This window comes from Pristiophorus japonicus, chromosome 4 (genome assembly GCF_044704955.1).
Source record: "Pristiophorus japonicus isolate sPriJap1 chromosome 4, sPriJap1.hap1, whole genome shotgun sequence".
In the NCBI taxonomy this organism is placed as follows: domain Eukaryota; kingdom Metazoa; phylum Chordata; class Chondrichthyes; family Pristiophoridae; genus Pristiophorus; species Pristiophorus japonicus.
The window spans coordinates 294431318-294575496 of record NC_091980.1 but is presented as its reverse complement, the minus strand read 5'-3'; positions in this window follow the sequence as shown (position 1 = coordinate 294575496).

The window sequence follows — 144179 nt, the reverse complement described above, 5'->3', positions numbered from 1 at the left end:
GAATCCTCCTCTTGGTGCTGATGGATGGCCATGTCTGGTTTTTGTCTCCCCCGCCCTCCCCCCCCGCACCCTGCTCTCTCCCCACCACCCACGACGTTGCCAGCCAGCTGCCAGTTTCAGCCCAGAAAGTGCGCACAGTTGACTGGTGGCATTTTAACATTGATGCCGACTCCGACAAAGAATCATGCTCAGTTTTATGATCCAATTGGGACTGGGGGCAGCTAATGATGGAGAGGCGATAAATAAATTAAAGAGAAACCTAAGTGCCTGAAGCATCAGCTTTGGCGCAAAGAACGCTGGCCACCATTTTACTATCATACTCACATCACATGCTCATAAATTGATAGAAATACATAGAAGGAATTGGATCAGTACTTGAAAGGAAAACAGTTACTCTCGGAAAAGGGTTATAGGGAAGGAGCAGAGGAGTGGAACTAATTCGATAGCTCTACCAAAGAGCCAGCACAGGCATGATGGGCAAAATGGCCTCTGTTGGACTGCTTTTTCGTTCTCTTTCATCTCGTTACTTTATAAGCCAGATTACACACATGCTCAGTTATGGCAATGTAGGGTCAATCTTTATTGAAACCCCATACTTCATAAAACCAGTATGAGAGCTTCATCACACTGTCCACAACCCAAGCTCTGTGAGACATCACACTTCACGATTCCAGTATGAGCTGTTGAACAGTGGTTAACTCACACATCTTATACCATTCTTTACGTTTGATCACTACATTCCATGCATATCACATAATAGTACATCAAAGATACATACAAATGACAACTGAATAACAGCATGAAGTAAACAAACATGCACTTCTATAAACACTAGTGACTTGATTGCCCTAATAAACTCTTTCCATCATTTTATTACCATAAACACGTGACCTAGTTCCCGACCTGATAGGCACACAGGTCAGCTTTCAGCTCTGTCGTCTTCTTAGGCGGTCCCTCGTATCGAGGATGACTTGCTTCCACACCACAAAAGAGATGAGTTCACAGATGTTTCAATGAGGGACCTGATATTCCAGGTCCCGAACTACATCGTGAAGGGTGGAAGATGCCTGTGCGTGGATTTGTTTTAACGTGGGGTGACCGTTGCACACCAGCCATCACACGGGCTTGACAGAGCTAAGTCTTGCTCCAGTGGCAAGGATTAACCAAGGCGACTGGAGATACATTTGCTTACAATCTCATGCTCAGCAAAAAGCTATTTAACTCATTGTGTGCTGATCCCACAGACTGCCCAGAAAATACATTTGAGATGCTCAGGTAATGTGAACCCTCGGTATAATTCTAAGATTCTATAAGTTACAACATGGAAAGAGACTATTGGGTCCAACCAATCCATGTTGGCATTTACTCTCCACATGAGCAAATGGTTCCAATCACATTTATTCCTCCTGTTCCCATATCTTTTCAACCCCTTTTGCTTCATTCACCTATCTACTTTTGGCCTCTGTCCAGTTTGGAAAGTCTCGGAAAGGTAGATTTTATTTTTCCTGGTGCTAATCTATAAATTCCACTTTTGTTTTCCAGTTTTCTTCTCCATAAAATACAACTGTTGAAACTCTGCTTTTAACCACAGTGAGTTCTTGTCCCACTGTACTCCCATTGTAACTATTTTCATGTGTAATACACAGAAAAACAAACTGAATTCAGGAATATGATCTTAAGTAATAAAAATCTTGAACAAATGTAATAAAAATGAATTTAACTTATTCAGTCTCTTTGACATAGTGCTCCTGGTTATAGACCTTTATTTAAAACAGTTGTTAGCTTTTCTGGGGCTGCCTCAGATTTTTTTAAATTTTTTTTCATTGGTCGGAGTATTATAAGTTGGCTTGTATCAAAGAAGCACAGTAGCTTATGGGGATGGTGGCATAGTGGTTATGTTACTGGACTAGTAATCCAGAGGCCTGGACTAATGATCCAGAGACGTGAGTTCAAATTCCAAATTTAAATTCAGTTAATTAAATAAAGCTAGTACCAGTAATGGTGACCATTAAATTACCAGATTGTCGTAAAAAACGATCAGTTCACTAATGTCTTTTAAGGAAGGAAATCTTTTGTCCTTACCGGGTCTGGCCTATATGTGACTCCAGACCCACAGCAATATGGTTGACTCTTAAGCGGCTTTTGAAATGGCCGAGTGAGACACTCAGTTGTCAAGAAGGCTCACCACCACTGTCAAGGATTAGGGATGGTCAATAAATGCTGGTCTTGTCAGCGATGCCAACATCCCGTGAGTGAATTAAAGAAAAATGGAGACACCAGAAATAGTGCGGTGCTGGTGAAGATAATGAAATGGAAAAGGCATGGCTAACAAAGGCAAGGAGATGGAAAAAGACACAGAGAGAAAGCAAAAGATGAGGACAGATTTGGTGAATAGAATTAGATAGAATTTACAGCACAATTAGCCTATGTCAGTGTTTATGTTCCACTCGAGGTTGGAGAGAGTCAGCAGCTTATACATTTAGCCATGCTGCACCTGTTTTTCAGGCACTAGCTGGGCTACTAAGCTACCAATATGTTGAGGAGGAAGCGCGTGCACATTTCTGTCCACAAGTACGGCAACTGCCATATTGGGAATAGGAGGAGGCGGAGAATAATACAATGAAGACAAGGAGACAAAGAAAGGCAGAGCCAGTAAAACGGGTAAGGACAGAACAAGTAAAGATCAGGACCTAGAGAAAGGCATCGAGAAAAATGATATTAGAAAAATTATTCATTATTTTAATATAGACAAGAAAACTAGACTAAGAAGAAAAAGGATCCCAAGAGATGAACTTCATTATAATTGATTTCTGTTGAAGTTTTTTTATTACAGCAGTAATTGATCAGTACTTCAGTAAACCAGATCAAAAGATATAACAGAGAAATATTATTATTTCTATTGCCCCAGAGATTTTATTAGGACTGTGCATGACAATATTAAGCGATCTAATAAAGGACGTGTTTAAATTAATCTAGGAGTTATGCTTTGTACAACATAATTAGTTTATTTTAGAAAATGATTTTCAAACTGCTCCTGATGGTGCCAACAGTCCCAATAAAGTGCTATGGTGAAAAGCGTAAGCACCCAATTAATTGTTTAATTGGATCATTTTATATAGTCATATGGAATCTTAGGCTCAGAGTTCCTGAATCACTGTGCAAACACGTATGGCCAGCAGAAATCATAGCCTCAATGAGCTGATGTCCCTGGGGTCTGGGCCTCATCACGTTGGGTACAAAGGCCTTCTGCAAATAAATACGAGTCACTCGTTTGTAAATGTAAAAATTCTTGTCCAGAAAGGTTAAGTGGTACAGAGAGTACTGTATATTGGAACTACTGTGCCACAGGGAGAAAGGTTGAGGTTTCACTGGTCACAATTCCCCATACAACAAACTTCCAATCTCAAATATGTCACTATGGGAGTGTGCGTCAAGTGGAACCCAGGTGCTCCCTCACACAGAGACTGGAGAGAGTCATCAGTCTATACATTGGGCCATGTAACGCCGATTTTGCAGACACAAATTGGTCTACTAAGCTACCAATATGGTGGGCAGGGAGTGTGCCACCTGCCATATTGGGAAAGGAAATAAATAAATAACACCTGAAACAGGTGTTATGCCCTTTGCATGAGCAAATAAGGTTCACCCGAACCCCACAGTCGCCGCTTTTCCTGATCCCGCCTTGACCTCATTCCTCTCGCCCCGCACCCCAGTCTCCAATCTTCGTCCGACTGCCGGCTTCACTTCTAGGCCCTCAACAATTTTACTCACCCAACATTGATGGTAACATAGCTGCCGGCCTCTTCTTCATCCTCTCAGATAGAAGACCTGTGAAGTAAGGAGAGTGAAAGAAGGAAAAATAGGGAGAGAACTAAATAAATAATCTAAAATCTAGCTATTTGGGTAGACCATACTGTTTCAATTAGAGAAAAAATCTGTTAGATATTTAACCTCAAACCATTCGATCTCCACTCAACTTCCCTGTTTTCTTCTGAAACAGACTCAGGTCCATCTCTGCATTAACGTGTGATCTTAATGAATTTCAAATGCTACTGCGTACAGGAGGAGCACCTAAATTAATCTCTCTGTCGTTGACTTGCACAGAATTTTAATCAGAGGAAGTAAATCTATAGGTAAATAAAGCCCAGGTGTGGTAGGGACAAATCCGGGCCAAGGCAGAAAAATCAGGAAATAGACAGAAACATCAGGAGCAGCAGAACATCATGGAAGGAAACTACAAAGGATTGGAGATTGGGAGGAATAGGTTAAATATTCTCTCTCAAACTGTCAGGTTGCTTTATTTTTTTCAGTTCTTTGTTGAATATTGAAGGAAACTTGTGCCTTGGTTCAGCAGGTCAATAAACAGCAACTTTCAGACGGGCTCGGATTGTCTCCAACCCACACTCTGCCAGAACTACCTAACTTACATAGAAGAGTATCCAGCAATTACACATCCTCTCCCCAGAACACAGCACAGAAAATGCAAAAGACTCGAATCTGGTTGAGGTGCCAGTTATTTTGAACTATTTCAAAATGCAGCATGTGTTAAGGGATTTGTTAAGGGAAGGTCGTGACTGACTAACTTGATTAAGTTATTTAAGGAGGTAACAAGTATAACGAGATAATGTATAGCACAGAAACATAGAAAATCGGTGCAGGAGTAGGCCATTCTGTCCTTCGAGCCTGCACCACCATTCAATAAGATCATGGCTGATCATTCCCCTCAATACCCCTTTCCTGCTTTCTCTCCATACCCCTTGATCCCTTTAGCTGTAAGGGCCATATCTAACTCCCTCTTGAATATATCCAATGAACTGGCCTCAACAACTCTCTGCGGCAGGGAATTCCACAGGTTAACAACTCTCTGGGTGAAGAAATTTCTCCTCATCTCAGTCCTAAATGGCTTACCCCTTATCCTTAGACTATGTCCCTGGTTCTGGACTTCCCCAACGTCGGGAACATTCTTCCTGCATCGAACCTGTCCAGTCCAGTCAGAATTTTATATGTTTCTATGAGATCCCGTCTCATCCTTTTAAACTCCAGTGAATACAGGCCCAGTCGATCCAGTCTCTCCTCATATGTCAGTCCTGCCATCCTGGGAATCAGTCTGGTGAACCTTCGCTGTACTCCCTCAATAGCAAGAAAGTCCTTCCTCAAATTAGGAGACCAAAACTGAACACAATATTCCAGGTGAGGCTTCACTAAGGCCCTGTACAACTGCAGTAAGACCTCCCTGCTCCTATACTCAAATCCCCCAGCTATGAAGGCCAACATACCATTTGCCTTCTTCACCGCCTGCTGAACCTGCATGCCAACTTTCAATGACTGATGTATCATGACATCCAGGTCTCGCTGCACCTCCCATTTTCCTAATCTGCCGCTATTCAGATAATATTCTGCCTTCGTGTTTTTGCCCCCAAAGTGGATAACCTCACATTTATCCACATTATACTGCATCTGCCACATGTTTGCCCACTCACCTAAGTCACCCTGCAGCCTTTTAGCGTCCTCCTCACATCTCACACCGCCACCCAGTTTAGTGTCATCTGCAAACTTGGAGATATTACACTCAATTCCCTCATCCAAATCATTAATGTATATTGTAAATAGCTGGGGTCCCAGCACTGAGCCCTGCGGCACTCCACTAGTCACTGCCTGCCATTCTGAAAAGGACCCGTTTATCCCGATTCTCTGCTTCCTGTCTACCAACCAGTTCTCTGTCCACGTCAGTACATTACCCCCAATGCCATGTGCTTTAATTTCGCACACCAATCTCTTGTGTGGGACCTTGTCAAAAGCTTTTTGAAAGTCCAAATACACCACATCCACTGGTTCTCCCTTGTCCACTCTACCAGTTACATCCTCAAAAATTCTAGAAGATTTGTCAAGCAGGATTTCCCTTTCATAAATCCATGTGACTTGGACCGATCCTGTCACTGCTTTCCAAATGTGCTGCTATTTCATCTTTAATAATTGATTTCAACATTTTCTCCACTACTGATGTCAGGCTAACTGGCCTATAATTACCTATTTTCTCTCTCCCTCCTTTCTTAAAAAGTGGTGTTACATTAGCTGCCCTCCAGTCCGTAGGAAACATAGAAAGATAGAAACATAGAAAATAGGTGCAGGAGTAGGCCATTCGGCCCTTCTAGCCTGCACCGCCATTCAATGAGTTCATGGCTGAACATGCAACTTCAGTACCCCATTCCTGCTTTCTCGCCATACCCCTTGATCCCCCTAGTAGTAAGGACCTCATCTAACTCCTTTTTGAATATATTTAGTGAATTGGCCTCAACAACTTTCTGTGGTAGAGAATTCCACAGGTTCACCACTCTCTGGGTGAAGAAGTTCCTCCGCATCTCGGTCCTAAATGGCTTACCCCTTATCATAGAAACATAGAAACATAGAAAATAGGTGCAGGAGTAGGCCATTCGGCCCTTCTAGCCTGCACCACCATTCAATGAGTTCATGGCTGAACATTCAACTTCAGTACCCCATTCCTGCTTTCTCGCCATACCTCTTGATCCCCCTAGTAGTAAGGACCTCATCTAACTCCTTTTTGAATATATTTAGTGAATTGGCCTCAACAACTTTCTGTGGTAGAGAATTCCACAGGTTCACCACTCTCTGGGTGAAGAAGTTCCTCCGCATCTCGGTCCTAAATGGCTTACCCCTTATCCTTAGACTGTGACCCCTGGTTCTGGACTTCCCCAACATTGGGAACATTCTTCCTGCATCTAACCTATCTAACCCCGTCAGAATTTTATATGTTTCTATGAGGTCCCCTCTCATTCTTCTGAACTCCAGTGAATACAAGCCCAGTTGATCCAGTCTTTCTTGATAGGTCAGTCCCGCCATCCCGGGAATCAGTCTGGTGAACCTTCGCTGCACTCCCTCAATAGCAAGAATGTCCTTCCTCAGGTTAGGAGACCAAAACTGTACACAATACTCCAGGTGTGGCCTCACCAATGCCCTGTACAACTGTAACAACACCTCCCTGCCCCTGTACTCAAATCCCCTTGCTATGAAGGCCAACATGCCATTTGCTTTCTTAACCGCCTGCTGCACCTGCATGCCAACCTTCAATGACTGATGTACCATGACACCCAGGTCTCTTTGCACCTCCCCTTTTCCTAATCTGTCACCATTCAGATAATAGTCTGTCTCTCTGTTTTTACCACCAAAGTGGATAACCTCACATTTATCCACATTATACTTCATCTGCCATGCATTTGCCCACTCACCTAACCTATCCAAGTCGCTCTGCAGCCTCACAGCATCCTCCTCGCAGCTCACACTGCCACCCAACTTAGTGTCATCCGCAAATTTGGAGATACTACATTTAATCCCCTCATCTAAATCATTAATGTACAGTGTAAACAGCTGGGGCCCCAGCACAGAACCTTGCGGTACCCCACTAGTCATTGCCTGCCATTCTGAAAAGTACCCATTTACTCCTACTCTTTGCTTCCTGTCTGACAACCAGTTCTCAATCCATGTCAGTACACTACCCCCAATCCCATGTGCTCTAACTTTGCACATCAATCTCTTGTGTGGGACCTTGTCGAACGCCTTCTGAAAGTCCAAATATACCACATCAACTGATTCTCCCTTATCCACTCAACTGGAAACATCCTCAAAAAATTCCAGAAGATTTGTCAAGCATGATTTCCCTTTCACAAATCCATGCTGACTTGGACCTATCATGTCACCTCTTTCCAAATGCACTGCTATGACATCCTTAATAATTGATTCCATCATTTTACCCACTACCGATGTCAGGCTGACCGGTCTATAATTCCCTGTTTTCTCTCTCCCTCCTTTTTTAAAAAGTGGGGTTACATTGGCTACCCTCCACTCCATAGGAACTGATCCAGATTCAATGGAATGTTGGAAAATGACTGTCAATGCATCCACTATTTCCAAGGCCACCTCCTTAAGTACTCTGGGATGCAGTCCATCAGGCCCTGGGGATTTATCGGCCTTCAATCCCATCAATTTCCCCAACACAATTTCCCGGCTAATAAGGATTTCCCTCAGTTCCTCCTCCTTACTAGACCCCCCGACCCCTTTTATAACCGGAAGGTTGTTCGTGTCCTCCTTCGTGAATACCGAACCAAAGTACTTGTTCAATTGGTCCGCCATTTCTTTGTTCCCCGTTATGACTTCCCCTGATTCTGACTGCAGCGGACCTACGTTTGTCTTTGCTAACCTTTTTCTCTTTACATATCTATAGAAACTTTTGCAATCCGACTTAATGTTCCCTGCAAGCTTCTTCTTATACTCCATTTTCCCTGCCCTAATCAAACCCTTTGTCCTCCTCTGCTGAGTTCTAAATTTCTCCCAGTCCCCAGGTTCGCTGCTATTCCTGGCCAATTTGTATGCCACTTCCTTGGCTTTAATTCTATCCCTGATTTCCCTTGATAGCCACGGTTGAGCCACCTTCCCTTTTTTATTTTTATGCCAGACAGGGATGTACAATTGTTGTAGTTCATCCATGCGGTCTCTAAATGTCTGCCATTGCCCATCCACAGTCAACCCCTTAAGTATCATTCGCCAATCCATCCCAGCCAATTCACGCCTCATACCTTCAAAGTTACCCTTCTTTAAGTTCTGGACCATGGTTTCTGAATTGACTGTTTCATTCTCCATCCCAATGCAGAATTCCACCATATTATGGTCACTCTTCCCCAAGGGGCCTCGCACAACGAGATTGCTAATTAATCCTCTCTCATTACATAACACCCAGTCTAAGATGGCCTCCCCCCTAGTTGGTTCCTCGACATATTGGTCTAAAAAACCATCCCTTATGCACTCCAGAAAATCCTCCTCCACCGTATTGCTTCCAGTTTGGTTAGCCCAATCTATGTGCATATTAAAGTCACCCATTATAACTGCTGCACCTTTATTGCACGCACCCCTAATTTCATGTTTGATGCCCTCCCCAACATCACTACTACTGTTTGGAGGTCTGTACACAACTCCCACTAACGTTTTTTGCCCTTTGGTGTTCTGCAGCTCTACCCATATAGATTCCACACATCATCCAAGCTAATGTCCTTCCTAACTATTGCATTAATCTCCTCCTTAACCAGCAATGCTACCCCACCTCCTTTTCCTTTTATTCTATCCTTCCTGAATGTTGAATACCCCTGGATGTTGAGTTCCCAGCCCTGATCATCCTGGAGCCACGTCTCCGTAATCCCAATCACATCATATTTGTTAACATCTATTTGCACAGTTAATTCATCCACCTTATTGCGGATACTCCTTGCATTAAGACACAAAGCCTTTAGGCTTGTTTTTTTAACACCCTTTGTCCTTTTAGAATTTTGCTGTACAATGGCCCTTTTTGTTCTTTGCCTTGGGTTTCTCTGCCCTCCTGATCCAAAGTCGATAGACTGTTGGAAAATGATCACCAATGCATCCACTATTTCTAGGGCTACTTCCTTAAGTACTCTGGGTTGCAGACTATCAGGCCCCGGGAATTTATTGGCCTTCAATCTCATCAATTTCCCTAACACAATTTCCCGCCTAATAAGTATTTCCTTCAGTTCCTCCTTCTCACTAGACTGTCGGTCCCCTAGTATGTCCGGAAGGTTATTTGTGTCTTCCTTCGTAAAGACAGAACCAAAGTATTTGTTTAACTGGTCTGCCATTTCTTTTTTCCCCATTATAAATTCACCTGAATCTGACTGCAAGGGACCTACATTTGTTTTCACTATCGTTACCTCCTAGCACCCTCTAGCGCCCTAATGTATAGCGCCCTCTAGCTAGGAGGTATAGGGAGCTGTATTGAGAGAGAGGGTCTGTGAAGGAATGCCATCTTAAGCTGCACATGGCTGTCTAAGATCTCCTAAATAAATAGTTAAGTTGAACTAAGAGTGTTCAAGAGACTATAAAATACATGGTGTCAGAAGCAAAGCCTTCCGATCTTTCGCTGAACGCATCTACGGCTGAAGTAAGATTTTTTCGAGCCGATCGAAATCGACGTTAAGCAGTACAGTGCAGAGTGTGCTTCCTACACATCATGTGTGGATCCGTGAAGTGCAATAAATAGTCATAAGCTTGTAAAATAATCTGGAGGCATTAGTAAAGTAAATTTAAAGTGGCATAAGTTATTGTAGAGCCTCGATTGAAAAAGTATTTCTCCAATTACATGGCCACGATATTTTACTAATAGATTTGTTTTAGTCCTCTGGGTACTTGAACTGTATACATGTATGTGACAAACTCAAAGTCCTAAACTGTAGTGAGGTACCATGACCACTACGGTGCCAACTCCCGCGCACATTCCTCTCCCACCTCCATTGCAGGTGACGGGCGATTTGAAAGCCAACTGGAAAAAATTCAACCAGCTGTGGGACAGCTATGAAATTATCATGAATATTGTGGAAAAGCCAGATAGAATTAGGGTTGCAACGTATATCACTGCCATTGGCAGCGATGCCCTAGATATCCACAATCATCTTCCCTACAAATCAGAGGAAGACAAGCAGGAAATTGAGATTATTTTGAAGCTCTGGGAAGAGCATTGTAAAGGTAAAACTAACATCATCTGCGAATGATACCAGTTTAACAACTGTACAAGGAGACGAGCGGTTTGACATATCTCGTGAAAGTGAGAGAGCTAGCATCGTCATGTGATTTCGGCACTTTGAGGGATGAATTCATCAGAGACCGCATAGTCTGCGGACTATCTGATAACACTCTGCGTAAGAGGCTACTGCAAGCATCAAGCCTCACACTCGATAAATGTGTGATGCTCTGTAAAGCTCCAGAGGCCACAGTTGCACAAATGAAATCCATGAAGCTCACTAAAACAGACAATGAAGATGTCAAAGCTGTCAGACAGAAACCCCGACCCACAAAGAAAGAATTCACAGACAAAGAGTTCACAAACAATTGCAGATATTGTGGCAAAAGACACGAGCTGTCAAAAACAAAATGCCTGCACAGATTGCAGCAAAGTGGATCGAGGCAGAAGTCTACACATAATCCAAATAAAAGGGCAAGCCAAAAGTTCATCATCATCATAGGCAGTCCCTCGAATGAGGATGACTTGCTTCCACACCAAAAGGGATGAGTTCACAGATGTTTCAATGGAGCACCCGATATTCCAATGCCTGTGCGTGGATTTTTTTTAACGTTGCACATCAGCAATCACACGGGCTTGACAGAGCTAGGCCTTTATCCAATGGCAAGGGCAAACCAGGATGACTGGAGACCTGCTCTGCTGCATGCACCTAGTGCGCACACATATCGCAGTGTGGGCTGGCCTGTGCTGCCCCTGGGCCCTCGGCTCTTTCGGGCCCCACACCCTCGTTTGCTGCACCTGCGCCTCGATCTCTCGCCGCTCCTCCGCCACAAATATTCACTGCACCTCCATCACAATCTCTCACTGCTCCTCCGCCACGATCTCTCGCCGCTGATCTCTCACCGTTCCTCCGCCACAATCTCTCGCCCCTCATCTCTTGTCACATCTCAGCCACGATCTCTTACCGCTCCTCCGCCTCAATCATTCACCGCACCTCCGCCATGATCTCTCGCTGCCCATCCGCCCCGACCTTCCCTCGCCTCTGCTGTGCTTGGGCCCTGCCGATGTCCCTACCCACGCTCTAAACAGCAACCTAGGCCTTGATGACATCACCCAGTCGCCCACCTCGAAGTCGTCGCACATTTGGAATGACTCGCGCTGGCCCTACAACATCGTGGGCCATCCCGACCTGTGAAAGGGCACCATCGCAGGCCGGGAGAAAAAAGAGCTGGAGCACGGGCCAGCTACCACATCGTGGGCATACCAAAAATTCATGCACTATTTGAAGAGAGTTATGATTCTGATTTTGAAGTCATAACTGTAAAGATGCTTGGTAAAGTTGATCGCACAATCAAGGACAAAGCTAACAGAAAGTATCCGAACAAGATAATGGCTACCTTCTCCATTATAGGTCGAATGGTAAAAATGCAAATAGATTGTGGGACCACATGCAATGTGCTCCTTTCCCTCTTAGATACTTACCTAAAAGCTTAAAGGTAAAAGAATCTAACACAATACTGTCACTATATGACAACCATGCAACCATTCCAGTGGTAGGGACTTGTAATGTGCCACTGGAAAATACAAAGAACAAGCAAAAGTAAGTTGTGCCCTTTGTGATCATTGATGGCCAAAGTGCACCACTGATTGGCTCATGCACTGCTCAACAGCTACAACTGATAAAAGTGCAGCATCACAATATCGCGGTGGTAAATGAACCACGCGAATCGCAAACTAGGAACAAGGCAAACATCTCGCTAGCGTCAAAAACTGATGTCAACAATGCGTTTAAGGGACTTGGACACATGCCAGGGACAGTTCACCTTGAACTTAATGAATCAACGACACCAGCTGTAATGCCACCCAGGCGGGTGCCAATAGTGATCAAACAAATGATAAAAGAGGAACTCGATTGTTTGGAAAAATGACAAATCATCACGAAAGTGGTTGAGCCGACGGACTGGCTATCCAGTCTCGTGACTGTACAAAAACCAAATGAAAGATACGAATATATATTGACCCTCAATATCTAAACAATGCCCTGAAGCGTGGACACTATCCACTTCCTGTGATCGATGACATTTTGCCACAGATGTCAAATGTAAAGGTCTTCACTAAAGCAGACTGTAAGGCAGGTTTCTTGCAATGTGAACTAGACACAGAGTCCTCCTATCGCACAACCTTCCAGACTCCATGGAGACAATATCAATATAATATAATGCCATTTGGCATCAGTCCTGCCCCAGAAATCTTCCAGCAGAAACTGGACCAGAACCTCAAGGGTCTAGATGGAGTCGACAAGATTGCTTGATTACTGGACATGGTGAGACACTTAAAGAGGCCAATCATGATCATGACGCAAACTTACGCAAATTCATGCAGAGATGCAGAGAGCGAAATATCAAACTAAACTTCGATAAGTTCAAATACAAGAGCTCCCAAGTGAAATACATAGGATACATACTGTCTAGTGATGGATTCAAAGCCGACCCAAGCAAAGTGGTTGCAATCAACAAAATGCAGAAACCACAGGATGTCGTAGGTGTACAACGGTTTGTCGGCATGACAAAGTACCTTGCAAAATTCTTGCCAGATCTTTCAGACCTCAGCGAGCCTCTGCGACAGCTTACTCATAAAGACATGGTCTGGAAATGGACTGAAGCACAAGACAAAGTGTTTGAACTTATCAAAAACGCATGACAGATTCTCCGGTGCTCAGGTACTTTGACCACAAACCTGCAACCGAAGGTCAAGGAGATGGGTCTTGGGTTTGTCCTTCTAGAACAGGGACAACCAATTGCATACGCGAGCCTTGCGCTCACTCCAACAGAAAAGCGATGCTCTCAAATGAGTGGCTTGTTCAAGTCTGCAGACCATAAGCCTGCTACACGACGCAAGCCGTTATCTGCAGCACCCAAGCGACTACGTCTGTTGATTCGGCTCAACCAATATGATGTCGAAATAAAGTATCAACCAGGAAAAGAAATATAACTAACTGACACCCTCTCGTGCGCATACCACGAAAATGTGGCGAGATCACCGACAGAAATTGCAGCAGAATGCTTCCACATGGTGGGCTTTCTCCCACACTCCAAACAAGGACTGACTACCATACAACGCGCAACTGCAAGTGACTCCTCACTACAACTGGTCATACAACAAATCACAACGAGATGGCCAGAAACGACACATGTATGCCCGTTTGAAACGCATGCATACTTCAAAGTTGGTGATGAATTCACAACACTGGATGGCATAGTCTTCAAAGGCTATCACTGTGTCATACCAAAATTCCTGAGATCCGACATTCGTCAGCGACTTCAGGCCGCTCACACTGGCGTCGAGAGCACGCTTCGATGTGCCAGAGAATCCGCGTACTGGCCAGGACTGAACAGTGACATCAAAGACTATGGGCTAGAACCTCCACTTTTGTAGTTTGGGCAATATTTCCAGTGTAGGCGTTAAAAAAGGGTTTTTAGATCACCGGCTTCTCGCCCATTCTCAAAGCACCAAGTTTACATTTTTGAAAATGGGCGTTACCGCGAGCGATATAAAATGGGTGGCAGTGTTAAATATTTTTGGCCTTCTGCCGTAAAGTGTGGCCGTCCTTAGCCACGGCATGGCAACACTCGATTCCTGCGATTCTGGAGGTCAAGGGTCATCATGACATGCGCAGAAGAGGAGACAGAGTGAGAGGGAGCTCAGAGGGACTGAAGGCGTGGCTGGGTGTGGTGTGGCAGCTTTGGGAGGAAGGAGGGAGACTTTAGAGCTTCACAGCAAATAGGCAAACAAAAAGTAGCTGTTACCAGCTTTGGCCTATAATGGAGGGAGAGGAGGAGGCATCACAGCACGCTGTGGAGACTGATGCTGGAGAGAGCAGTGAGGTGGGAGAGGAGCACATTGGGGGGCGCAAAAGAGCCAGCAGCTTCTCGGACAAGGCAAATGCCTCCCTCCTGCAGGAGGTCGAGTTACGCTGGGGTGATTTGACACAGGGAGGGCGTGGGAAGCCCACATTAAAGGCATACCAGAAGATATGGACCGAGATAGCAGAGGTGGTCTCATCGGCGACCAACGAGGTGTGTGAGGGAAACCAATGCCGCAATAATGGAACGACCTTGTGGTATCCGCAAAAGTAAGTATTACATTGATTTACATGTACTTATGTATTTATATAATCTGATTTGTAACAGTCATGAGTGACTATCATCAGATGTGAGGTCTTTCGCTTTTACTGGGAATGTTTTACTCAAAGCCTGTGGTCACAGTGTACAACTTTAGGTAAAAATGATAATTATCATGATAAACATGATTACATCTGTCGGTTATGTGTTGTATCAGTCTCTGTGACAGTATCTAGTACCATGCAATGATCTCATGCCATGTCGTCCTGTCACCTTTTACAGAAGAAGCTATCGACGATGAGGTCTGTGCAGAGGGAACGGGTGGGGGGCCACCAGTCCCCAGCGACATCACAGAGATGGAGGAGCGGGTGCTCACACTCGTGGGGAAGCACCCCGGACAGCTACAGACGCATCTGCAGACCCTGAAGTGATGCCATGTGAGTAAAGCTTACACCATTGCGTGATGTAAAGTCAATAGATGCCACACCAACTCATATCCGAACAATCATATATGATAGATGATTTCTCAAATTGTCATAGAAATAATGCTGGCCTAATGAAAATCATTGCAATGCAAATGTGTTGATGGTCATGAAATGTGATGTTTGTGATGATTTTGAGAGCGGTGGTGCTTTTGTCGTGCATATGCTGTGTGTAGCGCTGGACTCACCTTGTGACCCTAGCACCCCCTTCTCCTTAAATAAACTCATTTGTGTTTTGCAGCTCAGCCAGCAGCACGGCCCCAGGCAGGACCACAGAGGGCAGAAGGTGGGGCGCGGGGCAGGAGTCAGCGGACAATCCTACTACATCTGGTGCTGAGTAGCTCCGATTCTCGCCCGTCGATCCACTGGGTCTGTTCTCCATGGATGAGAGCGATGACTTCGAGGAACCTGCATTGTCACACTCCAGAAGCCATTCCACCCCAAGGCCATCTAGTGGTCCTCCGGTCATTCCCGCCTCCACTCTGGACGTTCCGGCCCCAAGCAACTCGTCACAGGGCACCCCATTTGACTCCAGAACAGCACTGACCCCGCGGAGGTCCCGTGAACGCAGCAGGGTCTGTTCCACGAGCGCCACATGACAGCGGAGAGATGGCACAGTTGTCCAGGAGGACTGTAGACATTGGTGACTAGCTCACCGAAGCATTGAGGGTCATATCCCAACAGCTGGCCACTATCTCTGGCATCATGACCAAGTACATTCTGCGGATGGCGGAGACTCTGGATGCGATAGCCAGGAACACTGCTGGCACAGACCTCCCAGTGGTCCCCGAGCCCGGCACTTCACCCCTAGGTTCCGCACCATCACTGCGAACGACAGATGAGAGCAAGGACCAAGATCCTGCTTCTGCATCAGAGAATGTTGCCCCCTCGGCGCCCCCCGCTCCCGTACCCATTCAACGACCGCATCTGCCTTCATCCCCCCCAATGAGGCACCGCCTGAGGAGCTCCTCGGCCAGGCGCCGTGGAGCAAGGAGGGGAAGGGGTAGAGGTGGGGAGAAGAAAGGGAGGAGGGGAAGGAAAGTGAGGTGCCTGTGCGCAGGTGGTGGCTGTGTTACATCTCCATCTGGGTGTATGCAATTTGTTGCAATGTATGGGAGCTGGGGACCACGATCCTGCTTTGCCTTTGTATTCTGTGTTGCTGGACATGTTGAACATGTGATTTATGTCAATGCTGGAAAAAGTGGGGTGTGGGTGAGGGTTGGGTGTTATTGTCTGTGATACTTATGATTTCAGACCAATGTTGGTATAATTTTTTTTTATTGAACATAACCTTGTTGAGCATTGTCTCAGATAGCTGCACCGTTACACACTGGTGATTCCTTTACATAAAAGGGTGAAATACAACTTAACATCAATCAATGTAAACTTTAGCTGGCAGCAAGGTGATAGGCAGCATTGATGTCTGAGCTGCACACACACAGCAGTGTGTCAGTGTTGTCATTCACATCAACGCTCTTTCAGGCAAATCGTTCAGATATCAGCTCCTCACTTAAGAGTGGGATTTAAAAAATGCCAGCCACACCGCTGGCGTTCGTTCAGAACAGTTCCACTTTTTGTGGGTGGTTTTTTGGGCGAGCGATACTGTGAGCGATACGTGTGCGAGGTGGGGAAATTTACGCTGGGTGATCTGCTGGGCGTTAGTTTGGGTAAATATGCTCTTCACGACAAAAAAAAGTGGGTGTGCGTTAATATTGAATCTCGCCATTAAATCAGTGCGGAAATTAACGCTGGGCGATATTATGAGCGTTGATTTCACCCATTCTGCTGATTCCGCCTCAAAAAAGTGGGCGGGTGATAATATATTTTCCTGGCGTTATGCACATGTGGAAAGTAACGCTAGGCAATAAGGTTCCTAAAAATGGGCGTCAGTTTCCATTTTGTGGCTAAATGGGCGATAGCTGGGCGTTATACGTCATTTCAGTGGTAAAATGGGCGTTAAATGGGCGTTAAGCATGTAAAAAAAGTGCAGGTTCTAGCCCTATGTTTCAAAGTGTGAAACATGTAACACCTATCAATCGAGCCAACCAAAAGGAGCATTGATAAGTCACAACCTCCCTCAGAGATCATGGGAAAAGATTGGTTGTGACATATTCACACTCGATGGCAAAGACTACTTATGCACAGTTTACTACTCGGACTATTTCGAGACAGTCAATCTGCATGGAAAGAAAGATGTCACTGTCATTATCAAACACTTCCCGAACCACGACATTCCAGACAATCAGACAATGGACCTCCTTTCAACTCACAACAGTTCACAAACTTTGCCACAGAATATCGATTCGATCACGCAAGAAGCTCATCAGAATATCCACAAAGCAACGGAAAGGTTGAGAACGCGGTTAAGCTCGCAAAGGGGTTAATCAAGAAGACAAAGAAAGACTGTGGTGACTTCTACATGAACCTTCTCATCTGGCTAAACACACCAACTGAAGGCCTTGATAGTTTGCCAGCACAACGCTTACTCGGTCGCCGCACAAAGATAAACATTCCAATCGAAATGAACTACTCAATCCAAGAATCATACACGACGTCATCGAAAGGAACCATGTGTAAGGGGGGTGTGTGTGGTCTCTATGAGGGGGTCAGGTTTCCTTCTGACCAACTTGAGCGGTTCGAATCACTCCCACTCCCTTGGGTTCTGTACTCTGGATTTATTTGGGGGGGGGTGACAAAAGTGCAAAGGACACTGGTTTGATGCAAAGAACTTTGTTTTTGTTACAGTCAAGGTAATACAAGCTTATTACTCTAGTAAGAAAATACAAGGCCAAACTTACAATCACTCTAATAAAAAACAATACAAGGAAAGGTACAAGGTCAAACTTAAAATCACAAATCACTCTAATAAAGAACTATGCACTACACATTCAAAGGGGGTTACAGTAAAATTATACCTCCCACCTCCCAATACCTAATTCTAGCTAGGTTAGACTCCAGGGCAGGCAGGAACTTATGCTTACCAATCCTTTTGATAGTTAATGGCCGATGGTGATGTTCTTCCTTCCTTCAGGACTTCAAGACTTCGACGCTGGAGAAATTAGTTTGCAACTGTCGTGTTGGTTTCTCTCCTTGTCTTGATGAGGTACTAGCAGCCTTGTAATTATCTAACAACCGCCCACTAACCTCTGTTGAAAACGGTGGCCAGTTCTACGATTTCAGTGGTTCTAATCTTAGCGCCAAATCTCTTCAAAATCCTTTGTATAATTTTGGCGGGCTTAGTTCTTCTTTGTAATATTTTGTCAGGCTCGTTAAAGCCATGAACTCATTGAATGGCGGTGCAGGCGCGAAGGGCCGAATGGCCTACTTCTGTCCCTATTTTCTATGTTTCCAAAAGTTGAGATGTCCTGGGTGGGTTGATGTTCGAAAACTGTTTCCTGATGGACATATTAGTTTGGTAATTGCAATGTCCTTTTGTGCTTAGTCTTTCACATACAGGCTGGATTGGGCCTCTTTGTGTTGTATATGCTGAAATGGTTGTCCAGACCCATGTTGATGAGCGGCTATTTTGTAATGTTAATGTTCCTTGTGGAGAAAGATTCTTGACTGCTCAATTCTCCAGACAAAGTCACTTCAGTTCCAACACCTAGGCAGACCCATTAATCAGGGTGTCTCCTGTGGATTCTTTCGGTCCGCCCACAGCCTTGAATTTGTCTTGTAAAAGTTCATAATTCTATAAAAGTTCGTAGTTTCTTCCCTTAGCACTTTAGAGTTCCAAACTTTTCAGTAGATAGTCCCAAATTAAATTTCCTTTCGAATGAGCCCAAACACAGGGAGGGGTTCTTGTGAATTTTGCATTCCTTCATTCCCCCCTGTTGACACTCCACACTCTTGAGTGTCAATCAAGGTGAGCAAAATTCCTGCTCCCGAGAGTCAACCTTCCCTGCATTTATACTAGCCAAACATTACCCTGCATCCCCCGTTGAAATGCAATGCAATATACAGGTGAATACAGTCATTACAATTCGGTTATAGCACAGAGGGGGTATGATGGCCCTCTTTTACTCGGTTTTCACAGTAAAATGACGGTATACAGTCATACACAACTTTAAGTAAAGTAAAATAAAAACACATAGTAACACATTCTCAAATAGCATAAAGGTCCATAGTCAAACACGTTTTAAGTTCAGTAAAATAAAGGTACATAGTCAAAACATTTAAGTAACACTCTTACAACACTTGCGATGTTGCGGTTTACAGCAGGTAAAATCAAACACCAATTAAACATGGTAGTATGGTGTCACCCCTCCCTGCGCGATTCCCAAGTTCAGCCAAGGAGCGTATAGCACCCTTTGGTGCCTGACCTGACGGCCTCTGCGTTTCACTCAGCAAAGTGAGACACCATAAGTAAAGTATAATCGCGAGTTGACAAACAACTAAAGTGTGGGAAGCGATTCGGATCCAGACTGGAACTTCTATATTTCTGAAAAGTTCCCAGCAAGGCGGAATGGTGATCTCGAGAATCTTTTTCCCTATCTCAATTGTTTTCTGTTCTAGAGTGTCGAAGTGTTTTTGTGAGATAATTACAGCTTTTAGCAGAGCGGTAAGATGTTCGGGTAGAGGGGGAATTGCATAGCCAAAATGTACAACATAATCCTGCAGGTTTGTGATGTTTTCCTTCACAGTGAGGTGGACAGTGGAGGGTTCAGGAATGGGGACAATCCGTTCCTGGGTCACTTGAATTGATGCCTCAGGTTTGAAGCTGTCACTTACCGGACACCAGAAGTGTCCATGTTGGTAGTGGGGCGCACTGGTGGTGACACAATATGTCCCACCCGCTATGTATGTTACCTGTGGAGGGACATGGTCTTGTGCCATTACCTCCATGGTACAGTTAATGGGCTGTGCGCCAGCAGCTTTAAACCCACACTGTGACTTTAAATGGGCACTTAAGTACTGGGGACACAGTATTACGTGTGCACCCCGGTTCCGGCACCCGGTGAGGTCAGTACCCGTTACAGCGTGCTCCCACTTTATGACATAGGGTGGGACCGCTGCGAAACGAATGTGTGCGCCTCCCTGAATAACTCCAATGTTCTCCACCTGGTATACCAGTGCGAGTCGGGCTGTCCCACCCATGAGAGGCAGTGGGAGTTCGCGACTCGGCGAGAGGCAGCGTGGGGAGGCCTATAAAAAGGCCCAGCGTTGGTGAGTCGGCGAGAGGCAGCGGGAGTTGGTGAGTCGGAGAGGCAGCGGGAGTTGGTGAGTCGGAGAGGCAGCGGGAGTTGGTGAGTCGGAGAGGCAGCGGGAGTTGGTGAGTCGGAGAGGCAGCGGGAGTTGGTGAGTCGGAGAGGCAGCGGGAGTTGGTGAGTCGGAGAGGCAGCGGGAGTTGGTGAGTCGGAGAGGCAGCGGAAGTTGGTGAGTCGGAGAGGCAGCGGGAGTTGGTGAGTCGGAGAGAGGCAGCGGGAGTTGGTGAGTCGGAGAGGCAGCGGGAGTTGGTGAGTCGGAGAGGCAGCGGGAGTTGGTGAGTCGGAGAGGCAGCGGGAGTTGGTGAGTCGGAGAGGCAGCGGGAGTTGGTGAGTCGGAGAGGCAGCGGGAGTTGGTGAGTCGGAGAGGCAGCGGGAGTTGGTGTGTCGGAGAGACAGCGGGAGTTGGTGAGTCGGAGAGGCAGCGGGAGTTGGTGAGTCGGAGAGGCAGCGGGAGTTGGTGAGTCGGAGAGGCAGCGGGAGTTGGTGTGTCGGAGAGGCAGCGGGAGTTGGTGTGTCGGAGAGACAGCGGGAGTTGGTGAGTCGGAGAGGCAGCGGGAGTTGGTGAGTCGGAGAGGCAGCGGGAGTTGGTGAGTCGGAGAGGCAGCGGGAGTTGGTGTGTCGGAGAGGCAGCGGGAGTTGGTGAGTCGGAGAGGCAGCGGGAGTTGGTGTGTCGGAGAGGCAGCGGGAGTTGGTGAGTCGGAGAGAGGCAGCGGAAGTTGGTGAGTCGGAGAGGCAGCGGGAGTTGGTGTGTCGGAGAGGCAGCGGGAGTTGGTGAGTCGGAGAGGTACTGTTGAGGGGGATGCCTCATCGGAGCAGCAGCAGCAGCCAAGTTCATGGCACCATGGGTGGCTCTGCTGCACAGGAGGGCAGGAAAAAGAGTGCGAGAGCCATAGTGATAGGGAATTCGATTGTAAGGGGAATAGATAGGCGTTTCTGCAGTCGCAACCGAGACTCCAGGATGGTATGTTGCCTCCCTCGTGCAAGTGTCAAGGATGTCTCGGAACGGGTGCAGGACATTCTGAAAAGGGAGGGTGAACAGCCAGTAGTCGTGATGCATATAGGTACCAATGATATCGGTAAAAAACGGGATGAGGTCCTACGAGACGAATTTAGGGAACTAGGAGCTAAATTAAAAAGTAGGACTTCAAAGGTAGTAATCTCAGGATTGCTACCAGTGCCACGTGCTAGTCAGAGTAGGAATCGCAGAATAGCTCAGATGAATACGTGGCTTGAGGAGTGGTGCAGAAGGGAGGGATTCAAATTCCTGAGACATTGGAACCGGTTCTGGGGGAGGTGGGACCAGTACAAACCGGATGGTCTGCACCTGGGCAGGACCGAAACCAATGTCCGAGGGCGAGTGTTTGCTCGTGCTGTTGGGGAGGAGTTAAACTAACATGGCAGGGGGATGGGAACCTATGCAGGGAGACAGAAGGAAATAAAATGGAGGCAGAAGCAAAAGATAGAAAGGAGAATTGTAAAAGTAGAGGGCAGAGAAACGCAAGGCAAAAAACAAAACGGGCCACATTGCAGCAAAATTCTAAAGGGGCAAAGTGTGTTAAAAAGACAAGCCTGAAGGCTCTGTACCTCAATGCGAGGAGTATTCAGAATAAGGTGGGCGAATTAACTGCGCAGAGACAGCAGTTGACGGATATGATGTAATTGGCATCACAGAGACATGGCTCCAGGGTGACCAAGGCTGGGAACTCAACATCCAGGGGTATTCAACATTTAGGAAGGATAGGCAGAGAGGAAAAGGAGACGGGGTGGCGTTGCTGGTTAAAGAGGAAATTAATGCAATAGTAAGGAGGGACATTAGCTTGGATGATGTAGAATCGGTATGGGTGGAGCTGCGGAATTCCAAAGGGCAGAAAACATTAGTGGGAGTTGTGTACAGACCACCAAACAGTAGTAGTGAGGTTGGGGACAGCATCAAACAAGAAATAAGGGATGTGTGCAATAAAGGTACAGCAGTTATCATGGACGACTTTAATCTACATATTGATTGGGCTAACCAAACTGGTAGCAATGCGGTGGAGGAGGGTTTCCTGGAGTGTATTAGGGATGGTTTTCTGGACCAATATGTCGAGGAACCAATTAGAGAGCTGGCCATCCTCGACTGGGTGATGTGCAATGAGAAGGGACTAATTCGCAATCTTGTTGTGCGAGGCTCCTTGGGGAAGAGTGACCATAATATGGTAGAATTCTTTATTAAGATGGAGAGTGACACAGTTAATTCGGAAACTAGGGTCCTGAACATAAGGAAAGGTAACTTCGACGGTATGAGGCGTGAATTGGCTAGAATAGACTGGCAAAGGATACTTAAAGGATTGACGGTGAATAAGCAATGGCAAACATTGAAAGATAGTGTTAAAGCCAAGGAAGAGGCATATAAATTGGCTAGAAAAAGCAACAACCCTGAGGCCTGGGAGAAATTTAAAATTCAACAGAGGAGGATTAAGGGCTAAATTAAAGGGGGAAAATAGAGTACGAGATAAAGCTAGCAGGGAACATAAAAACTGACTGCAAAAGCTTCTATAGCTATGTGAAGAGAAAAAGATTAGTGAAGACCAACGTAGGTCCTTTGCAGTCAGAATCAGGTGAATTTATAATGGGGAACAAAGAAATGGCAGACCAATTGAACAAATACTTCGGTTCTGTCTTCATGAAGGAAGACACAAATAACCTTCCGAATGTACAAGGGGACAGTGGGTCTAGTGAGAAGGAGGAACTGAAGGATATCCTTATTAGGCGGGAAATTGTGTTCGAGAAATTGATGAGATTGAAGGCCGATAAATCCCCGGGGCCTGATAGTCTGCATCCCAGAGTACTTAAGGAAGTGGCCCTAGAGATAGTGGATGCATTGGTGATCATTTTCCAACAGTCTATCGACTCTGGATCAGTTCTTATGGACTGGAAGGTAGCTAATGTAACACCACTTTTTAAAAAAGGAGGGAGAGAAAATGGGTAATTATAGACCGGTTAGCCTGACATCAGTAGTGGGGAAAATGTTGGAATCAATCATTAAGGATGAAATAGCAGCGCATTTGGAAAGCAGTGACAGGATCGGTCCAAGTCAGCATGGATTTATGAAAGGAAAATCATGCTTGATGAACCTTCTGAAATTTTTTGAGGATGTAAGTAGCAGAGTGGACAAGGGAGAACCAGTGGATGTGGTATATTTGGACTTTCAAAAGGCTTTTGACAAGGTCCCGCACAAGAGATTGGTATGCAAAATCAAAGCACATGGTATTGGGGGTAATGTACTGACGTGGATAGAGAACTGGTTGGCAGGCAAGAAGCAGAGAGTTGGGATAAACGGGTCCTTTTCAGAATGGCAGTTAGTGACTCGTGAAGTGCCGCAGGGCTCAGTGCTGGGACCCCAGCTCTTTACAATATACATTAACGATTTAGATGAAGGAATTGAGTGTAATATCTCCAAGTTTGTGGATGACACTAAACTGGGTGGCGGTGTGAGCTGTGAGGAGGGCGCTAAGAGGTGCAGGGTGACTTGGACAGGTTGATTGAGTGGGCAAATGCATGGCAGATGCAGTATAATGTGGATAAATGTGAGGTTATCCATTTTGGGGGCAAAAACACAAAGGCAGATTTTTATCTGAATGGCGGCATATTAGGAAAAGGGGAGCTGCAACAAGACCTGGGTGTCATGGTTCATCAGTCACTGAAAGTAGGCATGCAGGTACAGCAGGCGGTGAAGAAGGCAAATGGTATGTTGGCCTTCATAGCTAGGCGATTTGAATATAGGAGCAGGGAGGTCTTACTGCAGTTGTACAGGGCCTTAGTGAGGCCTCACCTGGAATATTGTGTTCAGTTTTGGTCTCCTAATCTGAGGAAGGACGTTCTTGCTATTGAGGGAGTGCAGCGAAGGTTCACCAGACTGATTGCAGGGATGGCTGGACTGTCATATGAGGAGAGACTGGATCAACTGGGCCTTTATTCACTGCAGTTTAGAAGGATGAGAGTGGATCTCATAGAAACGTATAAGATTCTGACAGGACTGGACAGATGAGATACGGGAAGAATGTTCCCAATGTTGGGGAAGTCCAGGACCAGGGGACACAGTCTTAGGATAAGGAGTAGGCCATTTATGACTGAGATGAGGAGAAACTTCTTCACTCAGAGAGTTGTTAACCTGTGGAATTCCCTGCCGCAGAGAGTTGTTGATGCCATTTCATTGGATATATTCAAGAGGGAGTTAGATATGGCCCTTACGGCTAAGGGAATCAAGGGATATGGAGAGAAAGCAGGAAAGGGGTACTGAGGGAATGATCGGCCATGATCTTAATGAATGGTGGTGCAGGCTCGAGGGGCCAAATGGCCTACTCCTGCACCTATTTTTTATGTTTCTATGTTTCTATCCTTAATACTATCCCCATAATAGTGTGGTTAGATTTCCCACAATCTACTGGGACAGGGTAGGCTTCAGAGGATAGGCGGAGCTGGCACGGGATTAGTGAATTGCTGTATGGGTGGAGGGCTGCGAGGTGCTTGTTCCTGATCCAAGAGACGACTACACCTTGTTTTAAATCCTCCAGGTTGTTGCGGCCCTCGCCCAACAACCATACCCCATACAGCACGCACACCTCATTCTGTGCAGCCTGGTCAGAAGCGTTTCTATCCTCCCGTGTGAGTGCATTCACTGTCTGTGCATGTTTTTCCAGCTCAGCCACTATTTCTTTTAAATGGACAGTCATAGCCTGGTCCTCGTGTAGTTCCGATCCTACTACGGTGTTCTCTTGTTTCAGGATTTTTCTCAATTGGGTCTTTAAACTGTTTATCTGTGTTTGCAGTTCTATGTCATCTAGGCTATTTATTACAGAGGATGCTGTATTGTAGGTAGTGAAAACGTTGTTTATGATTCCTCTTCTAGGTCTCCTTGAGCCCATCATGTCCCTAGCGTTTAGGGTGTATAGGTCTACTTTGTCCACCTTTCCAAAGTCTAACTCACAAAATTTCTTGAACATGTCTCTAAGTAGGGCCTGGTGTAGCAGCTCTGTTTCCTTCGGACACCATGCAGGCAGGTCTACCTCAGTAAGGTTTAATATTACTGAAGCTACTGCATAATGTACCCCCTGATATAACACCTTTTCGGTCGGTACCAATACTAATCCGTTCCCAGGTCCCTTGGTGGTGGTAAGACACCTTTCTATTACTGTGCGTATTGGCGGGGTTGTGGGCAGGGGTTTCTTAATGTGTGCTCTTATTTTGGTGGCATTAATTGGGAGTGGGGAGTGTGGGACCGCACACCCGTGTAGACTAGAATCCCACCCCATCCCTTCCCCTTCATCTTGCCATTGTCTGACGAAGGCGATCGATATGCCTGCGGGACAAATACGCTCTGATCCCCACATGCAAACATAAATTCCTTGTTCGGATTCCCACTATTTGTCCCAACACATTTTTACTCCTCCCCGTGTCCCGGTGATGGTGCGGTACGTATCATTACCAAGTCTTTCCCAGTCCGATTCCTGGTCCCCTGCGTCCTTGCTGAGTTTTCTGAGCCACCCCATCTTTCTCAGGGAATGTTTCCTTTGCAAGTCAAACATACACGTTTTCCCTCTGTAACACTGACTCGGGCAGCGATGATCCGTATCCGGGGGCATGGAACTGAGGCCTCCCCGTAGGTAAAACCTTCCTGGCTGGAGTAGTGGGTAGAATTAAATCCCAGCCACCCTGGCCATTTTCCCTCGTGGGCATAAAACGGCGAGTTCTTCCACATCTCGGGGGCCACCCCCCCGGCGGTTACGATCGGTGCTCTCCCTCCTGAACACCCGTAGATGAGGGATTCTTCCACGTCTGCTCGGTCACTGCTGCTCATCTTTATGAGGGCGAGCAGGAACAGGATCCTTCTCATGTTGACCTCTTTCCTGTAGGGGCACATAAAACAGATTGTCTAGCCCTGAGAAAGTTCTCTGGCTTGACAAAGGTGACCGAGTTCCAATTTGTGCTCATAGTCTTTAATTGACTGGCTGTCTTCTTCAGTTCCTTGTGGACTGATGTCTGTTTTTAACTTTATCTCACAGTCGTTTTGCTCTTATCTTACCGGTGCTTCCTTAATAGCTATACTGATAGACTCTTCTTACTCCCGGGTATTACCCGGCCTGTGCTTCTTTTAATAGCTGCACAGGTAGATTATTTTTCCTTACGCCAGTTAAGTAATATATATACATATTTATCATTACACATAATCTTATACTACTCTAACTTATTCACTAAACATACTTAAATTCATATCACTATATATGTCCATCTGCCACCTGTCTCCAGGTGGCCAGGTTAATTCCTGCCTTCTCTCTTTCTTCTTCTCCCGCTGGGTGTCCAGCGAGGTAGGTGATAGATCGGTCTGCACCGTCTAACCCTAGGTACCCTGACCGGACGTGGGTTTGAGTCCCACACTATCGGGGGAACATCCCCTCCAGTGCTGCAGCACACCGCTCCTTTGGGGGTGGCTGCCTGATTCGTTTCTTCCCCTGGGGCTTCTGCCTGGCTGAGGGCTACAGGCTGGGGACTCTCACTTGGTGGCTGTTCCACCGCTATCTCTTCTGGGGGTCCCTTGTTGTCTGAGGCTACCGGCTGGGTGTCCCTGCTCGCGGGCTGGTCTCTGACCTTCGGTGCCCTTTTGCGGCTGGTCCCCCTCCTGGGGCTGAACCATTCAAATTGGAGCGCTGGTGACCACGGTGTCTTTGGCGGTGGTGTGCAGGGAGTCCTTCTTAAAGCTTCGGCTGCTGAAGGTGTGTCCGAGTCCCAAATGATTGGCGGGGGGGCAGCTCCTCCAGTAACACAGTCCACCGCCCCTCGAGGTGCAGTCTGTGGAGTCTGCCACGTCCCCTGTGGGATTTCCATAGTTGGGGGCTGTTGGCTGGGGGTCCCTGTCTTTAGTATAGTTTACAGTTTTAGGCTGTCCCTTACGTTTAGCTGCTGCCCCTGGGTTGAAAAGTTTGCACTGATTTACTGATTTATGTGGAACCACTTTGTTCGGCGGGGCAATTTTATGGCATAGACCATGGGGCTTGACTTGTCGACAATGTGGTACGGTCCCATGTACAGTGCCTCAAAGACCCCTACTCTAGCGTAGTTTCTCACCATAACCTGGTCCCCTATCTCCCACTCATGGTATTTGCGGGGCTCTAGCAGTAGTCGGTTGCTCCGATGCTATTTTCCCATGTTGTTAGCAGCCTGCCAGTGAATCTGTTTAAGGTGTTCAAACAGATTCCTGACAAAGCTGTCCCAGTTCGCTTCCCTCAGATAACACATGGGTGGGGGTTCGCATGGCTCTGCCGGTCATGAGCTCGTACGGAGAGTACCCCGTGCTCTTTGACTGGCTGGCCCAGATCCCCATGAGGACCAGTGGTAGGACCTCTGCCCACCCTTTGGGTGAGTCCCCTGTCTCTTTGCACAGCCTTTCTTTGATGGTATGGTTTAAACACTCCACAGGCCCGGATAACTGCGGGTTGTGGGCAACATGCCATTTTCCTCTGATGCCGAGTACCTTAAGGGTCTCCTGCATCACCTGCCTGGTGAAATGACTCCCTTGGTCAGACTCCACGTATTGTGGTAGTCCCCATCGGGAGAACACTTCTCTGACCAGGATCCTAGCTGTTTCTGTTCGGCATGGGAAGGCTTCCACCCATTTGGTGAATACATCCACTAATACTAGGCAGTACTTGTAACCTCTCTGGGCAGTGGGTAGGGGCCCGATGTAATCGATTTGGATTGACTGCCAGGGTCCCTCTACCCTCCTGATATGTCCCATAGACACCTTTCTTTTCTGGGGGTCGGGGTTGTTGGCCGCGCACACCAGACAGCTAGCACAGAACTCGCGGACGTCTTCCCTGAGTCCTGGCCACCACCCTGCCTGTTCCACTCGTTACCAAGTGGTCTCAGGTCCGGGGTGTCCTGCTCCTGGACCCTCGTGGACCAGCTGGAGGAATTCTGTCCGGTGTTGTTGCGGTATTACCCATTGCTCCCCTCTGAACAGCATGCCTTCTTTAATGGCAATTGCTGCGGTGTCGTACGAGCCGTCTACCCTTTCCCCTTTAGCTAGCGTGTTCAGGACAGTTTTGAGGATGGGATCTTGGGTCTGAACTGGTTTTAGGTCCGGGGGCAAAGCTATCCCTGCCTTCCCTGCTGTCCCCATCCTGCCCCTGACTGCTGCTATGGGTCCTGAGTTGTACGGATCCCAGAGCTTGCCCATGCGGGCCCCTTGCTTGGCCAACATGTCAGCCTGTTGGTTTCCCTCGCTACGGAGTTCTGTGCCTTCACCTTATGTATGTAGATATTCCCTTCCTCCCCTATGGCTTTCATGATCTTTTCCAGTCGGGGCTTAATTGCCAGGGGTCTCCCGTCTGCGGATGTGTATCCACGCCGGGATCAAATAGCCAGGTACTCCATACATGAATTGTATGTGAACATACTGTCCGAGCAAATCGTGTATGGGGTAGGGAATTCTTCAGAGTGTGTGACTACGTACACCACCGCAGACAGTTCAGCGTGCTGGGCCTCATAGTGCTGGGGAGTTTAATCGCCAAGGCAATGCCTACCTTGGGGTCATAAACTCCGCAGCCTGTGAGTCGTTCTGCAGATACTGTGCTTGAACCATCCACATAGATCTCTCGGCCTGTGGGGTGTAATCAGCCCGAAAGCCTATGTTAATTTCCCATATCCCTTCTATGGATCACCGGTGGGCTGTCCCTGGATAAATCAGATTGGCTGCGAGTCTCGGCTAGCAGAGACCCTTTACCTGTAGGTCCATTTGAGAGAGGAGTAGGGTCCAGCGAGCAATGCGGGCACTGCTCACTGTCCCGTCCTTGATTCTCCCATCCAGGAGCATTTGGGTGGGCGTATGGTGGGTAAGGAGTGTGATAGGGGACCCCCCTGTGAAGATCAGTGATCTTTTCACAGCCCAGTGAGTGGCTAGGAGGTGCCGCTCACAGTTGGAGTATCCCTTCTCCACATCCGTGAGTATCCTGGAGGAGTAGACCACTGGTCTCAGGCAGCTGTGCTGCTCTTGGAGCAGTACTGCGCTCAGGCTGTCCCCACTGGCTGCTACCTCCAGGAAAAACTCTTTACCCCACCTCTATGGCCCCTAGAGCTGGGGCCAGCTCAAATAAAGAACCATGCACTACACATTCAAAGGGGGTTACAGTAAAATTATACCTTCCACCTCCCAATACCTAATTCTAGCTAGGTTAGACTCCAGGGCAGGCAGGAACTTATGCTTACCAATCCTTTGGATAATTAATGGTAGATGGTGATGTTCTTCCTTTCTTCAGGACTTCAAGACTTCGAGGCTGGAGAAGTTAGTTTACAACTGTCGCGTTGGTTTCTCTCCTTGTCTTGATGAGGTAGTAGTAGCCTTGTAATTATCTAGCAACCGCCCACTAACCTCTGTTGAAAACGGTGGCCAGTTCTACGATTTCAGTGGTTCTAATCTTAGCGCCAAATCTCTTCAAAATCCTTTGTATAATTTTGGCGGGCTTGGTTCATCTTTGTAATATTTTGTCGGGCTTGTTAAAATTTGATATGTCCTGGATGGGTTGATGTTTGAAAACTGTTTCCTGATGGAAATATTAGTTTGGTAATTGCAATGTCCTTTTGTGCTTAGTCTTTCGCATACATAAGAACATAAGAACATACAGGCTGGATTGGGCCTCTTTGTGATGTATATGCTGAAATGGTTGTCCAGACCCATGTTGATGAGCAGCTATTTTGTAATGTTAATGTTCCTTGTGGAGAAAGATTCTTGACTACTCAATTCTCCAGACAAAGTTACTTCAGTTCCAACACCTAGGCAGACCCATTAATCAGGGTGTCTCCTGTGGGTTCTTTAGGTCCGCCCACAGCCTTGAATTTGTCTTGTAAAAGTTCATAATTCTATAAAAGTTCGTAGTTTCTTCCCTTAGCACTTTAGAGTTCCAAACTTTTCAGTAGATAGTCCCAAATTAAATTTCCTTTCGAATGAACCCAAACACAGGGGGGGTTTCTTGTGAATTTTGCATTCCTTCACATGCCAAACAAGCACACTAATACAACAGAGGTGCTACAGCACTTCCTACACTGCAGGAAGGAGAAACAGTGAGACTCAAACAAATGTGAGAAAGCAAAGAGTGGCAAAAGGTTCAGATTCAGAAAAAAGTCGCCATTCGATCATATTAGGTCATTACAGAAGATGGGCGTGAGTATCGCAGAAATAGGAAACAACTGTTAGAAATATGCCAGGCTAAGGCTATCTCTATTCACTTTAATAATCAGGATTGACTGTAAAACCAATCTGGTGGATATATTGTGTTTAATCAGAGTTTAAGACGGAATATAATACATTAGCTATATGGCAAAAACATACAACCGTAACAGGTAGTTGATACCGATTCAGATCGGACAAATGGCTGGCGCTGTAAGCAGTTCTCTTTAGTTTGCAATCTCTTTCTCTGTCTAGAACTTCCTTTGGTATAGCATGGGATCACTCTCGAAGAGTGTTCAACCAGCTTAACTTCTGATTCGCTCTCCCGTCCACCCTCTGTAACGATAAGTGTCATGTATGTACATGCTGTTTGTAGCCACCAGATTATTGGAGGCCAGTGAACAGCACGCACATGGTGCTGCTCAGGCATAAAAGGCCAGCCATTTGGTGAGTCATGCACTTTGGGACTAAATAAAGCACAGGCAAGGTCATACCTTGCTCAGTTAAACAGTACTCAGTGAAATAAACCTTTGTTCCATACATAACATTTGGCGACAAGAATACAAGAACGTTAGTTTGCAAAATGAGCATGATTGGATTTTTAGAGTGATTTGTGGAGGGAGAAGATTGGGCAGACTTTGTGAGCCAGTTGAACCAGTACTTCGTGGCCAAGAAAATGAAGAGGGTCGACATTGCAGGTCGGTGCCGGGCGTGTTCCTCACTGTGTGCTGTTCAAAGATCTACGGTCTGACTCATGTCTAGTGATCCAACAGTGAAAACGTACAAGGAGTTGTGTTCATTGGTACGGAAGCTCCTCAAGCCAGACGATGGCATCATCATCTTGAAATACAAGTTTGATACACACATTCGACCGGAGGGCCAGAGCGCGGTGGAATTCGTTGCCGACCTGAGACATCTAGCGGGACCATACAAGTTCGGGACAGTGTTGGCAGACATGCTGCGGGACTTCTTTGTTATCGGTACCTAGAAACATAGAAACATAGAAAATAGGTGCAGGAGTAGGCCATTCGGCCCTTCTAGCCTGCACCGCCATTCAATGAGTTCATGGCTGAACATGCAACTTCAGTACCCCATTCCTGCTTTCTCGCCATACCCCTTGATCCCCCTAGTAGTAAGGACTATATCTAGCTCCTTTTTGAATATATTTAGTTGATTGGTCTCAACAACTTTCTGTGGTAGAGAATTCCACAGGTTCACCACTCTCTGGGTGAAGAAGTTTCTCCTCATCTCGCTTACCCCTTATCCTTAGACTGTGACCCCTGGTTCTGGGCTTCCCCAATATTGGGAACATTCTTCCTACATCAAACCTGTCTAAACCCGTCAGAATTTTAAACGTTTCTATGAGATCCCCTCTCATTCTTCTGAACTCCAGTGAATACAAGCCCAGTTGATCCAATCTTTCTTGATATGTCAGTCCCGTCATCCCGGGAATCAGTCTGGTGAACCTTCGCTGCACTCCCTCAATAGCAAGAATGTCCTTCCTCAAGTTAGGAGACCAAAACTGTACACAATACTCCAGGTGTGGCCTCACCAATGCCCTGTACAACTGTAGCAACACCTCCCTGCCCCTGTACTCAAATCCCCTCGCTATGAAGGCCAACATGCCATTTGCTTTCTTAACCGCCTGCTGTACCTGCATGCCAACCTTCAGTGACTGATGTACCATGACACCCAGGTCTCGTTGCACCTCCCCTTTTCCTAATCTGTCACCATTCAGATAATAGTCTGTCTCTCTGTTTTTACCACCATGAGGTGATCCTGCGCAAACTTCTGTGGGTGGAGGAGTTGGATTTAAAACAGGAGTTTAAAACAAATGTCGGTGAAGAACCGAACCTCGGCACGTACTGTAAATGCGATTGATTCGGCGTTCGGCAGAGTGGCACATGGCAGGGCCTATCCGGCTGCGTTCGCAAAACCTGTGGCTGCCCAAAGTCTGCCAGTCCCAATTTAAGCAATATAGTTGCAAAGGCTGTCTGAGAGTGGGGCATCTCTAGCGCAAGTGTCCACAGATGAGCAAGCGAGCTGCGACACACCATGTGGAGGAAGAGAGTCAGACTAGCATGGATCTGGACACGCAATCCGAGATGCCAGAGGAGAAGGTGTATGGACTGTACTCTTTCATAACCAAGAGTAAACCAATTTGGATTCAAGTGAAGTTTAAGGGGATACCAGTATCGATGGAACTGGACACAGGGGCGAGTCAATCAATCATGAACGGAGGGCATTTAGTAAGCTGTGGGATACTAAGACTGCGAGGCCCAGGCTGAGCCCTGTTAACACCAAGCTGTGCACGCACACCAAAGAACTGATAAAGGTGAATGGCAGAGCACAAATTAATGAGTCGCATAACGGTGTGGTTCACGAGTTACCGCTGTAGATTGCTCCAGGCAGTGGCCCAACGCTGCTCGGCAGGAGCTGGTTGGAGAAAATCAGATACGACTGGAATGACATCGGAGTAAGATATATGTGCCCAAGTATTGAGCAAGTTCCCCTCGCTATTCGAACCAGGTAACGGCAACATCACGGGAGCCAAGGTGCAGATCCACATGGACTCAGATGCAAGACCCGTCCATCATAAAGCTCAGACAGTACCATATATGATGAGGGAGAAGGTCAAAATTGAACTGGACAGACTCCAGCGTGAAGGGATCATATCACCGGTCAAATTTAATGAATGAGCCAGCCCCATTGTTCCTGTGCTGAAAAGTGATAGCACAGTCAGAATCTGTGGAGACTACAAGGCTACGATCAACAGGGTTTCGAAACAAGATCAGTACCCGCTACCAAAGGCTGATGACTTGTTTGCGATGCTAGCCGGAGGGAAGTCGTTCACAAAATTGGATTTGACGTCGGCCTAAATGGCACAGGAGTTGATCAAGACATCGAAGAGACTTAGGTGCATTAACGCGCACAAATGACTGTTTATTTACCACAGGTGCCTGTTTGGAATTCGCTCGGCTGCAGCAATATTCCAGAGGAATATGGAAAGTCTACTGAAGTCCGTTCCCAGAACCTTCCTGTTCCAAGATGACATGCTGATCACCGGTCGTGACTCCAAGGAACATCTGAGCATCTGGAAGAGGTTCTACTGCGTTTGAACAGAGTGGGACTCAGATTTAAACGCTCGAAGTGCGTCTTCATGGCACTGGAGGTTGAATTCTTCGGGATGAAAATCGCCGCTGATGGCATCAGAAAACCATTGCCATCAAGAATGCACCCAAGCCGCAGAACGTGACAGAGCTGCGTTCGTTCCTGAATCTGCTCAACTACTTTGCTAATTTCCTACCTAAATTGAGCACCTTACTTGAACCACTGCACATGCTATTGAGAAAAGGCGACAACTGGGTGTGGGGTGCATCGCAAGTCAGAGCTTTCAAGAAAGCCACCAATCTGCTTTGCTCGAACAAGTTCCTGCTACATTATGACCACTGTAAATGTTTAGTTTTGTCATATGGAATTGGTTGCGTCTTACAACAAGCCAATGAGTCGGGAAAACTTCAACCTGTCGCGCATGCATCCAAAAGTTTATCTAAAGCAGAAAGAGTCTACAGTATGGTAGAAAAAGAAGCTTTGGAGTGTGTGTATGGTGTTAAAAAGATGCATCAATACCTGTTCGGTCTGAGGTTCGAATTAGAGACCGATCACAAGCCGCTCATTTCGTTGTTTTCCGAGAGCAAAGGTATCAATACCAACACTTCATTCCGCATCCAAAGGTGGGCGCTGACATTATCTGCCTATGATTATATCATTTGCCACAGACCTGGCACAGAGAATTGTGCCGATGCTTTGAGCCGGTTGCCGTTGCCCACACCGGAGGTGGAAACGCCTCAACCGGCAGATTTAATGTTAATCATGGATGCTTTTGAGAATGAAGGTACAATATAGTAATAGGGGATTCGATTGTAAGGGGAATAGACAGGCATTTCTGCGGCAGCAACCGAGACTCCAGGATGGTATGTTGCCTCCCTGGTACAAGGGTCAAGGATGTCTCGGAGCGGGTGCAGGACATTCTGAAAAGGGAGGGTGAATAGTCAGTTGTGGTGGTGCACATAGATACCAAAGATATAGGTAAAAAACGGGATGAGGTCCTACGAGACGAATTTAGGGAGCTCGGAGCTAAATTAAAAAGTAGGATCTCAAAAGTAGTAATCTCAGGATTGCTACCAGTGCCACGTGCTAGTCAGTTTAGGAATCGCAGGATAGCTCAGATGAATACGTGGCTTGAGGAGTGGTGCAAGAGGGAGGGATTCAAATTCCTGGGACATTGGAACCGGTTCTGGGGGAGGTGGGACCAGTACAAACCGGACGGTCTGCACCTGGGCAGGACCGGAACCAATGTCCTGGGTGGAGTGTTTGCTAGTGCGGTTGGGGAGGAGTTAAACTAAGATGGCAGGGGGATGGGAACCTATGCAGGGAGACAGAGGGAAATAAAATGGAGGCAGAAGCAAAAGATAGAAAGGATAATTGTAAAAGTAGAGGGCAGAGAAATCCAAGGCAAAAAACAAAAAGGGCCACATGATAGCAAAATTCTAAAGGGGCAAAGTGTGTTAAAAATATAAGCCTGAAGGCTCTGTGCCTCAATGCGAGGAGTATTCGGAATAAGGTGGACGAATTAACTGCGCACTCAGCAGTTAACAGATATGATGTAATTGGCATCACGGAGACATAACTCCAGGGTGACCAAGACTGGGAACTCAACATCCCGGGGTATTCAACATTTAGGAAGGATAGGCAGAGAGGAAACGGAGAAAGGGTGACATTGCTGGTTAAAGAGGAAATTAATGTAATAGTAAGGAGGGACATTAGCCTGGATGATGTGGAATCTGTATGGGTGGAGCTGCGGAATACCAAAGGGCTAGTGGAAGTTGTGTACAGACCACCAAACAGTAGTAGTGAGGTTGGGGACAGCATCAAACAAGAAATAAGGGATGTGTGCAATAAAGGTACAGCAGTTATCATGGGCGACTTTAATCTACATATTGATTGGGCTAACGAAACTGGTAGTAATGCGGTGGAGGAAGATTTCCTAGAGTGTAATAGGGATGGTTTTCTGGACCAATATGTCGAGGAACCAACTAGAGGGCTGGCCATCCTAGACTGGGTGATGTGTAATGAGAAAGGACTAATTAGCAATCTTGTTGTGCGAGGCCCCTTGGGGAAGAGTGACCATAATATGGTAGAATTCTTTATTAAGATGGAGAGTGACACAGTTAATTCAGAAACTAGGGTCCTGAACTTAAGGAAAGGTAACTTCGATGGTATGAGGCGTGAATTGGTTCGAATAGACTGACAAAGGATACTTATAGAGTTGACGGTGAATAAGCAATGGCAAACATTTAAAGATCACATGGATGAACTTCAGCAATTGTACATCCCTGTCTGGAGTAAAAATAAAATGGGGAAGGTGGCTCAACCATGGCTAACAAGGGAAATTAAGGATAGTGTTAAAACCAAGGAAGAGGCATACAAATTGACCAGAAACAGTAACAAACCTGAGGACTGGGAGAAATTTAGAATTCAACAGAGCAGGACTAAGGGTTTAATTAAGAGGGGAAAAATAGAGTACGAGAGGAAGCTTGCAGGGAACATAAAAACTGATTGCAAAAGCTTCTATAAATATGTGAAGAGAAAAAGATTAGTGAAGACAAATGTAGGTCCCTTGCAGTCGGATTCAGGTGAATTTATAATGGGGAACAAAGAAATGGCAGACCAATTGAACAAATACATTGGTTCTGTCTTCACGAAAGAAGACACGAATAACCTTCCGAACGTACTAGGGGACAGTGGGTCTAGTGAGAAGGAGGAACTGAAGGATATCCTTATTAGGCGGGAAATTGTGTTTGGGAAATTGATGGGATTGAGCGCCGATAAATCCCCGGGGCATGATAGTCTGCATCCCAGAGTACTTAGGGAAGTGGCCCTAGAAATCGTGGATGCATTGGTGATCATTTTCCAACAGTCTATCGACTCTGGATCAGTTCCTATGGACTGGAGGGTAGCTAATGTAACACCACTTTTTAAAAAAAGGAGGGAGAGAGAAAAAAGGTAATTATAGACCGGTTAGCCTGACATCAGTGGTGTGGAAAATGTTGGAATCAATCATTACGGATGAAATAGCAGTACATTTGGAAAGCAGTGACAGGATCGGTCCAAGTCAGCATGGATTTATGAAAGGGAAATCATGCTTGATGAATCTTCTGGAATTTTTTGAGGATGTAACTAGCAGAGTGGACAAGGGAGAACCAGTGGATGTGGTGTATTTAGACTTTCAAAAGGCTTTTGACAAGGTCCCGCACAAGAGATTGGAATGCAAAGTCAAAGCACATGGTATTGGGGGTAATATACTGACATGGATAGAGAACTGGTTGGCAGACAGGAAGCAGAGAGTCGGGAAAAACGGGTCCTTTTCAGAATGGCAGGCAGTGACTAGTGGAGTGCCGCAGGGCTCAGTGCTGGGACCCCTGCTCTTTACAATATACATCAACAATTTGGATGAAGGAATTGAGTGTAATATCTCCAAGTTTGTAGATGACACGAAACTGGGTGGCGGTGTGAGCTGTGAGGGGGACGCTAAGAGGCTGCAGGGTGACTTGGACAGGTTAGGTGAGTGGACAAATGCATGGCAGATGCAGTATAATGTGGATAAATGTGAGGTTATCCATTTTGGGGGCAAAAACACGAAGGCAGAATATTATCTGAATGGCGGCAGACTAGGAAAAGGGGAGGTGCTACGAGACCTGGATGTCATGGTTCATCAGTCATTTAAGGTTGGCATGCAGGTACAATAGGCGGTGAAGAAGGCAAATGGTATGTTGGCCTTCATAGCTAGGGGATTTGAGTATAGGAGCAGCGAGGTCTTACTGCAGTTGTACAGGCCTTAGTGAGGTCTCACCTGGAATATTGTGTTCTGTTTTGGTCTCCTAATCTGAGGAAGGACGTTCTTGCTATTCAGGGAATGCAGCGAAGGTTCACCAGACTAATTCCAGGGATGGCTGGACTGTCATATGAGGAGAGACTGGATCAACTGGGCCTTTATTCACTGGAGTTTAGAAGGATGAGAGGGGATCTCATAGAAATGTAAAAGATTCTGATGGGACTGGACAGGTTAGATGCAGGAAAAATGTTCCCAATGTTGGGGAAGTCCAGAACCAGGGGATATAGTCTTAGGATAAGGGATAGGCCATTTAGGACTGAGATGAGGAGAAACTTCTTCACTCAGAGAGTTGTTAACCTGTGGAATTCCCTGCCGCAGAGAGTTGTTTATGCCAGTTCATTGGATATATTCAAGAGGGAGTTAGATATGGCCCTTACGGCTAAGGGGATCAAGGGGAATGGAGAGAAAGCAGGAAAGGGGTACTGAGGGAATGATCAGCCATGATCGTATTGAATGGCGGTGCAGGCTCAAAGGGCTGAATGGCCTACTCCTGCACCTATTTTCTATGTTTCTATGTTTCTATGTGCCCCTGTCACGGCTCAACAAGTTAAGACCTGGACCAGCCAGGACCCGATTTTATCGGTGGTAAAGGGTTGCATCCTCAAAGGGGATTGGTCTGCCATACCTAAGCAAATGTGCAAGGAGGCCAAGCCGTACTTTCGTCACAAGGACGAACTGTCTATTCAAGCAGATTGCATATTATGGGGCAATTGAGTTGTAATGCCTAAGAAAGGGAGAGAGAAGTTTGTGCGTGAGTTACACAGCACACATCCTGGTATAGTGATGATGAAGGCCATCGCCAGGTCCTATGTTTGGTGGCCAAGAATTGATTCTGAGCTGGAAGCATGCATGCATCAGTGCAACGCCTGCATGCAGCTCAGCAAAGCACCAGCGGAATCGCCGCTGAGTCTGTGGTCATGGCCATCCAAACCTTTGTCCAGGATCCATGTAGATTTTGCCGGTCCCTTCCTGGGCAAGATGTTTTTAATGTGGTGGATGCTTATTCGATGTGGATAGAATGCATAATCATGTCATCCAGTTCGTCCACGGCAACCATGGAGAATCTCAATGTCATGTTCGCGACACATGGTCTGCCTAACATAGTGGTGAGCGACAATGGGTCATGCTTCACCAGTCAGGAGTTTCAGGAGTTTGTAAAATTAACGGCATAAAACATGTAAGGTCAGCACCATTCAAGCCTGCGTCCATCGGGCAAGCAGAACGTGCAGTACAAATTATCAAGCAAAGCATGAGGAGCGTAACCCAAGGGTCACTGCAGACCTGCTTGTCTTGCATACTGCTGAGTTACAGGACAAGACCCCACACACTCACAGGGGTCTCGCCTGCTGAACTCATGATGAAAAGAGGTCTGAAGACCAAGTTATCTCTTGTATACCCGGATTTAAGTAATCATGTTGAATACAGAAGACAGAGTCAACAAGGGTGCCACGATTGTGCAACTGTGTCACGCGAGATTTCTGTTAATGATCCTGTATGTGTGTTGAATTATGGTCAAGGTCCCAAATGGATCGCTGATACGGTCATGGCCAAGGAGGGCAACAGAGTATTTGTTATTAAGTTCAAGAATGGGTAAACTTGCAGGAAACACATAGATCAAACAAAGCTGAGGCACACAGACGAGCCAGAGCAGTCGGACAAAGAAACCGTCGATGACCAACCAACCAACCATCAGCTTTCAGTGCACTCAAGGGTCATCAGTGAACCCGGAACTTCCATGATGGATTTGTTCAATAAAAATGGACTTGCAATTCCTGACATGGCCACTGCCATCCCCAACAAATCAGTCATCCAGCCACCAGCCTCAACAGACTCTGCATACTCACCCAAAGCCGGAATTGAACTGAGACGGTGAACCCCGGACCATCTCAACCTGTGAAAGACTGTGATACGATCTCAGAAGAGGGTATTGCCATGTATGTACATGCTGTTTGAGCCACCAGATGGTGTCATTGTTGGAGGCCTCTGAGCTGCATGCACATGGTGCTGCTCTGGTATAAAAGGCCAGCAGACAAGGTCGTACCTTGCTTAGTTAAACAGTACTCAGTTTGAACCTTTATTGCATACATAACAACAAGCTTCCAGGAGTTCATTTTTAACCTATTTTTAGGGGTGCACCTGAACCTGGATATTGACAAGACCTTTTGACCTATAGAGGTTACCCTAAAAATTTAATATCCAATCAGACCTCTAGTTATTTGTCTCGAAGCTCGAAACAAAGCCTGCCTTCAGCATGTCTTACGATTCTGGCCATATGTCATTGTTTATACGTTATTGAAGTCACTTTTCTGTTGAATTCCTTTGATATCTCTCTGTTTATACTAACCCAGGGTCTCTTTCCTATGGAAAACATTTCATATCTCTCTCGTCTCCTTTGATCCCATGAAGCCAAACCAGAAACCTGCTTGCCCCAGAGCCGTTATCTCTTTTACGATGAAGCAACATGTTTACGTTAACGCCTACAACTTCCATTCATTATCTTCACCAGCAGTTTTGTTAAGGTAACTTCAATTCCTACCCTTCGCATTACATATAAAATACATAAACAAATTTCAAGTCTTAACTTAAAACAACAGATACTCGCTTAGTAACAGGGAGATTGTATATAGTACAAAGAACTATACCATCCATTTCTAAGCATTTCTCTGATTCGAATAGACATTCCATCTGCAGTTCAAAACAATGATTTAAACACAGCATTTGTATCCGTTTTATACAGTTTTAGGCAACACATCTGAGAAACAGCGCTGAGACATTCATCGAAACTCCAGAGATCTCAGTGACACCCACAGACGATCTGCTTCCAACACAGTGAACTAACACGTAAAACAGCACTTCAATGACAACACGTGAAAACAGAGATATGTTGCCTGATATTTACCCTCAGAGCACTGATAAAGGGACTATAGTGATCAGTACACAGAACACAACTGAAACAACCAGTTTGAGGTGAAGCAACAGAATCCGCACAACACCAAAATACCTGGAGCACTATGTTCAGAAATAAGAAATAATGGACACTGGACACTTGGATAAAGAATTAATAAGACAAGAGTTTTGTTGTTGTTTGTTCAGCTTGTAGTTGTTTAATGCAAGTATTCAGAAGAAGTTAACTACATATTTATATTGAAGCTAAGTTTAATTCATTTTTGTTTCTTATGAAAGGAAGGGTGTAACAAGATAAAGTATAGCGTCCTCTAGCTAGGAGGTATCGATATAATGTATAGCATCCTCTAGCTAGGAGTTATCGATGTAAAGTATAGCGTCCTCTAGCTAGGAGGTATCGATATAATGTATAGCGCCCTCTAGCTAGGAGGTATCGATGTAAAGTATAGCGTCCTCTAGCTAGGAGGTATCGATATAATGTATAGCGTCCTCTAGCTAGGAGATATCGATATAATGTATAGCGTCCTCTAGCTAGGAGCTATCGATGTAAAGCATAGCGTCCTCTAGCTAGGAGGTATCGATATAATGTATAGCGCCCTCTAGCTAGGAGGTATCGATATAATGTATAGCGCCCTCTAGCTAGGAGGTATAGGGAGCTGTATTGAGAGAGAGGGCCTGTGAAGGAACGGCATCTTAAGCTCCATATGGCTGTATGAGATCTCCCAAATAAATAGAGTTCAGTTGAACTAAGAGTATTCAAGAGACTATAAAATACAACAAGGAGGGTCGTTCAGGGCAGTGCATTTGATGTAGCTTACATGTATTTTAGCAAGGTTCCACATGGTATGCTGATCAAAAAAGTAAAAGCCCGTGGGATCCAAGGGAGAGTGGCAAATTGGATCCAAAATTGGCTCAGTGGCAGGAAGCAAAGGGTAATGGTTGATGGGTATTTTTTCTACTGGAAGGCTGTTTACAGTGGGGTTCCACGGGGCTCAGTACTCGGTCCCTCACTTTTTGTAGTATATATTAATGATTAAGACTTAAATGTAGGGGGCATGATAAAGAAATTTGCAGATGATACAAAAATTGGCTGGGTTATTGACAGTGAGGAGGAATGCTCTAGATTGCAGGAAGGTATTGATGAACTGGTCAGTTGGGCAAATGGAATACAATCCAGAAAAGTGAGGTAATGCATTTGGGAAGAGGCAACAAGGCCAGGGAATACACAATAAATGGGAGGATACTGAGAGGTGTGGAGGAGCAAAGGGAGCTTGGAGTATATGTCCACAGATTCTTAAAATAGCAGGACAGGTTGATAAGGTAGTTAAAAAGGCATACGGAATGCTTTCCTTTATTAGCCGAGGCATGGAATACAAGAGCAGGGAAGTTATGCTAGAACTGTATACAACACGAGTTAAGCCACAGCTTGAGTACTGTGTGCAGTTCTGGTCACTACATTAGAGGAAGGATGTGATTGCACTAGAAAGAGTGCAGAGGAGATTTACGAACATGCGGTCAGGACAGAAAACTTTAGCTATGAGGAAAAAATAGAAAGGCTGGGCTTGTTTTCCTTGGAACAGAGGAGGCCGAGGATGTAGTTAATTGAGGTGTAAAACATTTTAATGAGCGTCCTATCTCCCTTAGCATACATTAGAAAATAAACATAAGAAAGGAGCAGGAGTGGGCCATTTGGCCTCTCGAGCCTGCTCCGCCTTTCAATAAGATCATGGCTGATCTGATTCTGGCCTCAACTCCACTTCTCTGCCCGCTCCCCATAACCCTTGACTCCATTATCGTTCAAAAATCTGTCTATCTCCGCCTTAAAAATATTCAATGACTCAGCCTCCACAGCTCTCTGGGGCAGAGAATTCCAACGATTCACGAACCTCTGAGAAAATAAATTCCTCCTGGTTTCCGTTTTAAATGGGCGACCCCTTATTCTGAAAATATGCTCGCTAATTACACAAGAACATCAGAAATAGGATCAGGAGTAGGCTACAGCTCCTCGAGCCTGCTCCATCATTTAATAAGATCATGGCTGATCTGATCATGGACTCAGCTCCACTTCCCTGCCCACTCCCCATAACTCTTTCGTTTAAGAAACTATCTATTTCTGTCTTAAATTTATTCAATGTCCCAGCTGCCACAGCTCTCTGAAAATTCTGCAGATTTACAAACCTCTAAGAGAAGAAATTTCTTCTCATCTCAGTTTTAAATGGGCAGCCCCTTATTCTAAGATCATGCCCTCTAGTTCTAGTCTCCCTCATCAGTGGAAACATCCTCTCTACGTCTACCTTGTCAAGCCCCCTCATAATCTTATACGTTTCGATAAGATCACCTCTCAGTCTTCTGAATTCCAATGAGTAGAGACCTAACCTACTCAACCTTGCCTCATAAGTCAACCCCCTCATCCTCGGAATTAACCTAGTGAACTTTCTCTGAACTGCCTCCAAAGCAAGTAAATCCTTTCGTAAATATGGAAACCAAAACTACATGCAGTATTCCAGGTGTGGCCTCACCAATACCTCGAAAGCTGCAGCAAGACTTCCTTGCTTTTATACTCCATCCACTTTGCAATAAAGGCCAAGATACCATTGGCCTTCCTGATCACTAGCTGTACATAGAAACATAGAAACATAGAAAATAGGTGCAGGAGTAGGCCATTCGGCCCTTCGAGCCTGCAACACCATTCAATAAGATCATGGCTGATCATTCACCTTAGTACCCCTTTCCCGTTTCTCTCTATACCCCTTGATCCTTTTAGCCGTAAGCGCCATATCTAACTCCCTCTTGAATATATCTAACGAACTGGCATCAACAACTCTCTGTGGTAGAGAATTCCACAGGTTAACAACTCTCTGAGTGAAGAAGTTTCTCCTCATCTCAGTCCTAAATGGCTTACCCCTTATTCTTAGAATGTGACCCCTGGTTCTGGACTTCCCCAACATCAGGAACATTCTTCCTGCATCTAACCTGTCCAGTCCCATCAGAATCTTATATGTTTCTATGAGATCCCCTCTCATTCTTCTAAACTCCAGTGAATACAGGCCCAGTCGATCCAGTCTCTCCTCATATGTCAGTCCTGCCATCCCGGGATCAGTCTGGTGAACCTTCGCTGCACTCCCTCAATAGCAAGAACGTCCTTCTTCAGATTAGGAGACCGAAACTGAACACAATATTCCAGGTGAGGCCTCACCAAGGGTCTGTACAACTGCAGTAAGACCTCGCTGCTTCTATACTCAAATCCCCTAGCTATGAAGGCCAACATGCCATTTGCCTTCTTCACCACCTGCTGTACCTGCATGCCAACCTTAAATGACTGATGTACCATGACACCCAGGTCTCGTTGCACTTCCCCTTTTCCTAATCTGCCGCCATTCAGACAATATTCTGCATTCTTGTTTTTGCCCCCAAAGTGGATAACCTCACATTTATCCACATTATACTGCATCTGCCATGCATTTGCCCACTCCCCCAACCTGTCCAAGTCACTCTTAGCATCCTGCTCACAGCTCACACCGCCACCCAGCTTAGTGTCATCTGCAAAGTTGGAGATATTACACTCAATTCCTATATCTAAATCATTGATGTATATTGTAAATAGCTGGGGTCCCAGCACTGAGCCCTGCAGCACCTCACTAGTCACTGCCTGCCATTCTGAAAAGGACTCGTTTATCCCGACTCTCTACCTCCTGTCTGCCAACGAGTTATCTATCCACGTCAAAACATTACACATGTGCTTTAATTTTGCACACCAATCTCTTGTGTGGGACCTTGTCAAAAGCCTTTTGAAAGTCCAAATACACCACATCCACTGGTTCTCCCTTGTCCACTCTACTAGTTACATCCTCAAAAAATTCTAGAAGATTTGTCAAGCCTAATTTCCCTTTCATAAATCCATGCTGATTTGGACTGATCCTGTCACTGCTTTACAAATGCACTGCTATTTAACATAAGAATATAAGAATTAGGAACAGGAGTAGGCCATCAAGCCCCTCGAGCCTGCTCCGCCATTCAAAAAGATCATGGCTGATCTGGCCGTGGACTCAGCTCCACTACCCGCCCGCTCCCCATAACCCTTAATTCCCTTATTGGTTAAAAATCTATCTATCTGTGATGTGAATACATTCAATGAGCTAGCCTCAACTGCTTCCTTGGGCAGAGAATTCCACAGATTCACAACCCTCTGGGAAAAGAAATTCCTTCTCAACTCGGTTTTAAATTGGCTCCCCCGTATTTTGAGGCTGTGCCCCCTAGTTCTAGTCTCCCCGACCAGTGGAAACAACCTCGCTGCCTCTATCTTGTTTTTCCCTTTCATTATTTTAAATGTTTCTATAAGATCACCCCTCATCCTTCTGAACTCCAACAAGTAAAGACCCAGTCTACTCAATCTATCATCATAAGGTAACCCCCTTATCTCCGGAATCAGCCGAGTGAATCGTCTCTGTACCCGCTCCAAGGCTAGTATATCCTTCCTTAAGTAAGGTGACCAAAACTGCACGCAGTACTCCAGGTGCGGCCTCACCAATACCCTGTACAGTTGCAGCAGGACCTCCCTGCTTTTGTACTCCATCCCTCTCGCAATGAAGGCCAATTCCATTCGCCTTCCTGATTACCTGCTGCACCTGCAAACTAACCTTTTGGGATTCATGCACAAGGATCCAAAAAGAGTTTCATGCACAAGGACCCCCAGGTCCCTCTGCACCGCAGCATGTTGTAATTTCTCCCCATTCAAATAATATTCCCTTTTACTGTTTTTTTTTCCAAGGTGGATGACCTCACATTTTCCGACATTGTATTCCATCTGCCAAACCTTAGCCCATTCGCTTAACCTATCTAAATCTCTTTGCAGCCTCTCTGTGTCCTCTACACAACCCGCTTTCCCATTAATCTTTGTGTCATCTGCAAATTTTGTTACACTACACTCTGTCCCCTCTTCCAGGTCATCTATGTATATTGTAAACAGTTGTGGTCCCAGCACCGATCCCAGTGGCACACCACTAACCACCGATTTCCAACCTGAAAAGGACCCATTTATCCCGACTCTCTGCTTTCTGTTAGTCAGCCAATTCTCGATCCATGCTAATACATTTCCTCTGACTCCGCATACCTTTATCTTCTGCAGTAACCTTTTGTGTGGCACCTTATCGAATGCCTTTTGGAAATCTAAATACACCACATCCATCGGTACACCTCTATCCACCATGCTCGTTATATCCTCAAAGAATTCCAGTAAATTAGTTAAACATGATTTCCCCTTCATGAATCCATGTTGCGTCTGCTTGATTGCACTATTCCTATCTAGATGTCCCACTATTTCTTCCTTAATGATAGCATCAAGCATTTTCTCCACTACAGATGTTAAACTAACCGGCCTATAGTTACCTGCCTTTTGTCTGCCCCCTTTTTTAAACAGAGGCGTTACATTAGCTGCTTTCCAATCCACTGGTACCTCCCCAGAGTCCAGAGAATTTTGGTAGATTATAACGAATGCATCTGCTATAACTTCCGCAATCTCTTTTAATACCCTGGGATGCATTTCTTCAGGACCAGGGGACTTGTCTACCTTGAGTCCCATTAGCCTGTCCAGCACTACCTCCCTAGTGATAGTGATTGTCTCAAGGTCCTCCCTTCCCACATTCCCGTGACCAGCAATTTTTGGCATGGTTTTTGTGTCTTCCACTGTGAAGACCGAAGCAAAATAATTGTTTAAGGTCTCAGCCATTTCCACATTTCCCATTACTAAATCCCCCTTCTCATCTTCTAAAGGACCAACATTTACTTTAGTCACTCTTTTCCGTTTTATATATCGGTAAAAGCTTTTACTATCTGTTTTTATGTTTTGCGAGAGTTTACTTTCGTAATCTATCTTTCCTTTCTTTATTGCTTTCTTAGTCATTCTTTGCTGTCGTTTAAAATTTTCCTAATCTTCTAGTTTCCCACTAACCTTTGCCACCTTATACGCATTGGTTTTTAATTTGATACTCTCCTTTGTTTCCTTGGTTATCCACAGCTGGTTATCCCTTCTCTTACCGCCCTTCTTTTTCACTGGAATATATTTTTGTTGAGCAATATGAAAGAGCTCCTTAAAAGTCCTCCACTGTTTCTCAATTGTGCCACCGTTTAGTCTGTGTTCCCAGTCTACTTTAGCTAACTCTGCCCTCATCCCACTGTAGTCCCCTTTGTTTAAGCATGGCATGCTCGTTTGAGACACTACTTCCTCACCCTCAATCTGTATTATAAATTCAACCATACTGTGATCACTCATTCCGAGAGGATCTTTTACTAGGAGATCGTTTATTATTCCTGTCTCATTACACAGGACCAGATCTAAGATAGCTTGCTCCCTTGTCGAATCTGTAACATACTGTTCTCAGAAACAATCCCGTATGCATTCTATGAATTCTTCCTCAAGGCTACCCCATGCGGTTTGATTTGACCAATCGATATGTAGGTTAAAATCCCCCATGATTACTGCCATTCCTTTTTCACATGCCTCCATTATTCCCTTGATTATTGTCCGCCCCACCATGAAGTTATTATTTGGGGGCCTATAAACTACGCCCACCAGTGACTTTTTCCCCTTACTATCTCTAATCTCCACCCACAATGATTCAACATTTTGTTCATTAGAGCCAATATCATCTCTCACAACTGCCCTGATATCATCCTTTATTAACAGAGCTACCCCACCACTTTTCCCTTCTTGTCTATCTTTCCGAATTGTCAGATACCCCTGTATGTTTAATTCCCAGTCTTGACCACTCTGCAACCACGTTTCTGTAATGGCCACCAAATCATACCCATTTGTAATGATTTGTGCCGTCAACTCATTTACTTTATTTCGAATGCTGTGTGCGTTTAGGTAGAGTGTTTTAATACTAGTTTTTAAACCATGATTTTTAGTTTTGACCCCTCCTGCAGCCCCTTTACATTCATACATATTGTCCCTTCCTATCACCTTGTGGTTTACACTTACTACTCTGCTCTGTTGCCTCCTGCCTTTTTCATTCTTTCTTGGGGTCCTGTTCATCTGCGCTCTCACCCACTCTAACTAGCTCAGAGCCCTCTCCTGGGTTCCGAATACTTCTCGCATTGAGGGACCGAGCTTTCAGGCTTGCCTTTTTATTACACTTTGACCCTTTAGAATTTTGCTGTACAGTGGCCCTTTTTGTTTTTTGCCTTGGGTTTCTCTGCCCTCCATTTTTCCTCATTTCCTTTCTGTTTTTTGCTTCTATCTCCATTTTGTTTCCCTTTGTCTCCCAACATTGGTTCCCATCCCCCTGCCATATTAGTTTAACTCCTCCCCAACAGCACTAGCAAACACTCCCCCTCGGACATTGGTTCCGGTCCTGCCCAGGTGCAGACCGTCCGGTTTGTACTGGTCCCACCTCCCCCAGAACCGGTTCCAGTGCCCCAGGAATTTGAATCCCTCCCTGCTGCACCACTGCTCAAGCTACGTATTCATCTGCGCTATCCTGCGATTCCTACTCTGACTAGCACGTGGCACTGGTAGCAATCCCAAGATTACTACTTTTGAGGTCCTACTTTTTAATTTAGCTCCTAGCTCCTTAAATTCGTTTCATAGGACCTCATCCCTTTTTTTACCTATGTGGTTGGTACCAATGTACACCACGACAACTGGCTGTTCTCCCTCCCTTTTTAATATGTCCTGCACCCGCTCCGAGACATCCTTGACCCTTGCACCAGGGAGGCAACATACCATCCTGGAGTCTCGGTTGCAGCCGCAGAAACGCCTATCTATTCCCCTTACAATTGAATACCCTATCACTATCGCTCTCCCACTCTTTTTCCTGCCCTCCTGTGCAACAGAGCCAGCCACGGTGCCGTGAACTTGGCTGCTGCTGCCCTCCCCTGATGAGTCATCCCCCCCAACAGTACTCAAAACAGTGCATCTGTTTTGCAGGGGGATGACCACAGGGGACCCCTGCACTACCTTCCTTGCACTACTCTTCCTGCTGGTCCTCCATTCCCTAGCTGGCTGTGGACCCTTCTCCTGCGGTAAGACCAACTCGCTACACTTGCTACTCACATCATTCTCAGCATCGTGGATGCTCCAGAGTGAATCCACGCTCAGCTCCAATTCCGCAACGCGGTCCGTCAGGAGCTGGAGGCGGACACACTTCCCACAGATGTAGTCGTCAGGGACACCGGAAGTGTCCCTGAGTTCCCACATGGTACAGGAGGAGCATATCACGTGACCGAGCTCTCCTGCCATGACTTAACCTTTAGATACACTTAAATTGGTGACAACACTGTTACAGGTTACTTACTGATATAAAAAAGAAAAAGAAAAACTACTTACCAATCACCAGCCAATCACTTACCCCTTTGGCTGTGACGTCACCTTTTGATTCCTTTCTACTTCTTTTCTGCTTTTTCTTCCGGCTGGAGCTGCACAAGCTGGGCCTTTTATAGGCCTCACCACACTGCTCCCGCCTCTCACCGACTGCCGCTGCCTGTGGAACACCCGCTGGGCCTTTATAGGCCTCACCACGCTGCTCCCGCCTCTCGCCGAATGCCACTGCCTGTGGAACACCCGCTGGGCCTTTTATAGGCCTCACCACGCTGCTCCCGCCTCTTGCCGACTGCCGCTGCCTGTGGAACACCCGCTGGGCCTTTATAGGCCTCACCACGCTGCTCCCGACTCTCGCCGACTGCCGCTGCCTGTGGAACACCCGCTGGGCCTTTTATAGGCCTCACCAAGCTGCTCCCGCCTCTCTCCGACTGCCGCTGCCTGTGGAACACCCGCTGGGCCTTTTATAGGCCTCACCACGCTGCTCCCACCTCTCACCGACTGCCGCTGCCTGTGGAACACCTGCTGGGCCTTTTATAGGCCTCACCACGCTGCTCCCGACTCTCGCCGACTGCCGCTGCTTGTGGAACACCCGCTGGGCCTTTTATAGGCCTCACCAAGCTGCTCCCAACTCTCGCCGACTGCCGCTGCTTGTGGAACACCCGCTGGGCCTTTTATAGGCCTCACCAAGCTGCTCCCGCCTCTCTCCGACTGCCGCTGCCTGTGGAACACCCGCTGGGCCTTTTATAGGCCTCACCAAGCTGCTCCCGCCTCTCGCCGACTGCCGAACCATTTATCCCGACTCTCTGTTTTCTGTTCGTTAGCCAATCCTCTATCCATGCTAATATATTACCCCAACTCCGTGAACTTTTATTTTGTGCAGTAACATTTTATGTGGCACCTTGTCAAATGCCTTCTGGAAGTCCACATACAGCACATCCACTGGTTCCCCTTTATCCACCCTGTTCATTACATCCTCAAAGAACTCTAGTCATTTGTCAAACATGACTTCCCCTTCATAAATCCATGCTGACTCTGCCTGACTGAATTATGCTTTTCCAAATGTCCTGCTACTACTTCTTTAATAATGGACTCCAATATTTTCCCAACCACAGATGTTAGGCTAACTGGTCTATCGTTTCCTGCTTTTTGTCTGCCTCCTTTTTTAAATAGTTCTAGATTTCCCCCATAAGGGTAAACATCCTCTCTGTCTCTACCCTGTCAAGCCCCCTCAGAATCTTATATGTTTCAATAAGATCACCTCTCAGTCTTCTAAACTCCAATGAGGGTCTGCCTATGATGATGATCCTTCCTTGGATAAGGAGACCAAAACCTGCAGTACTCCAGGTGTGGTCTTACCAATGCCCTGTACAGGTGTAGCAGGACTTCCCTACTTTTATACTCTATCCCCCATGCAATAAAGGCCAACATTTCATTAGCCTTCCTAATTACAGGAAACTCTCGATTATCTGGGGTCCTTGGGGATTGGGCTATTCCTGATAAACGATTTTGCCACTAGGGCGAGTGCATGTAGTTGCTGAGAATGTTTGGGTCCCAAATTTATACTTTTCTACTTCTGCTTCCAGGATGGGATTGTCCACCTATTCATTTTAATATAAAGTGAAGAGACCCATGTTATACTGTGTCTACTTTTTCTTAAAATGGCCAGTCTAAAGGCTTCAACCGCTGGAGGTCGAATGAGACTCGGCTTCACTTACCCCCGAGGCCGGGCAGCACCCTCAGTGATTGCCTATGAATAGAGTTGCAGAGGTGCCAGAAAACGGAAAAACGACAGGGAAGGGAGGAAGAGTTGGATAAATCTTTTGCCCCTCTGAACGTGCTTTCAGCGTGATGATCTGGACAGTGCCCAAAAAAGAGCGGGATTGGGAGCAATGCCTTCGATCTGATAACATGAGGATGGGTTGCAGTGTGAGCAGACAGACTGTCCAGGTCCGAGTTACAGTAATCTGATTGACGAGTTTGATTGGAAGTTTTATCAATATATAAATCGGAATTAAGAAGGGTCCCGGGTGCATAGGCTTGAGCCCCCGAACTGTGTGCCATCCCTTTTTTCCTTATTTCCTTATTGGTTGGATCCATGCTTAGCGCACGGGACAGAATCACAGTTTTTAAAAGTGCCATTGCAGCGGGTTCTCCGTTAGATCCGTGTACGGATAATCGAGAGTTGCCTGTACTTGCATGGTAACTTTTTGTGTTTCATGTCCAAGGACCCGCAGATCCCTCTGTACCGCAGCATTTTGTAATCTCGCCCCATTTAAATAATAATTTGCTTTTTTATTTTTCCTACCAAAGTGGATAACCTCACATTTTCCCACATTACACTCCATCTGCCAAATTTTTGCCCACTCATTCGACTATCTGTATCGCTTTGTAGATTATTTGCGTCCTCCTTACAACTTGCTTTCCCAACTATCTTTGGGCTCAATTTTCCCCAGTGATCTGTGCTGTTTTTTTGGGCGTGCGCCGCTTTTTTTGGCATAAATTAAAAGATCGAAGTTTCCCCAAAGATTGTGCACCAGCATAACTCAGTTAGTTACAATTTTTTTTTGGTTAGTTTTTTTATGCGTCATATCCTGAGGTCTGCGCCAGTTTTTCACATTTATGCAAGTTTGGCCAACTTACATTTTTCCTAGGATGGCGGATGTGACCACTTCCAAATAACCTTCTGAGCACTTTGGATAAACCAGCGCACATTGAAAAATCGGCACAGAAAGATGCCATTGTTTTTAGGCGAAGTTTTGGAGGGAGTCAAGAGCTCATTAAATATGCATCATGAAATTTAATTTTTTTCAAATTTAAAATGCAGAAAATGGAAGTTTAATGCAACTCTTTAATTTTGGATTTTTTTCAAAGTGCCACACCACCACCAAACGTCTCCAAACCGGGCTCGAGGGTTGGTGCATCGGCCGGCAGAATCACTCCCTCGCCCGGACACAGGGGATCGGGGCTCGGCTTCAAAAGAAGCCATGCCGGGGGGCTGGTGTGCGGAAGCTGAATTGAAGCCATGGGAACCATTACACAATGCAGCATTAAAAGATGCCCAGGGCGGTTGGGGGGGGGCGGAGGTGACGGGGTGCGGGAGCCAAACTAAAGCGATGAGAACACTTACACTAAGCAGCAGCATCAAATGAAGTCTGGGGGGGGGGGGGGCGGGGCGGGGTTGGAGGAGGTATTTGCCGAGCCCATGCGTCCGGGCAAGAGAGTGATTCTGCCGGCTGACCTTCAAGCCTGATGAGGAGACGTTCGGTCGGTGGTGGGGTGCTACTTTGAATAAAATCTAAAATTAAAGAATTGCATTAAACTTTGTTGCCCCAAATGTCTTCATTGAATGCCTAGCTTCCCGTTTTAAGGAAGCCTATTGCGCATGCGCAGACCTGGATCTATACTAGAGCGTTGACCTAGGGGAGAGATAGAAGAAAGAAGCTTGTCTTGCTGTTTTAAGACTATTGCAAAGGTACAATTTAATCATGGGGCCAATACTGACAATGCCATTTCTCGTGCAAGCCTGCTGCATGATGGTGCTGCGGAGATGATTGATTCGACGTCATCGCATGAGGAACCTCAGAGCACGTAGGATGATGGCAGGAGGCCTTACCCATGTCGGGTATACCAAGACGGGTGTTCATATTTGCACCTAAGTGATGCAGACGCTGTAAGAAGGCTGCGTTTCTGCAAAGAAATTGTAACCGAGGTCTGTGAGTTAGTAAAAGCAGACCTGCAACCTACAAGTGTCAGGAGGACTGCTTTGTCAGTTGAAGTGAAGATTACAGCTGCACATTCATTCTATGCATCTGGATCATTCCAGGCCACATCATCATCATCATCATAGGCGGTCCCTCGAAACAAGAATGACTTGCTTCCACGCCAAAAAAAGGACGAGTTCACAGGTGTTTCAATGAAGGACCCAAACTACATCCTGAAGGGTGGAAGATGCCTGTGCGTGCATGTTTTTTAAGGTGGGATGGCCGTTGCACACTCAGCACTACACGGGCTTGACAGAGCTAGGTCTTGGTCCAGTGGTAAGGATTACCCAAGACAACTGCTGCACGGACCTAGTGCGCACACGTATCGCAGTGCCACAACTGGGGAGTGTGCACCATTTCTCAACATGCAATACATATCTGCATTTGGCAGGTGACTGCTGCACTCTATACCCAGAGGAATGACTACATAAAGTTCCCCATGACCGCTCAGGCAATGCGTGAAAGGGCTGTGGGTTTCTCCAGGAGTGCTGGCTTCCCAGGTACAGGGCTGGATTGATTGTACCCACATCGCCTTGCGAGCACCTGTGGAGGATTCCGAGATGTACAGGAACAGAAAAGGCTTCCACTCCATTAATGTGCAGCTTGTGTGTGATGACATGCATCGCATCATGGCAGTTGATGCAAGATACCTTGGGTGCACCCATGATGTGTTCATCCTATGCAAGAGCGCTATATCTGCCATGTTTCAGCAGCAGCCAGAAGGACAGAGCTGGCTGCTGGGAGACAAAGGGTACGGCCTCGTCACCGGGCTCATGATGCTCCTACACGTAACCCGGATGGAAGCTGACCAGGAATACAACATGTCGCACATTGCGACGCGCAGCATAATAGAGAGGACCATTTCTGATGCTTGGACCATTCTGGTGGCTAGTTGCAATATTCCCCTGAGATTGTCGGTCAGTTCACTGTTGTGTGCTGCATGCTAGTTTCAACGCCGAGAGCATGCAGAAATCAAATGCAGACAGCGGAAAGAGCTTGCGGCAAACCAGTCCCACCCACCCCTTCCCTCAACGACTATCTGTCCCACCTGTGACAGAGTCTGTTGCTCTCGTATTGGACTGTTCAGCCACCAAAGAACTCACTTCAGGAGTGGAAGCAAGTCTTCCTCGATTCCAAGGGACTGCCTATGATGATGATGCTGCATGCTGCATAATTTAGCCATCATGAGGCAGCAGCAGCTGGTAGTAGAAGACCCACCTGAGGTGAGAGTGGCTGATGATGAGGAGGAAGATTGAGATGATGAGGAGGAGGAGGAGGACAAGGAAGTCATGTGACTACTTGAACCCGGAGCACGGCGAAGGAGGGCGGGCCGTCGTGCCCCTTTAACGATTGCTCGAGCCTTGCGCCAGCAGCTCATCCGTGAACACTTTGCTGCCTGAAGGCTCAGCCGCAACTATTCTAAATGGACCATGTTTACTGTTTGGACCTGTTCCGTAATGTTGTGTTGTGCTAATGGAACAAATAATGGAAATTATTCTTCTTTACTTCAAAAAGTTGTGTTAATAATGGAACAAATAATGGAAATGATTCAGTTATGATTTAAAATATATCTTGTTCAAAAGTTTAACAAACACTTGTTTGTACTTAACTTAACTTTAATAAAACATATTCTTGTATCAAAGTTTAAAGTTTTCAATTAAGATAACTTACAAACTTTAAGATCACTTACAAACTTTGAGATAACTTAAAAACATAAGATCACTTATAAACTTTTAAACTTGTAAATTTACATAACTTACAAAAACTTTTAATTTGAGAACAGTTACAACAGTAACAACAATAATAATAACAACCGCAGCATAAAAACGCTGCAACATCTCTCCTGTACCTTATTCTCAGACTGTTCGCTGCGCTTGGTCTTGTTGACTCTACCCCTGCCCGTAGGCGGTAACGCAGCGTTTCTCGGGTTGGTATCAAGCTTATTCTTTCGAACATCTCGGGTAATGCGCACTTCTTGATGGGTGGGGGGGGGGGCGGTGGCAGGCGGTAATGTGGAGGGCCCGGCTTGAGGCTGCTCTGGGGATTGGAGTGGGAGTGACATTTGATTCTGTCAATGGGCATGGGGTCTGTGCATGTTCCCTTATTACAGCAGCTAACTCTGACATGCCCTCCCTCATGTGCCCTGATGGTGTCTCAACTACCTCCAACATTCGTTCCCTCATGTTCACCAACAGTGTATCAGCTACATGCATCATTCCCTCCCTTGTGTTCACCGACAGTGTATCCGTTGTCTGAGACATTCCATCCCCAATGTGCCCGGACAGTGTTCCCATTTCTCGAGAGAGTGTTGTTACTTCTCCCAACAGTCCCGATACCTCATCACCCACCCCATTGATAGTGTCCAGGAGTAATCGCGTAAGGTCAATGCTCTCCGCACTCATTGCCATCATCTGAACCACATCTGTTAGATCCTGCATCTCAGGAGAGTGCTGTAGAGTGCTCCTTTCCCCTCCTCACCCTGGGTGTGGTTCGCTGCATCCCACTGAGCCCCACAGCCTGGGACGGTGGGGTCCTGGGTGAGCCTCGCTGCACCCTACTGGAATCCCCAGCCTCGGACTGTGAGAAACCATGGAATGTCCCACTAACATTTGTACCACTCACGAAAGGGCCTGGCACCTCAATGGGCAGCGTATGCACCTCCTCCAGAGTGAGTACAACAGTGTGGACTTCATCCATCACCTGCCCCTCCCACTCCCCCTCACCTGGAAGATGGGATTGGAAGATGTTCTCCTCTTCAGGCTCGTCCGCATTGGAATCTTCTTCTGCATCGGCTTCAGCCTCGTCAGGGTTGGCCTCAAGTTCTGCAAAATATAACAGAACAGACAAATGGTTAGCAACAGAGGAGGGGGCAGAGTGGTGTGAGTAGGCACAGCACAGGCAGCAGGCTCATTTGAAAGACCACGATGAATGATAGCACATTGGATCAACCGAAGTGTAGCTGATGGAGACATCCCCATGAACCGGAGCATGGCTAGCCCGCGCAGTACTTAACATTTAGGAAAGCCAGACTGTGGAATTTGCAGGACTTACCCCCTCATAAGAACATAAGAACATAAGAAATAGGAGCATAAGTAGGCCATTTGGCCCCTCGAGCCTGCTTCGCCATTCAATAAGATCATGGCTGATCTGATCATGGACTCAGCTCCACGTCTTTGCCCGCTCTTCCATAACCCTTTACTCCCTTATCGTTCAAAAATCTATCTATCTCCGCCTTAAATATATTCAATGACCCAGCCTCCACGGCTCTCTGGGGCAGAGAATTCCATAGATACATCCCTCGAGTGTGGGCCCAGCTTATGCAGTGGTGGTTGCTTTTCTCCAGGCAGGATCCATCAAAGCAGCGACCCTCTCGTCCAAGTGTGTCAGTGGGTGCAGATTTGCCGGGCCTCCTCCTGTTCGAGTTCTTTCCCTTTTGTTGTGTGCCATCTTCCCCTGCAAAGATGAAAATATAACTTTTTAGAGAGGCTGTCGTTCTGCTGGGTGGGACATATACAGATGGTCACATTTACAATTGCAACTCCATTGAATAAATGAAAATATTACTTACACTAACTACTTGACCAAGGTCCTGCCACTTCTTTTTGCACTGGCCTCCAGACCTCGGGGTGGTCACCGTTGCACAGTAATCTTCTGCAAATTGGTTCCAACGTTTCTTCATTTCTTTTGGTGAAACTTTTATGTGACCTCTGCTGGTGTCCAGCTCGTGCCATCTGGCCTCAATTATAGTAACCAGGGCCTCCACTTCATCCTGTAAGAAATTCTTGGTCCTTGGGCTGAGTTGCATATTGTATTGCAGCTCCGATTTTTCCAATGAGAATTAAAGTTCTCACACACAACATGCTCTTTAAAAATGGCCGAACGCAGACAGGGAGCTGTACTGGGCATGCGCGCCCAGCGCCCATAGCAATCACGTCAAATACATCCTTTTAGTTCGCACATGCGCAGAAGGGGGGGACATTGTTTATTCGGCGCAGACATTAGGCTCCACCCCCCTGAAGCCGAAGGTCGGGATGCGCGGTGCCAATTTCAAAAAAAAGAATGGGGAAACTTGCTGGTTATTTTTTTTGAGTAGTCGGGGCCAAAATAAACGGGCGTAACTCTTGCAGTACGCCAAAATACGGCATTGATGAAAACTGAGCCCTTTGTACCATCAGCAAATTTGGCTACATTACTCTCGGTCAATTACACTCAGCAGAGGGGTCAATAACCAGGGGGATATAGATTTTTGGTCGAAGGATTAGAGGGGAGATGAGGAAACATTTCTTCCCTAGAGGGTGGTGGGAGTCTGGAACTCACTGCCTGAAAGAATAGTAGAGGCAAAAACCCTCATAGCTTTAAAAAGTTTTTTGATGTGCATTTAAAGAGCCATAATCTACATGGCTACGGACCTAGTGCTGGAAGGTGGGATCAGGCTGGGTAACTCTTTTTCGACCGGCACGGACACGATGGACCAAATGGCCTTCTTCTGTGTCGTAATTTTTCTATGATTCTACACGTAACTCCAATTTAGATGTGATTTATGCTCCACTCACGGGTAGATGGCACAGGGACTGAAAGAGATTTGTTTGCTTTTTGTGGCAAATTACATTCTCCACATGGAGGAAGTAGATCAATTTTCATTCGTCAATGTAATGTGCTGTTAAGTGGAGAGAGTGACTGGAATGACAACCCAAATCTGCATGCTGGAATCTGGGCTGTATAATAAAGAGGAATGTGTAGCAGCTGCAATTTCATACCGTGTAAATTAGTTGCTTAGCAAGGCTTTAAAGGAGGAGAGACAATTGCAGAGATCGAGAGGTTTGGTAGGGAGTTCTAAAGAGTAGGGCCGAGGCAGTGACGATTCCCCCCCAATGCCACAAAAGGCCAGAGCTGGATGGCCAAGCTCCTGCCTCTACAGAATCACACATCCATGGCTTTGTTACCTCTAGACCTGACTATTCCAACGCTCTCCTGGCTGGACTCCCATCTTCCATGCTCCATAAACTTGAGCTCATCCAAAACTCTGCTGCTCATGTCCTAACTCACACCCAGTCCAGTTCACCCTTCACACCTATGCTTGCTGACCTACATTGGCTCCAGGGATGGTAACGCCTCAATTTTAAAATTCTCATCCTTATTTTTAAATCTCTCCATGGCCTCTCCCTTCCCCCCTCTCTGTAACCTTCTCTAGCCCTACAACTAACGTTCCTGCTAAGCTTTGCTTGAAAAGAGAAGGCTGAGGGGAGACCTAATATGGTCTTTAAAATTATGAAAGGTTTTGAGAGAGTGGATACAGAGGGAATGTTTCCACTTGTAGGGAAGAGCATAACGAGAGGCCATCGATATAAGATAGTCACCAAGCAATCCAATAATGAATTCAGAAGACAATTCTTTACCCAGAGAGTGGTGAGAATGTGGAACTCTCTACCACAGGGAGTGGTTGAAGTGAATAGTATAGTTGCATTTAAGGGGAGGCTAGAAAAGCATATGAGGGAGAAGGGAATAGAGGGTTGTGCTGATAGAGTTAGATGAGGAAAGACGGGAGGAGGCTCGAGTGGAGCATAAACACCGGCATGGACTGGTTGGGCCGAATGGCCTGTTTCTGTGCCATATATCCGATGTAATCCTATGTAAGCTGCTGTCTGGAGGTCTCGCGAAGCCCGGGACTGACGTTTCAAATGGAAGATTTTGCGTGCCCATTAAAGGGACCACTCACCCAAAAATAAAATGAGGGTGATTGCCTACAAAACCCTCCGAGATCTCTGCGCGCTTCCAATTCTAGCCTCTTCCTCACGCCCGATTTTAATTGCTCTACCATTGGTGTACGCGCCTTCAGCTGCTTCGGCCCTAAGCTTTGTAAATCCCACCCTAAACCTCTCCACCTCTCTCTCTTCCTTTAAGATGCACCTTAAAGACGACCTCTTTGACCAAGCTTTTCGCCATCTGTCATAATATCTCCTTATGTGGCTCGGTGTCAAATTTTGTTTGATAACATTCCTGTGAAGCAGTTTAGAACATTTTACTATGCTAAAAGCATTATATAAATGCAGAGAAAAATGTAGGGAGCAGCATCAATCTCTGTACATGACTTTCTTTGACCTCACAAAGGCCCTCGACTCTGTCAACCATGAGGGATTATGGAGTGTCTTTCTCAAATTCGGCTGTCCTCAAAACATTTTCACCATCCTTCGCCTGCTTCACGATGACATGCAAGCTGTGATTCGTACCAACGGATCCTCCACAGACCCAATACAAGTGCAGATCGGGGTCAAGCAAGGCTGTGTCATTGTACCAACGCTCTTCTCAATCTTCCTCACTGCGATGCTTCATCTCACCTTTAACAAGCTCCCCGCTGAAGTGGAGCTAATCTACAGGACAAGCGGGAAATTGTCCTCCAATGCCTCCAGTCCAGATCCAAGGTTGTTCCAATCTCTGTCATTAAATTACAATATGCAGGTGACACTTGCGTTTGTGCACACATGGAGCCTGAACTCCAAACTATCATTGACACCTTCACTGAAGCGTACGAGAGTCTGGGCCTTACATTAAACATCAGTCAGGCAAAGGTTCTCTACCAACTTGCCCCCGCCACACAGTGCTGCTCCCCAGTTACAAAGATCCATGAAGAGACCTTGGACAATGTGGACCCACTTCCCATACCCTGGCAGCCTACTATCAGCAAGGACAGACATCGATGATGAAGTCCAACATCATCTTCAGTGTGCCAGTACAGCCTTCAGTCGCCTGAGGAAAAGAGTGTTTGAAGACCAGGATCTCAAACCCGGCACCAAGCTCATGGTCTATAGAGCAGTAGTGTTATCCGCTCTCTTATCTACTTCAGACACATGGACTATGTACAGCAGGCACCTCAAAGCACTGGAGAAGTACCACCAACGCTGCCTCCGCAAAATCTTGCAAATTGATTGGCAGGATAGACGCACCAATGTCAGCATTTTCTCTCAGGCCAACATCCCCAGCATCGAGGCATTCTCCACGCTCAGTCAGCTTTGTTGGATAGAGCACATTGTCCGCATGCCCAATACTAGACTCCCGAAACAAGCGCTCTACTCTGAACTACATCACGGCAGGCGAGTCCCAGGAGGGCAGAGCAAACGCTTCAAGGACAACCTCAAAGCCTCTTGAAAAAATGTAAAGTCCCCTCGACTCTTGGGAATCCCTGGCCCAAGACCAGGGATTCCCAAGCGTATGACAATCAAGCACCCCATCCACCCATATTGTAGTGTCCCTGCACCTTACTATAAACTCAGACGAGGCATGGATATCACAGACACGGTCACTCTGTAACCTTCACCTTTATTTCCAGGACCAAGGAGTCTGACCCTGGGTGGGACCTCCCCTTTTATACCTGGAAACCCAGCTAAGGAGTGTCTCCTGCAAGTTTACCCCCTGTGGTCAGGGTGTGCATTTCTATGGTACAGGTACAGTGTACATGAGTTACAGTTACATGACTATGTCATTGCAAGATGGTTAAATACATGGCATCACCTCCCCCCTTAAGTCTTTTTGTTTCAGAGGTTAAGTCTTTCAGGTGGTCGACGCTCTCTCGTGGAGCGCCACAGTTGTGGCTCTGGTGGCTGAGCCTCGGCACGAGTCTCTGTCACTTGAGGTGTTTCCGGCCTGTCCGGGCTGGCCGCAGGGACTGTGCATGCTGAGGGCTGTCTTTGTTGCTCGTCCACTGGCAGTGGTGTGGGTGCCATCTCATGCCCTTCTTCAGGTTCCTCCGTGTCTATGCTGAATCTTTTGTTTACTTGGTCCAAGTGTTTGCGGTATATCTGCCCATTGTTTAGTCGGACCACCATGGCTCTATTTCCTTCTTTGCCAATTACGGTGCCCTCAAGCCACTTGGGTCCCAAAGCATGGTTAAGAGCAAATACCGGGACATCTATTTCTATACACCTCCCTCTTGAGTTTAGATCATGGAACTCGGTTTGGGACTGGTGCTTGCCCTCAACAATGTCTGCCAGGGCTGGGTGAATGAGGGACAGCCGCGTCTTGAGCGTGCGTTTCATGAGGAGTTCCGCTGGCGGGACTCCCGTGAGCGAGTGCGGGCGGGACCTGCAGGCCAACAGGAGGCGCAATAGGCGGTACTGAAGGGAGGGTCCTTGGATGCGTAGCATGCCCTGTTTTATGACTTGGACCGCCCGTTCTGCCTGGCTATTGGAAGCCGGCTTGAATGGCGCTGTCCGGATGTGCTTGATACCATTGCCCGACATAAACTCCTGGAATTCATGGCTGGTGAAACACGGGCCATTGTCGCTGACCAGGATGTCCGGCAAGCCATGGGTCGTGAAAACCGTACACAGACTCTCCACAGTGATGGATGTCGTGCACGAGTTTAATATGATGCACTCGATCCACTTCGAGTATGCATCGACAACGATCAGGAACATTTTCCCCATGAACAGGCCCACATAGTCTACGTGAATGTGTGACCATGGTGGGCCAGGGCCACGGGCTGAGTGGGGCCTCCCTGGGGGTATTGCCCAGCTGGGCACACGTCGTGCACCTGCGAACCCAGTGTTCCAGGTCTGAGTCAATCCCCGGCCATCATACTTGTGACCGGGCAATGGCCTTCATTAACACGATGCCAGGGTGCTCGCTGTGGAGTTCCATGATGAACGCTTCCCTTCCTTTCTGGGGCATGACTACCCGGCTGCCCCATAGCAGGCAGTCGGCTTGAATGGAGAGGGCATCCATCCGTCTCTGAAATGATCTGACTTCCTCGGGGCGTGGCCTATGTGCGGGCGCCCAATCCCCGGTCAGGACACATTTCTTTATCATGGATAGGAGGGGGTCCCTGTTGGTCCAGAGTTTGATCTGTCGGGCTGTGATGGGGGAGCCCGCAGTGTCAAAAGCCTCAATGGCCATGACCATCTCGGCGCTCTGCTCCGACGCCCCCTCGGTGGTGGCCAGTGGGAGCCTGCTGAGTGCGTCAGCACAATTTTCGGTGCCTGGCCGGTGCCGCCTGGTGTAGTCATACGCAGCCAGCGTGAGGGCCCAGTGCTGTATGCGAGCTGACGCATTGGCGTTGACAGCCTTGCTGTCGGACAACAAGGATGTTAACGGCTTGTGGTCCGTCTCTAGCTCGAACTGTCTACCATAAAGGTACTGGTGCATCTTTTTCACACCGTAAACACACGCGAGTGCTTCCTTCTCGACCATGCCGTATCCACGCTCTGCCTGGGAGAGCGACCTGGAGGCGCAAGCCACCGGTTGGAGTCGGCCGTCATCGTTACCCCGTAAGATGACGCATCGCATGTTAAAACCAGTTTTTTACAAGGGTCATACAAAATCAAAAGCAGATTCCTCGCCTTATTGAAAGCCTGTTCTTGACAGTCCCCCCAAAACCATTCACAACCTTTACGCAGGAGCATGTGTAACGGCTCCAACAATGTGCTTAAGTTCGGCAGAAAGTTCCCAAAATCGTTCAAAAGTCCCAGGAATGATCGCAACTCCGACGTGTTGCCGGGCCTGGGCGCCCGGCGGATCGCCTCCGTTTTTGATTCAGTGGGCCGGATCCCGTCTGCGGCAATCCTCCTCTCCAAAAACTCAACCTCTGGAGCCAAAAACACACACTTGGCCTTTTTCAGCCGCAAGCCTACCCGATCCAATCGACGTAGCACCTCCTCCAGGTTGTGGAGGTGTTCCTCAGTGTCTTGATCGGTTATGAGAATGTCGTCTTGGAATACGATCGTTCCAGGAATGGATTTGAGCAGGCTTTCCATGTTTCTCTGAAAGATGGCTGCCGCCGAACGAATGCCAAACGGACACCTGTTGTAGACAAATAATTCCTTGTGTGTTGTGATGGTGGTCAGAAACTTGGATTCTTCAGCCAGTTCCTGAGTCCCGTAGGCTGAAGTGAGGTCCAGCTTCGTGAACAGCTTGCCACCTGCCAGCGTGGCAAAAAGGTTCTCCGCTCTCGGAAGTGGGTATTGGTCTTGCAGCGATACTCGGTTGATGGTGGCTTTGTAGTCGCCACAAATCCTAACCGAGCCATCTGCTTTGAGGACGGGAACCATGGGACTTGCCCAATCGCTGAATTCAACGGCTGAAATTATGCCCTCTCTGAGTAGCCTGTCCAGTTCACATTCAATTTTTTCACGCATTACATACGGTACCGCTCTGGCTTTGTGGTGCACTGGTATCACTACTTTAGTGCCCTTGAACGTTCCGACACCAGGTTGAAACAGTGACCCGAATTTTTGCAGGACCTGTGAGCATGAACTTCACTCCACGGATGAAATGGCGTGCACATTCCCCCATTTCCAATTCATCTCAGCTAGGGCGGGGCCATTTCCCGGGACGATCCAGGGTGGCAGCCGGTTCTGTGATCCATTATGTGTTACCACCAAGTTTGCACTGCCCAGCACTGGGATGATCTCTTTGGTGTACGTCCGTAGCTGCATCTCACTGTGTTCCAGTTTGGGTCTGCTAGCTCTGTGTGACATAGTCTCTCAAATTGTTGGGCGATCATGAGTGACTGGCTAGCTCCCAGCTCCATGTGCACCGGGATGCCATTCAGTAAGACTTGCATCATCATGGATGGCGTTTTAGTGTATGAGCTGTGGACATCAGCCACATGAACCCGCTGAACTTCAGCATCTATGGCTTTACCCCAGGCCTCATCCTGCATTGCAGACCCCTCGTCTGGTTCCTCTGTCTCGCAGATTAGTTTCGCCACTGCCTTTTTGCACATCCTGGCCAAGTCTCCACTGACATTACAAATCCTACAGGTATATTGCTGGAACCTGCAGCTTCTCGCAGTGTGTCTACCCCCGCACCTCCAGCATGAGCTGAGATTGAGATTGCTGTTAACAAAAGGACTATTACCAGGCATTCCTCTCTGATTGCCCATTTGGCTGTTTCTAAGCACTCTGATGGTGGGTGTTAATGGTCCCATCGCGGGACACATTGTTCCTCGAGATGGCGTGAATTGCCGATCCCCTTTCCATTGTCCTTGTTGCAGGCCCACCCTAGAGCCTGTTGCTGCCTGGGCGGTTTTGAAATGCCCTTGCCTGCCTGCGGGGTCCTGAGCCGCGTTCACCATGTTAACTCCCCGGTCCATCGCCACGTTGGGACCAGGGCTGCGTGCGTAAATTAGCTTGGTCTCTTCTTCCCCTGCCATAAAGGTCTGAGCTATCAACGCCGCCCTTTCTAGTCTTTATGAGCTTCCTGAAAATGCCAGCATGATTAATGCCCTCGATGAAAAAGTCCCTTAACATCTCCCCCCTGCAGCCATCGGAGAACTTACAGAGACTGGCCAAACGCTGGAGTTCACCATGAAGTCCGAGACGTTTTGTCCCTCCCGACGCTGGTGAGAGTAGAACCGGTGCCGGGCCATGTGTACGCTACTCGTCGGCTTGAGATGCTCACTGATCAGTTGGTTGAACTCTTCAGAGGACTTGTCCGCTGGCTTTTGGGGTGCGAGCAGGTCTTTCATCATGCATACGTCTGTGGACCACAGCTGGTCAGTAGACGCGCCCTCCGCTTGTCAGCCGCAGTCTCTTCCAGCCAGTCCTTTGTGAAAAAGCTCTGCTGGAGTCTTTCCACAAAGTCGTCCCAGTCCTCATCCACACAGTAGTGTTCCTCTGTGCCACCGGTGGCCATCCTCGTGGTTCGGTGATTCCCGTTTCTCATCGCCAAATGTAGTGTCCCTGCACCTTACTACAAACTCACATGAGGCATGGATATCACAGACACGGTCACTCTGTGATCTTCACCTTTATTGCCAGGACCAAGGAGTCTGATCCTGGGTGGGACCTCCCCTTTTATACCTGGAAACGCAGGTGAGGAGTGTCTCCCACAAGTTCACCCCCTGTGGTCAGGGTGTGCATTTCTAGGGTACAGGTGCAGTGTACATGAGTTACAGTTACATGACTATGTCATTGCAATATGGTTAAATACATGACACATACAACCCGCATTGGTCCCATCAGTCACCTGAGAAATCATTTTAGTGTGAAAGCAAGTCATCCTCGACTTGAGGGACTGCCTAAGAAGATATAAATGCAAGGTGTTGCTGTTGACTGAAAGGTGCAAGAAGAGTTTAATAAAAGCTGAGGGATTTGCAGAGATATGGTTGGGAGAAGAAATGGAGGGATTTGAAACAAACGGCAAGATCTAAAATTCAGTGTTTTGAGAGCAAGGGGGCCAGTATAAGTAGACAAGGCTGAGGAGTGATGGGCGAGTGTGACTTGGTGGCTGAATTATGAATTAATTGGAGTTTATGGATGTCCGTAAGGAGGAGGATTGAAGAAATCGTGTCTGAAGGTGACAAGAGCATAGATAAGGGTTGCATTGTGGACGGGCTGGGCTTTATGGGTTTGATGACTGTTCTCACCTTTGGTTTGAGATGTTCCAGCAGATTCTTTCGTAAATAGATAAATTGAACCAGTAGATTGTCGCAAATTCTAGAAGCATTCTTGTTCCTCCAGGCCCCATAAAATAATTCCACATTTACCTTGGCTCCATGGGACTGTATGCATGGCCACTTCTAACCTCAAATGACATTCGGACCATGATTTGCATATTAAACGGGGCCTACTGCCTGCAACAGGTGGGCGTTTTGGAAATGCCGCCAGCGTCTTTGTCAGTGTTAATGTGGCGGGAAGGCTGCTGATCCCATTTTGAGGCCATTACCAGCCGGTTAACGCCAGGCAATAGAAGTGAAGACGGACCGGTGGCTGAGCCAAAGCAGCTCCAAGGAATGTTGCCGTCGATGAATGCAGTAGTGTGGGGAGTCGCAGAAGCATTTTGCAGCATGCAGCAGAGACTGCAGTGCTCCGACACGTACTGCAATGGCGGAGTCACACTGGTTTCATCAAAAATACAAGGCTCGCTGTCATCCTCGGGACATGTAACACTTCATCAGTAATTTCAATAGAGAGCCGATCATTTTCCAGCCTCACAAATAGTTCCCTGCTCTATGCTGGAAATGCCTCACCCTGCCCTATCTCTGTAATCTCCTTTAGCCCCACAACCCCCCGCGATATCTGCGCTCCTCTAGTTCTGCCCTCTTGAGCATCTCTGATGATAATCGCTCAACCATTGGTGGCCGTGCCTTCTGTCGCCTAGGCCCTAAACTCTGAAACCTCTCCACCTCCCTACCTCTCTTTCCTCCTTTAAGACGCTCCTTAAAACCTACCTCTTTGACCGTCATCTGCGCATATTTCTTCTCAAGTGGTTCGGTTTCAAATTTGTGTTTTATAACACTCATGTGAAGCGCTTTGGGATGTTTTACTACGTTAAAGCTGCTATATAAATACAAGTTGTTATTGTACTGTATGAATAATTTGTCTGTGCTTTCATCTTCAAGGACATCACCGAGCTGCTTCAAGCAGGAGTTTCAAGTCTCTCCCCCCCCACCCACCCCCCCCAACCCACATAAAGACTATTCCATAAACCGTTTTCCTGTTTCTCTCACTTCTCTGAAAGAAACATTAACAGGTTTAATTTCTGCTGTGTGCTACTTTTACTACCCCAGTTAATGCGTCTACATTAATTCCTTTCTGCGCTATTTTAATGAAATTGGTAGCCATTTAAAATAAACAGGTTAATGATGGTTGTGAGGTAGTACTGACAGGAATTTATGCAGACTCATTAACTGATCCACTGAAGGTAGCGCACAATGGAAATAGCAGTCAGTTCATTACATTATCCAGCTTGGCATGGAGAGATATGAAATAATTACAGAATTATTATGTAAATGTGTGTCCCATAGTCAGAACTTTAAATTGTAAAGTCAAACATTTCCTAACCTGATTCTAAAGTCTTTTCGGTTTGAACAAAACTTTTTCTATGTCACGTGTGCCTTCATAATATGAAGAAACACAAAGTCTCACTGTGCAAGGCAATTCACTTGGGTCCAATTGGTGCCAAATTACAGTAGTTTGTAGCTCACCAACACAGCTTATAACTGTCTCTAAAGACAGCTTTATTTCCTTCACCTGGGAGAGTTGCCAAAGTTATCCCTGGGCCATAATTTGCATCAAAATAACGATGTGGCTAATGGCGCTTGCACACATGGTACAGCAACTTCAGTCGAGGGCAAATGCGCGGTTAAATGTGAAAATCTAATAGTTGCTGTCTGAGATACATAGAAACATAGAAACATAGAAACATAGAAAATAGTTGCAGGAGTAGGCCATTCGGCCCTTTGAGCCTGCACTACCATTCAATAAGGTCATGGCTGATCATCACCTCAGAATGTAATATCTCCAAGTTTGCAGATGGCACTAAGCTGGGTGGCAGTGTGAGCTGTGAGGAGGACGCTAAGAGGCTGCAGGGTGATTTGGACAGGTTAGATGAGTGGGCAAATGTATGGCAGATGCAGTATAATGTAGATAAATGTGAGGTTATCCACTTTGGTGACAAAAACAGGAAGGCAGAATATTATCTGAATGGTGACAGATTAGGAAAAGGGGAGGTGCAACGAGACCTGGGTGTCATGATACATCAGTCATTGAAAGTTTGCATGCAGGTACAGCAGGTGGTGAAGAAGGCAAAAGACATGTTGGCCTTCATAGCGAGAGGATTTGAGTATAGGGGCAGGGAGGTCTTACTGCAGTTGTACAGGGCCTTGGTGAGGCCACACCTTGAATATTGTGTACAGTTTTGGTCTCCTAATCTGAGGAAGGACATTCTTGCTATTGAGGGAGTGCAGTGAAGGTTCACCAGAATGATTCCCGGCATGGCAGGACTGACATATGAAGAAAGACTGGATCGACTAGGCTTATATTCACTGGAATTTAGAAGAATGAGAGGGGGATCTCAGAGAAACATATAAAATTCTGACGGGATTGGACAGGTTAGATGCAGAAAGAATGTTCCCGATGTTGGGGAAGTCCAGAACCAGGGGTCACAGTCTAAGGATAAGGGGTAAGGCATTTGGGACCAAGATGAGGAGAAACTTCTTCACTCAGAGAAATGTGAACCTGTGGAATTCTCTACCACAGAAAGTTGTTGAGGTCAATTCGTTAGATATATTCAAAAGGGAGTTAGATGTGACCTTTATGGTTAAAGGGATCAAGGGGTATGGAGAGTAAGCAGGAATGGGGTACTTAAGTTGCATGATCAGCCATGATCATATTAAATGGTGGTGCAGGCTCAAAGGGCCGAATGGCCTACTCCTGCACCTATTTTCTATGTTACTATGTTTCTATGGCACTATTTGAAGATGAGCAGAGAGTTCTCCCAGTGACCTGGCCAAAATTTATCCCTCAACCAACACTGCCAAAACAGATTAACTGGCCATTTATCTCATTGCTATTTGTGGCACCTTGCTATGCTCAAATTGACTGACATTTGCTTAAAAAACAATAGTGGCTGCACTTCGAAAGTACTTCATTGACTTTAAAACAATTTGAGAGATTCCAAGAATTTGAAATGCGATGTAATAAATGCAAGTTCTTTTTTTACATCCCTTGTAGCCAAGTGGGCAGAGCATATTGACTTCTCACAAGCCATCGCCAACAATGCATTTGAACCAGCTGGCAGAAAAGCAGTGGCACCACCCACTCCAAGGCACTGTAGGCTGGCAGTCTGATGCACTGTGCCACCCTTTTATCATAGGTACAATAGAATGGCACAGATTCCACTACAGGACTTGAGCACGTATTCTAGGCTGTCACTTCAGCCCCAATCTGAGGGCGTGCTACATTGTAAGGGGTGCTGGCCTAGACATGGCAGAGTTGTAGCAGAAGGTTCTGTGCTGGCTGCTGTATGAATAGGGTCTGAATCTGACATCATTGTGCAGTATTTTCATTCATATCAAGATAACAGACATCAAATGTCTCACTGCATTTAAAAGTACGCCAATCAATTTGCAGCCAGGTCTGGTAGCATAGTGGTTTACTAGTAGGTACGGTAGCATAGTAGTTATGTCATTGGACTAGTAATCCAGAGGCCTAGACTAATGATACAGAGACATGAGTCCAAATCCCACCACAACAGCTGGAGAATTTAAATTCAGTTAATAAATAAATCTGGAATAACAAAGCTTGTATTAGTAATGGTTACCATGAAACTACTGGACTGTCATAAAAACCCATCTGGTTCACTAATGTCCTTTAACTAATCACTCCATGGCCCTGCCTATCTCTGTAATATTTTTCAGCCTCACAACCCCACAAGATGCCTGTGCTCCTTAAATTCTGGCCTCTTGAACATCCTTCATTATAACTGCTCAACCACCTGTGGCCGTGCCTTCAGCTGTTTGGGCCCTAAGCTCTGGAACTCCCTCCCTAAACCTTTCCACCTCTCAACCTCGCTTTCCTCCTTTAAGACGCTTCTTAAAACCTACCTCTTTGATCAAACTTTTGGTCATCTGCCATAATTTCTTCTTTTGTGGCTTGATGTCAAATTTATCTGTTTTGTCTTGCAACACTGCTGTGAAGCGCCTTGGGACATTTTACTGCATTAAAGGCGCTATGTAATTAAAAGTTATTATTATTATTATGGTTATTATTTAGGGAAGGAAATTTGCCATCATTACCCGGTCTGACCTACATGTGACTCCAGACCCACAGCAATGAGGATGAGTCTTAACTGGCGTCTGAAATGGAGGTTCTCTAGAGCAATTAGGGATGGGCAATAAATGCTGGCCTTGCCGCCAATGCCCACACCCCATGAATGATTAAAATAAACCTAGATGGAATTCCCAGGACTAGCGCCTTATTGGATGAAATCCCAAAAGTGAGTTTGCTTCCCCAAAAATTACTTTATGTGCTAAAAACAAAGTACCACGGTTGTCGTGCAAATCTGTCCAAGCTGTTAAAGAAGTTATAAATAAAGATATGAGGGTGGTTATTCTCTGGTTAACAGCTGCCACTTAACACCAACAAAACCATGTCTGTGTGATTCACCAGAGAACACTCCATTCAATATTTATTGTAAATAACTAAACCCAAGGGATTTAATTTCCTTTGTGTACTATATTTAGTGGCACTAGTGAATGCATCCATGTGAACTCCCTGTAAGGTGCTGTTTTAGCATACTTAGTAACCATTTTAATTAAATAAGTTAAGGACTGCATTAAAATAGCACACAGAGGAAATTAAACTTGAGAGTATTTAAACACTGGCCTTGACCATTGGACAACACATAGCCTTTATCAACTGATCAGCCAGGTATCAGCCAGTGTACCAGATTATGCATTGCACAAACTGCATTAGCCCTGCATGTTACCTGAATCTGAGGATGGTGATGTGATTTGGACATATTGACACAACAACAACTTGTATTTATATAGCGTCTTTAACATAATAAAACCTCCCAAGGCACTTCACAGGAGTATTACGAGATAAAAAATTTGACACCGAGCCGCACAGGAAGAAATTAGGGCAGGTGACCAAAAGCTTGGTCAAAGAGGTAGGTTTTAAGGAGCGTCTTGAAGCTGGAAAGAGAGGTAAAGAGGAGAGGTTTAGGCAGGGAGTTCCAGAGCTTAGGGACTAGGCAACAGAAGGCAAGGCCACCAATGGTTGAGCGATTATACTCAGGGATGCTGAAGAGGGCAGAATTAGAGGAGCACAGACATGTCGGGGGTTGTGAAGGTGGAGGCGATTACAGAGATAGGGAGGGACAAGGCCATGGAGGGATTTTAAAATAAGGATGAGAATTTTGAAATCGAGGCATTGCTTAATCAGAAGCCAATGTAAGTCAGCGAGCGCAGGGGGTGATGGGTGAGCGGGACTTGGTGCGAGTTAGGACACAGGCAGCCGAGTTTTGGATCACCTCCAGTTTACGTAGGTAGAATGTGGGAGGCCAGCCAGGAGTGTGTTGGAATAGTCAAGTCTAGAGGTAACAAAGGCATGGATGAGGGCTTCAGCTGCGGATGAGCTGAGGCAGGGGTGGAGGCGGGCGATGTTACAGTGATGGAAATAGACGGTCTAAATATATAAATTTTAATTTATAAATAAAGATATGAGGGTGGTTATTCTCTGTAACAGCTGCCACTTAACACCAACAAAACCATGTCTGTGTGATTCACCAGAGAACACCCCATTCAACATTTATTGTAAATAACTAAACCCAAGGGATTTAATTTCCTTTGTGTGCTATATTTAGTGGCACTAGTGAATGCATCCATGTGAACTCCCTGTAAGGTGCTGTTTTAGCATACTTAGTAACTATTTTAATTAAATAAGTTAAGGACGGCATTAAAATAGTACACAGAGGAAATTAAACTTGTGAGAGTTTAAACACTGGCCTTGTCCATTGGACAACACATAGCCTTTATCAACTGATTAGCCAGTTATCAGCCAGTGCACCAGATTTTACATTGCATGAACAGCTTTAGCCCAGAATTTTACCTGAGTCTGAGGATGGTGATGTGATCTGCACATTTTGACACAACATATTAAACTGCCGTCCCAGCAGTTCAAAGCAAGTAAATCGTCTCCAAACGTTAGTGGCTCCTCCTGTCCTCGAGGGACCAGCTGCACTTCACTGCTGTAATGTGCAGGTTTCTCCTGAAACCAGCTACCTATTTTTTTTGAAAATACTGTAAATACTAAGCAGGGCTGTAAAGAATAAAGATGGATTATGTTTGCCATATTGGCCTGTAAAACGGGCCTGGTGCCAACAAACGTCGAGGCCATAGAGTCTGGAGGTGATGGAAACATGGATAAGAATTTCAGCAGCTGACGTAGGGGGATGTTCTTGCATTTGAAGTAGGCGCTCAATGTGATGGAGAGGATATGAGGGCGGTAGCTCAGCTCAGGGTTGAATAACACACCATGTTGAAAACATTCTAGTTCAACCTGTGACAGTGGCCGAGGAGGGGGATGCTCAGTGGATCCGTATATTCAAGGCTGAGATCGATAGATTTTTGGACACTAAGATGAATCAAGAGATATGGGGGTAGGATGGGAAAGTGGAGCTGATGTAGAAGATCAGCCATGATCTTATTGAATGGCACAGTAGGCTCAAGGAGCCATATGGCGTACTCCAGCTCCTATTTCTTATGTTCTTATGAATCAGTAGCAAGGGTACGGAGTGTGTAGTGGAGGGGAGGGGGCAAAGATAGTGACTTTTGTCTTTCCAATGTTTAACTGGAGGAACCTGTAGCTCATCCAAGGCTTGATGTTGGACAAGCAGGCTGACAACACAGAGGCAGTGGAGGGGTCGAGCAAGGTGGTGGAGAACTGGATGTCGCCATCGTGCATGTGAAAGCTGACTTCATGTCTTTGGATAATTTTACTAAGGGGCAGCATATGGATGAGGATGATCCTTTGGGGTCTCCCAAGGTAACAGTGTGGGGAGAGGGTGTGAGGAGAAGAAAAGACATAGCTGTAGATGACCTGACTTTGATTGGATAAGTAAGAGTGGAATTAAATGGAGGCAATCCTACTAAGCTGGATAATAGAGTACTGGAGTAATAGATTAGAGGCATTCGAGGAGGATGATGTGCCTGGAGGGAAGATTGGCTTTGAGGGTAAGGGATCGGGGGAAAGCAGCAAGGACATCTGAATCCATGGTGTGGATCTTAGTGGCAAGTCCATAAGCACCTCTCACTTGTTGGAGGTGAGAGTAAGGTGATCATGGGAGAGAGGTTTACCAAGGTGGTTGGTAGTGGAGAAAAGAAGGCAGGGGTAATCTCTGCACTCCTGGATGATCCTGGCTTGGTCGGTGGTTTTGGCACTGGAGTGTGATGCCCAATAGTGCTTGATGTGGCTCAGCCATATCTGGTGATGGATGTCTAAATCAGTTGTGCACCACATAGTCTCACATCTGTGCCCTTGGAGTTGGAGTGATGATGGGGGCCATACCAGGTCAATTATCAGGATGGCAGAGAGCAAAGGCTTTACTGGGGACAACAGCATGAATGGTGAGATGGTAATGAGAAAATGAACGGAAATATCTCAATGAATAGATGGCGATAAGCTGGGCAGTTGTGAGTTTTGAAATTGCAGTTAGAAACATAAAAACATAGAAAATAGGTGCAGGAGTAGGCCATTCGGCCCTTCGAGCCTGCACCACCATTCAATGAGTTCATGGCTGAACATGCAACTTCAGTACCCCATTCCTGCTTTCTCTCCATACCCCTTGATCCCCCTCGAAGTAAGGACTTCATCTAACTCCCTTTTGAACATATTTAGTGAATTGGCCTCAACAACTTTCTGTGGCAGAGAATTCCACAGGTTCACCACTCTCTGGGTGAAGAAGTTTCTCCTCATCTCGGTCCTAAATGGCTTACCCCTTATCCTTAGACTGTGACCCCTGGTTCTGGACTTCCCCAACATTGGGAACATTCTTCCTGCATCTAAATAATTCCCCATCAGAATTTTAAATGTTTCTATGAGGTCCCCTCTCTTCTTCTGAACTCCAGTGAATACAAGCCCAGTTGATCCAGCCTTTCTTGATAGATCAGTCCCGCCATCATGAGAATCAGTCTGGTGAACCTTCGCTGCACTCCCTCAATAGCAAGAATGTCCTTCCTCAAGTTAGGAGACCAAAACTGTACACAATACTCCAGGTGTGGCCTCACCAAGGCCCTGTACAACTGTAGCAACACCTCCCTGCCCCTGTACTCAAATCCCCTCGCTATGAAGGCAAACATGCCATTTGCTTTCTTAACCGCCTGCTGTACCTGCATGCCGACCTTCAATGACTGATGTACCATGACACCCAGGTCTCGTTGCACCTCCCCTTTTCCAAATCTGTCACCATTCAGATAATAGTCTGTCTCTCTGTTTTTACCACCAAAGTGGATAACCTCACATTTATCCACATTATACTTCATCTGCCATGCATTTGCCCACTCACCTAACCTATCCAAGTCACTCTGCAGCCTCATAGCATCCTCCTCGCAGCTCACACTGCCAACTAACTTAGTGTCATCCACAAATTTGGAGATACTACATTTAATCCCCTCATCTAAATCATTAATGTACAGTGTAAACAGCTGGGGCCCCAGCACAGAACCTTGCGGTACCCCATTAGTCACTGCCTGCCATTCTGAAAAGTACCCATTTACTCCTACTCTTTGCTTCCTGTCTGACAACCAGTTCTCAATCCATGTCAGCACACTACCCCCAATCCCATGTGCTTTAACTTTGCACATTAATCTCTTGTGTGGGACCTTGTCGAAAGCCTTCTGAAAGTCCAAATATACCACATCAACTGGTTCTCCCTTGTCCACTCTACTGGAAACGTCCTCCAAAATTCCAGAACTTTTGTCAAGCATGATTTCCCTTTCACAAACCCATGCTGACTTGGACCTATCATGTCACCTCTTTCCAAATGCACTGCTATGACATCCTTAATAATTGATTCCATCATTTTCCTCACTACTGAGATCAGACTGACCGGTCTATAATTCCCTGTTTTCTCTCTCCCTCCTTTTTTAAAAAGTGGGGTTACATTGGCTACTCTCCACTCAATAGGAACTGATCCAGAGTCAATGGAATGTTGGAAAATGACTGTCAATGCATCCGCTATTTCCAAGGCCACCTCCTTAAGTACTCTGGGATGCAGTCCATCAGGCCCTGGGGATTTATCGGCCTTCAATCCCATCAATTTCCCCAACACAATTTCCCGACTAATAAGCATTTCCCTCAGTTCCTCCTCCTTACTAGACCCTCTGACCCCTTTTATATCCGGTAAGGTTGTCTGTGTCCTCCTTAGTGAATACCGAACCAAAGTACTTGTTCAATTGGTCTGCCATTTCTTTGTTCCCCGTTATGACTTCCCCTGATTCTACGTTTGTCTTTACTAACCTTTTTCTCTTTACATATCTATAGCAACTTTTGCAATCCGTCTTAATGTTCCCTGCAAACTTCTTCTCGTACTCTATTTTCCCTGCCCTAATCAAACTCTTTGTCCTCCTCTGCTGAGTTCTAAATTTCTCCCAGTCCCCAGGTTCGCTGTTATTTCTGGCCAATTTGTATGCCACTTCCTTGGCTTTAATACTATCCCTGATTTCCCTTGATAGCCACGGTTGAGCCACCTTCCCTTTTTTATTTTTACGCCAGACAGGAATGTACAATTGTTGTAATTCATCCATGCGGTCTCTAAATGTCTGCCATTGCCCATCCACAGTATCATTCGCCAATCTATCCTAGCCAATTCACGCTTCACACCTTCAAAGTTACCCTTCTTTAAGTTCTGGACCATCCTAATGCAGAATTCCACCATATTATGGTCCCAAGGGGCCTCGCACAACGAGATTGCTAATTAATCCTCTCTCATTACACAACACCCAGTCTAAGATGGCCTCCCCCCTAGTTGCTTCCTCGACATATTGGTCTAGAAAACCATCCCTTATGCACTCCAGGAAATCCTCCTCCACCGTATTGCTTCCAGTTTGGTTAGCCCAATCTATGTGCATATTAACTGCTGCACCTTTATTGCATGCACCCCTAATTTCCTGTTTGATGCCCTCCCCAACATCACTACTACTGTTTGGAGGTCTGTACACAACTCCCACTAACGTTTTTTGCCCTTTGGTATTCTGCAGCTCTACCCATATAGATTCCATATCATCCAAGCTAATGTCCTTCCTAACTATTGCATTAATCTCCTCCTTAACCAGCAATGCTACCCCACCTCCTTTTCCTTTTATTCTATCCTTCTTGAATGTTGAATACCCCTGTAGGTGAATTGTGGAGAGTTTTTTTCCGGCAGCAGACACAGAAGGAAATGAGGTTGGAAGGGGTATATGGGTAGTAAGAGGTACTAAGATAGCCTTGTCAGTGATTGAGATCAAAACAGTAAGGCCTTTTGAGATGGCAAGATCGAAAGCATGGTCATGAATACTAGTGGAAGAGTTATATGGAAGAAGAGCTTAAGGGGGTGGCAGTGAAATCAGAAGAGAGAGGGCAGGATGAGTTCAGCTGGAGATTGAAATCACCGAGGATGAGGTACCAGTCAGTGCAGAGGCAGAGGGAGGAAAGAGGGGAGAATACCTTGGTGAGACGTTTGTGCCAGGGTTTTGGGGGATGGTAGAGAACAAGGATTCTAAAGGTGAGAGAAGTGCAACAAATTGAGGTGCTCGAAGGAGGAGTCACTACCTCAGGTCCATTTGTAAATACGCCTCAGACACATAGGATTAGGTGAAGAGAAGCACTTCTGCCTTTACCCTGAATTGCATTATTTTCATTAAAATAACTACAGGCATTAATTTGAAGCTATTAAGAAAATTGCATATTTAGAACCTGCCATTTATCAAAATTACTGCTCTACAGACGCTTTTCACCCATCACTCGAGGTGATTAATGTTGATTATCTGCGCTCATTACTGTCAAATTAGAGGAACATACCGACAGGTTATATTAATCCTAGTCAGATGCATAATTGTTCAATTTAATACAAATTGGTACTTAAGGAATAAATTTTGACCAACTCCTGTCTCTTATCTTTCACAAGTAAGTTCTTTATACTATTCCTTTTTAACCATACAGGGTACAGCAGCATTGTGGTTATGTTGCTGGACTAGGAATCCAGAGGCTTGGACTAATGATCCAGACACATGAGTTCAAATTCCACCACAGCAGCTGGGGAATTTAAATTCAATTGATTTAAAAAAGCTGGTATCAGTAATGGTGACCATGAAACCACTGGATTGTCGTGAAAAATATATCTGGTTCACTCATCTCCTTTCAGGAAGGAAATCTGTCGTCCTAACCTGGTCTGGCCTATCGGGGACTCCAAAGCCACAGCAATGTGGTTGACTCTTAATTGCCCTCTGAAATGGCCTAGCAAGCCACTCAATTGTATAAGGTGACTCACCACCACCTTCTCAAGGGCAATTAGGGACGGGCATTCCTTGAATGAATAAAAAAACTACTAGCCCCAGAATCACCATCTTGCCTTCCTCTTTCTTTTCTGTCCTCAAGTTGGCACCACCTCCCTACTTCTTGCTTCAACCCGGACTGTTACCAGGGTCATTGAAGGCGTTGTTGCTCATCTGTACAGTGGCCAGTAGGACCTACATTGTCCTGGGGTAAATGGAGGTGTCAGGTGGTACATTTTCTGTATATGGTGTCCACAGCTCATGTTAATGTGGGGGAAGAAGGTCTTATCTACATGCGGGAGGAGGAAGGCCTCATCGGCATGACCTCGACTAAAATATAATTGCAACCAACTTTAATGTTATTTTGTTTGAAAACAAGTAGGAGTCAGAATCATGTGGTGATGCAGTGATGCTCCCAGCCAGTAATTATCACATACAGTGATCTGCATGTTTTAGCACCTACCTTATTTTTGCTGTAGTTGGTGCAAGTTTGCATTTTCACACTGACTTAGCACATGAAGACTAAAATGCTAATTAAATTTGGGGTGGGCTTGACTGCATAGAGCCAACCACCAATTTTACTAATTAAATACTCACATTTGCAGTATCTTTAAATGCCATTTGTGCATAGTGGTTCCTTTAGCCAGATTAGCGACTTCAGTGATATCTCATGTGTGGCTTTGGTGTCTAACATTTTACAACAGCAGCCACACTGGGGGCTAACCTTGCCAATCTCCTCCCCATCCAACTCACCCCCCCCCCCAGCGCTGACCCTGTCGATGCTGGCTGTGGATCAGCCATCACCGATGCTCTCCGCATCTCCCTCTAAAATATTTGTTCAATTGCGAACTATGCCTTTGCCATCCATGAAGTTATCGTGGATGATTGCATCAACATCATGACCCCGACGGAAACTTGGTTGAGGGGCGATGACACCTTAAATGAAGCCTCCCCACCTGCTATACCTTCCACCACTTGCACCGCTCAGTCTGCCGTGGTGGTGGTGTAACTCATCACCAAATCACAGCTTGATCTATCCCCCTAATCCTCTGGCACTTTCTCCTCCTTTGGGCATCTCAACTTATTCCACCCCTCTTACTTCTCATTTAAAATTCTCGTTCTCCACCGTCCACCCAAGCACCATAAAAATCTTATTACCGAGATATGTTCACTGCTTTCCTCCCTCAGCCTCTGCACCGAGCGACTTCTCATCCTCGGTGATTTAAACCTCCATCTCAATTCATCATGCTCTCCCTCTCTCCTCTGAGTTCACTAGCCTCCTCTCCTCCCTTAATCTCTCCCTTCATGTAAACTGCGCAACCCATGTTCAAGGCCACCCCTCGGCCTGGCCATCTCTCGTGGCCTCGCTACTCCCATCGTGTCAATCGCAGATAAGGCCATCTCTGACCACTTCCCCGTATCGCAACTTGCACCCCATCCCCCTCAACCCTACTTCCTTCTGTGTCCACCCCTACAAAAAACTCTCTCCCAACTCTCTTACAACTGCACTTATGAACTCCCAACTATCCAGTATATTGTTCTGATTGATTTAGGCTAAGACCAATATTACCATTAATGGAGTTGCACTAAAGAGAAAGAAAATGAACGTGCATTTATATCATGCCTTTTATGTTGTCACCCCAATCAGAATTGCTTCACAGTCTGAAGTACATTTGAGGTGTAGTCACTGTTGTAATTTGGCAAACATGGTAGACAATTGGCATACAGCAAGGTCCCACGAACAGCAATGAAATAAATGACCAGATAATCTGTTTTGATGATGGCGGTTGAGAGTTAAGTATGCCTCCTTAACCACTTTATCTACCTGGTCTGCTACCTTCAGGGATCTGTGGACATGCACTCCAAGGTCCCTTTGTTTCTCTACACTTCTCAATGTCCTACCATTTAATGTGTTTTCCCTTGCCTTGTTAGCTCTCCCCAAATGCATTACCTCACACTTCTCAGGATTGAATTCCATTTGCCACTGTTCTGCCCACCTGACCAGTTCATTGATATCTTCCTGCAGTCTACAGGTTTCTTCTTCATTATCAACCATACAGCCAACTTTTATATCATCTGAAAACTTCTTAATCATACCCCCTACATTCAAGTCTCTCATCATCATCATAGGCAGTCCCTCGAAGCGAGAATGACTTGCTTCTACGCCAAAAAGAGATGAGTTCACAGGTGTTTCAATGAAGGACCTAATAGCCCAGATCCCAAACTACATCATGAAGGGTGGAAGATGCCTGTACTTGGATTGTTTTAACATGTGGTGGCCGTTGCACACCAGCCACCACACGGGCTTGACAGAGCTAGGTCTTGACCCAGTGGCAAGGATTGCCCAAGACTAACTGGAGACCAGCTCTGCTGCACAGACTGAGTGCACACATATATCGCAGTGTGGGCTGGCCCATGCTGCCCCTGGGCTTTTACCTCTTCTGTGCCCCAGATTCATGGCTCTCCTGGGTCCCGGTTGCTTCCCTCTATGGACTTGTGCTGCTCCTTCACCCCTCCTGCTGTGCCTGCCCGCACTGCAATCAGCGACCTGGCTTCGCAGCCGTCGCCCTCCTGCAGCAGCACGCGCTGCTCTCTGCAGTGGTGTATACCACAAAATCATTGATATATATCACAAAAAGCAAGGGAGCTAGTACTGAGCCCTGCAGAACCCCACTGGAAACAGCCTTCCAGTCACAAAACCCCCATCGACCATTACCCTTTGCTTCCTCTGTGTCAATTTTGGATCCAACTTGCCACTTGCTTTGGATCCCATGGTCTTTTACTTTCGTGACCAGTCTTATCAAAAGCCTTGCTAAAATCCGTATATACTACATCAAACGCACTACCCTCATCAAACCTACTTATTACCTCCTCAAAAAATTCAATCAGTTAGTCAGACACGACCTTCCATTAACAAATCCATGCTGACTGTCCTTGATTAATCCGTGTCTTTCTAAATGAAGATTTGTCCAGTCCCTCAGAATTTTTTCCAATAATTTTCCCACGACCGAAGTTAGGCTGTAATTAATCGGTCTATTCCTTTCTCCCTTTTTAAACAAAGATACACGGTTAGCAGTCCTCCAGTCCTCCAGTCCTCCAGCCGCAAACATGTAGCCATAGAGGATTTGAAAATGATGATCAGAGCCTCTGCTATTTCCTCTTTTGCTTCACTTAACAGTCTGGGATACATTTCATCTGGGCCTGGGGATTTATCCACTTTCAAAGCTGTTAAACTCCTTAATACTTCCTTTCCACTATGTTTATTTCTTGATTATTACATGAAAAATTGAATTTGCCAATAGTGACACCCAAGGTCAGTGCTGAGGGGGAATAGTTTGAATTAATTCATTGACTTGCCATCTTCATTAACAAACAACAATCAAATTAAAGGTAATTCTTGTTTTCCCTTGTCAACTTTCTCTGCTCTGGAAGATATTCTCAGGTACAGTTCCCCATGACATTGAGCACCTCTCCCTAGTAAATGTTCTTTAGGTGTGAACTATGATAGTAAGTGTTGTTAGGTTGTCAGGCAGGCTGAACTTGATGTTTTTCTTACCAAATGGCCTCACACAGGTACTTTCCAAGAGGGCTCACTGGATAACGGTAAGGAGTGGGAACCCGAGCTGATTTTCTCTTTTCTAACCAAAGGGCATTGAAGGAGATTAAGGAGACGTGACTCCAGGGTGACCAAGACTGGGAACTCAACATCCAGGGGTATTCAACATTCAGGAAGGATAGACAGAAAGGAAATGGAGGTGGGGTAGCGTTGCTGGTTAAAGAAGAAATTAACGCAATAGTAAGGAAGGACATTAGTTTGGATGATGTGGAATCTGTATGGGTAGAGCTGTGGAATACCAAAAGGCAGAAAACGCTAGTGGGAGTTATGTACAGACCACCAAACAGTAGTAGTGAGGTTGGGGACATCATCAAACAAGAAATGAGGGATGCGTGCAATAAAGGTATAGCAGTTATCATGAGTGACTTCAATCGACATATAGACTGGGCTAACCAGAATGCTAGCAATATGGTGGAGGAATATTTCCTGGAGTGTATTAGGGATGGTTTTCTGGACCAATATGTCGAGGAACCAAATAGAGGGCTGGCCATACTGTACTGGGTGTGTGTAATGGGGAAGGATTAATTGTGTGAGGCCCCTTGGGGAAGAGTGACCATAATATGGTAGAATTCTTTATTAAGATGGAGAGCGACACAGTTAATTCAGAGACTAGGGTGCTGAACTTAATGAAAGGTAACTTCGATGGTATGAGACGTGAATTGGCTAGAATAGACTGGCGAATGATACTTGAAGGGTTGACAGCGGATAGGCAATGGCGAACATTTAAAATCACATGGATGAACTTCAACAATTGTACATCCCTGTCTGGAGTAAAAATAAAACGGGGAAGGTGGCTCAACTGTGGCTAACAAGGGAAAATAGGGATAGTGTTAAATCTAAGGAAGAAGCATGTCAATTGGCCAGAAAAAGCAGCAACCCTGAGGACTGGGAGAAATTTAGAATTCAGCACAGAAGGACAAAGGGTTTAATTAGGAGAGGGAAAATAGAGTATGAGAGGAAGCTTGTTGGGAACATAAAAACTGACTGCAAAAGCTTCTATAGATATGTGAAGAGAAAAAAATAAGTGAAGACACTAGGTCCCTTGCAGTCAGAATCAGGTGAACTTATAATGGGGAACAAAGAATTGACAGACCAATTGAACAATTACTTTGGTTCTGCCTTCACGAAGGAAGACACAAATAACCTTCCGGAAATACTAGGGGACTGAGGGTCTAGCGAGAAGGAGGAACTGAAGGAAATCCTTATTAATCAGGAAATTGTGTTAGGGAAATTGATGGGACTGAAGGCCAATAAATCTCCCGGGCCTGATACTCTGCATTCCAGAGAAGTGGCCCTAGAAATAGTGGATGCATTGGTGGTCATTTTCCAACATTCGATAGAATCTGGATCAGATCCTATGGATTGGAGGGTAGCCAATGTAACCCCACTTTTTAAAAAAGGAGGGAGAGAAAAAACAGGGAATTATAGATGGGTTAGCCTGTCATCGGTAGTTGGGAAAATTTGGAATCAATTATTAAAGATGTAATAGCAGCGCATTTGGAAAGCAGTGACAGGATCGGTCTAAATCAGCATGGATTTATGAAAGGGAAATCATGCTTGACAAATCTTCTAGAATTTTTTGAGGATGTAACTGGTAGAATGGAGAAAGGAAAACCAATGGATGTGGTGTATTTGGACTTTCAAAAGGCTTTTGACAAGGTCCCACACAAGAGATTGGTATGCAAAATTAAAGCACATGGTATTGGGGATAATGTATTACCGTGGATAGAGAACTGGTTGGCAGACAGGAAACAAAGAGTAGGAATAAACGAGTCCTTTTCAGAATGGCAGGCAGTGACTAGTGGGGTACTGCAAGGTTCAGTTCTGGGACTCCAGCTATTTACAATATACATTAATGATTCCGATGAAGGAATTGAATGTAATATCTCCAAGTTTGCAGATGACACTAAACTGGGTGGTAATGTAAGCTGTGAGGAGGATGCTAAGAGGCTGCAGGATGACTTGGATAGGTTAGCTGAGTGGGCAAATGCATGGCAGATACAGTATAATGGAAATAAATGTGAGGTAATTCACTTTGGTAGCAAAAACAGAAAGGCAGAATATTATCTGAATGGTGACAGATTAGGAAAAGGGAGGTGCAACGAGACCTGAGTGTCATGGTACATCAGTCATTGAAAGTTGGCATGCAGGTACAGCAGGCAGTGAAGAAGGCAAATGGCATGTTGGCCTTCATAGTGAGAGGATTTGAGTATAGGAGCAGGGAGGTCTTACTGCAGATGTACAGGGCCTTAGTGAGGCCTCACCTGGAATATTGTGTTAAGTTTTGGTCTCCTAATCTGAGGAAGGACATTCTTGCTATTGATGGAGTGCAGCGAAGGTTCACCAGACTGATTCCCAGGATGGCAGGACTGACATTTCAAGAAAGACATATGAAGAAAGACTGGATCGACTAGGTTTATATTCACTGGAATTTAGAAGAATGAGAGAGGATCTCATAGAAACTTATAACATTTTGACAGGATTGGACAGGTTAGATGCAGGAAGAATGTTCTCGATGTTGGGGAAGTCCAGAACCAGGGGTCACAGTCTAAGGGTAAGGGGTAAGCCATTTAGGACCGAGATGAGGAGAAACTTCTTCACTCAGAGAATTGTGAACCTGTGGAATTCTCTACCACAGAAAGTTGATGAGGCCAGTTTGTTAGATATATTCAAAAGGGAGTTAGATGTGGCCCTTATGGCTAAAGAGATCAAAGGGTATGGAGAGAAAGCAGGAATGGGGTACTGAATTTGCATGATCAGCCATGATCATATTGAATGGTGGTGCAGGATCGAAGGGCCGAATGGCCTAATCCTGCACCTATTTTCTATGTTTCTATGGAAGCTCATTTCAGAGTCAAATATGACACCAATGGCCGGATTTTAGGCTTTTCTGCTTTCAGGGCGAAAACGGAGGCGGAGCGGAAACGTACTGGCCGGGAATACTTTGCGCTTTGGTAAGGAAGTTTCGCATCTGGACCCTGCACGAAGGGAGGCGTTGTACACTTTTCATGGCGCAAAAATGGGCAACTCGCAAACTAAACTGCAGAGCCATGTGCGCTTCGAGAGAGGCCTGGCGGGGGGAGGGGGGGGGGGGGAGGCGGGCGGTCCTTAAAAAAACGCTCAAAAACATTCCCAAAACATTGTCCACGCCACTACAGCACAAATTTCTAAACAATAAAATGAACAAATACACGCACTTACCTTTAGAGTACTTTACCTTCTTCTGCACCGCCGGCTATGCCGGTCCGCACTGATTTCCCAGGCGGTCATTGTGGGTGGACGGATCGGTGAAAAGTCCAAACTCCTGCCAGTGTCACGACGAGAGGCGTTGCACACCCGGCACAGCTCTTCCCGGTGGTGCTGATGAGCGCCGCCACAAAAACAAGGGCGAAGGGCGCAGGAGACCTGTACGCTGCTGTTCATGCCTCTCCCGGGTGAAACCCAGAGCGCAAAGGCCCGGACGATCCAGCTCCAAGGTTGCGAACAGTCTGGTTCAGCCTCAGACAGAGGTTCTGAGACAGAAGAACACTGCTACATAATGTTGTTATCAGGTGTGCCAATGTCAAAGCACTATATAGATTTATTGGTATTCAGCGACTGCTCTGCCATACCTATCCTGCTTGAGACTTTCACTAAGAATTTAATTTTGAATATGCCCAGGGTCCAACTTGTTACACAATCCTTACATGTATTTGGTTGTCTTTCTATAATTGTGATCTACAAGACAGTATGTTGGTGAACTTATGCATGTGTAAGGGATGGTTTGCGGGGGGGTCAGCTTTCCCTTCTGACCTTATATGAGCGGTTCCAAATCGCTCCCACACCCTTGGTTCTAGACACTGGAATTATGAAGGGACGGTGACAGACTTGGACAGACAATCGGTTTCAAGGTAGGAAGCAGGTATGGCTTTATTGTGTTTAAAAAGAAATAAAAGGCACACCTTTAATAACACACACAGACCAATACACACTGAGGGGTACAACACATTGAATAAAATGTCAAATTGCAGCCTGTGGGGAAAAGAATACAACTTAAACTCTAAATGGGGTAAAGAGGAGAATGCAGATACATTTACACAAGTTATCCCAGCCTCCCTCCCCCAATTCCCCTAACTAACTAAGTTATAGCTCTGTGGGTTCAGGGGCCATGGTCACCAATCCCCTTTTTGACAGTTGCCGGTGAATCGCGGTTTCAGGGTTCACTGCACTTGGCCTTCTAGGCGAGCCGTACCCCGGTCGGAGGAGAGGACTTCGGACTGCGTAGTCTTCGGTTGGGGTGCATCCGTTGATGCGCTAAGTTGCGTTTTGGATGTATGGGGTAAGTACCCACTTTCTTTGGTTAGGAATAGTTTTAGCTAGTCCCTTTTGGTAATTTCTCACCCGTTGGTCGTTCCGAAGTAGATCGTAGAGTGGAAATAAATGTCGATTTTTCGGTTTTTGATGAGTTGGTTTTGGTTGGTCGTTTCGCTGGTTGTGGTGGCCCGGGTTTGTCAATTTGGTTGCTGACAACCTTCCGTTTTGTGGGCCTCGTGCTCGGTCAGTTCTTGATGAGTTCTAGTAGTTTCCTTCACTGCTCCATTTCTTCACTCCCCAGCTCCGGCTGCTTGTGTCTGTGTCTGTGTTCCAGTCTGTGCTCTGCTTCTCTCCTGTCTTCTGCTAGTTTCTGTGTTCCAGTCTGTGTGCTGCTCCTTGCTGGTTCTTCCTTGTAAAAACTGGGGGATAGATATATTCCAAAAAAAAGGCTCCGTTATCTCCCATCAAATCTCTTGGACTCTGTTTGAACTGTTCTGTCCACTGATTTTCAAATGTCTCCTTTGTCAGCAGTAACTCGATTAGGGTGTGAGAATGTGCTATCACTGGTTTTGCATTGTTTTAGAATTGTCCAGTTTCTTGACCATGATTTCCATTGTGCTTGATTGGGTAATTCGATTATCTCTTAGAGGGTGAATAGTTCCCCCAGACAGTCTGGGGTCTATAATACATGAATTTGGCCCCACCTCCTGTATTTGGTAACTCTTTTTTTTTTTGCAGCCAAAATGTTGTAGAATCTTAAAATTGATATGCTCCTTCCCATAGATGTTTAGGGGATCTCAAGCTTCTGTAATTTAGGTCCATTTTGAATTCCCTTTCCTATGAGTCCAAACACTGAGGGGGGGGGGGTCTCCATGAATGCATCCCCTTTTATCCCCCGCAGGCTTCGTCTACCCCTTTAAACTCATTTTAAAAGCCCAGAAAGGGATTCTTCTCCTCTGTAGGGGAAAGGTACCTAGAATCTTTGCGAGATATTGGTAAATTCTACACATGGCAAATTCTGTCGTGCCCCATATAAGGATATGCTCTTCAATTAAAAATTTCTGGAGGGAAGTTGGTCGTATCTATACCAGTCACTAGTGCTTCAGCCCTCTGCTGTGTATTCAGATATAAAGCAGCATGGGATTATGTCTGATTATGTCAATGGTGTTATTATGTCTGTGATGTACCTATGAATGACTCCACGAGGCAATGTGTTGTACTCAAACTGTCGTGACCTTGGTCCTTTATTCCAAATGCCAGAGTGAGGCAGCTACATGTTGGCTCCCCTTTTATACAGCCCCTGCCACCAGGGCAGGAAACCCCGGTCTCCACCAGTTGCACCCTCTAGTGTTGCCAGCATAGTATATACACAGTGTAAACCTTATTGATAGTACATCAGACAAACAAGTCTCCATCTTATGCAACTATACAGTGACTACACAGAGAGTATATCTATAGTCTGCATATATAACAAATGGTTTCATGTGTATAGTTTGAAAAGACACAGAAATAAAACCAATTCATAAACTCAGATACTCACCTGTGTCAGTCAATAATGCAGTTTCCAAGTAAATTAAGTTTGGGGAAAATAACAGCATAACTGAAAGAATAGATGCATCTAAATAGGTTTTCTCTACCTTAGCACACAGAAGGAAACAAATAATATTCCTCTGTGTGTTGACCTTCATGGACCTAATAAGGCTGTTGTGATAGGCAGTCACGTACAGCCGTCACTGAAGATAATCTTCCTCGGTTAGGCAGTTTTGTAATGTACTCAGCAATGTCTGTTAATGGTGTTTAGAGCAGATCTACCTGTTTCTATTACTCAGGAACAACTTTTCAATTCTATTGTGTGACCTTGACTTAATTCAGTAACAACAGCCTTCCAAAACATTACAATAATATTATATAGTTTCCATTGTTACCAGAACAATATAATTATCGATTAATATAATATAAATATATTCTCCACTGCTAACCGCCTTTTTAGACCCCTCTCCTCAGTTTCCACCCTCAGCTCGAACAATAAGTGTGAAGAGCTCATGGACTTCTCTGTCTCTAAGATTGAGACCACATGTTCGGCCGCCTCTGCCTCTTCCCTTCCTTCCCCTAGCCCACCGGGCCAAACTTCCTCTAAGGTGGCCCCCTGCCCTCGCCCTGAGCTCACATCTTTCTCCAGTTTCTCTCCAATCTCTGCTCATGACCTTTCCGAGCTCATCCTGTCCACGAGGCCCACTTCCTGCTCCCTTGACCCTATTTCCACCAAACTGCTGACCACCCGACTTCTTGCCGGTGCCCCCAACAGCTTCGCGGCCCGTGAAGCTGCAGGTGGCTGGGCGATGCGTACGCCGTTAAAGGGGAGTGCGTACTACAGTGGCCGGCATCTTGTTTAAATTGTCGGCAAGTCCTGAGTCGGCCCGGCTAATGGCGGCCGCTGGGTGCCGTGTCATTGGCCCGGCCGAACCCTCGCTGGTGGCGCAACAGGGGCCTCACTAGGGCCTCGCAGTGTCCCCTTTAAGACGTTGATGTGCTCAGAGCGGCATTAAATGACACCGCCCACCTCCCGTCCCACTCCCGACTCTCTTCCACACCTCTGCCGTCCCCAACACGGCCCCCTTCATATTTGTTCACAAAAGGGCCGAAGTTCCCTTCAATCTCCACCCTATCTGTCCGAGCATAATTCATCATTTAATTTGAATTAACCGAGCGGAGGGCAATTTCCAGCCCAACATTTAAGGTCGATGACCCTCAGCCAGGACTGGCGTGGGTTAAGTTGGAGTGGGAGACAGTTGCTGAGGAAAGAGATGTGGCTGTGAAAGCGAGTTTTGGTAGATATTTGATCAAACATGTGAATGAAGATGAACAAGGTCAAGGAGACAAACGGAAATCCCATCTGAGGGAAGAGCAGAACTTCTTCAAGATGGGCATTCCTAGAAAAGAAGCGGCAGTGAACTAAACACTAATACCCCACCGGCGCCTGGGAATTCCTGGTCCAAGACCGCCCTAAGTGGAGGAAGAGCATCTGGGAGGGCGCTGAGCACCTCGAGTCTCATCGCCGAGAGCGTGCAGAAAACAAGCGCAGGCAGCGGAAGGAACGTGCGGCAAACCAGACTCCCCACCCACCCCTTCCCTCAACCACTGTCGGTCCCACCTGTAACAGAGACTGTAATTTCCGTATTGGACTGTTCAGTCACCTGACAACTCACTTTTAGAGTGGAAGCAAGTCTTCCTCGATTTCGAAGGACTGCTTGATGATGATGAATACAAAATCAAAATATTGCAAAGGCTGGAATCTGAAATAAAATCTGAAAATGCTTTAAATACTCAGCAGGTCAGTCAGCAGCTGTGGGAAGAGAAGCAGAGTTAACGTTTCAGGTCAATGACCCTTTGTCAGAACTGGGCTTATATTAACATGGCTGGGTTTAGGTTCACTGCAGTAATCCCTGTAAATCGTGAACACCAGCTTGTCACGCCAAATATTCATTATAAGTGGTTAATGATTCTGATAAGCTCATGATAAAGGATGAAACTGAGCACTGTGCACAACGAACAAGTATGAACTTAGCTCCTTTAATGAGACTCCAGAGTGCAGGTACCTCGTGGGTGGCCTGCTTATATATTGTGCTCCCAAGGGAAAGAAACATAGAAACATAGAAAATAGGTGCAGGAGTAGGCCATTTGGCCCTTCGAGCCTGCACCACCATTCAATAAGATCATGGTTGATCATTCACCTCAGTATCCCTTTCCTGCTTTCTCTCCATATCGCTTTGATCCCTTTAGCCATAAGGGCCATATCTAACTCCCTCTTGAATATATCCAATGAACTGGCATCAACAACTCTCTTCGGTAGGGAATTCCACAGGTTAACACTCTCTGAGTGAAGAAGTTTCTCCTAATCTCAGTCCTAAATGGCTTACCCCTTATCCTTAGACTGTGTCCCCTGGTTCTGGACTTTCCCAACATCGGGAACATTCTTCCTGCATCTAACCTATCCAGTCCCGTCAGAATTTTATATATTTCTATGAGCTCGCCTCTCATCTTTCTAAGCTCCAGTGAATAAAGGCCTATTCGATTAAGTTTCTCCTCATATGTCAGTCCTGCCATCCTGGGAATCAGTCTGGCGAACCTTTGCTGCACTCCCTCAATAGCAAGAACGTCCTTCCTCAGATTAGGAGACCAAAACTACACAATATTCAAGGTGAGGCCTCACCAAGGCCCTCTACAACTGCAGTAAGACCTCTCTGCTCCTATACTCAAATCCCCTAGCTATGAAGGCCCACATACCATTTGCCTTCTTCACCGCCTGCTATACCTGCATGCCCACTTTCAGTGACTGATGAACCATGACACCCAGGTCTCGTTGCACTTCCCCTTTTCCTAATCTGCCGCCATTCTGATAATATTCTGCCTTCGTGTTTTTGCCCCCAAAGTGAATAACCTCATATTTAGCCACTTTATATTGCATCTGCCATGCATTTGCCCATTAACCTAACCTGTCCAAATCACTCTGCAGCCTCTTAGCGTCCTCCGCACAGCTCACATCGCCACCCAGCTTAGTGTCATCTGCAAACTTGGAGATATTATACTCAATTCCATCATCCAAATCATTAATGTATATTGTAAATAGTTGGGTTTCCAGCACTGAACCCTGCGGCACTCCACTAGTCACTGCCTGCCATTCTGAAAAGGACCCGTTTATCCCAACTCTCTGCTTCCTGTCTGCCAACCAGTTCTCTACCCACGTCAATACATTACCTCAAAAAATTCCAAAAGATTTGTCAAGCATGATTTCCCTTTCATAAATCCATGCTGACTTGGACCGATCCTGTCACTGCTTTCCAAATGCGCTGTTATTTCATCTGTAATAATTGATTCCAACATTTTCTCCACTACTGATGTGAGGCTAACCAGTCTATAATTACCCATTTTCTCTCTCCCTCCTTTTAAAAAAAGTGGGGTTACATTAGCTACCCTCCAGTCTATAGGAACTGATCCAGAGTCGATAGACTGTTGGAAAATGATCACCAATGCATCCACTATTTCTAGGGCCACTTTCCTAAGTACTCTGGGATGCAGACTATCAGGCCCCAGGGATTTATCGGCCTTCAATCCCTATCAATTTCCTGCCTAATAAGGATATCCTTCAGTTCCTCCTTCTCACTCGACCCTCGGTCCCCTAGTAATTCCGGAAGGTTATTTGTGTCTTCCTTCGTGAAGACAAAACCAAATTATTTGTTCAATTGATCTGCCATTTCTTTCTTCCCCATTATAAATTCACCTGAATCTGACTGCAAAGGACCTATGTTTGTCTTCACTAATCTTTTCTCTTCACATATCTATAGAAGTCAGTTTTTATGTTCCCGGCAAGCTTCCTCTCATACTCTATTTCCCCCTCCTAATTAAACCCTTTGTCCTCCTCTGCTGAATTCTAAATTTCTCCCAGTCCTCAGGTTTTCTGCTTTTTCTGACCAATTTATATACCTCTTCTTTGGATTTAACACTATCCTTAATTTCCCTTGTTAGCCATGGTTGAGCCATCTTCCCCATTTTATTTACTCCAGGCAGGGATGTACAATTGTTGAAGTTCATCCATGTGATCTTTAAATGTTTGCCATTGCCTATCCACCGTCAACCCTTTAAGTATCATTTGCCAGTCTATTCTAGCCAATTCATGTCTCATACCATCGAAGTTACCTTTCCTTAAGTTCAGGAACCTCGTCTCTGAATTAACTGTGTCACTTTCCATCTTAATAAAAAATTCTACCATATTATGGTCACTCTTCCCCAAGGGGCCTCACACAACAAGATTGCTAATTAGTCATTTCTCATTACACATCACCCAGTCGAGGATGGCCAGCCCTCTAGTTTGTTCCTCGACATATTGGTGTAGAAAACCATCCCTAATTCACTCCAGGAAATTCTCTTCCACCGTATTGCTACCGGTTTGGTTAGCGCAATCTATATGTAGATGAAAGTCGCCCATGATAACTGCTGTACCTTTATTGCACGCATCCCTAATTTCTTGCTTGATGCTGTCTCCAACCTCAATAGTACTGTTTGGTGGTCTGTACACAACTCCCACTAGCGTTTTCTGCCCTTTGGTATTCAGCAGCTCCACCCATACCGATTCCACATCATCCAAGTTAATATCCTTCCTTACTTTTGCGTTAATTTCCTCTTTAACCAGCAACGCTACCCCATCTCCTTTTCCTTTCTGTCTATTCTTCCTGAATGTTGAATACACTTGGATGTTGAGTTCCCAGCCATGGTCATCCTGGAGCCATGTCTCCGTGATGCTGGGATCCCTTGAGACTCCAACAGGTAGTCCCTCTGGTGGTAGTGTAATACAGGTTGAAAGGGGTTAAATACATAACATCACTCCTCTGTGAAGTCAATAGTTCACTTATTTACAAGGTGAGACGATCTGGGGCTTTTCGCTCCCTTGTCGATCGTCTCAGTACAAATGCGGGTGTGGATGATTTGGTCAGTTCTTCACTGGGCTGCTGGGCAGCTGGCCTTGCCGGGCTGCTGGGGATGGTGAGTTCGGCTTCGTGGTCAACCATGATGTCAGTTGCCACTTGTGTGTGTGTTGGAGGGTCAAAGTTGATGGTGTCTTCTTTGGTTTGTTCGTAGCTTTGGTGAACCACAATTTGATTTGGTCCAAATGGTTTCTGTACGTTAGACAATTGGCCAATTTGACCTTAAACACCCTATTCCCCTCTTTGGCTGTGACCGTGCCAGCAAGCCATTTGGGACCGTTTCCATAATTGAGTACAAACACAGGATCATTGATCTCAAGATTGCGTGACAAATTTGCGTGGTCATGGTACACACTTTGTTGATGCTGCCTGCCCTCCACGTGATCATGGAGATCAGGGTGGACAAGAGAGAGCCTTGTTTTGAGCGCCCTTTTCATGAGCAGCTCTGCTGGGGGAACTCTGGTGAGTGAGTGGGGTTTGGTGCAGTAGCTGAACAGCACTCGGGACAGCCGGGTCTGCAGGGAGCCTTCCAACACATGTTTCAAGCTTTGCTTGATGGTCTGGAGTGCCTGTTCTGCCTGGTCATTGGATGCGGGCTTCAACGGGGCAGATGTGACACATTTGAATTCCCAGCCTTGGTCACCCTGGAGCCATATCTCCGTGATGCCAATTATATCAAATTCATTAATTGCTGCCTGTGCAGTTAATTCGTCCACCTTATTACAAATACTCCTCGCATTGAGGCACAGAGCCTTCAGACTTGTCTTTTTAACACACGGGCATCTGTTATAGATGAACAGACCTTTGTGCGTGTTGATGCAGGTGAGGCCTTTCGAAGACTCCTCCAGCTCCTGCGTCATGTAGGCCAAGGTCAGGTCCAGCTTGGTGAACGTCTTCCCTCCAGCCAGGGTCGCAAATAGGTCATCTGCCTTGGGTAGTGGGTACTGGTCCTGTTGCGAGAAACGGTTAATCGTTCCTTTATAGTCCCCACAAATTCTGACCGTGCCATCGTCTTTAAGTACCGGGACAATCAGACTAGCCCATTCGTTGAATTCCACCGGCGTGATGATGCCTTCTCGCTGCAGTCTGCCCAGCTCAATTTCCACTTTCTCACACATCATATACGGTACCGCCCGTGCCTTGTGGTGGATGGGTCGGGTACCGGGAACCAAATGGATCTACACTTTCATCCCCGAGAAGTTTCCAATGCCTGGCTTGAACAACGATGGAAACTTGCTCAGAACCTGGGCACATGAGGCATCGTCGACGGACGAGAGCGCTCGGATGTCGTCCCAGTTCCAGCGGATTTTTCCCAGCCAGCTTCTGCCAAACAATGTGGGGCCATCCCCTGGCACAATCAACAGCAGGAGTTTGTGTACTGCTCCATAATAGGAGACTTTGACTTCTGCACTGCCAATTACAGGGATTAGTTCCTTGGTGTAAGTCTTTAGTTTGATGTGAATGGGGCTGAACTTGGGCCTGTGTACCTTGTTGCACCACAGCCTGTCGAAGGCCTTTTTACTCCTTATGGACTGACTTGCACGCGAGTCCATCTCCATGGATACTGGAATTCCATTCAGTTCAACTTTCAATATTATTGGTGGACATTTCGTGGTGAAGGTGTGTACCCCGTACACTTCTGCCTCCTCGGTTCGAGTCTCTAATTCAGCCTGATCCCCAGTGGATCGATTTTTCTCTGCAACGTGATGGTTTGCAGGGTTTGCAGCTAGCCTGCACATTTGCTGGAGGTGTCCCATTGTTCTGCAGCCATTGCACGTATAGTGCTTGAAGCGGCATTGATGGGGCTGATGATCACCTCCACAGCGCCAACAAGGTGTTAACTGCCTCGCATTAACGATTGATGACGGACTCTGGGTCACCTGAGGTCGGGCAGCAGCAGCCGGCGTGTACGTTCTTCCATGTATATTCCTGCTTCAAAACGACGTTACTTTGTGCACAGTACTGGCCGAAACTTCTTTGCTCTGCGAAATCTGTTTGGTGTTGTTGCTGGTGGACATAAATGCCTGGGCTATCGTTATGGCTTTACTTAGATTCGGACTTTCAACGGTTAACAGTTTGCGAAGGATTGCTTCAGGGCCAATGCCCAGTACAATAAAGTCTCCAAGCATTTGTTCTAGTAATCCCTCAAATTCACAATGTCCTGCAAGGCGCCTCAGTTTGGCGACACAGCTCGCCACTTCCTGGCCCTCCAACCGTTGACATGTGTAGAACCGATTTCTCGCCATCAAAACACTTTCCTTAGGATTTAGGTGCTCCCGGACCAGCGTACACAGTTCTTCATAGGATTTAGCTGTTGGTTTTGCCGGAGCTAGGAGATTCTTCATGAGGCCATAGATTGTTGCCCCACAGACAGTTAGGAGGATCGCCCTTCGTTTGGCAGCGTTCTCGTCCCCTTCCAGCTCGTTGGCCTCGAAGTATTGGTCGAGTCTCTCCACGAAGGCCTCCCAATCATCCCCTTCTGAGAACTTCTCCAGGATGCCGACTGGTCTTTGCATTTTCGCGTGGTTGTTCATTACCTCGTCACCAATTGATAAGCTCATAATAAAGGATGAAAATGAGTACTGTGTACAACGAGCAAGTGTGACCTTAGCTCCTTTAATAAGACTCCAGAGTGCAGGTACCTCGTGGGTGGCCTGCTTATATACCGTGCTCCCAAGGGATGCTGGGATCCCTTGGGACTCTTAACAGGTAGGCCCTCTGGTGGTAGTGTAATACAGGTTGCAAGGGGTTAAATGCGTAACAGATTCGATTTGCGATTGACTCATTACTGCCTTTCCCATGATTGTCTATCCTATAGTATCCTACCATTTTTCCGAGGGCCTGCCATTGGGCGGGCAGGGTCCCTGCCTGAATGAGACAGGAGCCACTTTAATTTGCAAAATGGGGGTCCTATGAAGTTAAAGGGACCCTGATACCTTTTTAACTGTATGCTGGGCAGAGCTTTCAGCTTGGCTGCCCTGCTCAATAAAACCTGGCGGTACAGAAGTAGAGCCTTGAAACGGTAAGTGTTGACGTTATTTTCACCAGATAAATAGGTGTACTCCTGCGGACTGCACAAGAAGAATGTGGGCCAGTGCCACCTTGTTCCCACTCCCCATCCTGATCTACCTTCCTGCTGTCTCGATCGGCTTCTGGGCTGTCCAGTATTGCACCAGCCCAAAACCTGCAAGCAATACAGGTCTTTCACTTTTACCGGGAATGTTTTACTCAAAGCCTGCGGTCACGGTGTACGTCTTTAGGTAAAGAATTATAATTATCATAATAATCATGATTACATCTGTCGGTTATGTGTTGTATCAGTCTCTGTGACACTACCTAGCAATGATATCACGCAATGATCTCATGCCATGTCGTCCTGTCACCTTTTACAGATTAAGCTATCGACGATGAGGTCCGTGCAGAGGGAACGGGTGGGGGGCCACCAGTCCCCAGCGACATCACTGACATGGAGGAGCGAGTGCTCACACTCATGGGGAAGCACCCCGGACAGCAACAGAAGCAACTGCAGACCTTGAAGTGATGCCACATGAGTAAAGCTTACACCATTGCGTGATGTAAAGTCAATAGATGCCACACCCACTCATCTCCGAACAATCATATTTGATCGATGATTTCTAAAATTGTCATAGAAATAATGCTGGCTAAATGAAAATCATTGCAATGCACAATGTGTGATAGTCATGAAATGTGATGTTTGTGATGAGTTTGAGAGCGGTGGTGCTTTTGTCGTGCATATGCTGTGTGCAGCGCTGGACTCATCTTGTGACCCTAGCACCCCCTTCTCCTCTAATAACCGCATTTGTGTTTTGCAGCTCAGTCAGCAGCACGGCCCCAGGCAAGACCACAGAGGCCAGAAGGTGGGGGCGCGGGGCAGGAGTCGACGGATGACCCTGCTACATCTGGTGCTGAGGAGCTCCGATTCTCGCCCGTCAATCTGCTGGGTCTGTTCTCCACGGATGAGAGCGCGGACTTCGAGGAACCTGCATTGCCACGCTCTAGAAGCCATTCCACCCCAAGGCCATCTAGTGGTCCTTAGGTCATTCCCGCCTCCACTCTGGAGGTACCGGCCCTAAGCACCTCGCCGCAGGGCAGCCCATTTGTCCCCAGGACAGTGCTGACCCCGCGGAGGCCTCATGGATGCGGCAGGTCTGTTCCACGAGCGCCACATGACAGCGGAGAGATGGTACAGTTGTCCAGGAGGACTGTAGACATTGGTGACCAGCTCATCGAAGCATTGGGGGGCATATCCCAACAGCTGGCCACCATGACCGAGTACATTCCGCGTATGGCGGAGGCCCTAGATGCAATAGCCAGGAACTGCTGACACAGGCCTCCCAGTGGTTCCAGAGCATGGCACTCCACCCCTAGGTCCTGCACCACCACTGCGAATGACAGATGAGAGCAAGGACCAAGATCCTGTTTCTGCATCAGAGAATGTTCCCCCCTTGGCACCCCCCGTTCCCGTACACGTGCAACCAACGCATCTGCCTTCATCCCCCCCCAATGGGGCAATGGGCATGGAGCAAGGAGGGTAAGGGGTAGAGGTGGGGAGAAGAAGGAGAGGAGGGAAGGAAAGTGAGGTGCATGTCCGCAGGTGATGGCTGTGTTATATCTCCATCTGGCTATATGCAATTTGTTGCAATGTATGGGGGCTGGGGACCACGCTCCTGCTTTGCCTTTGTATTCTGTGTTGCTGGACATGTTGAACATGTGATTTATGTCAATGGTGGAAAAAGTGGGGTGTGGGCGAGGGTTGGGTGTTATTGGCTGTGATACTTATGATTTCAGACCAATGTTGGTATTAAATTTTAGTTATTGAATATAACCTTATTGCGCATTTGTCTCAGATAGCTGCACCGTTACACACTGGCGATTCCTTAACATGAAAGGGTTAAATACAACTTAACATCAATCAACGTAAACTTTTAACTGGCACCAAGATGATGGGCAGCATTGATGTCTGAGCTGCACACACACAGCAGTGTGTCAGCGTTGTCACTCACTTTAACGCGCTTTCAGGCAAATTGTTCAGATATCAGCTCCTCATCTAAGAGTGGGATTTTACAAATGCCAGGCACACCGCTCAGAACTGTTCCACTTTTGGTGGGCGGTATTTTGAGTGAGCGATATTGTGAGCGATATGTGTGCGAGGTGGTGAAATTGACACAGGGTGATCTCATGGCCGCTAGTTTCGGTAAATATGCTCTTTACAACAAAAAAAAGTGGCCGGGCGTTAATATCGAATCTCGGCGTTAAATCAGGGCAGAAATTAACATTGGGCGCTATTATGGGCATTGATTTTGCCCATTCTGCTGCTTCAACCCAAAAAAATGGGTGGGTGGGTGGTAATATTTTTCCCCAGCATCAAGCACATGGGGAAAGTAACGCTCGGTGATTAATTTTCCTAAAAATGCCCGCCAGTTTCTATTTTGTGCCAAAATGGGCGATATTTGAGCGTTATATGTCATTTCAGCGGTAAAATGGGCGTTAAGTGGGTGTTAAGCATGCAAAAAAAGTGGAGGTTCTAGCACCTAGTCTTTGGGTGATGTTGCCAAGGGGCAGCATAGAGATAAGGACAATGGTTAGGTCCGTGGGGGATTCCGGAGATCATGTTGAGGGAGGGGAAAAGAAGCCATTGCTGATGCTCTTGCTATGATTAGATATGTAATAGGACAGGTTCCACTGAGCTAGACAGTGGAGGAGAAGCTATGGGGAAGGATGGTGTTATCGACCGTGTCAAAGGCTGCAGAGATGTCGAGAAGGACAAGAAGGAATAGTGCACCACAGGCACAAAGGTCTTTGACACTGTCAACCGTGAGGGACTATGGAGCGTCCTCCTCCGTTTTGGCTGCCCCAAAAGTTTGTCACCATCCTCCGCCTGCTCCACGACAACATGCAAGCTGTGATCCTGACCAACGGATCCACCACAGACCCAATCCATGTCCAGACCGGTGTCAGCAAGGCAGCGTCATCGCATCAACGCACTTCTCGATCTTCCTTGCTGCAATGCTCCATCTCACTCTCAACAAGCTCCCCGCTGGAACTAAACTATGGAACCAGTGGGAAGCTATTCAACTCTCATCGCCTCCAGGCTAGATCTAACATCATCCCATCCTCTGTCAGCGAACTACAGTACGCGTACGACGCTTGCGTCTGCGCACATTCAGAGGCCGAACTCCAAGCCATCGTCAACGTCTTCACCGAGGCGTACGAAAGCATGGGCTTACATTAAACATCCGGAAGACAAAGGTCCTCCACCAACCTGACCCCGCCACACAGCACTGCCCCCCCGGTCATCAAAATCCACAGCGCGGCCTTGGAAATCGTGGATCATTTTCCATACCTGAGGAGCCTACTATCAGCCAGCGCAGCCTTTAGTCGCCTGAGGAAGAGAGTGTTTGAAGACCAGGACCTCAAATCTGGCACCAAGCTTATGGTCTACACGGCAGCAGTGATACCCGCCTTCCTCATGGCTCAGAGGTGTGGACCATATACAGTAGACACCTCAAAGTGCTAGAGAAGTACCACCAGCGTTGCTCCACAAGATCCTGCAAATCCCCTGGGAGGATAGATGCACCAACGTCAGTGTTCTCGCTCAGGCCAACATCCTCAGCATCGAAGCACTGACCACACTCAACCAGCTCCGTTGGGTGGGCCACATTGTCCGCATGCCTGACACAAGACTCCCAAAGCAAGTGCTCTACTCGGAACTCCTACATGGTGCCAGTTGGGCAGAGGAAACATTTCAAGGAAATCCTCAAATCTTCCTTGATAAAGTGCAACATCCCCATCGGCACCTGGGAATCCTTGGCCCAAGACCGCATCTGAGAGGGCATTGAGCACCTCGAGTCTCATCGCCGAGAGCATGCAGAAATCAAGCGCAGACAGCGGAAGGAACATGCGGCAAACCAAACTCCCCACTCACCCTTTCCTTCAACCACAGTCTGCCCCACATGTGACAGAGACTGTAATTCCTGCATTGGACGGTACAGTCACCTGAGAACTCACTTTCGAATGGAAGCAAGTCTTCCTCAATTTCGAGAGACAGCCTTTGATGATGATATTTATGCCCTTAATTAGGACTATTTGTGGCAGGGATGGAAATCTGATTTGAGCGCTTCAGGCATTGAGTTGTGGGAAAGGTGGGCATGGATTTGCAAGGCAACAACGCATCCAAGAACTATGGAGAAGAAAGGGATGGGACGGTAGTTTGCAAGGACAGGATGATCAAGAATGGGGTTTTGGGGAGTTGGTGGTAATAGTGGTTCTGAAAGGGAGGAGAACTGCACCTGAGGTGAGTGAACCCCATTTTACAATGCCAGCTAACATGGGGGCCAGGAAGGGAATTTGGATGGTTAACAATTTAGTGGGAATGGGGATATGGGAGATGGGTCTCATGGACAAGGTAAGCTCGGAGAGGGCATGAGAAGAGATAGGAGAGAAATTAGAGAAAGGCACGGGTTCAGGTCTGGAGCCGAGAGCAACCTGTGATGAGGTGTTTATTGGTGGGCGAGGAAGCGAGGTTGCGGCAGAGGCAGCTGAATGAATGCTCTCGACCTTAGTGACAGAGAAGCCCACGAGCTCCTTGCTGTTGTTGGAGGTGAGGGTGGAGGAGGGCAGGGGAATGGAATTTAAGGAGACGGTAGTGGAGAAAAGAAGTTCTGGGTTATCACTGCTTTCCATGAAGATCCTAGAATAGCGAATGTTGCTGGGAATTTTGCTGGGAAGCAAAATAAGGCTCTATTTGAATGACATCTCTTTTATTTTTGTCTTCTTTACAGCTGAAAAGAGCAAGAGAGAAACAGACATATACTAAAAATTTGGCAAATGGAGTATAATGTGGGAAGGTGTGAGGTTATCCACTTTGGCAGAAAAAATAAAAAAGCAAATTATTATTTAAATGGAGAAAAATTGCAAAGTGCTGCAGTACAGAGGGACCTGGGGTCCTTGTGCGTGAAACACAAAAGGTTAGTGTCATGTATGCAACCTTCATACAACTGTAATCTTCATGTAACTGTAACCTTCATGCAACCACACTGTACACTGTATATATGTCCTGGAAATGCATACCTTGACCACAGGGGATGAACTTGTGGGAGACACTCCTCACCTGGGCACTCAGGTATTTAAAGGGAGGTCCCACGCAGGGTCATCACTTCTTGGTCCTGGGAATAAAGAAAGGTCACACAGTGACCGTGTCTGTAGTACATGCCTTGTATGATTCAGTAGTAAGGTGCAGGGACACTACATTTGGCGACGAGAAACGAGAATCACCGAACCACGAGGATGGCCACCGGTAGCACAGAGGAACGTTACTGTGTGGGTGAGGACTGGGACGACATCATTGAGAGACTCCAGCAGAGTTTCGTCATGAAGGACTGGCTGGGAGCGGCAGCTCAGGACCCCGCAGGCAGGCTAGGGCATTTTGAAACCGGCCAGGCAGCAACAGACGCTAGGGTGGGCCCGCAACAGGGACAATGGAAAGGGGATCGGCAATTCACGCCATCTCGAGGAACAATGCGTCCCGTGATGCGACCATTGACACCCACAATCAGAGCGCTCAGAAACAACCAAAGGGACAATCAGAGAGGAATGCCTGGTAACAGTCCTTTTGTTAGCAACAACCTCAGCTCATGCTGGAGGTGTTGGGGTAGACATACTGCGAAAAGCTGCAGGTTCCAGCAATTTATCTGTAGGAATTGCAACATCAGTGGACACTTGGCCAGAATGAGCAGGAAGGCAGTAGCGAGGCTAATCTACGAGACAGAGGAACCAGACGAGGGGTCTGCAATGCAGGATGCTGCTTGGGGCAAAACCACGGATGCTGAAGTTCAGCGGGTTCATGTGGCTGACGTCCACAGCTCATATACCAAAACGCCATCCATGATGATGAAAGTTTTATTGAATGGCATCCCGGTGCGCTTGGAGCTGGACACAGGAGCCAGCCAGTCCCTTATAAGCGCCCAACAATTTGAGAGACTATGGCCACACAGAGCAAGCAGGTCAAAACTGGAACGCATTGACACGCAGCTACGGACATACACCAAAGAGATGATCCCAGTGCTAGGCAGTGCAAACTTGGTGGTAACACATAATGGGTCAGAGAACCAGCTGCCACTCTGGATTGTCCCGGGAAATGGCCACGCACTTTTGGGGAGGAGCTGGCTAGCCGAGACGAACTGGAAATGGGGGGATGTGCATGCCATTTCATCTGTGGAGCGAAGCTCATGCTCACAGGTCCTACAGGAATCCGGGGCACTGTTTCAACCAGGTGTCGGGACTTTCAAGGGCACCAAAGTAGTGATACGCATCACCCCGGATGCCAGACCAGTGGACCACAAAGCCAGAGCGGTGCTGTATGTGATACGTGAGAAAATTGAAAATGAATTGGACAGGCTGCTCAGAGAGGGCATAATCTCGGCCGTTGAATTCAGTGACTGGGCAAACCCCATCAGTCCTGTTCTCAAAGCGGATGGCATCCCACACAGGGTCATCACTTCTTGGTCCTGGGAATAAAGAAAGGTCACGCAGTGACCGTGTCTGCAGTACATGCCTCGTGTGATTTAGTAGTAAGGTGCAGGGATACTACAGTTAGCATGCAGGTACAGCAAGTAATCAGGAAGGCAAATGGAATGTGGCCTTTATTGCAAGGGGGATAGAGTGTAAAAGCAGCGAAGTCCTGCTACAACTGTACAGGGTATTGGTGAGACCTCACCTAGAGTACTGTGTACAGTTTTGGTCTCCTTATTTAAGGAAGAATATACTTGCATTGGAGGCTGTTCAAAGAAGGTTCACGAGGTTGATTCCTGAAATGAGGGGGTTGACTTATGAAGAAAGGTTGAGCAGGTTGGACCTATACACATTGGAGTTCAGAAGAATGAGAGGTGATCTGATTGAAACATATAAGATAATGAGGGGGTTCGACAAGGTAGATGCAGAGAGGATATTTCCACTCATGGGGGAATCTCAAACTAGGGGGCATAGTCTCAGAATAGGGGGCCACCCATTTAAAACTGAGATGAGCCGGAATTTCTTCTCTCAAAGGGTTGTAAATCTATGGAATTCTCAGCCCCAGAGAGCTGTGGAGACTGGGTCATTGAATATATTTAAGGCGGAGATCGACAGATTTTTGAGCGATAAGGGAATAAAGAGTTATGGGGAGTGGGCAGGGAAGTGGAGCTGAGTCCATGATCAGATCAATCATGATCTTATTAAATGGCGGAGCAGGATTGTGGGGCCTAATGGTCTACCCCTGCTCCTATTTCTTACGTGCTTATGTTCTTATATTCAGTGTCAAGACAAAGACCAACTCTAATTGTAGTTATATCTCTATCTATGCTGTGGACTATCAATCGAAAGTTACCAGGACAGCCTTGCCCTGCTCCCATTGTGGTTCACAGGGCTGAGCCAGCCGAGCCCTTTGGGGCTCCAATGGTAGTTCTGTAATCAAGACTTGACTGCAGTATTCCGATATAACAGTTTAATCAGCGCTTAGATACCTGACATTTTCACATCGGCAACTGGGACAATGAACATCTGTTTCCAAAGGTTAGGAACATTAAACAACACCAACTTCCAAACGTTGAATTGCAAATACCTCTGCGCCCCGTTGAAAAGTCTTTATTGCAAAAATTAACATTCACTTCAGGCTTCAGTCATACACATCTGGTATTTGTAACTTCAAATAAGCATACACTTTTCAAGGACTTGCTAGCTGGCTACAGTTGCTGAACCTTTGCAAAACATTCCAGTCCATTTTCCATTAGGTTAAGAAAATTGCAGTCTTAATTTTTAACAGTTTTTAATCGATTGTTTCAAATAATTGGCCGGAATTTGAATTTGGAGCTGGTTTAGGGAATGGGGCGGGGCGGGGCGGGACGGGGGAGGGGGGTGTAGTTCGGCGGGGAGCGGGGTGGCTCGAATGAGGTCAGGGTTTCGCAGGCCACGAAGAATTTAATGGCAGGGCCTGATTTGCATTTTGAATCACTGTTTCCCACCTGCAGCGAATCAGATGGAGAGGTTAGAGGCCTCGGGGGGCGGGTGAGGTCAGAGGGAGATTGAAAGGGTCGGTGGGGGGGGTGGGGGGGTACGGGTTGCGTGGAATTGTCCGATCGTGACGTGTTGGCAAGGCAGCAGTGCTGGATGCAGCAGGTAAATTGAAAGGAACTTCCTTCCTGGATCCAGCAGTCCTTGCCTCCTGTTCGCTGGCAGGTTCCACCTGGACCTGGGAAGCCCTCCCATTCACAGTTAAATTTAGAATCGTGGATCACCATGAGGCACGGAACCTCATTGTAATATTTAAAGTACTAACCCACCCCCTGAGAGCGGATTGGCTGCCCATGCCCGCACCCGGCCTCCCCCTCCGCCCCCCCCCCCAGTCCCGTCTGCGTTAAAACTATAAGTGAGCGGGTTGGAGCCGGCATTCAGATTTTGAACTCTTTAACCTCCCACTCAACCACAACCCACCCATTTTTTGTGCTTAAAACTCCCGCCGCTCCCCTCCCCTGCCATTGTGTCTGTTGATGCTTCATATTATACAAGTGGTGCTGTACTTACTCAGATTGATTGCTTTTAGTCGAACCGATATAGAAAGAAAACATTTAGTCATGTAGAAAGAAGCTATTGTGTGTGTGCAGACTGTGGAAAAGTAATGTACCTATTTATGCGGTAAATTGATGATGTGCTGATTGTTGAACCTTGACAATTTTTCCAACAGTTTCTTTCTCTTCTGTGCCAAGTGCCACATGAGGCACCCCGCGCCTCCCACTGCTGTCACATCCAGCAGCTTGTGTCCTGGGTTTTTCCCGTGCCTTTTTTATGTAGATAGGCCGTTAGCCTGACCCAAACTCCGACCAGCAGGACCGTTTAGTTGTGATGGGGGTGGAGCGGGGAGGTCGACACTCAACTCCCATCAGGCGGCTGGACCCTGTTGGATGTCAAAATAGTATTGAGAGGCTCTGATCACCGACTCACTGGGGCTATACAAACAGTCACATTTGAAAACCTATTGCATGATGGTGAGCTTACTTACTGGAATCTCTCAATGATATTCAACATCAAAGTTCCCAGGGCTTTTTACTAACTATCCAGATTGATTATTTCATCTGTGCCATGTATGTACATTTTGTTTGTAGCCACCAGATGGCGTCATTGCTGGAGGCCACTGAGCAGCACGCACATGGTGCTGCTCAGGTTTAAAAGGCCAGTCATTTTGAGAGTCAGGCACTTGGGGCCTAAATAAAGCAGAGCCAAGGATGTACCTTGCTAAGTTAAACAGTACTCAGTTTGAACTTTTATTGCATACATAACATTTGGCGACGAGAATACAAGAACCTTTGTTTTCAAAATGAGCATGATTGGATTTTTAGAGCGATTCATGAAAGGAGAAGATTGGGCAGACTTTGTGAGCCGTTTGAGCCAGTACTTCATGGCCAACAAAATGAAGGGGGTTGACAATGCAGATCAGCGCCGGGCCTTGTTCCTCACTGTGTACGGTTCAAATCTCTATGGTCTGATAAAGTGTCTACTCATGCCCAGTGATCCAACAGAGGAAACATATGAGGAGTTGTATACATTGGTACGGGAGCACCTCAAGCAAGACGACGGCATTATCATCTCAAAATACAGGTTTTATACACGTTCGATCGGAGGTCCAGAGTGCGTCGGAATTTGTTGCCGACCTGAGATGTCTAGAGGGACTGTGCAAGTTCGGGACGGTGTTGGCAGACAAGCTGCGGGACTTCTTTGTTATCGGTATCAACCCCGAGGTGATCCTGTGCAAACTTCTGGCGGTGGAGGAGTTGGATTTAAAAAGGGCCATCCAGATCGCTCAATCATGTGTGACGACGGACTGGAATCTAAAGCAAATAGCGGTGAAGAACCGAACCTCGGCAAGTACTGTAAATGCGATAGACCGGCACATGGCAGGGCCTATCCGGCTGCATTCGTGAAACCTGTGGCTGCCCAAAGTCCGCCAGCGGGAATGTATCCGACTTCTCCGTGTGGGCGTGGTGGGGGAAATCATCGGCACCAGCAGTGCCGATTTAAGCAATATCGTTGCAAAGGCTGTGCGAGAATCGGGCATTGCCAGCGCAAATGTCCGCAGATGAGCAGGTGAGCTGCGACACACCACGTGGAGGATGAGAGTCAGACTAGCGCAGATCTGGATACGCAATCCGAGATGCCAGAGGAGGAAGTGTATGGACTGTAATCCTTCATAACCAAGAGTAAACCAATTTTGATTAACATGAAGTTTAACGGGATACCGGTATCGATGGAACGGGACACAGGGGCGAGTCAATCGATCATGAACCGAGAGGGCATTTTATAAGCTGTGGGATACTAAGACTGTGAGACCCAGGCTGAGCCCTGTTAACGCCAAGCTGCACACGTACACCAAAGAACTGATAAAGGTGAATGGCAGAGCACAAATTAATGTGTCGTATAACGGTGCGGTTCACGAGTTACCGCTGTGGATTGTTCCAGGCAATGGCCCAACGCTGCTCGGCAGGAGCTGGTTGGAGAAAATCAGATGTGACTGGAACAACATAAAGGCATTGTCATCGGAGGAAGATACATGTGCCCAAGTATTGAGCAAGTTCCTTTCGCCGTTCAAACTGGATATCAGCGACTTCACGGGAGCCAAGGTGCAGATCCACTTGGACTCAGATGCAAGACCCGTCCATCATAAAGCTCGGGCAGTGCCGTATATGATGAGGGAGAAGGTCGAAATTGAACTGGACAGACTGCAGCGTGAAGGGATCATATCACCGATCGAATTTAATGAATGGGCCAGCCCCATTGTTCCTGTGCTGAAAAGTGATAGCACAGTCAGAATCTGTGCAGACTGCAAGGCTATGATCAACAGGGTTTCGAAACAAGATCAGTACCCGTTACCGAAGTCTGATGACTTGTTTGCAACACTAGCTGGAGGGAAGTCATTCACAAAACTGGACTTGTCGTCGGCCTATATGACACAGGAGTTGCTCAAGACATCGAAGAGACTTACGTGCATTAACACATACAAAGGACTGTTTATTAACTACAGATGCCCTTTCGGAATTCGCTCGGCTGCAGCAATATTCCAGGGGAATATGGAAAGTCTATTGAAGTCCGTTCCCAGAACTGTCATGTTCCAAGATAACATCCTGATCACCGGTCATGACTCTAAGGAACATCTGAACAACCTGGACGAGGTTCTACTGTGTTTGGATAGAGTGGGATTCAGAAGGAAACGCTTGAAATGCATCTTCATGGCACCGAAAGTTGAACTCCTCGGGAGGAAAATCGCGCTGATGGCATCAGACCTACTGATGTGAAAACCAAGGCCATCAAGTATTGTGTATCTGCAAAGCATGCACTCCCATGTTTCGCCACCAGGGAGCATATCCCCTGAAATCCCAAGGGATCCCAGCATCCCTTGGGAGCACTGTATATAAGTTGGCCCCTAAGATCTGTTCCTCACTCTGGAGTGTCTTAATAAAGACTGAGGTCACTGTTACTTTAACCTCCCCGTGTGCAGTCACATTGTGTTAGGAACACAATAACTGGCGATGAGTATACGAATCCAACGCAAAGATGGAGCAAACTGTGGGCATCCTGGAGAAGTTCTCGGAGAGTGAGGACTGGGAAGCCTATGTCGAACGGCTAGACCAGTACTTTGTAGCCAACGAGCTGGATGGAGAAGGAAGCGCTGCAAAAAGGAGAGCGGTCCTCCTCAGTCTGCGGGGCACTGACCTACAGCCTCATGAAGAATCTTCTGGCTCTGGTGAAACCCACTGATAAGTCATATGAGGAGCTGTGTACACTGGTTTGGGAGCATCTTAACCCGAGGGAGAGTGTGCTGATGGCAAGGTATCGGTTCTACACGTGCCAGCGATCTGAAGGTCAGGAAGTGGCGAGCTACGTCGCCGAGCTAAGGCGACTTGCCGAAAAATGTGAATTTGATAGTTACCTCGAGCAGATGCTCAGAGAATTTTTTGTACTGGGCATTGACCTCGAGACCATCCTACGAAAACTTTTGACTGTAGAGACACCGACCTTCAGTAAGGCTATTGCGATAGCACAGGCGTTTATGTCCACCAGTAATAACACCAAACAAATCTCTCAGCACATAAGTGCTAGCAATGTTCATAAATTAACTGGAACCCCCGTGTTTGCAAGCAGAAATGTACAGGGCAGAAACCACGAGTCTGCAACTGCCAGCAGGCCTCAGGTGACCCAGATGACTCAGAGTCCACAACAAAGGATGAATGCAAGGCAATTCACACCTTGTTGGTGTTGTGGAGGCTTTCATTCAGCCTATTCATGCCGCTTCAACGGGTATGTTTGCAAGAGCTGTGGAACAATGGGGCACCTCTAACGAACTTGCAGACAAGCTGCAAGCTCTACAAAACTTACTAACCACCACGTGGCAGAGGAAGATCAGTCCATGGTGGATCAAAGAAATTTTGAGCCTCAGAGAGAGGAGGCAGATGCTGAAGTACACGGGGTGCACACAATTTTGACGAAATGTCCACCTATAATGCTAAACGTAAAATTGAAAGGCTTACCCGTAGCCATGGAACTGGATACTGGCGCTAGCCAATCCATCATGAGTAAAAAGATGTTTGAGAGACTGTGGTGCAACAAGGCACTCAGACCAGCCCTGAGTCCCATCCACACGAAACTGAGAACGTACACCAAAGAGCTCATCACTATCCTGGGCAGCGCCATGGTCAAGGTCACCTATGAGGGCACGGTGCACGAACTGTCATTCTGGATTGTCCCGGGCGATGGCCCCATACTGCTTGGAAGGAGCTGGCTGGGCAAAATCCGCTGAAACTGGGATGACATCCGAGCACTATCACATGTCGATGAGGCCTCATGTACCCAGGTTCTGAACAAATTTCCTTCCCTTTTTGAACCAGGCATTGGAAACTTTTCCGGGGTGAAGGTGCGTATCCACTTGGTCCCAGAGGCAAGACCAATTCACTACAAGGCATGACCGGTACCTCACATGATGAGGGAGAGAGTGGAAATCGAGCTGGACAGGCTGCAATGCAAGGGCATCATCTCCCCAGTGGAATTCAGCGAGTGGGCCAGCCCGATTGTTCCCGTACTCAAAAGTGATGGCACGGTCAGGATTTGCGGCGATTATAAAGTAACTATTAATCGTTTCTCGCTACAGGACCAATACCCGCTACCTAAGGCAGATGACCTATTTGAGACGCTGGCAGGAGGCAAGACATTCACCAAGCTCGACCTGACTTCGGCTTACATGACGCAGGAGCTGGAGGAGTCTTTGAAGGGCCTCACCTGCATCAACACGCACAAGGGACTGTTCATCTACAACAGATGCCCATTTGGAATTCGATCGACTGCAACGATCTTCCAGAGAAACATGGAGATCCTACTCAAGCCATGCACAGTGATTTTTCAGGATGACATATTGGTCACGGGTCGGGACACCGTCGAGCACCTACAAAACCTGGAGGAGGTCCTCCAGCGACTGGATCGAGTAGGGCTGAAGCTGAAGAGGTCGAAATGCGTCTTCATGGTAACAGAAGTGGAGTTTTTGGGGAGAAAGATCGCGGCGGACGGCTTTCGGCCCACAGACGCCAAGACAGAGGCTATCAGGAACGTGCCCAGGCCACAGAACGTCACAGAGCTGCGGTCGTTCCTGGGACTCCTCAACTATTTTGGTATCTTCCTAGCGGGGTTAAGCACCCTCTTAGAGCCCCTACATGTGTTATTGCGTAATAGGTGAGAACTGGGTATGGGGAAAAAACCAAGTAATTGCTTTTGAGAAAGCCAGAAACATTTTATGCTCCAATAAGCCGCTTGTATTGTATAACCCGTGTAAAAGTCTTGTGCTAGCATTTGATGCGTCGTCGTACGGAGTCGGGTGTGTATTGCGGGGAAGTTGCAACCTGTTGCCTATGCCTCCAGGAGCTTGTCGAAGGCCGAGAGGGCCTACAGCATGATTGAGAAAGAGGCATTAGCGTGTGTGTTCGGGGTAAAGAAAATGCATCAGACCCTGTTTGGCCTCAAATTTGAGCTGGAAACCGATCACAAGCCCCTCATATCCCTGGTCGTTGAAAACAAGGGGATAAATACGAATGCCTCAGCCCGCATACACAGGTGGGCACTCATGCTATCAGCGTATAACTATACCATCCCCCACAGGCCAGGCACCGAGAACTGTGTGGATGTTCTCAGTCGGCTACCATTGCCCACCACGGTGGTGGAAATGGCGCAGCCTGCAAACTTGTTGATGGTGGCGCAGCCCACAGACTTGCTGATGGTCATGGAAGCATTTTAAATTGATAAATCACCTGTCACGGCCCGCCAGATTAGGACTTGGAACAGCCAAGATCCTCTGCTGTCCCTAGTAAAAAACTGTGTACTGTATGGGAGCTGGGCCAGCATCCCCATTGAAATGCAAGAGCCAATCAAGCCATTCCAGCAGCGAAAGGATGAGCTGTCCATTCAGACAGACTGCCTGTTGTGGAGTAATCACGTAGTGCTACCCAAAAAGGGCAGGGAGACGTTCATCTCAGATCTCCACAGCACACACCCGGGTAGAGTAATGATGAAAGCGATAGCCAGATCCCACATGTGGTGGCCCGGTATTGACTCTGACTTGGAGTCCTGTGTACAGCAATGCAGAGTGTGTGCTCAGTTGAGCAACGTGCCCAGAGAGGCACCACTAAGTTTGTGGTCCTGGCCCTCCAGACCATGGTCAAGGATCCACGTCGACTATGCAGGCCCGTTTCTCGGTAACATGTTCCTGGTGGTGGTGGATGCTTTTTCAAAATGGATTGAATGTGAAATAATGTCGGAAAGCACTGCCACCACCACCATTGAAAGCCTGAGAGCCATGTTTGCCACCAATGGCCTGCCTGACATACTGGTCAGTGACAACGGGCCATGTTTCACTAGTGCCAAATTTAAAGAATTCATGACCTGCTATGGTAGAGAATTCCACAGGTTGTGGTCAAACTAGACAATGGACAAATTTGCAGAAAGCACCTGGACCAAACGAGGCTGCGGTTCACAGACTGCCCTGAACAACCCACAGCAGACACCACCTTTTTCGAGCCCACAACACACACCCAAAGGATCAACGACACCACCCCGAACCAGGAAATTAAACCCATCACGCCCAACAGCCCAGCAAGGCCAGGCTCACCCAGCAGCCCTGCAGGGCCAACAACACGCCAGCCCAGCGAGGGCACAGCCAACACACCAGAACAGACATTTGTACCGAGGCGGTCCACCAGGGAAAGAAAGGCTTCCGACTGCCTCACCTTGTAAATCGTTTTCACTTTGACTTTGCCGGGGAGTGATGTTGTGTATCTGTAAACATAGAAACATAGAAACATAGAAAATAGGTGCAGGAGTAGGCCATTCAGCCCTTCTAGCCTGCACCGCCATTCAATGAGTTCATAGCTGAACATGCAACTTCAGTACCCCATTCCTGCTTTCTCACCATACCCCTTGATCCCCCTAGTAGTAAGGACTTCATCTAACTCCCTTTTGAATATATTTAGTGAATTGGCCTCAACTACTTTCTGTGGTAGAGAATTCCACAGGTTCACCACTCTCTGGGTGAAGAAGTTTCTCCTCATCTCGGTCCTAAATGGCTTACCCCTTATCCTTAGACTGTAACGCCTGGTTCTGGACTTCCCCAACATTGGAAACATTCTTCCTGCATCTAACCTGTCTAAACCCGTCAGAATTTTAAACGTTTCTATGAGGTTCCCTCTCATTCTTCAGAACTCCAGCGAATACAAGCCCAGTTGATCCAGTCTTTCTTGATAGGTCAGTCCCACTGTTGATTTCTGGATTCTTTTACCTCAATCTGGTTCAGCAAAATTACTGAAACGAATACCGTTTGTGCTTTAAACACAGCAAGCTTTTATTTAAAAAGCAAATCCCAATCGGGGACCTTATCAGACAGAAGGAATGCAACTCTGATAGAACGCACCCACTTCCTACGGACAAAGTGACGTTACACTGTAAAGGCACGACGGCTATACATCTCCGGCAAAAGACAACAAGATAGGGCCAGAGCGACATCCCAGTCCAGCCCATCCCTTTCGATCCCTCCCCCACCCCCGTCCACTCACAAGCCGACCCAAGCATGGTCCGACTTTAAACAAAGACCCTCTGTCAATGTTTCAGGTCAACAACATGACTCAATAAGACCTTAAGGTTTTTCTGCAAGCTGTGGGTTTCGTTTCAATATGTGTCAGTGCTGTAATATTTCGCAGTCTCGAGTCCGAGATGTCATGGCTATTCCTCCATGAATTCCCTGCTAGCCTACACTGTCCCCACACAACTCCCACGCTCCCAACTTCAATGTCTCCACACATTCCCAAACATTCACACCACCATCCCAGGAATCAGTCTGGTGAATCTTCGCTGCACTCCCTCAATAGCAATAATGTCCTTCCTCAAGTTAGGAGACCAAAACTGTACACAATACTCCAGGTGTGGCCTCACCAAGGCCCTGTACAACTGTAGCAACACATCCCTGCCCCTGTACTCAAATCCCCTCGCTATGAAGGCCAACATGCCATTTGCTTTCTTAACCGCCTGCTGTACCTGCATGCCAACTTTCAATGACTGATGTACCATGACACCCAGGTCTCGTTGCACCTCCCCTTTTCCTAATCTGTCACCATTCAGATAATAGTCTGTCTCTCTGTTTTTACCACCAAAGTGGATAACCTCACATTTATCCACATTATACTTCATCTGTTTGTAAGAAGACCTGATGTCATTACGTGACTTCACGTAACCATCTGAAAAAAAAAATCTTTTCATCAGGAAAGGCAGCATTTTTTAACTTCTTATTCAAGTACTTGCCAAAGATATATTTTTAATTGATTTAAAACGAGACCACACATTTGTTTACTGAAATTCAATTTCGTCATCAGGCTCGGTCAATGCAAAGCCAACCATTTTAACTACGTAGTCTATCGATACCTTTCTCAGAGGTCCCAGTGGAACTCTGAGTACGTTTCTCGTGCGTGCACTCTTTCTTTATGACGTCTACGGTGTTTAATATGTCCTCCTTCTGTCAATGAAAGCCCTAATTTAATGAAGTTTTTCTGCCAACTGGACAGGAGTGATTTTTTTTTTAGACTGCAGTGGAATTTTTCTCATAATTTAAAATCTCAGAACATTTTTTTTTTCTTACAGCACCTATTTAGTACGTTACTTTTTTTTTGTCTTTTCCATAACTAGAGAGAAGTCTGGCACGTAGGCTGTGGACTGCTTTTCGTTATCTCAATTGTTCCAGCCTCAAGGTCGTGTTATTTAATATAATATTGTTTTTGAATCCTTTTGAATCCATCTCAGTTGTTTTGCTGTGCCTTCTCTGAATGTTTTCTTTCGACAAGTAAGTGAGCATGTCAAATCCTTTTTTAACCACCGGGACCATGTATTTTTTTCTTTTTTTTTACTCAACAAACCTATCCTTTATGCATTTCCTGGCTCCGTAACTTATCATCCGAATATACGTAATTCAATAAAGTTCACACTCTTAAACTTCCCACATACAGGACAACACTACAAAGGGTTAAAAAAAACTTTCATTCTGTTTGAAAAAGTGGGTGGAGCTAAAACAAACCACAACTCCCTGGCTTTTTTTTTTACACAGTAAAAATCACTCAAGCATTTCTCATTTAAAACAAACGTTCACAAGAGTCTCTTTTCTTTCCTATTAATTTTTGGATCCATGATTGATCATCTATCCCTATCTAGCTCTAACTATCCCTACTTTCCGTGTCGCCGCACGGATCTACTTGGGCCTCGAACCCACACAGACACTGGGCCTCGAACCCAGGCAGGCTCTGGGCCTCGAACCCAGGCAGACTTACCTATTCTAACCTATCTTTCCAAGTCGTCGCTTGGTTTGCGTCACCGCGCAAGACTTACCTATTCTAACCTATCTTTCCATGTCGCCGCTTGGTTTGCGTCACTGCGCAATTTCCCTATCTCTATCCCTATTCTAAGTTTGAAAGGTATTCACCAGATTGTCCTGGATCTCGTTCAGACACTACCTGAGAACCAGCGAGTGGCTAAACTTTCCTCAGACTTTTGAAACCGGGGGAAACTGGAGCAGTATTGAAATCATACTCACTCCAGTGGCCACTTTCCCCTCGTCTCGTCCAAGGCTAGTCTGGCTCTTAATTCGCAAGTTTTCGGCAGTCGTCCGTTGAGATCTCACTTCTGACGGGTTTTTCTGCAAGCTGTGGGTTTCGTTTCAATATGTGTCAGTGCTGCAACATTTCGCAGTCTCGAGTCCGAGATGTCATGGCTATTCCTCCATGAATTCCCTGCTAGCCTACACTGTCCCCACACAACTCCCACGCTCCCAACTTCAATGTCTCCACACATTCCCAAACATTCACACCACCATCCCAGGAATCAGTCTGGTGAATCTTCGCTGCACTCCCTCAATAGCAATAATGTCCTTCCTCAAGTTAGGAGACCAAAACTGTACACAATACTCCAGGTGTGGCCTCACCAAGGCCCTGTACAACTGTAGCAACACATCCCTGCCCCTGTACTCAAATCCCCTCGCTATGAAGGCCAACATGCCATTTGCTTTCTTAACCGCCTGCTGTACCTGCATGCCAACTTTCAATGACTGATGTACCATGACACCCAGGTCTCGTTGCACCTCCCCTTTTCCTAATCTGTCACCATTCAGATAATAGTCTGTCTCTCTGTTTTTACCACCAAAGTGGATAACCTCACATTTATCCACATTATACTTCATCTGCCATGCATTTGCCCACTCACCTAACCTATCCAAGTCACTCTGCAGCCTCATAGCATCCTCCTCGCAGCTCACACTGCCACCCAACTTAGTGTCATCCGCAAATTTGGAGATACTACATTTAATGCCCTCGTCTAAATCATTAATGTACAATGTAAACAGCTGGGGCCCCAGCACAGAACCTTGCGGTACCCCACTAGTCACTGCCTGCCATTCTGAAAAGTCCCCATTTACTCCTACTCTTTGCTTCCTGTCTGACAACCAGTTCTCAATCCATGTCAGCACACTACCCCCAATCCCATGTGCTTTAACTTTGCACATTAATCTCTTGTGTGGGACCTTGTCGAAAGCCTTCTGAAAGTCCAAATATACCACATCAACTGGTTCCCCCTTGTCCACTTTACTGGAAACATCCTCAAAAAATTTCAGAAGGTTTGTCAAGCATGATTTCCCTTTCACAAATCCATGCTGACTTGGACCTATCACGTCACCATTTTCCAAATGCACTGCTATGACATCCTTAATAATTGATTCCATCATTTTACCCACTACTGAGGTCAGGCTGACCGGTCTATAATTCCCTGTTTTCTCTCTCCCTCCTTTTTTAAAAAGTGGGGTTACATTGGCTACCCTCCACTCGATAGGAACTGATCCAGAGTCAATGGAATGTTGGAAAATGACTGTCAATGCATCCGCTATTTCCAAGGCCACCTCCTTAAATATTCTGGGATGCAGTCCATCAGGCCCTGGGGATTTATCGGCCTTCAATCCCATCAATTTCCCCAACACAATTTCCCGGCTAATAAAGATTTCCCTCAGTTCCTCCTCCTTACTAGACTCTCTGACCCCTTTTATATCCGGAGCATGCACTCCCAGGTTCCGCCACCTGGGAGCGCATCCCCTGAAGTCCCAAGGGATCCCAGCATCCCTTGGGAGCACTGTATATAAGCTGACCCCTAAGGCCTGTTCCTCACTCTGGAGTGTCTCAGTAAAGACTGAAGTCACTGTTACCTTAACCTCCCTGTGTGCAGTCTCATCTGTGTTAGGAACACAACACCAAGAATGCACCCAAGCTGCAGAATGTGACTGGATCTACTCTGTAAAGTCCTGTCCCTGCAGTACAGATTCACATGAGGTACATACGGAAGTCAAGGTCACTCAGGACCTGCACCTTTATTACACAGCTCTCGAATGCCACACTTGCCTGAGACCTGTCCTTATATACCTGTCTGGGACAGGTATCCAGTGTCTCCTGCAAGTGCACCCCTGATAGTAAGGTAAGCTTGTGGTTACAGGTCATCTCTAGTTACAGTCATGTATAGCATGGTAAGATACAGTTATGTACAGTAGTGTGAGATACATGACATCACCCTCCCCCAAGGTCTTATTGTCTTTATAGGTTCAGTCTCTCAGGTGGTCTACGCTCTCACGTGGAGCGTCTTAGTTGTGGTTCAGTTGTTTGCCTTGGTGTCTGTTGTTCTTTCAGGGTGATTGTTGGTGTCTCGCCTGGGCTGTCTGTTGGGATTGCCCTTTCCTCAGGTTGTTCCCTCTGTCTGTCCACCAGGTGTGGTGTGAGTTCCACATTGTAGTTTGCCTCTGGTTCAGCAGTGTTGTTGGTAAATCTACTTTTGACTGGTTCTGTGCTGGGGCCCCAGCTGTTTACACTGTACATTAATGATTTAGACGAGGGGATTAAATGTAGTATCTCCAAATTTGCAGATGACACTAAGTTGGGTGGCAGTGTGAGCTGCGAGGAGGATGCTATGAGGTTGCAGAGCAACTTGGATAGGTTAGGTGAGTGGGCAAATGCATGGCAGATGAAGTATAATGTGGATAAATGTGAGGTTATCCACTTTGGTGGTAAAAACAGAGAGACAGACTATTATCTGAATGGTGACAGATTAGGAAAAGGGGAGGTGCAACGAGACCTGAGTATCATGGTACATCAGTCATTGAAGGTTGGCATGCAGGTACAGCAGGCGGGTAAGAAAGCAAATGGCATGTTGGCCTTCATAGCGAGGGGATTTGAGTACAGGGGCAGGGAGGTGTTGCTACAGTTGTACTGGGCCTTGGTGAGGCCACACCTGGAGTATTGTGTACAGTTTTGGTCTCCTAACCTGAGGAAGGACATTCTTGCTATTGAGGGAGTGCAGCGAAGGTTCACCAGACTGATTCCCGGGATGGCGGGACTAACCTATCAAGAAAGATTGGATCAACTGGGCTTGTATTCACTGGAGTTCAGAAGAATGAGAGGGGACCTCATAGAAACGTTTAAAATTCTGACGGGTTTAAACAGGTTAGATGCAGGAAGAATGTTCCCAATGTTGGGGAAGTCCAGAACCAGGGGTCACAGTCTAAGGATAAGCGGTAAGCCATTTAGGACCGAGATGAAGAGAAACTTCTTCACCCAGAGAGTGGTGAACCTGTGGAATTCTCTGCCACAGAAAGTAGTTGAGGCCAATTCATTAAATATATTCAAAAGGGAGTTAGATGAAGTCCTTACTACTCGGGGGATCAAGGGGTATGGCGAGAAAGCAGGAATGGGGTACTGAAATTGCATGTTCAGCAATGAACTCATTGAATGGCGGTGCAGGCTAGAATGGCTGAATGGCCTACTCCTGCACCTATTTTCTATGTTTCTATGTCTGGGAGGATTAATAAGAGCCTTGTCTTTAAGGTCCGTTTCATTAATAGTTGCGCGGTGGGAACTCCAGTCAATGAATGCGGACGAGATCTGTATGCCAGCAGCAGTCACGACAGGCGGCCCTGCAGCGTGGGACCTTGGATTTTGAGCATGCCTTGTTTAATGATCTGCACTGCTCGCTCCGCCTGGCTATTGGAGGCCGGCTTGAACGGTGCCATCTTAACGTGATTTATGCTGTGGTCACTAATAAAATCTTGGAATTCTGCGCTGGTGAAGCACGGACCATTATCACTGATCAATATGTCAGGAATGCCGTGCATAGCGAACATGGTTCCAAGGCTCTCCACAGTGGTGGAGGTGGTGCTCGAGTTTAAAATGGTGCATTCGATCCACTTAGAAAATGCATCTACAATTACGAGGAACATTTTGCCCATGAATGGGCCCGCATAGTCTATGTACACCCACGACCACGGTTTGGTGGGCCAGGGCCAGGGGCTCAGTGGAGCCTCGCTGGGGGCATTACTGAGTTGGACACAAATGGTGCACCTTCGGACGCAGAGTTCTACGTCCGCGTCAATGCCAGGCCACCAGACGTGGGATCTGGCTATGGCCTTCATGAGAACGATCCCCTGGTGCTCGCGGTGGAGCTCCCGGACAAATGCCTCTCTGCCTCGCAGAGGCATAACTACTCGGCTGCCCCACATCAGGCAGTCTGCTTGAAGTGACAGCTCATGCATGCGCCTGTGAAAGGTTTGATCTCCTCTGGGCAGGCATCGCGAGCCTCTGCCCAGTCACCGGTTAGGACACATCTTTTTACTAGGGATAACGTGGGATCGCTGGTCGTCCAGGCTCTGATTTGGCGAGCCGTCATGGACGAACCTGTGGACTCAAAGGCATAGATTGCCATGACTATCTCACAATCCTGTTCGTCAGACCCTTCCGTGGTCGCCAGGGGTAGCCTGCTAAGCGCGTGGGCACAGTTGCCTGTGCCTGGTCTGTGCCTTATTGTGTAATCGTAAAACGCCAACATGAGTGCCCACCGATGAATGCGCGTCGAGGCGTTGGCGTTTATTGCCTTGCTTTCGGATAGTAGGGATGTGCGGGGCTTGTGGTCGGTTTCTAACGCGAACTTGGCCCCGAAAAGGTATTAGTGCATCTTTTTGACACCATACACGCACGCGAGCGCCTCCTTCTCTACCATTCCGTACCCGCGCTCCGCCCGTGAAAGTGACCTGGAGGCATAAGCTATGGGTTGTAATTTACCCGCACTATTGACATGTTGTAAACCGCACTTGACCCCGTACGCTGACGCATCACATGTAAGAACTAGCTTTTTATCTGGATCAAAGAAAGCCAAAACACTGTTGGAACACAGAAGGTTGCGTACCTTATTGAAGGCGCGTTCCTGGGCGTCCCCCCAAAAACCAATCGCAACCCTTTCTGAGTAGCACGTGGAGAGGCTCCAGCAGCGTGCTTAAGTTCTGCATAAAGTTCCCAAAGTAATTGAGTAGCCCGAGAAAGGCGCGCAGTTCTGAGACATTCCGGGGCCTGGGTGCCAGGCAAATTGCTTCTGTTTTGGATTCTATTGGGCAGATTCCATCAGCGGCAATCCTTCTGCCCAAAAGTTCAACCTCGGGCGCGAGAAACAGGCACTTGGATTTCTTAACTCTTAGGCCTACCCGATCCAACCACTTTAGTACTTCCTCCAAATTGCGGAGATGGGAGTCGGTGTCCCTGCCCGTGATAAGTATAAAGTCTTGAAATACAACCGTCCCCGGGATGGACTTGAGCAGACTCTCCATGTTGCGCTGGAATATGGCAGCTGCCGACCTGATGCCAAATGGGCATTGATTGTACATGAAAAGGCCTCGATGTGTGTTGATGGTGGTGAGTAGCTTAGACTCTTCAGTCAGTTCTTGCGTCATATACGCAGATGTGAGATCTAGTTTTGAGAAAAGTTTTCCTCCAGCCAATGTGGCAAATAAGTCCTCCGCTCTGGGCAGCGGATACTGGTCCTGTAGGGAGACTCTGTTTATGGTAGATTTGTAATCCCCACAGATTCGTACGGATCCATCAGGCTTCATGACTGGGACGATGGGACTTTCCCAGTCGCTAAATTCCATGGGTGAGATAAAGCCTTCCCGCAGAAGTCTGTCCAGTTCATGTTCAATCTTTTCCCTCATCACATAGGGTACAGTTCTGGCCTTGTGATGGACCGGTCTAGCATCCTGTGTGATGTCGATTTTGACTTTAGCCCCTTTGAAGGTGCCTACACCTGGCTGAAAAAGATGTTCAAATCAACTTAGAACTGTTGAGCAGGAGGTCCGTTCCTCTGACGACATGGCGTGAACATCATCCCATTTCCAGTTTAGTTTTTCCAGCCAGCTTCTCCCCAGCAGTGCTGGGAGATCTCCGGGGACAATCCACAGGGGAAGTCAGTTCACTGTCCCTTTGTGTGTGACTGAGAGCATGGTGCTTCCGAGGACTGGGACGATTTCTTTGGTATAGGTCCTTAGTTTGGTGTCGACCCTTGTGAGTTTTGGTCTGCCTCTTTTGTGCGGCCACAGCTGTTCAAATTGTTGAGCGCTCATGAGAGATTGACTCGCTCCCGTATCCAGCTCCATGTTGACGGGTATCCCGTTGAGTAGGACCCTCATCATTATAGGAGGCGTCCTGTCGTAGGAGCAGTGGCCATTGATCGTGTTGACCCGCTGTACATCGGTGTCCCAGGTACTGCCCCCACTGTCTTCTGGTCCGCTTTCCGACTTTTCCGATTCGTATACCAGCTGAGCTGCCGTTTTTCTGCACATGCGGGCCAGATGCCCTGCATAGTCGCAGTTTCTGCAAACAGCATGCTGAAATCGACACTCCCTTGATGAGTGCCTTCCCCCACATCTCCAGCACAGACCGCTTCCATTGTTTCCATAGAATGAGCTGCGCCTGGCTGATCTCTCTTGAGCTTCTCTCAGTTTGTAGTTGATTGTTCGCATTGTGGGTTGATGAGGTGTGAACGGCCGTTCATGTGGCCCTTGATGGCTTCTGGAGCCACTGCCTGCTGTTGAGGGCCTGCTCTCCTGCCTTTGTCTGTGTGTGGGGGTAGCGGCTTGTTTCACGCTGTGAACCCCTTGTTCCGATGTTTCGTTAGTTGTCGTACCCGCAGTGTAGATTATCCTCGTTTCTTCTTCTCCTGCCAAGAACGTCTGTGCAACCAGTGCTGCTGCCTCTAGGGTCAAGTTCTTGGTTTCTATGAAATTTCAGAATATGCCTACTATTCCTTCAATAAAAAAGTCTCTTAGTACTTCTCTCCTTAGTTCATCGGAGAACTCACATAAGCTAGCCAACCTCCGAAGTTCCGCCACGAAGTCGGGTATGCTCTGGCCCACACAGCGTCTGTAGTTGTAGAACCTGTGCCTGGCCATGTGTAGGCTGCTTGCTGGCTTCAGGTGGTCTCTCACCAGTGTGCTTAACTCTTCAAACAACTTGCTTGCTGGTTTCTTGGGTGCCAGCAGGTCCTTCATTAAGGCGTATGTTTTCGAGCCACAGCTGGTCAAGAGATGGGCTCTTCTCTTGTCTGCCTGTCATCGCCTAACCAGTCTTTGGTTACAAAGCTTTGCTGGAGCCTTTCTATAAAGTCCTCCCAATTATCTCCAGCACTGTATTTTTCATCTGAGCTGTTGTTCGCCATTCTGTAGATTCTATAATCCCGTCGCCACTGTAAAGTCCTGTCCCTCCAGTACAGATTCACACGAGACACATACGGAAGTCAAGGTCATTCAGGACCTGCACCTTTATTACACAGCTCTCGAATGCCACACTTGCCTGAGACCTGTCCTTATATACCTGTCTGGGACAGGTATCCAGTGTCTCCTGCAAGTGCACCCCTGGTGGTAAGGTAAGCTTGTGGTTACAGGTCATATCGAGTTACAGTCATGTATAGCATGGTAAGATACAGTTATGTACAGTAGTGTGAGATACATGACATACTCAACTACTTCGATAACTTCCTACCTAAATTGAGCACCTTACTAGAACCACTGCACATGCTATTGAGAAAAGGTGACAACTGGGTGTGGGGCGCATCACAAGACAGAGCTTTCGAGAAAGCCACCAATCTGCTTTGCTTGAACAAGCTGCTGGTGCACTATAACCCATGTAAACGTTTAGTTTTGGCCTGTGACACATCGTCATATGGAATTGGTTGCGTACTCCAACAAGCCAATGAGTCGGGGAAACTTCAACCTGTCTCATATGCATCCAAAAGTTTGTTTAAAGCGGAAAGAGCTGACAGCAGGCTAGAAAAAGAAGCTTTAGCGTGTGTGTACGGTGTTAAAAAGATGCATCAATAAATATTTGGTCTGAGGTTCAAATTAGAGACTGATCACAAGCCGCTCATTTCATTGTTTTCCGAGAGCAAAGGCCCAACGCGGCGGCAGTCGGGAGCAGCGTCGGAGGTGCATGGAGAGGCGTGAGTTCCGGGGTTGGCGAGAGGCCTATAAAGGCCCAACGCGGCGGCAGTCGGGAGCAGCGTCGAGGAGGTGCGTGGAGAGGCGATCCGGTGCAGCTACAGGGAGAAGGCAAAAAAGAAGTAGAAAGAAACAGAAATGTGACGTCACCGCCAAGGGGGTAAGTGATTGGCTGGTGATTGGTGAGTAGTTTTTCTTTTTTCTCTTCGATAACAGTGAGTAAACTTTAGCATTGTTGTTGCTTATCTAAGGGTTAATTCATGGCAGGACAGCTCGGTCACGTGTTATGCTCCTCCTGTACCATGTGGGAACTCAGGGACGGCACCAGTGTTCCTGACGACTACGTGTGTGAGAAGTGTATCCGCCTCCAGCTCCTGACGGACCGCGTTGCAGAGTTGGAGCTGAGGGTGGATTCACTCTGGAGCATCCACGATGCTGAGAATGACGTGAGTAGAACGTGTAGCGAGTTGGTCGTACCGCAGGGAAAGGGTCCACAGCCAGATAGGGAATGGAAGACCAGCAGGAAGAGCAGTGCAAGGAAGGTAGTGCAGGGGTCCCCTGTGGTCATCCCCCTGCAAAACAGATACACTGCTTTGGGTACTGTTGGGGGGATGACTCATCAGGGGAGGGCAGCAGCAGCCAAGTTCATGGCACCGTGGCTGGCTCTGGAAAAAGAGTGGGAGAGCGACAGTGATCGGGGATTCAATTGTAAGGGGAATAGATAGGCGTTTCTGCGGCCGCAACCGAGACTCCAGGATGGTATGTTGCCTCCCTGGTGCAAGGGTCAAGGATGTCTCGGAGCGGGTGCAGGACATTCTAAAAAGGGAGGGAGAACAGCCAGTTGTCGTGGTGCACATTGGTACCAACGGCATAGATAAAACAAGGGATGAGGACCTACGAAACGAATTTAAGGAGCTAGGAGCTAAATTAAAAAGTAGGACCTCAAAAGTAGTAATCTCGGGATTGCTACCAGTGCCACGTGATAGTCAGAGTAGGAATCGCAGGATAGCGCAGATGAATACGTGGCTTGAGCAGTGGTGCAGCAGGGAGGGATTCAAATTCCTGGGGCATTGGGACCGGTTCTGGGGGAGGTGGGACCAGTACAAACTGGACGGTCTGCACCTGGGCAGGACCGGAACCAATGTCTTAGGGGGAGTGTTTGCGAGTGCTGTTGGGGAGGAGTTAAACTAATATGGCAGGGGGATGGGAACCAATGCAGGGAGACAGAGAGAGACAAAAAGGAGACAAAAGCAAAAGACAGAAAGGAGATGAGGAAAAGTGGAGGGCAGAGAAACCCAAGGCAAAGAACAAAAAGGGCCACTGTATAGCAAAATTCTAAAAGGACAAAGGGTGTTAAAAAAACAAGCCTGAAGGCTTTGTGTCTGAATGCAAGGAGTATCCATAATAAGGTGGATGAATTAACTGTGCAAATAGATGTTAACAAATATGATGTGATTGGGATTACAGAGACGTGCCTCCAGGATGATCAGGGCTGGGAACTCAACATCCATGGGTATTCAATAAAAGGAAAAGGAGGTGGGGTAGCATTGCTGGTTAAGGAGGAGATTAATGCAATAGTTAGGAAGAACATTAGCTTGGATGATGTGGAATCTATATGGGTAGAGCTGCAGAACACCAAAGGGCAAAAAACGTTCGTGGGAGTTGTGTACAGACCTCCAAACAGTAGTAGCGATGTTGGGGAGGGCATCAAACAGGAAATTAGGGGAGCATGCAATAAAAGTGCAGCATTTATCATGGGTGACTTTAATATGCATATAGATTGGGCTAACCAAACTGGAAGCAATACGGTGGAGGAGGATTTCCTGGAGTGCATAAGGGATGGTTTTCTCGACCAATATGTCGAGGAACCAACTAGGGGGGAGGCCATCTTAGACTGGGTGTTGTGTAATGAGAGAGGATTAATTAGCAATCTCATTGTGCGAGGCCCCTTGGGGAAGAGTTACCATAATATGGTGGAATTTTGCATTAGGATGGAGAATGGAACAGTTAATTCAGAGGCCATGGTCCAGAACTTAAAGAAGGCTAACTTTGAAAGTATGAGGCGTGAATTGGCTAGGATAGATTGGCGAATGATACTTAAGGGGTTGACTGTGGATGGGCAATGGCAGACATTTAGAGACCGCATGGATGAACTACAACAATTGTACATTCCTGTCTGGCGTAAAAATAAAAAAGGGAAGGTGGCTCAACCGTGGCTATCAAGGGAAATCAGGGATAGTATTAAAGCCAAGGAAGTGGCATACAAATTGGCCAGAAATAGCAGCGAACCCGGGGACTGGGAGAAATTTAGAACTCGGCAGAGGAGGACAAAGGGTTTGATTAGGGCAGGGAAAATGGAGTACGAGAAGAAGCTTGCAGGGAACATTAAGACGGATTGCAAAAGTTTCTATAGATATGTAAAGAGAAAAATGTTAGTAAAGACAAACGTAGGTCCCCTGCAGTCAGAATCAGGGGAAGTCATAACGGGGAACAAAGAAATGGCGGACCAATTGAACAAGTACTTTGGTTCGGTAGTCACCTCGTCTAAATCATTAATGTACAGGGTAAACAGCTGGGGCCCCAGCACAGAACCTTGCGGTATCCCACTAGTCACTGCCTGCCATTCTGAAAAGTCCCCATTTACTCCTACTCTTTGCTTCCTGTCTAATAAAGATTTCCCTCAGTTCCTCCTCCTTACTAGACCCTCCGACCCCTTTTATATCCGGAAGGTTGTTTGTGTCCTCCTCAGTGACTACCGAACCAAAGTACTTGTTCAATTGGTCCGCCATTTGTTTGTTCCCCGTTATGACTTCCCCTGATTCTGACTGCAGGGGACCTATGTTTGTCTTTACTAACCTTTTATCTCTTTACATATCTATAGAAACTTTTGCAATCCGTCTTAATGTTCCCTGCAAGCTTCTTCTCGTACTCCATTTTCCCTGCCCTAATCAAACCCTTTGTCCTCCTCTGCTGAGTTCTAAATTTCTCCCAGTCCCCGGGTTCTCTGCTATTTCTGGCCAATTTGTATGCCACTTCCTTGGCTTTAATGCTATCCCTGATTTCCCTTGATAGCCACGGTTGAGCCACCTTCCCTTTTTTATTTTTATGCCAGACAGGAATGTACAATTGTTGTAGTTCATCCATGCGGTCTCTAAATATCTGCCATTGCCCATCCACAGTCAACCGCTTAAGTATCATTTGCCAATCCATCCCAGCTAATTCACACCTCATACCTTCAAAGTTACCCTTCTTTAAGTTCTGGACCATGGTCTCTGAATTAACTGTTTCATTCTCCATCCCAATGAAGAATTCCACCATATTATGGTCACTCTTCCCCAAGGGGCCTCGCACAACGAGATTGCTAATTAATCCTCTCTCATTACACAACACCCAGTCCAAGATGGCCTCCCCCCTAGTTGGTTCCTCGACATATTGGTCTAAAAAAACCATCCCTTATGCACTCCAGGAAATCCTCCTCTACCGTATTGCTTCCACTTTGGTTAACCCAATCTATGTGCATATTAAAGTCACCCATTATAACTGCTGCACCTTTATTGCACGCACCCCTAATTTCATGTTTGATGCCCTCCCCAACATCACTACTACTGTTTGGAGGTCTGTACACAACTCCCACTAACGTTTTTTGTCCTTTGGTATTCTGCAGCTCTACCCATATAGATTCCACATCATCCAAGCTAATGTCCTTCCGAACTATTGCCTTAATTTGCTCCTTAACCAGCAATGCTACCCCACCTCCTTTTCCTTTTATTCTATCTTTCCTGAATGTTGAATACCCCTGGATGTTGAGTTCCCAGCCCTGATCATCCTGGAGCCACGTCTCCGTAATCCCAATCACATCATATTTGTTAACATCTATTTGCACAGTTAATTCATCCACTTTATTGCGGATACTCCTTGCATTAAGACACAAAGCCTTCAGGCTTGTTCTTTTAACACCCTCTGTCCTTTTAGAACTTTGCTGTACAGTGGCCCTTTTTGTTCTTTGCCTTGGGTTTCTCTGCCCTCCACTTTTCCTCATCTCCTTTCTGTCTTTTGCTTTTGCCTCCTTTTTGTTTCCCTCTGTCTCCCTGCATTGGTTCCCATCCCCCTGCCATATCAGTTTAAATCCTCCCCAACAGCACTAGCAAACACTCCCCCTAGGACATTGGTTCCGGTCCTGCCCAGGTGCAGACCGTCCGGTTTGTACTGGTCCCACCTCCCCCAGAACCGGTTCCAATGCCCCAGGAATTTGAATCCCTCCCTGTTGCACCACTGCTCAAGCCACGTATTCATCTGCGCTATCCTGCGATTCCTACTCTGACTATCACGTGGCACTGGTAGCAATCCCGAGATTACTACTTTTGAGGTCCTACTTTTTGGTCTCCTAACCTGAGGAAGGACATTCTTGCTATTGAGGGAGTGCAGCGAAGGTTCACCAGACTGATTCCCGGGATGGCGGGACTAACCTATCAAGAAAGTTTGGATCAACTGGGCTTGTATTCACTGGAGTTCAGAAGAATGAGAGGGGACCTCATAGAAACGTTTAAAATTCTGATGGGTTTAGACAGGTTAGATGCAGGAAGAATGTTCCCAATGTTGGGGAAGTCCAGAACCAGGGGTCACAGTCGAAGGATAAGGGGTAAGCCATTTAGGACCGAGATGAGGAGAAACGTCTTCACCCAGAGAGTGGTGAACCTGTGGAATTCTCTACCACAGAAAGTTGTTGAGGCCAATTCACTAAATATATTCAAAAAGGAGTTAGAGGAAGTCCTTACTACTAGGGGGATCAAGGGGTAAGGGGCGAAAAAGCAGGAATGGGGTAATGAAGTTGAATGTTCAGCCATGAACTCATTGAATGGCGGTGCAGGCTAGAAGGGCCAAATGGCCTACTCCTGCACCTATTTTCTATGTTTCTATGTATCAATACCAACGCTTCATTCCGCTTCCAAAGGTGGGCACTGACATTATCTGCCTATGATTATGTCATTCGCCACAGACCTGGCACAGAAAATTGTGCCGATGCTTTGAGCCGGTTGCTGTTGCCCACACCAGAGGTGGAAACGCCACAACCGGCGGGTCTAATGTTAATCATGGATGCTTTTGTTAGGATCAGATTTTATCAGTGGTAAAGGGTTGCATCCTCAAAAGGAATTGGTCTGCCATACCTAAGCAAATGTGCGAGGAGGCCAAACTGTACATTCGTCGCAAGGACGAACTGTCTATTCAAGCAGATTGCATATTATGGGGCAATCGAGTTGTAATGCCTAAGAAAGGGAGAGAGAAGTTTGTGCATGAGTTACACAGCACACATCCTGGCATAGTGATGCTGAAGGCCATCGCCAGTTCCCATGTATGATGGCCAGGAATCGATTCTGAGCTGGAAGCATGCGTGCATCAGTGCAACGCCTGCATGCAGCTCAGCAAAGCACCAGCAGAATCGCCGCTGAGTCTGTGGTCATGGCCATCCAAACCTTGGTCCAGGATCCATGTAGATTTTGCAGGTCCATTCCTGGGCAAGATGTTTTTAGTGGTTGTAGACGCTTATTCGAAGTGGATAGAATGCATAATCATGTCATCCAGCACATCCACGACAACCATAGAGAATCTCAATGTCATGTTCGCGACACATGGTCTGCCTGACATAGTGGTGAGTGACAATGGGTCATGCTTCACCAGTCAGGAGTTTCAGGAGTTTGTGAAACTTAATGGCATAAAACATGTAAGGTCAGCACCGTTCAAGCCTGTGTCCAACGGGCAAGCTGAACGTGCAGTACAAATTATCAAGCAAAGCATGAGGAGAGTAACCCAAGGGTCTCTGCAGACCCACTTGTCCTGCATACTGCTGAGTTACAGGACAAGACCCCAAACACTCACAGGGGTCTCGCCTGCTGAACTCATTTTGAAAAGAGGTCTTAAGACCAAGCTATCTCTGGTACACCCGATTTAAATAATCATATTGAATACAGAAGACAAAGTCAACAAGGGTACCACGATCACGCAACTGTGTCACGTGAGATTTCTGTTAATGATCCTGTCTATGTGTTGAACTATGGTCAGGGTGCCAAATGATATGGTCATGGCCAAGGAGGATAACAGAGTATTCGTTATTAAGCTCAAGAATGCGCAAACTTGCAGGAAACACATGGATTAAACAAAGCTGAGGCATACAGACGAGCCAGAACAGTGGGACGAAGAGACCATCGATAACCAGCCAACCTACCAGCAGTCTTCAGAGGACTCAAGGGTCATCAGTGAACCCGGAATTTCCATCACGGACCTGTTCAATAAAAATAGACTTGGAATTCCTGACATGGCCACTGCCACTCCCAACAAGTCAATCATCCAGCCACCAGCCACAACAGACCCCGCACACTCAGCCAAGGCTGGAGTCAAACTGAGACGGTCAACCCGGGAGCACAAAGCACCGGACCGTCTCAACCTGTGAAAGACTGTGATAAGATCTCAGAGGCGGGTATTGTCATGTATGTACATTCTGTTTGTAGCCACCAGATGGCGTCATTGTTGAAGGCCACTGAGCAGCACGCACATGGTGCTGCTCAGGTATAAAAGGCCAGCCATTTTGAGAGTCAGGCACTTTGGGCCTAAATAAAGCAGAGCCAAAGTTGTGCCTTGCTTAGTTAAACAGTACTCAGTTTGAACCTTTATTACATACATAACAATCTGCAGATATGAGGATGACTAAGACACTGCTGCTGCAACCAGTGGTGACTTTGATCCAACTTCTGAAGAGGAATTTTGAATTGCTAATTCTTCTTATTATGGACTTAGGCAGTTCCATTCATGGATTCTGAAGACATGCCCGGCATGTCACAAATTAGATCATTCAGAACTATTACTTTAATATAATGCTTGGGATGTGCTTGCACTCCAGGGCAACTACAGCTGGTATGGTGTTCTTTGGTTAATGGTGTCGGTTTTATTTCAGTAAATAATTACTGAAGGTTCAATGAATAATTTTCAGAAAGCATTCACTAAGATGCCACACAAGAGGTTATTACTCAACATGAGGGCTCATGGGATTGGAGGTAATAAACTAACATGGATTGAGGATTGGTTAACAGACAGAAATAAGAGAGTAGGAATAAACAGGTCATTTTTGGGTTTGCAGGCTGTAACTAGTGGGGTACCACAAGGATCAGTGCTTGGGCCTCAGCTATTTACAATCTATACCAATGACTTAGGTGAGGGGACTGAGTGTAATGTATCCAAGTTTGTTGACGATGCAAAGCTAGATGGGAAATTAAGTAGTGAAGAAGCTACAAAGAGGTTAAGTGAGTGGGCAATAACATGGCAGATGGAATGTAACGTGGGGAAATGTAAAGTTATCCTCTTTGGTCGCAAAAATAGAAAAGCAGAATATTTTTTAAATGGTGAGAGATAGGGACCAGGGTGTCCTTGTGCACGAATCACAGAAAGTTAACATGCAGGTAGAGCAAGGACTTAGGAAAGCAAATGGTATGTTAGCCCTTTATTACAAAAGCATTGAAGTATAAGAGTAAAGTCTATGGGGCCGAATTTGGTGCAGGTTGCACCCGCAGCCGCCGAGGATCCGCTGGAAATGTATGTTTATTGGGCGATTCCTCCGGAACCGCCCATCTGGCGTCCAGGTTCCGCCTGGCGCGAGATTGGTCGCAGACAGATCCGCCGGCGTGACGTCAAGCCGCCCGCCCATGCTGGATGCTGCAAATCGGCCATTTTGGTGAGAGATGCTGGCCTCAGACCAACCTGCCGCCCGCCAGAAGGACCGCTGGCAAAAAGCAGGTCTGACCTGGCCGTGAGTCAGGCGGCAGGGAGAAGAGCTCCGAGTGCTGCAGCGCTGCACATCGCGGCTATGGTGCAGGTGCTGGACCATCAAAGGAGCATAAGAACATAAGAAATAGGAACAGGAGTAGGTCATACGGCCCCTCGAGCCTGCTCCGCCATCCAATAAGATCATGGCTGATCTGATCATGGACTCAGCTCCACTTCCCCGCCCGCTCCCCATAACCCCTTATCCCTTATCGTTTAAGAAACTGTCTATTTCTGTCTGAAATTTATTCAATGTCCCAGCTTCTGAGGCAACGAATTCCACAGATTTACAACCCTCTGAGAGAAGAAATTTCTCTTCATCTCTGTTTTAAATGGGCAGCCTCTTATTCTAAGATCATGCCCTCTAGTTCTAGTCTCCCCTATCTGTGGAAACATCCTCTCTGCATCCACCCTGTCAAAGCCCCTCATAATCTTATACGTTACAATAAGATCACCTCTCAATTCTTCTGAATTCCAATGAGTAGAAGCCCAACCTACTCAACCTTTCCTCATAAGTCAACCCCCTCATCCCCGGAATCAAACTAGTGAACCTTCTCTGAACTGCCTCCACAGCAAGTATATCCTTTCGTAAATATGGAAACCAAAACTGCACACAGTATTCCAGGTGTGGCCTCACCAATACCTTATATAGCTAAAGCAAAATTTTCCTGCTTTTATACTCCATTCCTTTTTCAATAAAGGCCATGATACCATTGGCCTTCCTGATCACTTGCTGCACCTGCATACTATCCTTTTGTGTTTCATGCACAAGTACCCCCAGGTCCCGATGTACTGCGGCACTTTGCAATCTTTCTCCATTTAAGTAATAACTTGCTCTTTGATTTTTTTTCTGCCAAAGTGCATGACCTCACACTTTCCAACATTATATTCCATCTGCCAAATTTTTGCACACTCACTTAGCCTGTCTATGTCCTTTTGCAGATTTTTTGTGTCCTCCTCACACATTGCTTTCCCTCCCATCTTTGTATCGTCAGCAAACTTGGTTACGTTACTCAGTCCCTTTTTCCAAGTTGTTAATATAGATTGTAAATAGTTGGGGTCCCAGCACTGATCCCTGTGGCACTCCACTAGTTACTGGTTGCTATTCAGATAATGAACTATTTATCCCGACTCTCTGTTTTCTGTTAGTTAGTAAATTCTCTATCCATGCTAATATATTACCCCTAACCCCGTGAACTTTTATCTTCTGCAGTAATCTTTTATGTGGCACCTTGTCAAATGCCTTCTGGAAGTCCAAATACACCCCATCCACTGGTTCCCCTTTATCCACCCTGTTACATTTTCAAAGAACTCCAGCAAATTTGTCAAACGTGACTTCCCCTTCATAAATCCATGCTGAATCTGCCTGACCGAATTTTGCTTTTCCAAATGTCCTGCTACTTCTTCTTTAAGAATGGAGCAGTAGCAGTATCAGGAGTGGGGCTGCTGGAAAAAAGTTATGTTGATGTTGCTTCACTTTACTGCTGATGGTCATGTTTAATTTGGATGTGATAAAAGCGACTAAAATGTGTCTAGGCTGATGGAAACTTTTTTCTTTGACCTTGCTGAAAGATCTTCATTGAGAAGCCCAATGGCAAAGGCAAAATAATTATGAATAAGTGAAAAGTCACATTTTGTCCATCCAAGCTGATTAATTAATTCTGTGACACAGTCCTTCAAGAAGTTCTCAAGAAAGCATTACATATCACATAGAGGGTGAGAGGATTAGGATTAGAATGATTTATTGTAAGCCTGAGACAGCTGCAAACTCTGACAACATTTGTATGGGAGGAAAAGGGTATAAAGTTACAGCTATTCGACTTTAGGGGCAGTGCGATTACAGACCAAACTGAGGAAGGACTACGGTCAATAGAACACAGCAAGAGACAAGCGCGCGGTGACTCACTGGCCTACTGTTGAGGTTTCAACGACTAGACTGTCATTATCGCCTTGTTAATGTGTTTTTCTTTATACTGCAAGGAAACTATTTCATAAAATCTGTTCTGATTCATCACGAAAGACCTGTACCCAGCATGCCTTGTTGTGGTACATAAGTATATTCTGAAAGATGTAATTAATAGAAACATAAAAACATAGAAAATAGGTGCAGGAGTAGGCCATTCGGCCCTTCGAGCCTGCACCGCCATTCAACAAGATCATGGCTGAACACCCACCCCAGCACCTCCCCCGTCAACCCGTCCACCCCCCTCTGAACACTCCCCGCACCGAGGCACAGAGCCCCCAGGCCCGCCCCTCCAACACACTTCGCCCCCCCAGACTTCCGCTGCAATGTGGTCCCTCCTGTCCCCCGCCTTGGGTTTCTCCGCCCCTCACCTCCACCACTCTCCCCTCCATCCCTCGCCCCCGTCTCCCCTCAACTTCCCTCTGCCTCCCCGCACAAGCGCCGATCTTGGGGGCGGTAACCTTCCGGGGCCGGGAATTTCAGCCCCCAGTGTGGACGTCCTGCTCCCGACGCTGAATTAGCCTTACCACCCCTCAATGGAAGCGGAGTGCAATTTCCCACACTCCACTTCCTTTGGGGGCAGTTACCGGGGCATGACTGGATGCTCCTGTGACAGTGGGAACTGGTGCTCTCCACTCTCTGTCCTGTGACAGTTGGAGCTGGTGTTCTCTACTCTCTGTCCTGTGACAGTTGGAACTGATGCTCTCCACTCTCTCTCCTGTGACAGTGGGAACTGGTGCTCTCCACTCTCTCTCCTGAAACAGTTAGAACTGGTGCTCTCCACTCTCTATCCTGTGACAGTTTGAACTGGTGCTCTCCACTCTCTCTCCTGTGTCAGTTTGAACTGGTGCTCTCCACTCTCTGTCCTGTGACAGTGGGAACTGGTGCTCTCCACTCTCTCTCCTGTGTCAGTTTGAACTGGTGCTCTCCACTCTCTGTCCTGTGACAGTGGGAACTGGTGCTCTCCACTCTCTGTCCTGTGACAGTGGGAACTGGTGCTCTCCACTCTCTGTCCTGTGACAGTTGGAACTGGTGCTCTCCACTCTCTCTCCTGTGACAGTTTGAACTGGTGCTCTCCACTCCCTGTCCTGTGACAGTTTGAACTGGTGCTCTCCACTCCCTGTCCTGTGACAGTTGGAACTGGTGCTCTCCACTCTCTGTCCTGTGACAGTTTGAACTGGTGCTCTCCACTCTCTGTCCTGTGACAGTTGGAACTGGTGCTCTCCACTCTCTGTCCTGTGACAGTTTGAACTGGTGCTCTCCACTCTCTGTCCTGTGACAGTTGGAACTGGTGCTCTCCACTCTCTGTCCTGCGACAGTTTGAACTGGTGCTCTCCACTCTCCCATCCTGTGACAGTGGGAACTGATGCTCTCCACTCTCTGTCCTGCGACAGTTGGAACTGGTGCTCTCCACTCTCCCGTCCTGTGACAGTTGGAACTGGTGCTCTCCACTCTCCTGTCCTGTGACAGTGGGAACTGGTGCTCTCCACTCTCTGTTCTGTGACAGTGGGAACTGGTGCTCTCCAATCTCTGTCCTGTGACAGTTGGAACTGGTGCTCTCCACTCTCCTGTCCTGTGACATTTGGAACTGGTGCTCTCCACTCTCTGTCCTGTGACAGTTGGAACTGGTGCTCTCCACTCTCTGTCCTGTGAAAGTTGGAACTGGTGCTCTCCACTCTCCTGTCCTGTGACAGTGGGAACTGGTGCTCTCCACTCTCTGTCCTGTGACAGTTGGAACTGGTGCTCTCCACTCTCTGTCCTGTGACAGTGGGAACTGGTGCTCTCCACTCTCTGTCCTGTGACAGTTGGAACTGGTGCTCTCCACTCTCTCTCCTGTGTCAGTTTGAACTGGTGCTCTCCACTCTGTCCTGTGACAGTGGGAACTGGTGCTCTCCACTCTCTCTCCTGTGACAGTGGGAACTGGTGCTCTCCATTCTCTGTCCTGAGACAGTTGGAACTGGTGCTCTCCACTCTCTGTCCTGTGACAGTGGGAACTGGTGCTCTCCATTCTCTGTCCTGAGACAGTTGGAGCTGGTGCTCTCCACTCTCCCATCCTGTGACAGTTTGAACTGGTGTTCTCCATTCTCTGTCCTGTGACAGTGGGAACTGGTGCTCTCCACTCTCTGTCCTGTGACAGTTGGAGCTGGTGTTCTCCATTCTCTGTCCTGTGACAGTGGGAACTGGTGCTCTCCACTCTCTGTCCTGTGACAGTTTGAACTGGTGCTCTCCATTCTCTGTCCTGTGACAGTTGGAACTGGTGCTCTCCACTCTGTCCTGTGACAGTGGGAACTGGTGCTCTCCACTCTCTCTCCTGTGACAGTGGGAACTGGTGCTCTCCATTCTCTGTCCTGTGACAGTTGGAACTGGTGCTCTCCACTCTCTGTCCTGTGACAGTTTGAACTGGTGCTCTCCATTCTCTGTCCTGTGACAGTGGGAACTGGTGCTCTCCACTCTCTCTCCTGTGACAGTGGGAACTGGTGCTCTCCATTCTCTGTCCTGAGACAGTTGGAACTGGTGCTCTCCACTCTCTGTCCTGTGACAGTGGGAACTGGTGCTCTCCACTCTCCCATCCTGTGACAGTTTGAACTGGTGCTCTCCACTCTCTGTCCTGTGACAGTTGGAACTGGTGCTCTCCACTCTCTGCCCTGTGACAGTGGGAACTGGTGCTCTCCACTCTCTGTCCTGTGACAATTGGAACTGGTGCTCTCCACTCTCTCTCCTGCGACAGTTTGAACTGGTGCTCTCCACTCTCTCTCCTGCGACAGTTTGAACTGGTGCTCTCCACTCTCCCGTCCTGTGACAGTTGGAACTGGTGCTCTCCACTCTCCCGTCCTGTAACAGTTGGAACTGGTGCTCTCCACTCTCTCTCCTGTAACAGTTTGAACTGGTGCTCTCCATTCTCTCTCCTGTAACAGTTTGAACTGGTGCTCTCCACTCTCTGTCCTGTGACAGTCTGAACTGGTGCTCTCCACTCTCCCGTCCTGTGACAGTTTGAACTGGTTTAATCTAACACATCGAATAACCCCACAGCATATAAAGCATGTTGCGATGGTCTGATGACCGTACTCATTATACAGTGCAGTCATATGTGTATGGGAAGATATTCCTGATAAAGCAGATGACCTGAGGGACAGATGTGTGTTTCTCACAGGGCACCACACATGACGTTAAAATCAGACACTCACCAAGAGAGGGTCAACAATGTGAGTGTATTTATACGTGCACAATAACAAACGTTATGTAACATTATTACATTTACAAACATTTATACCACCAACACCCACCCCTCTACCCAGCACCACCTCCTCTCTTCTCCCCCTTGAAGCGATGCGCAAGCTCCTCTTCCTCACCCTGCCTACACCACGGCGTGCCACTCCCCTGCCCCTCACTGCCTCTGGTTGGCGAGGTTGTGCGGAGGACAGCGGGATGTCTGCAGACGTGTGCGTCTTGGTGAGAAGGCAGGGGGCGTGACCTAAGGCGCTGGGATCTCCTACTCCTCCGGATCTGTCTGCCTTGAGGGTATGGGCTCAGAACCTTGCACTTCATGGCCAGAAGCCATTTCTTGCCTCATCGCCTCAACGGTCTCGGTTGTGCGCTCCAACAGAGTAATGAGCCGGACCATCATGTCATGATGCTAAGTGAAGGTGGCGACGCTGCCAGTGATCCCAGCCATGGTCTGGAGCATATTGTGACCTATCTGCACGCTCGTCCGTGATAGCGGGACCATCTCCTGAATTGCAGAGAACGGTGGTGAATCCTCAGGTGAATCCTGGTGGGTTCTGGCGCCTTGCTTGACTTCGCGCCAAGGCCTCTGCTCTTGGTAGAGCTTGCCAGTGTGGAGTCCGTTCCAAACCCCAGGAACTCGGAGCCTGACGCCGAGGTTCTGCGGACAAATAGCTCACATGGCAGGAGGCTGCTGTCATCCTGTCCCAGCTCCTCGAGCTCAAGGGCCACAAAGATAGACTCTTCTCCCTCATCTCTCTCCTTTTCTTCAGGGCTCAGGGTTGTGGAGGCTTGCCACGATCTTCGCGGGTGAGGTCTTTGTACCAATGCTCCACCTCCATCACGAGCTCCTCCAATTTCTGCTCATTAAACCATGGAGTTCTAAGCCTGGTTTCACCAGTCTTCATTGCTGATTTCTGGCCACTCATCGCCAATGATGAAACGAATGGGTGCTCAACAGTTTGTGTGTCTCAATTTCTCCAACTGGCCCTCTGCAACTCAGACACGCCTCCTGCAACTTCCAACGATGTCCTCTCCAACCTCCAACTCTCCCCTCTCCAACCTCCAACTCTCTCCTCTCCAACCTCCGACTCTCTCCTCTCCAACTTCCAATTCTCTCCTCTCCAACCGCCCACTCACTCCTCTCCAACCTCCAATTCTCTCCTCTCCAACCTCGAATGCTCTCCTCTCCAACACCAACTCTGCCCTCTCCAACCTCCAACTCTCTCCTCTCCAACCTCCAACTCTCTCCTCTCCAACCTCCAACTCTCTCCTCTCCAACCTCCAACTCTCCCCTCTCCAACCTCAAACTTTCTCCTCTCCAACCTCGAACTCTGTCCTCTCCAACCTCCAAATCTTTCCTCTCCAATCTCGAACTCTCTCCTCTCCAACCTCCAACTCTCTCCTCTCCAACCTCCAATTCTCTCCTGTCCAACCTCCCACTCGCTCCTCTCCAACCTCCAACTCTCTCCTCTCCAACCTCCAATTCTCTCCTCTCCAACCTCCCACTCATTCCTCTCCAACCTCCAACTCTCCCCTCTCCAACCTCGAACTTTCTCCTCTCCAACCTCGAACTCTGTTCTCTCCAACCTCCAACTCTCCCCTCTCCAACTACAATTCTCTCCTCTCCAACCTCCAATTCTCTCCTCTCCAACCTCCAACTCTGTCCTCTCCAACCTCCAATTCTCTCCTCTCCAACCTCCAATTCTCTCCTCTCCAACATCCAACTCTGCCCTCTCCAACCTCCAACTCTCTCCTCTCCAACCTCCAACTCTGCCCTCTCCAACTCCAATTCACTCCTCTCCAACCTCCAACTCTCTCCTCTCCAACCTCCAACTCTTTCCTCTCCAACCTCCAACTCTCTCCTCTCCAACCTCCAACTCTCTCCTCTCCAACCTCCAACTCTCTCCTCTCCAACCTCCAACTCTCTCCTCTCCAACCTCCAACTCTCTCCTCTCCAACCTCCAACTCTCTCCTCTCCAACCTCCAACTCTCTCCTCTCCAACCTCCAACTCTCTCCTCTCCAACCTCCAACTCTCTGCTCTCTAACCTCCAACTCTCTCCTCTCCAGCCTCCAACTCTGCCCTCTCTAATCTCCAACTCTGTCCTCTCCAACTTCCAAGTCACTCCTCTCCAACCTCCAATTCACTCCTCTCCAACCTCCAACTCTCTCCTCTCCAACCTCCAACTCTGCCCTCTCCAACCTCCAACTCTCTCCTCTCCAACCTCCAACTCTTTCCTCTCCAACCTCCAACTCTCTCCTCTCCAACTCCAACTCTCTCCTCTCCAACCTCCAACTCTGTCCTCTCCAACCTCCAACTCTGCCCTCTCCAAACTCCAACTCTCTCCTCTCCAACATCCAACTCTGCCCTCTCCAACCTCCAACTCTCTCCTCTCCAACCTCCAATTCTCTCCTCTCCAACCTCCAACTCTGCCCTCTCCAACTCCAATTCACTCCTCTCCAACCTCCAATTCTCTCCTCTCCAACCTCGAACTCTGTCCTCTCCAACCTCCAAATCTTTCCTCTCCAATCTCGAACTCTCTCCTCTCCAACCTCCAACTCTCTCCTCTCCAACCTCCAACTCTCTCCTCTCCAGCCTCCAACTCTGCCCTCTCTAACCTCCAACTCTGTCCTCTCCAACCTCCAACTCTCTCCTCTCCAACTCCAACTCTCTCCTCTCCAACCTCCAACTCTCTCCTCTCCAACCTCCAACTCTCTCCTCTCCAATCTCCAACTCTCTCCTCTCCAATCTCCAACTCTCTCCTCTCCAACCTCCAACTCTCTCCTCTCCAATCTCCAACTCACCCCTCTCCAACCTCCAACTCCCTCCTCTCCAACCTCCAACTCCCTCCTCTCCAACCTCCAATTCTCTCCTCTCCAACCTCCAACTCTGCCCTCTCCAACCTCCAACTCTCCCCTCTCCAACCTCCAACTCTCTCCTCTCCAACTCCAATTCTCTCCTCTCCAACCTTCAACTCTGCCCTCTCTAACCAAATCTGTCCTCTCCAACCTCCAACTTTCTCCTCTCCAAACTCCAGCTCTCTCCTCTCCAACCTCCAACTCTCCTCTCTCAAACCTTCAATTCTCTCCTCTCCAACCTCCAACTCTCTCCTCTCCAACCTCCAGCTCTCTCCTCTACAACCTCCAATTCTCTCCTCTCCAACCTCCAACTCTGCCCTCTCCAACCTCCAACTCTCCCCTCTCCAACCTCCAACTCTCTCCTCTCCAACTCCAATTCTCTCCTCTACAACCTCCAACTCTGCCCTCTCTAACCAAATCTGTCCTCTCCAACCTCCAACTCTCCCCTCTCCAACCTTCAATTCTCTCCTCTCCAACCTCCAACTCTCTCCTATCCAACCTCCAACTCTCTCCTCTCCAACCTTCAATTCTCTCCTCTCCAACCTCCAACTCTCTCCTCTCCAACCTCCAACTCTCTCCTCTCCAACCTCCAACTCTCTCTTCTCCAACCTCCAACTCTGTCCTCTCCAACCTCCAACTCTCTCCTCTCCAACTCCAATTCTCTCCTCTCCAACCTCCAACTCTGCCCTCTCTAACCAAATCTGTCCTCTCCAACCTCCAACTCTCCCCTCTCCAACCTTCAATTCTCTCCTCTCCAACCTCCAACTCTCTCATATCCAACCTCCAACTCTCTCCTCTCCAACCTCCAATTCTCTCCTCTCCAACCTCCAACTCTCTCCTCTCCAACCTCCAACTCTCTCTTCTCCAACCTCCAACTCTCTCCTCTCCAACCTCCAACTCTCTCTTCTCCAACCTTCAATTCTCTCCTCTCCAACCTCCAATTCTCTCCTCTCCAACCTCCAACTCTGCCCTCTCCAACTCCAATTCACTCCTCTCCAATCTCCAACTCTCTCCTCTCCAACCTTCAATTCTCTCCCCTCCAACCTCCAACTCTCCACTCTCCAGCATCCAACTCTCTCCTCTCCAACCTCCAACTCTCTCTTCTCCAACCTCCAATTCACTCCTCTCCAACCTCCAACTCTCTCCTCTCCAACCTTCAATTCTCTCCTCTCCAACCTCCAATTCTCTCCTCTCCAACCTCCAACTCTGCCCTCTCCAACTCCAATTCACTCCTCTCCAACCTCCAACTCTCTCCTCTCCAACCTTCAATTCTCTCCCCTCCAACCTCCAACTCTCCACTCTCCAGCATCCAACTATGTCCTCTCCAACCTCCAATAACCTCTAACTCTCTCCTCTCAAATGCCAACTCTCTCCTCTTCCCTCTCACACTCACAGGTGGAATAAAGTGGTGTCCCTTTATGCATATGCACAGTACAGCAATCAGCCTCAAACGGCCCTGAAATGACGACACGTCGGAAGACAAACGCTACAAAAAAACCCGCGAAGTCTCGCGCATGCGCATTGGAGACCCTCCGAAGATCCTCGAGTGAAGAGGCCTCCAACTGCCGCACATTCATGATGCCGGCCGCTCACTCTCGCTCCTGCCCGGCGACTGCCGCTGCCTGCCGCCCACACAACAGAGCCGAAAGTGGCATCCGACGGGACCCGGTGGCAGCGGGTGGCAAAAAGTAGGTGCCGCCCGGGGGCCGCCGAGAAATGGGCGGCGACCAAATTCGGCCCCGATGATTTTCCGCTAATTTGTGCCCCGTTTCGCGCTGCGGCGAGGCAGAATAAGATGTTTCTGGGCATCAAACGGGGTGTCCAGGATTTACCGCCCCGCCCTCCGTTTTGACCGTCAGAATTATGTCAATCGTCGTGCAAGGCTATGCTAGTGCCCCGCGTGGAACGTTCATGCCTAACGCCTGATTTTGTGTCCACTCCAGGACCTGACCGAAAAAAACTAGACGGTCCCAGGGTGCAGCAGGTGCAATTGGCGCCATATTTAAAGGGAGGCTGCAGAATCTTATATCGCAGTTGTCAGTGACTGCCATAGTTGCGTGCAGAATGCTGCATTCGTGCACACTTTAAAGCAGCACTTTTATGCGCCTTTCTCTTTGTTTTCCAGGTCAGTAAGAGAGTTCAATGGGGGCAATAGAAACAGAGAAACATAGAAAATAGGTGCAGGAGTAGGCCATTCGGCCCTTCTAGCCTGCACCGCCATTCAATCAGTTCATGGCTGAACATTCAACTTCAGTACCCCATTCCTGCTTTCTCGCCATACCCCTTGATCCCCCTAGTAGTAAGGACCTCATCTAACTCCTTTTTGAATATATTTAGTGAATTGGTCTCAACAACTTTCTGTGGTAGAGAATTCCACAGGTTCACCACTCTCTGGGTGAAGAAGTTCCTCCGCATCTCGGTCCTAAATGGCTTACCCCTTATCCTTAGACTGTGACCTCTGGTTCTGGACTTCCCCAACATTGGGAACATTCTTCCTGCATCTAACCTGTCTAACCCCGTCAGAATTTTAAATGTTTCTATGAGGTCCCCTCTCATTCTTCTGAACTCCAGTGAATACAAGCCCAGTTGATCCAGTGTTTCTTGATAGGTCAGTCCCGCCATCCCGGGAATCAGTCTGGTGAACCTTCGCTGTACTCCCTCAATAGCAAGAATGTCCTTCCTCAGGTTAGGAGACCAAAACTGTACACAATACTCCAGGTGTGGCCTCACCAATGCCCTGTACAACTGTAGCAACACCTCCCTGCCCCTGTACTCAAATCCCCTTGCTATGAAGGCCAACATGCCATTTGCTTTCTTAACCGCCTGCTGCACCTGCATGCCAACCTTCAATGATTGATGTACCATGACACCCAGGTCTCTTTGCACCTCCCCTTTTCCTAATCTGTCACCATTCAGATAATAGTCTGTCTCTCTGTTTTTACCACCAAAGTGGATAACCTCACATTTATCCACATTATACTTCATCTGCCATGCATTTGCCCACTCACCTAACCTATCCAAGTCGCTCTGCAGCCTCACAGCATCCTCCTCGCAGCTCACACTGCCACCCAACTTAGTGTCATCCGCAAATTTGGAGATACTACATTTAATCCCCTCATCTAAATCATTAATGTACAGTGTAAACAGCTGGGGCCCCAGCACAGAACCTTGCGGTACCCCACTAGTCACTGCCTGCCATTCTGAAAAGTACCCATTTACTCCTACTCTTTGCTTCCTGTCTGACAACCAGTTCTCAATCCATGTCAGTACACTACCCCCAATCCCATGTGCTCTAACTTTGCACATCAATCTCTTGTGTGGGACCTTGTCGAACGCCTTCTGAAAGTCCAAATATACCACATCAACTGGTTCTCCCTTATCCACTCTACTGGAAACATCCTCAAAAAATTCCAGAAGATTTGTCAAGCATGATTTCCCTTTCACAAATCCATGCTGACTTGGACCTATCATGTCACCTCTTTCCAAATGCACTGCTATGACATCCTTAATAATTGATTCCATCATTTTACCCACTACCGATGTCAGACTGACCGGTCCATAATTCCCTGTTTTCTCTCTCCCTCCTTTTTTAAAAAGTGGGGTTACATTGGCTACCCTCCACTCCATAGGAACTGATCCAGAGTCAATGGAATGTTGGAAAATGACTGTCAACGCATCCACTATTTCCAAGGCAACCTCCTTAAGTACTCAAGGATGCAGCCCATCAGGCCCTGGGGATCTATCGGCCTTCAATCCCATCAATTTCCCCAACACAATTTCCCGGCTAATAAGGATTTCCCTCAGTTCCTCCTCCTTACTAGACCCCCCGACCCCTTTTATAACCGGAAGGTTGTTCGTGTCCTCCTTCGTGAATACCGAACCAAAGTACTTGTTCAATTGGTCCGCCATTTCTTTGTTCCCCGTTATGACTTCCCCTGATTCTGACTACAGGGGATCTACGTTTATCTTTACTAACCTTTTTCTCTTTACATATCTATAGAAACTTTTGCAATCCGTCTTAATGTTCCCTGCGAGCTTCTTCTCATACTCCATTTTCCCTGCCCTAATCAAACCCTTTGTCCTCCTCTGCTGAGTTCTAAATTTCTCCCAGTCCCCAGGTTCGCTGCTATTTCTGGCCAATTTGTATGCCACTTCCTTGGCTTTAATACTATCCCTGATTTCCCTTGATAGCCACGGTTGAGCCACCTTCCCTTTTTTATTTTTATGCCAGACAGGAATGTACAATTGTTGTAGTTCATCCATGCGGTCTCTAAATGTCTGCCATTGCCCATCCACAGTCAACCCCTTAAGTATCATTCGCCAATCCATCCCAGCCAATTCACGCCTCATACCTTCAAAGTTAGCCTTCTTTAAGTTCTGGACCATGGTCTCTGAATTAACTGTTTCATTCTCCATCCCAATGCAGAATTCCACCATATTATGGTCACTCTTCCCCAAGGGGCCTCGCACAACGAGATTGCTAATTAATCCTCTCTCATTACATAACACCCAGTCTAAGATGGCCTCCCCCCTAGTTGGTTCCTCGACATATTGGTCTAAAAAACCATCCCTTATGCACTCCAGAAAATCCTCCTCCACCGTATTGCTTCCAGTTTGGTTAGCCCAATCTATGTGCATATTAAAGTCACCCATTATAACTGCTGCACCTTTATTGCACGCACCCCTAATTTCATGTTTGATGCCCTCCCCAACATCACTACTACTGTTTGGAGGTCTGTACACAACTCCCACTAATGTTTTTTGCCCTTTGGTGTTCTGCAGCTCTACCCATATGGATTCCACATCATCCAAGCTAATGTCCTTCCTAACTATTGCCTTAATCTCCTCCTTAACCAGCAATGCTACCCCACCTCCTTTTCCTTTTATTCTATCCTTCCTGAATGTTGAATACCCCTGGATGTTGAGTTCCCAGCCCTGCTCATCCTGGAGCCACGTCTCCGTAATCCCAATCACATCATATTTGTTAACATCTATTTGCACAGTTAATTCATCCACCTTATTGCGGATACTCCTTGCATTAAGACACAAAGCCTTTAGGCTTGTTTTTTTAACACCCTCTGTCCTTTTAGAATTTTGCTGTACAATGGCCCTTTTTGTTCTTTGCCTTGGGTTTCTCTGCCCTCCACTTTTCCTCATTTCCTTTCTGTCTTTTGTTTTTGCCTCCTTTTTGTTTCCCTCTATCTCCCTGCATTGGTTCCCATCCCCCTGCCATATTAGTTTAACTCCTCCCCAACAGCACTAGCAAACACTCCCCCGAGGACATTGGTTCCGATTCTGCCCAGGTGCAGACCGTCCGGTTTGTACTGGTCCCACCTCCCCCAGAACCGGTTCCAATGCCCCAGGAATTTGAATCCCTCCCTGCTGCACCATTGCTCAAGCCACGTATTCATCTGAGCTATCCTGCGATTCCTACTCTGACTAGCACGTGGCACTGGTAGCAATCCTGAGATTACTACTTTTGAGGTCCTACTTTTTAATTTAGCTCCTAGCTCCTTAAATTCATTTCGTAGGAACTCATCCCTTTTTTTACCTATGTCATTGCTAGTTAGGCAGCAAATCATGCTGGATGCTATTGGCAGGCGGTTTCAAGCTGGAAGAAGGCTTATTGTCCATGGTTTGCAACATAATTGAAGGGGTTGCAGATGGTTGGGGAGGTGACCTTACCCCCCCCCCCACGGGTTTACAGGGAACATCGCTCACACCTGCACATTTCTAATGCACAGTGCGTTCGAAGGTTGCGCCTCAGAAAAGAAGTGCTGACAGAGATATACCAGCTCCTACAGACAGACCCACAGCCTACCAGCACCAACAGGACTGCGCTGCCCGTCGAGGTGCAGGTGACTGTGGCGCTGGCCTTCTATGCCTCCGGCCCCAGGGGATATATGCAGCATCTCTCAGTACGCTACACATTTCTGCATTCACCAGGTTACAAGGAAACTGTACGCACGCAGGATGGACTTCATAAAGTTTCTAATGAACAGGGAGAGCCAGAATGAGAGGGCTATAGGTTTTGCACAATTTTCAGGCCTCCCCAAGGTTCAGGGTGCCATTGACTGTACGCATGTCGCCCTGCGAGCACCAACACAGAATGCAGAGGTCTTCCGAAACAGAAAGGGATACCACTCCCTAAACGTTCAGCTGGTCCGCGACCACACTCGGCATCCTCACAGTGAATGCCCGCTATCCAGGGGGCACACATGATGCTTTCATCTTGCGTGAGAGCAGTGTCCCATGCATGTTTCAGCGACAAAGACAAGGACAGAGCTGGCTGATCGGGGACAAAGGATACGGCCTGGCCACCTGCCTCGTGACTCCCCTCCGGAACCCTGCCACAGAAGCCAAGCAGCACTATAATGACAGCCATGCAGCCACCCGCAACATCATTGAGCAGTCAATTGGCGTGCTGGCACAGTGCTTCCAAAGCCTGGACGACTCTGGAGGCATCCTTCAATACTCCCCTCAGCATGTCTCCGACTTCATTGTGGTGTGCTGCATGCTACACAACTTAGCCATCATGAGGGGACAGGCATTGCGAATGGCGATTGCAGGACCACCTCAGAAGGAGGAGAAAGAGGAAGACAAGGAAGAGGAGCCCGGCAACTGTCCGAGCTGGGACTCCGATGAGGGACCCTCTCCTCCATGCCTGTCAGAGGTAATGTTTGAGGCAGAGAGTCTGTCCGCAGCTGCTCCCTTTTATTGTGGGAGTGCTTTGACTGCAAAGAGAAAAATAGGAAGGGTTCAAAAAGGGTCTCTCTGCTGTCGTGCCATATATGCCTACCACAGTAGAATAGGTGATACTGTGTGAATGTTGTAGAGGCCTCCGTTTAATTGGTTGCGAACTTGCATGTGCTTCGTCAGTATGTATTCGCTGGTTAGAGGCATCGACCATGGGAGATATAAGTGATCTTTCAGAAAGCGATAGGAGTAGTTGGAGTGCATCATCAGGGACGATTTTAATGAAAGAAACTATGTGCACAGATCATTTAAAGCCAATAGCTCCGGATGTAAGCCTTCATCTTTGTGAAAGGTACTCCAATAAGTGTTGAGCGAGACCAGATAAATGAAAGACTTCACATAGTGTGTAAGATTAATGTTACAAGTAATGGAGGCATGCATAGATGTAAATGCTACTCACCCTGACGATACTTGTGAGGTCGTTGAATTTTTTTAGGCACTGCTTTCCAGTCCTGGGCATAGTATCTGCAGCAGAGACCTCCTGTGCAGTGTCCCTCCATATTCTTTTAAACACAGGTGGGAGTGGTCTGGCTCCCCCTGCAAGATGTAGTGAGGCCCACCTCCTTTCCACCGCGCTCACCAACGCTTCACTAGCCTCCCAGCCTGGCACACTGCCTTCCCTCCTGATCCTCCATCGAGGCAGAAGTGGCTGAAATGGGCCGGTTTAAATGCGCATGCGCGCAGGAAGTTGGCGCGTCCTGCATTTGCGTTGGCGACCGAAAAATAAAGCAGGAGGGAATAAAAACACAACACGCATGCACAAAATGGCTGCCTCCTTCACCACTGAGAGGTACGCCTTCCCGCACACAAGGTCAGTCGTGCAATGCCTGACTTTACATCAACGCTCCTCCAGATGACTTTTTGGCCGAAAAGACATGACGAGGTTGCAAACTATTTCTAGGCGCAAACTTTTGCGCTCCGCCACAATTTGCGTTGCAAAATGGTAAAAGCCAAAAATCCAGTCCTATATTCCCTTGCATTTAGAAGAATGAGTAGTGATCTCATTGAAACATACAACATTCTTACAGGGCTTGACGGGTAGATGCTGGGAGGTTGTTTCTGTCGTGTATGGAGAAAGAGTCAGACTGAACACTGTGAGCTCAAAGTAAAGTGTGACCTTAGTCTTTTATTGCAAGTCTCCAGAGTGCCTCTCCAACCTGTGAAGCCTCCTTAAATACCTGTGCTCCCAAGGGATTATGGGATCCCTTGGGACTCCGGGGAATGAGCCCTCTGGTGGCTGTACAGAGTAAATACAAGTTTACATAAAAAAACAACACTTCCCCACCCCCAATAGTGCAACTATTTACATTGTGAGTCGATCTGGGGCCAGTCTTGCCCTGGTTGATCATCTCGGTGTGAAAGCTGGTGTTGTTGAATCATTTGTTGGGCCCTCGCTGGGCTGCTGTGCAGCTGGCCTTGCTGGGCTGCCTGGTGTGTTGGGCCCTGCTGGGCTGCTGTGGATGATGGGTTCTGCTTCATGGTCAATCATGGTGCCGGTTACCACTGGTGTGTATGTTGGGGGATCAAAAAAGGTAGGGTCCAAGGTGGGTTGCTCAGGATAGTCCGTGAATCTGAGTTTGATTTGGTCCAAGTGTTTCCGGTGAATGAGTCCATTTGAAAGTTTGACCCGAAACACCCTGCTCTCCTCTTTGGCCATGACATGCCGGGAAACCATTTGGGACCTTGTCCATAATTTAATACAAATATAGGTTCATTGATTTCAATCTTGCGTGACACATTTGCGCTATCATGGTATGCACTTTGTTGAAGCCGCCTGCTCTCTACCGTTCCTGTAGATCAGGGTGAACAAACGAGAGCCTTGTCTTAAGTGCCCTTTTCATGAGCAGTTCCGCAGGTGGGATCCCAGTGAGTGAGTGGGGTCTTGTGCGGTAGCTAAGCAGGACTCGGGATTGGCGAGTCTGCAGTGAGCCTTCAGTTACCCTCTTCAAGCCTTGCTTGATGGTTTGCACTGCTCTCTCTGCCTGACCATTGGACGCTGGTTTAAACGGGGCAGATGTGACATGTTTGATCCCGCTACGGG